Genomic DNA, 144,179 nt, shown 5'->3' with positions numbered 1-144,179 from the left:
ACCCCCTAGGCACACATTTAACCCTTTGATCGCCCCTGAGTTAACCCCTTCCCTGCCAGTGTCATTATTACAGTAACGGTGCATATTTTTTAGCACTGATTACTGTAGTAATGTCACTGGTCCCCCAAAAAGTGTCAAAAATGTCAGGTAGGTGTCCGATCTGTCCGCTGCAATGTCCCAGTCCCGCTAAAAAATCGTTGATCTCTGCCATTACTAGTAAAAAAAAAAAAATAAATAAATAAATAAAATTGACATAAATATTTCCCGTAGTTAGTGAACGCGATACCTTTTGCACAAACCAATCAAAATACGCTTATTGGGAGTTTTTTAACCAAAAATATGTAGCAGAGTACAAATTGGCCTAAAATGAAAAAAAAAATTAGATTTTAACATTTTATTTTTTAATTGGGAATGTTTAATAGCAGAACAGGAAAAATATTGGGTTTTTTTTTTTTTTTCAGAATTGTCGCCCTTTTTTTGTTTATAGCGCAGAAAATAAAACATCGCACAGGTGATCAAATACCAACAAAAGAAAGCTCTATTGTGGAAAAAAATGGACAACAATTTTATTTGGGTACAGTGTCGCATGACTGCACAATTGTCAGTTAAAGTAATGCAGTGCCGAATTGCAAAAAAGGGCCTGGTCATTAAGGGGGTAAAAGTGGTAAATCAACCCCTATAACTGACCCAACTCAAAAAATACAATGCTGTCCCTGTGCAGTTGATCTCTTATTTCACCAGCTGTTAAACAGGAAGGTTGATTAAGACTGATTGAGTCAAGTACAGAGCTCCCTCTAGTGGCTAGTGAAAACAAGTTTTGGTTTTGGTGCTCTGTTTTAAATTCAGGAGGTGCTAGAGAGGATTCCGGGTTGCAAAGTGAAATCAAAAGTGTATGTAGCTCAGTAAAGACATGCAGTCACCTCTTTGCTGCATCCGGAGCCACAATTAAGCCACAAAGGTGAGAAGGATTTTCCAATGTGCCTCAACCAGTTGGCTCTGCACCAGTGGCGGCTGGTGCATTGGGGGCGCAGGGGCGCCGCCCCCGCTTATCCATGCATCCGGCCCCCCTAATCTACATGCAGGGCGCTGGACGCATGGAGTACAATGGGGTTTTTTTTTTTTTAAGCACATCATTAGAGCCAATAGGCTTTAAAAAAGGGTGGGCTCGGGCAGAGCACTGCGCCCTAAGCCCACCCAGTTGTGTGTGAATGAATATTCGTTATTGTCACACGGATCCTCCTCCTGGCCAATCAGGAAGCAGGTCCTGAGACCCATTTCCCGATTGACCGAAAGGAGAAGCCATGCCATTAGCCATCGAGGAGGAGGGAGGAGACGCAGAAGACTGAGGGGGAAGAAGCAGCCACCACCGCTGCTGCCTGCCCTCCACATGTCCAGGCAGGGTGATTGAGCCGGCGACTGGGGGAGGGTGGGTGTATAGGGTGTGCGGGCTGGTGTGGTCCGGGGGGGGGGGGTATGGTGTGGTCCGTTTGCCGCCCCCCCACCGGCCCATGGAGCACCAGCCGCCACTGCTCTGAACCTATAGGAGTCAGGTGCTCCAAGTGTTAGAACCTGGATCACCTGCAGATCTCAGTAATCAGTTTCCACCTGATGCTGGCTGCAGGGAGAGTATTTAGGTCCTCCCCTGTTAGTGGCTCTTGCTCAAGTGTTTTGCTTGCTGCCAGATACTGCTAGCCATTAAATATGTGCATGACGAAAAAAATGTGTTTTATTTTGTTCGTTTAGAGTCGTTAATCTAGTTATTTAGTTTAGTTAAATGGTTTAGTTAAATTCATATTCAGGATTCGTATTCAGAATACATATTCAGAATTTATCTTATGTCTTTTTCGAAATTCCTTTGAATTTACCAATTTTTTTTAGAAAACCTTCTAATCAATAAATTTCAAATATTTTTATTTTTTTGATTCAAATGTGGCAAAGTGAACAAACAAAAGAAAAATCTTTATCAAATGATTACAATGACTCTTTAACTCATCGTTGGATTAAAAAAAAAAACTATTATTTCGAATGGTACACTAATAACACACAGTCTTTGATTTCAGAAATATGTTTACAGTTCGAATTCACATGGAATTCAATGTAAAATGCAATTCGAATTTCAATTTGAATTTCGGAACTTCGTTTTGCTATTTGGAGCATTCAGTAAACTTAGTTTATACTGTAATTCGGGTATTCGGACATATCCGAATTTCTGAATAATGAAAAATTAATCTGAATATTTATTTGGAACGAAACGAACCACAGATGATTGTGCTCCTGCTCCTGCCTGTACCCCGTATCCTGATTCCTTGTAACGTCTCTCCCTTGTTCCTGATCTCAGTTTTTGTTCCACCTTCTCATCTGCTCCCTGCACCTCCAGTTTTCCCTGCCTTTTGGTGTTCCCCAATTTGTATCTACAGTATCTCCCAAAAGTAAGTACACCCCTCACATTTTTGAAAATATTTTATTATATCTTTTCATGTGACAACACTGAAGAAATGACACTTTGCTACAATGTAAAGTAGTGAGTGTACAGCTTGTATAACAGTGTAAATTTGCTGTCCCCTCAAAATAACTCAACACACAGCCATTAATGTCTAAACCGCTGGCAACAAAAGTGAGTACACCCCTAAGTGAAAATGTCCAAATTTTGCCCAATTAGCCATTTCCCCTCCCCGATGTCATGTGACTCGTTAGTGTTACAAGGTCTCAGGTATGAATGGGGAGCAGGTGTGTTAAATTTGGTGTTAACGCTCTCACTCTCTCATACTGGTCACTGGAAGTTCAACATGGCACCTCATGGCAAAGAACTCTCTGAGGATCTGAAAAAAAGAATTGTTACTATACATAAAGGCTAGGCTATAAGAAGATTGCCAAGACCCCGAAACTGAGCAACAACAAGGTGGCCAAGACCATACAGCAGTTTAACAGGACAGGTTCCACTCAGAACAGGCCTCGCCATGGTCCACCAAAGAAGCTGAGTGCACGTGCTCAGCGTCATATCCAGAGGTTGTCTTTGGGAAATAGACGTATGAGCGCTGTACGCATTGCTGCAGAGGATGAAGGGGTGGGGGTTCAGCCTGTCAGTGCTCAGACCATACGCCGCACACTGCATCAAATTGGTCTGCATGGCTGTCATCCCAGAAGGAAGCCTCTTCTAAAGATGATGCACAAGAAAGCCTGCAAACAGTTTACTGAAGACAAGCAGACTAAGGACATGGATTACTGGAACCATCTCCTGTGGTCTGATGAGACCAAGATAAACTTATTTGGTTCAGATGGTGTTAAGCGTGTGTGGCGGCAACCAGGTGAGGAGTACAAAGACAAGTGTGTCTTCCTACAGTCAGGCATGGTGGTGGGAGTGTCATGGTGTGGGGCTGCATGAGTGCTGCCGGCACTGGGGAGCTACAGTTCATTAAGGGGACCATGAATGCCAACATGTACTGTGACATACTGAAGCAGAGCATGATCCCCTCCCTTCAGAGACTGGGCCGCAGGGCAATAATCCAACATGATAACGACCCCAAACACCTCCAAGATGACCACTGCCTTGCTAAAGAAGCTGAGGGTAAAGGTGATGGACTGGCCAAGCATGTCTCCAGACCTAAACCCTATTGAGCATCTGTGGGGCATCCTCAAACAGGAGGTGGAGGAGCGCAAGGTCTCTAACATCCACCAGCTCTGTGATGTCGTCATGGAGGAGGGGAAGAGGACTCCAGTGGCAACCTGTGAAGCTCTGGTGAACTCCATGCCCAAGAAGGTTAAGGCAGTGCTGGAAAATAATGGTGGCCACACACAAAATATTGACACTTTAGGCCTAATTTGGACATTGTCACTTAGGGGTGTACTCACTTTTGTTGCCAGCGGTTTAGACATTAATGGCTGTGTGTTGAGTTATTTTGAGGGGACAGCAAATTTACACTGTTATACAAGCTGTACACTCACTACTTTACATTGTAGCAAAGTGTCATTTCTTCAGTGTTGTCACATGAAAAGATAGAATAAAATATTTACAAAAATGTGAGGGGTGTACTTACTTTTGTGAGATACTGTATTGTATATACAGTAGTTAGTTACTAGTTAGGCTTTTGTTTGTTAGTTATTAGTCAGGAATTCTGTCTCTAGGGTTTTGGTTCACTTCTGTTTTCATGGTTGCTATGTATTGGTGTTTAGATGGATTTTGTTTCACTGCAAAAAGAAATCTCACTTAAACCATACACAGTTTAACCACTTGCCGTCTGCGTACGGTAATAGTAATGCGGCAAAGTGGCTCGTTATCGTCTGACGACGTAGATGTACGTCATCAGACACTCCACCTCCTCGGCGGCGCGCGCGCGCCGCCGGAGGCTCGCGCGCGCCGCCGGAGGCTCGCTCCCGCTGTATTCAGTCACAGCGGGAGTCGGGCCGGGGGAGGAGCAGTGGCGATCGCCGCTGCTCTTCCCCGATCGTCGGGGATCTAGTGTGGAGATCCGCCCGCCTGTGTAAACACAAGCGGGCGGATCTCCTAAGTGACAGGCAGGGTCAGATTGCAGGGAGAACTCATAGCTGAACTCTCGATCTGTCCCTGTGTCACTCAGTCACCTCCCCCCACACACGTCAGTAAGCACTAGGCATACATTAACCCCTCCCTCTCCAATAAAATTAACCCCTTCCCTGCCAGTGTAATTTTTACAGTGACAGTGCATATATATAGCACTGATTACTGCAGTAATGTCACTGGTACCCCCAAAAGTGTCAAAAATGTCAGTCAAGGGTCCGATCTGTCCGACGCAATGTCGCAGTCCCACAAAAAAAAAAAATCGCAGATCGCCGCCATTACTCGTTAAAAAAAAACACCAAAAATGACAGAAATCTTTCCCTTAGTTAGTAAACGCAATAACTTTTGCGCAAACCAATCAAAATACGCTTATTGTGAATTTTTTTTACCAAACATAGGTAGCAGAAAACAAATTGGCCAAAAATGTAAAAAAAATTTGATTTTTACATTTTTGGGGGGGAATTTCATATAAAAAAATGTGAAAAATATTGGTGTTTTTTCAAAATTTACGCTCTTTTTTGTTTATAGCGCAAAAAGTAAAAATCACACAGGTGATCAAATACCACCAAAAGAAAGCTCTGTTTGTGGGAAAAAAAGGACGTAAATTTAGTTTGGGTACGGCGTCGCACGACCGCGCAATTGTCAGTTAAAGTCACACAGCGCCGAATCGCAAAAAGTGGCCTGGACGTAAGACAGCAAAATCCTCCGGTGGTAAAGTGGTTAAACCCAGATTCCTGAGCACAGCCACGCAGATCTGGCCATCCCTGCTGCTGATTTCCGACAAACAGTCTGTTTTCCGGGGGGGGGGGGGTTGCCACTCTGAGTCCCTCAAAGACAAGGATTACTAATATTATTTTTTATATTTTATTATATTTTTTTTATTATTCTTTTTTTTCTATACTTTATGTTTATTTTTTATTCTTTTTTCTGGGTGAGGTTTGCCTAAGGGGTCAGGACCCCCCCCCCACCCCCCCCGTTGGGGCGTTGGCCCTTTAGGTAGGCCCCCCTTTGGGGAATGGTTACCTGCTGCCTAGCAGGGGGACTGCTGTCTGGGCGGTACAAGAGCCTGAGCCCGTCCTGGATCGTGTCATTCAGATTACGGGTGGGCGATCCTGGTGCTAGGAGGTGTGGCCCATCCCCATGGGCAGCCCCTCACGCTGTATCCCGCCCATCTGTATACTTCAGTGATGCAAATGCTCTGCGCATGCATGGAAGGTGCATGCGGGTCACAGGGCGGGTTGAGTCTGCGCATGCGTGACTCCTTCCACATTGCGTCCGCATCCCGCTGTGACGCTTAGGTGTTTTGGCAGGGTGAACATGGCGTACAGCCATATTGAAGGAGTCTGGGGATCTGGACATTCATTTCGCTGCAGACTAGTGGGAATTATAATATTAGCTTACACTATGATAACGAAAGTTTGAGCCTTCTTTTGAGCCACTGCTGACGGCTCCTTTTCTCCCCCAACAGAGCCAAATGAGACTTATGGGACTGTAGCTTTGTGGCAGTTTTAGGGCTTTAATATGTCCTGGATGAAAGCAGTTTGGTGCTGGCCTACTTAACCGGTTGCCGACCACCGCAGGTACATATACTGCGGCGGTCAGCCCCGGCCAGGCAAAGTGACGTACCGGTACGTCACTAGCCTGTCACCGGCTTGTGAGCCAATAGCGGGCGAGTGCTCATTCCCTGGGAAGTCCGTGCGTGTGACCGGCGGACCCGATGTCCGCCGGTCACTCACGATCGTCCGCCGTGAAGAGAGAAAGGCAGGCGGCTGATGTAAACAAGCCGCCTGTCATTCTCCCCTGTGTAGGAATGGAGATCATACTGTTCTACTATGTAGGACCGTTGATCACTGTTCCTACACCAGCAGCCATGTCCAATCACAGTTAGAAACACGCCCCTAGGGACAACCTTAACCCCTCCTTCCCCAATAAAGTTAACCCCTTCCCTGCCAGTGTCATTTTGCAGTAACAGTGCATATGTATAGCACTGATTACTGTAGAAATGTCACTGGTACCCCCAAAAGTGTCAAAAATGTCAGTCAAGGGTCCGATCTGTCCGCCGCAATGTCGCAGTCCTGCAAAAAAAATCTCTGATCGCCACCATTATGCGTAAAAAAAAAAAAAAACACCAAAAATGACAGAAATCTTTCCCTTAGTTAGTAAACGCAATAACTTTTGCGCAAACCAATCAAAATACGCTTTTTGCAAATTTTTTTACCAAACATATGTAGCAGAAAACAAATTGGCCAAAAAATTTAAAAAATTTTTGATTTTTACATTTTTTTGGGGGGAAAATTTCATATAAAAAAATGTGAAAAATATTGTTATTTTTGCAAAATTTACGCTCTTTTTTTTGTTTATAGCGCAAAAAGTAAAAATCGCACAGGTGATCAAATACCACCAAAATAAAGCTCTGTTTGTGGGGAAAAAAAGGACGTTAAATTAGTTTAGGCACAGCGTCGCACGACCACGCAACTGTCCGTTAAAGTCACGCAGTGCCGAATCACAAAAAAGGCCCTGGTCGGAATGGGGGTAAAATCTTCCGGGGCTTAAGTGGTTAAGGTACAGAGAAATACAGTTAATGTGTTTTTGGAGCGTTCTTTGGAGCTCATTTCATGCAGGCCCTCCTTTAGTCTCAAACATTCCCCCACTGTGATTGACTTTGGAGGCATGAGACAATGTATATTTATGTGTATTGTATACAGCATCCAAGAATCACTGCTTTCAGTGGACAACTTTGCTACCCTCTCTGTGTGTTTCTGTGACAACAAAAATAAGTATAAAAAGACAAAAAGAAAAGCACTCTAAGTGCAGACAAATTTATTGTAAAATAAGAACAATAGCTGTAGCAACTCACAAGATGCCACGGTATTCAGGCTTTTTTGCATCAAATATGATATGAAGCTCTTCTAGGTGGTGCCATCTATCCACACTACAGGCAGTATACACTGAAACACCGTCCGTCACATGGGAGGAAGAGAGCCGGTGTTCCGTGAGAATTACCTACCCGTGAGAAAAACCTACCCTCGTCACTTCCGGTTCACGGCAGTCTGTGTAACGCGAGCGGTTACATTAAAACAGCTGTGCTGCACCATGAGTGATCTCCGCTCCTGTCCCGGTCACTTCCCTGATCTCGGCTACTAAATATAAAAGCGGCGGCGGCTGTATGAAAAGATAAATCACGGAGCCGCCAGCCGCTTTAATATTTACTAGCCAAGATCAGGGAAGTGACCGGGACAGGAGCGGAGATGACTCATAGTGCAGCACAGCTGTTTTATGTCACCGCCGCGTTGGTAGGTTTTTTTAACGGACACCGAGATCGTTTCAGACTAGTGCGCATGCGCACTAGTCTGATCCTCAGCTCTTCCATTAGGTATCCGGGGCTGTGAGCATGCGCAGTGCTGCGCTGCTCAGCTGTTCCTGGCCGGAAGTGACCAGGGGTAGGTTTTTCTCACGGGGTAGGTAATTCTCACGTTACACCGGCTATCTCTTAGCGGCGTCCGGGGAGGCAACTGCGGTGTGGAGATGAAGGAGAGAAGAATGCGGCCACGTCACCAGGGAGCTGGAATGCTTGGTATGATTGGCATGCACGTTTCTGAGCATGCGCAGAGTCCCGATCGGACATGCGCGCTCTTTCATCAGGTGCTCAGAGCTCTCCACACCACAGTTGCCTCCCCAGACTCATTGCCCATCTGTTATTGACCTTGGCTTCTTCTGTGACCTTGATCCTGTCTCCGTCTTGGCTTTATACTACTTCCAAGTGCCCAATTCAGCTGTCCTTCATACCAGCTCCAGTCATTGCAGTGTGTTTCTGCCTAAAGCCTGCTGAGATCTTTGACAGGCCATGCATCCAGAACCTGCAGTACATGCAAAGTGGCCTTTAACCCTGGCTGGTCCACTATGCATCATTTCTGCTCCAGTCCTGATGTCCATACTTGAGTAAAAGTACAAGTGCTCGATCAAAAAGTGACTTGAGTAGAAGTACTAAAGTCGTCAAAATTTTTTGTACTTAAGTATTGCAATTAGTTTTTTTTTTAAATTTTGCTACTCAAGTACTGAAAGTAAAAGTACAAGTACTGTGTTATGTAGTTATTAAAGAAAGAAGTCAAAAGTTTGGATATCATATTGTTTTTTATTATTTCTAATGCAGCTTTTATTTATACATACAGTAGCATTTATTTTCGTATGTGCTGATACTGAACATGTTTTGAGCTTCATGAAACCTGCCATCTACTGTTCTGGCAGTGGTAATTTTTATAATTGCAACGAGTAACTATGCAGCACAAAAAAAAAATATCGGAGTAGAAGTATTGAAATCATCGAAAAAATGTAGTGAAGTAAAAGTGGAAGTAGGAGAGAAAAATTCTACTCTAGGAAAGTACAGATACCGCCTTTCCGTACTTAAAGTGGAGTTCCACCCTATTTTTATACTTACCTCCATCTTCTCGCTCCGGGTCACCTGAAAAAGAAATGGATAATCGCATATTTTTTTTTTTTTATTTACCTCGTAGCGAAGAAAAAATACTTACCTTACTTCCTTCTTCCTCCTTCCTCGGCCGCGGCCCGTCGTCACTTCCTGGCTCTGCAATGATTCCTGGGAGCTGAACGTCATCGCTCCCAGGAATCATTGCGCCTGCACCGGCCCCGACGTCAGTTCCGGGTCGCGCGCGTCATCCCCTTCTAAACAGCTTCTGGGCATGCCTAGAAGCTGTAGAGGGATGACGCGCGCGACCCGGAAGTGACGTCGGGGCTGGCGCAGAGCATCGTGGGACCAAAGAAGGCGGAAGAAGACGCCGAAGGGGATCTCGCTTGCTTTAAGCTGCCCACATCTGAGATGGCAGCGCTGGACAAGACGTTTGCAAGGTAAGTATTTGTCCTAACAGGTAAGTGCAAACCGGGACAGATCAGAGGCTAGCCATTGTGGAATGTACTAGCCCTGACTGTCCCGGGGGTATTAAAAAAAAAAAATCAAGGGTGGAACTCCGCTTTAAGTACAGTAGTGAAGTAGTTCTACTTAGTTACTATACATCTCTGGTCCTACTTGACTTCTCAACTTGCATCTCCTGCTGCAAGATCTGCCAAGGACAGGACTGGAGATACAAGAGAGGCCGACCTTGTCAATTCAGTCTCCTACCAGGTGCGTGACAAATACAAACAGCAGCACATGTTCTAGCAGCCCAGAAATAACATTCTATTCCAGAGTAACAAAGGATGCCATCCCACATTTATATCTAAAATAATAGAAAGCAACAAATATACTTGTAGCACTGCGCCCATAAGGACTACTTGATATTCACTCTGTGGGTTCCCCCTACCAGTACACGGCCATAAGCAAAGACAATTCCTTAATTCTCCTTGGCTCACACTCCAATAATCAGTCCAGGGGTATTTGGTTGTTTTTTTGGTTGTTTATCATAGAATGGGGATAGGAGAAGGAAATAGTGGGATACTCCGATTTTAACTATTGACAATGTTTGAGGACTCCTATCTTCTCTACCTAGTAATAGGTATGGAACAGCCAGGCTGTTGATTCATCCTGCCACTTTGGATGAATATAGATTAAGTCTCTTATTTTTAAGATGACTTGATGAACAATAAGTTATCTTCAGGACACTCTCCCTAGTATCCTCTCTCTTCCTCTGCTGACACCCATCCACTGACTATCCTATGAGCAGGGGTGGCCCCCCTCAGGTCAGGCCCCTTGACACAAGTCCCTGTACTCACGATACTGGAAAAAGAAGCAAGGCGCCTCTAAGTGCAGTAACTCGGATATTGTTCCTAGAGTTGCTTCTCCATTGTTCCTAGAGCAGCTTCTCCTCTCAAGTGCTGCCCAGGTGCAGGGATCTACTTAGATCCACGGAAGCACCCATACACACTTATTTTGTACTCAAGATACTGCAGTCCCTGGGTCGGTCAGTCAGCTTCCATGGACCTCTGGGTTCACCTCCTCTCAACAGCTCCTCTGGCCCTCAGGATGACCTCCTGCGACCGCATGACACCTCTACAAAGGAGGAGGCAGCCGCCACCCTCCCTCCAGGACTCTGCTCACCAGCCAAAGACCCCACAGCACATGTGCTCCTGGCTTTTATACAGTATCCCAGAAGGCACCGAGGCGACCTGTCCTCTGCCAATCATCAGGACTGTATCAAAAGCCTATGCACCCATTCGTTAGGTTTTCTTCCACTGTCCAACATGCCTCCCTATTGGACCAGCATGAAACACTCTCCAGACTGAATGAATCGCATACTGAGCACAATGAGCAGACCTCACTAACAGATCCAGCTCTCTGGTAGGCAGAGAACAATATAGATTTACCTGCAGCCCCTCTGATAGGCACACAGAGCTCAAAACTATACTCTCTCACTAGCACCTACCTAGGAGGGTGCTACACTCACCCCCCACCAAACCGAGCCATGTCCTCACTAGCACTTACCTAGGAGGATGCTACATACCTATTTATTATAGTGGGCATGCAGGTTTGGTAATTTATCCAATAAAAAAACACTTGAAACCCAGCCAATTCCTAAAACGCTGGGGGTGGATGAAATTGAACATTTTATGCAGCATATCTTCCTGTTTCTTGGTGCTTCTGCTGATACCAAATACAGAACCTTCTAGGTGAGTTTAGTTAACATTTGAGATCTGTTTGAGTCATTTAACCACTTCTGGACTGGAAGGATTTGCCCCTTCCTGACCAGGCCATATTTTGCGATTCAGCACTGCGATACTTTAACGGACAATTGCACGGTCTTATGTAATCCTGAACCCAGAGCTCTGTATAAAAGGCAGTCTTGTGCACAGCGCTCTTTGTATTATGTAGTCCTGTGCCCAGCGCTCTGTGTATTATGCAATCCTGTGCCTGATGCTCTGTGTATTATGCAGTCTTGAGCCCAGCCCTGTGTGCATTATGCAGTCCTGTACCCAGCGCTCTGTGTATTATGTAGTCCTGTGCCCAGCGCTCTGTGTATCCTGCTGTTCTGTACCCAGCGCTCTGTGTATTATGCAGTCCTGTGCCCAGCGCTCTGTGTATCCTGCTGTTCTGTACCCAGCGCTCTGTGTATTATGCAGTCCTGTGCCCAGTGCTCTGTGTATTATGCAGTCCTGTGCCCAGCGCTCTGTGTATTATGCAGTCCTGTGCCCAGTGCTCTGTGTATTATGCAGTCCTGTGCCCAGTGCTCTGTGTATTATGTTGTCCTGTGCCCAGTGCTCTGTGTATTATGCAGTCCTGTGGCATTTGCCAAAATAAAACATTTTTGTCCCCGGATTTCATTTTAAAAATTTGGTCACCTTCACTTATACACAGGATTACCTTAACCACTTTACCACCGGAGGATTTTCCTGCTTTACGTCCAGGCCACTTTTTGCGATTTGGCACTGTGCAAATTTAACTGACAATTGCCTGGTCATGCAATGCCGTACCCAAACAAAATTTACGTCCTTTTTCCCACAAAAACAGAGCTTTCTTTTGGTTGTATTTGATCAGCTGTGTGATTTTTACTTTTTGCGCTATAAACAAAAAAAGAGAGAAAATTTTGAAAAAATAACAATATTTTTCACATTTTTTTATATGAAATCCCCCCCCCCCCCCCCCCAAAAAATGTAAAAATCTAAATTTTTTATCATTTTTGGCCAATTTGTTTTCTGCTACATATTTTTGGTAAAAAAAAAATCACAATAAGCGTATTTTGATTGGTTTGCGCAAAAGTTATTGCGTTTACTAACTACGGGAAAGATTTATGTCATTTTTGGTGTTTTTTTTTTTTAACGAGTAATGGCGGCGATCTGCGATTTTTTTTGCGGGACTGTGACATTGCGGCGGACAGATCGGACCCTTGACTGACATTTTTGACACTTTTGAGGGTTCCAGTGACATTACTACAGTAATCAGTGCAATACATATGTACTGTTACTGTAAAAATGACACTGGCAGGTAAGGGGTTAATTTTATTGGAGAGGGAGGGGTTAATGTATGCCTGGTGCTTACTGACGTGTGTGGGGGGAGGGGACTGTGTGACACAGACACAGATCGCAGGTTCAGCTATGCTGAATCCTATACTCTGACCCTGCCTGTCACTTAGGAGATGTTGTGTAAACAGAGCGGGCGGATCTCCAGACTCGATTCCCCGACGATCGGGGAAGAGCGGCGGCGATCGCCGCTGCTCCTTCCCTGGCCTGACTCCCGCTGTGACTGAATACAGCGGGAGCGAGCCTCCGGCGGCGCGCGCGCGCCGCCCACAAGGGGAGGAGTCCAGCGACGTAGGTCTACCTCGCTGGACGATAACGAGCCACATTGCCGCAGTAGCAGCAATGTGAGCGGTCGTTATGTGGTTAAAATACAAAAATAATGTATAATTACCTCTCCTGCAAAAACAAAATAAAAATTAAAAAAAAGCTGTGGTGAACAAATACCACCAAAAGAAAGTTCTATGTGAATAAGTTACATAAATTTTATATTGGTACAGTGTTGCAGGACTGCGCAGTTCTACCAGTTAAAGTAGCGCAGTGCTGAATAGCAAATAATGGCCTGGTCATAAAGGGGGGTAAAACTTCCCGACGGTGAAGAGGCTGAGCTATCTGTAACAAGCTTTCTAAAAATAAAATCTGATGTGAAGACAGGTTTTGTCTGCACATTCACTTTAACCTTTATTTGGACAGCGTGGATCTTTAAAAGGAGTGTCTCTGTCTAAGTCCAATGTTTGCTGTGATTTTGGAAAGTCTGTAAATCGCAGATCGCTGTTCAGGTCTATGAGCGTAGGATTATCCTGTCCGCAGAGCGCGCCATTCCCAGGTTACGCGGGTATCGGAGGGGGCACACATGGGTGCCGTCATACTCATATACTCTCTAATATCTCTCCATATGGCCTTCACGCTGTCGGCTCCGCTGCCTGGCCCTCCCGGAGATGAGGAATCCCCTGATGGGAGTTCTGATCGCATCAAAGGAGGCAGAACGGTAAAAAGCAAAACTTATTATACTTTGTATCGCTTGCTTAGGTAAATAATACTACAGAGAATACTGCCGCCCAGGGATGTAGTCACGGGGCCCCATGGCAAATGTTTGATGGGGGTTTTTTTCTTAGAGTATAGGTGCATGAACCCCCCCCCCCCCTCTTCAACACCCCTTGTCTCCGCCCCCTACCTACCTCTGAGCACTGTCACTTGGCTCCACCCCTTACACACCCTCCAGCACCACCCCTTTTATAGCATACAGAACCAAGTAGCATTTTGTGGTGCTACAGTATCTCCCAAAATTGAGTACACCCAGGGCTTTTTTTTTAGAGAAAAGGTACAGGAACTATCACCTTCTGAGTCACCCTTTGCCCCCTACCCACCTCAGAGCAGGGTCCCTCGGTTTCACCCCCTACCCACCTTCCAGTAGAATACAGAACCAAGTATCATTTTGTGCTACTAAGTAACTTGTATGGAATTTGATAGACCCCACCCCAGCAACAGTAGACCCCCCTCCAGCAACAATAGACCTTCCTGCAGCAATAGACTCCCCCTCCCCGACAACAATAGTCCTTCCCCAGCAACAATTGACCCCCCACAACAAAATACCATCCTAGCAACAATAGACCCCCAGCAGCAACCACAGATCTTCCAGTAGCTAGCATCAATAGACCCTCCAACAGCCAGCAACAATAAACCTCTCCCAGCAACAATTTACCCGCTAGCAACATAAGATCCCCCCCACAAGCAACAATAGACATGCCTGGCAACAATAGACACCCACAAAAAATAGATCTCCACCAACGACAATAGATCCCCCAGCAGCCAGCACCGATAGACCTTCAGGCACACCCCAGCACTCCTTGCCCTAAAATACATTTAGTGCTAGAGGTGCCGGAACTGCGTTCCCCCGCGTTCCTGCTGAAAAAAAGCCCTGAGTACACCCCTCACATTTTTGTAAATGTTTTATTCCAGTGGTCCTCAACTCCGGTCCTCGGGGCCCACTAACAGGCCAGATTTTAAATATTACCTTGGGGAGATGCAGACTAGAATACTGCAATCACTGAGCAGCAAATGAGATCACCTGTGATGTAGTTTACTTATCTTGCAAACCTGGCCTGTTAGTGGGCCCCGAGGACTGGAGTTTAGGACCACTGTTTTATTCTACCTTTTCATGTGACAACACTGAAGAAATGACACTTTGCTACAATGTAAAGTAGTGAGTGTACAGCTTGTATAACAGTGTAAATTTGCTGTCCCCTCAAAATAACTCAACACACAGCCATTAATGTCTAAACCGCTGGCAACAAAAGTGAGTACACCCCTAAGTGACAATGTCCAAATTGGGCCCAATTAGCCATTTTCCCTCCCTGGTGTCATGTGACTCGTTAGTGTTACAAGGTCTCAGGTGTGAATGGGGAGCAGGTGTGTTAAATTTGGTGTTATCGCACTCACTCTCTCATACTGGTCACTGGAAGTTCAACATGGCACCTCATGGCAAAGAACTCTCTGAGGATCTGGAAAAAAGAATTGTTGCTCTACATAAAGATGGCCTAGGCCACATGTGTCAAACACAAGGCCCGCGGGCCGAATCCGGCCCTCCAGGCCATTTCATGTGGCCCTCAAACCTCTCCTGCAGCTGCAGAAGAGCTCCAGCCCTCCTCTGGTCCTCCCCCAGATCATGTACTTTCTGCTTTCCAGCATTGCCTCAAGCTTCTTCCCAGCAGCAGCACAAGGCAATGGGGGTGCACTGTGATGTAAGGGTGGGTGGGGGGCTTAACTTCTGATGGTGGAGAGGCTCCTGACATCCTGTGTAAGGGTAGGGAATGCTCAAGACATCTAGTCTTACAGATACAACCGGCCCTTTTCAGGGCAATCATAATGCTGATGCGGCCCGCGATTAAATTGAGTCTGACACCCCTGGCCTAGGCTATAAGAAGATTGCCAAGACCCTGAAACTGAGCTGCAGCACGGTGGCTAAGACCATACAGCAGTTTAACAGGACAGGTTCCACTCAGAACAGGCCTTACCATGGTTGACCAAAGAAGTTGAGTGCCGTGCTCAGTGTCATATCCAGAGGTTGTCTTTGGGAAATAGACGTATGAGTGCTGCCAGCATTGCTGCAGAGGTTGAAGGGGTGGGGGGTCAGACTGTCAGTGCTCAGACCATACGCCGCACACTGCATCAAATTGGTCTGCATGGCTGTCGTCCCAGAAGGAAGCCTTTTCTAAAGATGATGTACAAGAAAGCCTGAAAACAGTTTGCTGAAGACAAGCAGACTAAGGACATGGATTACTGGAACCATCTCCTGTGGTCTGATGAGACCAAGATAAACGTATTTGTTTCAGATGGTGTCAAGCGTGTGTGGCGACAACCAGATGAGGAGTACAAAGACAAGTGTGTTTTCCTACAGTCAAGCATGGTGGTGGGAGTGTCATGGTCTGGGGCTGCATGAGTGCTGCCGGCACTGGGGAACTACAGTTCATTGAGGGAACCATGAATGCCAACATGTACTGTGACATTGTAATGCTCCGGCGTTTGTTTAGTGAACTGGATTTGCAGCTGCAGAATTTCCACTCAGTAGTCGTGTAGAGATGTGTTGAATCACCATATCCAACTCTCCAGACTCATCATTGTGGCCCAGCCTGCCTCAGCATGCAAATATACAGGCACTCAGATAAGATGTTCCTGGAGTGATAGGTTGTATACGATAGTATAGAGGTGATGTGCTGAAAGGACAGGCGTGAGTAGTGATAGCAATGATAGGCACTCAATAGTAATGTTCAGGAGTGTTAGCAGATGGTGATAGATAGTATGCAGATAGGTTAGCAATCATGTACAAATAACAGGTGGTAGGGGACAGCAGATGAAGTGTACAGGAATAGCTAACTCAGTGCAAGGATATAGATGGTAGTAGACTCAAGAGCTAGCAATCTATGTAACAGTGCAGATGATAGAAATAGTAATGCATAGATAGCAACAGTCTTTAGTATGCAAGAGTAGATAGTGTAAGTTGATAGGAAGGAATCCCCTGTGGGGTACTTATCACTAGTTGGTTTAGAGAGATGAGGGGTCCGGTAATGAGATAAGGATCAGGTAGCGAGATACAGGCTCAGTAGCGAGATACAGGAAATAGCTGGAGGCTTCGGCAGCGTCAGACAAGGCTGTGTAACAAGCGGTTTGCACGAACACCTTGTGAGTGAAAGCCGGCGATTGAAATAGCCGCTCAGAGCGGCGCCTAGTGATGACGTCATGAGAATTAAAGGGACAGGTAGCTATATGCGTTCCACCTACCTGAATGGTGGAACGCAATGCGGAAGAAATGGGCTGGAAGTGTACCGAAGGTACCAGAATCTTACAGTACCCCCCCTTAAGGCCGGCTCCGGAAGGCCTATAGCACTGGTCTCTCCGGGTATTTGGAGTGGAACCTTCGTATAAGCCTGGGAGCGTGAACGTCAGAAGTATCCAACCAGGTGTCGTCTTGGGGTCCATAGTTTTTCCATCTTATGAGATATTGGAGTTTCCCTCTGTGGATACGAGAATCCAAAATCTCCTTAATCTCAAATTCTTCTCCGCCCTCAACTTGTACTGGAGGTGGAGGCGAGATGGTAGGTCTTATTCCTTGGTTGGGAACATGTGGTTTCAGTAGCGACACGTGAAAGATGGGGTGTATTTTAAGATCTGCCGGTAAGGTGAGTTGAACTGCAGCTCTCCCAATGAGCTTCTCAATTGGGAAAGGTCCTAGAAACAAAGGCCCAAGCTTTTTACTGGGGATCTTTAACCTTAAGTTTTTCGTAGATAGCCAAACGAGATCCCCAATAGCATATTGAGGAGAAGGTCTTCTACGGAGGTCGTAGTACCTTTTTTGTTGGCTATGAGCATGTGAGATGGTGGTGTTAAGTAAACCCAGAGAGTCTTTTATTTGGGTAAGATAGTCAGAGGCTACTGGGTTACTTGATGGCAGTATGCGTGGTGGAAGAAGTGTGGGATAAAACCCATAGTTTAGGTAGAATGGACTTTGCTTAGTAGTACTGTGGGTTGTGTTATTGTAAGCAAATTCTGCCAGAGGAAGGAGGTCCACCCAATCATCCTGTAGGTATGAGGTGTAGCAACGCAAATATTGTTCAATGCACTGGTTGACTCTTTCAGTCTGTCCATTGGTCTGAGGGTGGTAGGGAGAAGTAAGTTTTCGCTCAATTCGTAGTATATGACATAGAGCTTGCCAAAACTTGGAGATGAACTGTGAACCTCGGTCAGATAAAAGAGTCTTTGGAATTCCATGTAGCTTGAACACGTTTCACTAGTAATTCCGCTGTTTCCTTAGATGAAGGTAGTCTGCGAATAGAAATGAAATGTGCCATCTTTGTCAGATGGTCCACTGACACTAGAATGGTAGTAAATCCTTTGGAAGGTGGTAATTCTACTATAAAGTCTAAGGACACAACTTCCCATGGAACTTTGGGTATTGGTAGACTGCAAAGTAGACCAGATGGTTTTGTAGTGTCAATTTTGGACCTTGCACAGATGTCACATGAGGAAACAAATTTTTGTACAGACGTCTTCATATCAGGCCACCAAAATTGCCTGGTGAGCAAATTGAATGTCTTAGTCATACCCATATGTCCTGCCATAGGTACGTCATGTGATAATTCCAAGATCTTGGTACGCATACCAGGAGGTATGTAGAGTTTGTCGTTAAAGTAGAGGAAGCCTTCTGCATCAGCACTTAGTTGTGGTGGTGGTGAATCCAGTCCTATACTGTGCAGAATATCTTCCTTCAAGGAACGAACAACACCAATAATACGGTCATGGGGTATTATAGGAAGTGAAGGGATTTCGGCGCAGTTATCTTCGGTTAGCCGTGATAGCGCATCCGCTTTTTTGTTTTTTTCTGCAGGCGTGTAGGTCACTAGGAAGTTGAATCTTAGGAAGAATAATGACCAACGTACCTGCCGGTGGGAAAGAGTCTTGTTGGTCTGAAGGTATTGGAGATTCTTATGATCTGTATATATGAGTATTGGCAATCGAGTACCTTCAAGTAAATGTCGCCAATTTTCTAGTGCCAGTTTTATGGCAAGCAACTCTTTTTCACCCACTGGGTAATTCACCTCTGGGCTACTTAGTGATTTAGAGAAAAAAGCAACTGGGTGGAGTGGTGAAGTATTCGTTGATCGTTGGGAAAGAACTGCTCCTACAGCCATATTTGACGCATCTACCTCCAGGATGTATTGGAGGGATGGGTCTGGATGGCGTAGTATGGGAGCAGAAGTGAAGCTTGATTTTAACAAGCGGAAAGCTTTATTTGCTTCTTCAGACCATTTGAATGGTTTCTTTACACTTGTAAGTTGTGTGAGCGGTCTCACAATAGAAGAGAAGTTCTTGATGAACTTCCTATAGAAGTTTGAAAATCCAAGGAATCGTTGTAATGCCTTACGAGTTGTTGGTACAGGCCAATCCAGTATACACGATATCTTGCTCATATCCATCTTGATACCGTTCTTAGATATGATGTATCCTAGGAATAGTGCTTCTTCCTTATGAAATAGGCATTTTTTCAATTTTACGTATAAATTGTGTGCGAGTAATCTGGATAGCACAAGTCTTACATGTCTTACATGTTCGGACAAGGACTGAGAATAAATGAGTATATCATCCAGATATACCACAACACAAACATCAAGTAAGTCTCTGAAGATGTCATTTATGAATCGCTGAAATGCTGCGGGAGCATTACACAACCCAAAAGGCATCACTAGATATTCGAATAATCCGTATCTGGTTCTGAATGCCGTCTTCCACTCATCCCCATTACGGATTCGGATGAGGTTGTATGCCCCTTTTAGGTCCAATTTTGAAAAGTAGGTAGCTCCGCGCACTTGTTCAATGAGTTCCGGGATGAGAGGTAAAGGATAGCGATCCTTTATCGTAATGGTATTTAATTGCCTATAGTCAATAATAGGCCTGAGACTTAAATCCTTATTGCGGACAAAGAAAAGTCCTGCAGCTGTGGAAGAAGTAGAGGGTCTAATAAACCCTTTCGCTAAATTCTCATCCAAGTATTCCTTGAGATGAGAAAGTTCATCCTGAGAAAGAGGATAAACATGACCGAAAGGTAGTTTACTATTAGGGAGTAGATCAATAGAACAATCGTAGTCCCTATGGGGAGGCAATACTTGAGCATTTTTCTCAAGGAAGACTTCTGATAGATCCTGATAACATGGTGGTGGTGACACCATGGACAGGATTTTTTTATATGATTGAAGATTACACGTGGTCTCGCAGTAGTGAGAGGGGAAGGTTAAAGTCCGTGTTTTCCAATCAATGATTGGTTGATGTATGTGTAACCAGGGAAGTCCCAAAATAATGGGAAAATGTGGTGAAGGTAATACATCAAAAGTGGTGGTCTCAGCATGAGACTCGTTAGCAGTAGCAAGGAGTGCTTGTGTCTGATTGGTAATTGGACCAGAAGATAACGGAATACCGTTAATAAAACTAACAGAGACAGGTTTAGATTTTGAAATAATAGGTATTTTATTTAAAGCAACAAAACTAGTGTCAATGTAGTTCCCACAAGATCCTGTGTCGATCATAGCCTTGGTGGTGATCCTATTGTGGTCCCACTGTAAGGTCAAACGAATAAAAACATAGGGATTAGAAAAAGAAGTCGTTAATCCCCCCAGCAAGACATGTGAACACTCACCCTCTTTTTTGCGGACAAGGGGACAGACGCTTATCAAATGATCCGGGGAGGCGCAGTACATGCAGAGATTTTCAGATCTTCTCCTGGCTCGTTCAGTAGACGATAATGGTGGGCGTATGGTTCCTACCTCCATAGGAGTAGGGTCAACGAGCGAAACCCGAGAAGGATTGGATAATGGTACTCCCATTTTCTCAGCCTTTCTTTCGCGCAGTCGCCTGTCAATATTGATGCTGAGTTGTATTAAGGCATCCAAAGTGCCAGGTAAATCCGCTCGGGCGAGCTCGTCTTTAACGGCTTCTGATAACCCGAGTCTGAACTGGGTTCGCAAAGATGCATCATCCCACCCTGAATCAAGGGTCCATCTTTTGAACTCTGCTACGAAGTCTTCAACAGGTCTCATCATTGTGGCCCAGCCTGCCTGAGCATGCAAATATACAGGCACTCAGATAAGATGTTCCTGGAGTGATAGGTTGTATACGATAGTATAGAGGTGATGTGCTGAAAGGACAGGCGTGAGTAGTGATAGCAATGATAGGCACTCAATAGTAATGTTCAGGAGTGTTAGCAGATGGTGATAGATAGTATGCAGATAGGTTAGCAATCATGTACAAATAACAGGTGGTAGGGGACAGCAGATGAAGTGTACAGGAATTGCTAACTCAGTGCAAGGATATAGATGGTAGTAGACTCAAGAGCTAGCAATATATGTAACAGTGCAGATGATAGAAATAGTAATGCATAGATAGCAACAGTCTTTAGTATGCAAGAGTAGATAGTGTAAGTTGATAGGAAGGAATCCCCTGTGGGGTACTTATCACTAGTTGGTTTAGAGAGATGAGGGGTCCAGTAATGAGATAAGGATAAGGTAGCTAGATACAGGATCAGTAGCGAGATACAGGAAATAGCTGGAGGCTTAGGCAGCGTCAGACAAGGCTGTGTAACAAGCGGTTTGCACGAACACCTTGTGAGTGAAAGCCGGCGATTGAAATAGCCGCTCAGAGCGGCGCCTAGTGATGACGTCATGAGAATTAAAGGGACAGGTAGCTATATGCGTTCCACCTACCTGAATGGTGGAACGCAATGCGGAAGAAATGGGCTGGAAGGGTACCGAAGGTACCAGAATCTTACAGACATACTGAAGCAGAGCATGATCCCCTCCCTTCGGAGACTGGGCCTGCAGGTCAGTATTCCAATATAACGACTCCAAACACACCTCCAAGATGACCACTGCCTTGCTAAAGAAGCTGAGGGTAAAGGTGATGGACTGGCCAAGCATGTCTCCAGACCTAAACCCTATTGAGCATCTGTGGGGCATCCTCAAACAGAAGGTGGAGGAGCGCAAGGTCTCTTATATCTCCACTCCTCCATAATGTTGTCATGGAGGAGTGGAAAAGGACTGTCACCTACCTGGTCAGAGGCCAGAGCGCTGAGAGGCTTCCCTTGCTGCTAAGTGCAGAACACCCCTAGAGGTGGTACAGGGGATGCAGTGCCCAAAGAAGGACGGGTTGCCAGTTTTTAAAGTTCGCAGAGCTACCAGATGGTAGCAGGAACAGGCAGGATGCTCTGTAGATCAGGTGTCCTTAGCAGTTCCGGACGTGCTTGGCAGCAGGGCAAGCAGGAAGCAGAACTGGAACAAGCTTGGGCCATACACGGGTAAGCTGGTAATAGCAGAGTCGGTGAGCCAAGCCGAGGTCAAACACAGTGGATCAAGAAGAAGCAAGTCAGAAGTCAAGTTCAAGCCAAGGGTCAGAGCCAGGACCCAAGGTGAATCAGGTCAAAGGCAATCCGGGGTCGGTAACAGGAGGTCCAAAATCAAAATACACAAGACACAGGGGGCTGTCGATCATCCAGGAATTAGTGGTTGCTGCTGCTGGCTTTAAATAGGCCACTGGGCACCAGGATCTGTCACGCATTGCGTGCGCTTTGGCACATATAACTTCTTTACCGCTCTCGTCCTTGTGCGCATGCGCATTAGTGAATTTCTGTTCATCAATTTTGCAATTCTGATGGCTATTGACAGATATGCCAGTTTTTCTGTGGATTGTTCTGTGACAAGGACTGCAGTGGCAACCTGTGAAGCTCTGGTGAACTCCATGCCCAAGAGGGTTAAGGCAGTGCTGGAAAATAATGGCAGCCACACAAAATATTGTCACTTTGGGCCCTATTTGGACATTTCCACTTAGGGGTGTACAAACTTTTGTTGCCAGCGGTTTAGACATTAATGGCTGTGTGTTGAGTTATTTTGAGGGGACAGCAAATTTACACTGTTATACAAGCTGTACACTCACTACTTTACATTGTAGCAAAGTGTCATTTCTTCAGTGTTGTCACATGAAAAGATAGAATAAAATATTTACAAAAATGTGAGGGGTGTACTTACTATTGTGAGGTACTGTATATATAAAGAAACCCCTCTGGTGTAGATTACCGGTTGTTGCCAGGAGTGGCTGTATAGAAATCCAGTGAGCTCAAGCAGCTAAAGTTCCCTGGTCCCCAGAACTTTTATAAAGGGTTGGAGGGAGGTTGGAGTACCCCTCAATTAGCATCACGTTGGTGGGACCTTCCACACAACCCTGGGCTAGTGGCGCCTGGCACCGCCCCCAACACACGAGACCATCAAGCCAATACACGAGGCCATTAAGGCCATGATGGCGGTTAGTGCAGAGAACGCTGAGCACGGACAGGGGGTTTGGGAGGTCCCCACCAATGTGATGCTAATAGATGGAAACTTCCCCCTCCCTCCAGCCCTTTATAAAGTCCTAGCAACACTGCCTCCCTCGCGCGCCTGCGGGGGGGCGCGCAGTGCGGTTAACATGGCCGCGTCGTGTTAGTAGGACACGGCGCGACCCCGATTTTGGTAAAGAGCCAATGATATGGCTCTTTACCCATGTGATCGGCTGTGTCCAAATGAGGAAGTGCCGTTTATCGGCTCTCCTCGCCTCACACTGTCAGAATGTGTGGCGAGGAGAGACGGTCAACGGCTCCTCCTAACAGGGGAGACCAGGACAGGTAATCATCAGCAGGGCTGCTGTTAGAAATCACGGGGCCCCGTACAGCCTACCTGGCAGGGCCTCATCCAAATTTGGACAATATTTTCACTAAAAATACACTAAATTCCTTATTAGCGGACACAAACATAACAGTGAACTTGCGTGAATTAGCTCTTTTTAATTGTTATTTTACATTTAAAAAAAAAATGTTAAAAATGTTTACAATTATTTTAGCTTACATTTTTTTTTTTAATGAATTGAATACAATATTTAATTATTATTATTATTTTTTTACAATTTGTTTTTTTACAAGACAGGGAATCCTGCAGCGCTGCAGGAGGGGTTGGCACAGTGAAAGGGTGGCACAGTGAAAGGGGGGGATCAGAAGCAGGCAGAACAGGGAGGGGAATCAGTGTTGGAGAAGCAATTACAGGAACGATGCCCTTTGTCTGTGTCTCTCCCTGCAGTAGCTGAAAGCTGGCAGGAGTGGGAGAAACTGGCTTTCAGCTGCAGCAGAGAGCCGCACAGGGCTTCCTTATGTAATTGCCCCTCTGTCCGTACCGATTCCCTGTGTTGTTGGGGCCCCCTGTGTGCCTGGGCCCCCTACAGGAGGACTGGTGGTCCCCCCCTATCAGCGGCCCTGATCATCAGTGACCTGATTACATAAACGTGAAAAACAGTACCAATCACTGTCCCCCATCAGTGCCCACAGTCAGGGCTGCTGATAGGGGGGGACCACCAGCCCTCTTGTAGGGGGCCCGAGCACACAGGGGGGCCCACACAGAGAGGGGGATTAGTGATGGACAACAAATACAGAAATCTTCCTCCAGCACCTGAATCTGATCTGTCCCTCTCCCTGCTATCAGCTTTTATCTGTTGAGAAAGAGACAGTCGTCCATCACTAATCCCCCTTCCTGTGTGCCCCTCCCAGCACTTATCTCTGCTCAGGAGTTTATTTGTAACTTTGTTTCTCTCTCTCTGTCTCTCTGATCACTGAGCTCCAACTGCCCAGCCTGTATATTTTTCTCATCTCATCTTCTTTTTTATTTAACATAGTTTCTTTTTTAGATTTAGCAGGAATTATGCGAGTTATGTTATATTTGTGTCTGATAATAGTGATTTTGTTGGAATTTTAGCAAAATATATCTTTAATATTTTCTTGGGGGGCCCCTGCCAGGTAGTCTGTACGGGGCCCCGCGATTTATAACAGCAGCCCTGTCCACAGTGCCTACCATCAGTGCCCACAATCAGTGCCCATAGTGCTGCCAGTCAGTGCCCATCAGTGCCTGCTCATTTGTGCTGCCCATCAGTGTCCATCAGTGCTGCCCATCAGTGACCATCAGTGCCGCTTGTCAGTGGCCTTCAGTGCCACCTCTCAGTGCCCATCAGTGCCGCCTATCAGTGCCCATCAGTGCCGCCTATCAGTGCTCATCAGTGCCGCCTATCAGTGCCACCTATCAGTGCGGCATATTGGTACCTCCTCATCAGTGCCACCTCATCAGTGCCCATGGGCTGCCTCATCAGCGCACATCAGTGAAGGAGAAAAATTATTTATTTTCAAAATTTACTCTTTAAATTTTTTTGTAAGAAATAAAAAACCCAGCAGTGATTAAATGCCACCAAAAGAAAGCTCTATTTGTGTGAAAAAAAATGATAAAAATGTCATATGGGTACAGTGTAGCATGACTGCGCAATTGTCATTAAAAATGTGACAGTGCTGAAAGCTGAAAATTGGCCTGGGCAGGAAGGGGGTGAAAGTGCCCGGTATTGAAGTGGTTAAACTATTTTGAAATGTATGCCATAAAAATTTCCATTAGAGAGTCCTTTGTCCATACTATGACAAGCTAGGGGAGGGGACCTGGTTGTACAATTTACCTACAGTAGAGAAAAGTCAGGTGAAGGGAATTACAGATCCTTGGGCAGGTGTAACAGATCCATTATACCTACTGTATGCATTTTCAGAGGCGTAAATAGAACCTTCAGGGCCCCGGTGCAAGAAACCATGAAGGGCCCCCCGGACCCCTGGCCGGGGGCCCTTCCCTTCAAGCCTGGGGGGAGCACAGTGGGGGGGGGGGGCAGCACAGTGGGGGGGGGGGGTCCAGGGTAGCACACAGGGGCCCAGAGACAGCAGAACACAAGTGAACTGGATAGGAGGAGGAGTGGGGGCAGCATACAGAGGAACCAATCTCCTCCATTTTCTCCTGCAGCTACAGGGGGAAAGAGGACGACAGTGATTTCTCTACTTGCTGCCCCTGCCGCCCCTCCTATCCAGGTGTGCAGGGGAGCCACACAGGCCCCATTGATCATGGGGCCCGGTAGCAATCGCAACCCCTGCAACCCCTGTAGTTACGCCCCTGTGCATTTTATCGGTGCATTTAGCTATTTGCTCAGATTTCAGCTCTGACAACTTTTTTTTTTTCTGTTTTTAGCAGATCACAAATGAAGGACCGAAGTGGATCGATGCACAAGCTGCCAGTCCTCAGAGTCTCCAAGAGCCAATAAATCTGTTACTTCCGGAGGACAGCAAAATACTCAGTCTGTTTGGCAGCTGCCTTCCATGCATCATCAACTGGCTTCCATAATGAGCTTTAATATGCATTGTCTGCTGCTCAATAAAGTGACATAGAAACATGTGTCATTCGATATATTTATTGTATGTAGTCTTTTTTACATGTTGAATACTATTAAACCAAGAGAAGAAAAAACCTAAGCAGTTGTGATTTGGACAAACTTTTTACCCACCTGCTGACCACCATAGGTATTGTGTTTCTTAAAAACAACCGCAAAGTCTTTTTTCAGAGCAGCCTGTATTTCTCCTGAGGTTATATATTGGGTTTTCTTTGTATCCTGAACAATTCTTCTTGAAGTTGTGGCTGCAATCTTTCTTGGTCTACCTGGCTTGGACCCCCCCCCCCCCCCATCTCCCTCCACTGAGCACTGATGCCCAACTTCTCCCCTGACTGAGCACCATGTCCCCCTATTTTCCCAAATGAGCACCAGTACCCCATCTCCCTAACTGAGCACAAAGACCCTCCATCTCCCCCCACTGAGCACCAGGACCCCCCATCCCCTCTGACTAAGCACCAGTACCCTCCATCTTCCCCAAATGAGCAGCTAGACCCCCCATCTCCCCTGACAGCAACAGGATCCCCATCTTCTCATTACTCTCCACCTCACCAGGACCCCTCATCTCCACTGACCGATCATCAGGACCCCCCCCCCTATTCCCCCCACTGAACACCAGTACCCCCCATCTTCCCTGACGGAGCACCAGGGACTCCCATTTCCCCTGACTGAACACCAGAAGCCCCCACCTCATCTGACTGAGCACCAGGACTTCCCATCTCCTCTGACTAAGTACCGGCACCCCACAGGTCCCCTGACTGAGCATCAGTACTCTCCATCTCACCTGACTGAGCACCAGGACCCCTCATCTCCCCTGACTGAGCACCAGTGCCCCCTTGTCCCCCCACTTAGCACCAGTACCCTGATATTCCCTGACTGAGCACCAGGACCCCCATCTCCCCAACTGAGCACCAGGACCCCCATCTCCCTGACTGAGCACCAATACCCCCCATCTCCCTCAACTAAGCATCAGGACCCCCCCCCCCATCTCCCTGACTGAGCACCAGAACCCCCTATCTTCCCTGACGGAGCACCAGGACCCCCCATTTCCCCTTACTGAACACCAGTACCCCCCATCAGCCCTGACTGAGCACCATTACTCTCCATCTCACCTGACTGAGCACCAGGACCCCTCATCTCCCCTGACTTAGCACCAGTGCCCCCTTGTCCCCCCACTTAGCACCAGTACCCTGATATTCCCTGAGTGAGCACCAGGACCCCCATCTCCCCAACAAAGCACTCGGACCCCCCATTTCCCTAACTGAGTACCAATACCCCCTATCTCTCCTAAATGAGCACCAGTACCCTCCATCTCCTCAAATGAGCACCAGGACCCTTCATCTCCCCCAACTGAACACCAGGACCCCCATCTCCCCTGACTGAGCACCAAGACCTACAGTCTTCAATATGTCACCAAAGCCCCCCAACTTTTAAAAAAATATAAATAATTATTCCAAAAATAGTAAAGATAAAAAAAACTATTGACACCTTGCACTGCCCTACTGACATCAACCTCTGTCCTACTGACACCGTCCTCTTAGGGTGACAGGGAGCTGAACTAAGTCTTTGCCGTGGGTAAAAGAATGTCTAGCCTCCCCACTGGGCAAAACCATCCAGTTACTGACCCCATTTGAAGGTGGCTCACAACACATTGCATGCATCTGCACTGAGACACATTACAGTTTGTTATTGTAATGTGTTAATGTGCATTTCCGTCACATAGGCAATGCATTTACCTGCAGTTTAACTGCGTTTTTGTAGCACTGCACTGAGCTATGTTATCTTGCAGTATGTCGTGTGCTTTTTTTCATGTGACATCGTTTCCTTCAGGGTTGCTGAACTGTACCGCAGAACAACAAAATGGCAGTAAAATAACAGCAAAAAGGAGAAATGTTTTTTTCTAAAAATATATTTGCATTGCACATGCTGGCATTTGGGATGCGCTGTATAGTGCTGCTGCAGTAATGCATTGCACAAAAATGATGCTTGCTTGGCAACACAGCTCATAAGTGTGAACAGCACCAATGGCCGCCCCTGTTATTTCCCTTGATGTTGCTTAGGAAGGCATTGCACCACAAAAGCTCTTCTGTGAACTGTCTCCAAATGTTGGCTAGGGCAACAGGGTCATTGGAGTAAAGCCTCAATTGGGGGAGGGGTGTTTCTCTTAGCATTTGCTTTCTGTAAACTCCTTTTCAATACATTTTCTTGAAATTGAAGTAAAAAAAGAAGCAATTGGAAAGACTGCAAATGTTCAATCAAACTAAACTGAGTTGCAACATGGGCGTCAGTTTAAACTCTTTTTTATTTTCATTCAATATTTTTACAATTAAAAATAATTTGAGAATTTTTATTTTATTTTATAATTTCAATTGTAATTACGACCATAATCTGGAAAGATTTAAATAAGGAAGATAAACATGCCCAGAAAATTGAAAGAGAATATTTTAGATGCAATATACAGTATCACACAGAAGTAAGTACACCCCTCACATTTCTGTAAATATTTTATTCTATCTTTTCATGTAACAACACTGAAGAAATGACACTTTGCCACAATGTAAAGTAGTGAGTGTACAGCTTGTATAACAGTGTAAATTTACTGTCCCCTCAAAATAACTCAACACGCAGCCATTAATGTCTAAACCGCTGGCAACAAAAGTGAGTACACCCCTAAGTGATAATGTCCATATTGGGCCCAAAGCGTCAATATTTTGTGTGGCCGCCATTATTTTCCAGCACTGCCTTCACCCTCTTGGGCATGGAGTTCACCAGAGCTTCACAGGCTGCCACTGGAGTCCTCTTCCCCTCCTCCATGATGACATCACGGAGCTGGTGGATGTTAGAGACCTTGCGCTCCTCCACCTTCTGTTTGAGGATGCCCCACAGATGATCAATATGGTTCAGGTCTGGAGACATGCTTGGCCAGTCCATCACCTTTACCCTCAGCTTCTTTAGCAAGGCAGTGGTCGTCTTGGAGGTGTGTTTGGGGTCGTTATGTTGGAAAACTGCCTGATCATGCTCTGCTTCAGTATGTCACAGTACATGTTGGCATTCATGGTTCCCTCAATGAACTGTAGCTCCCCAGTGCTGGCAGCACTAATGCAGCCCCAGACCATGACACTCCCACCACCATGCCTGACTGTAGGAAGACACACTTGTCTTTGTACTCCTCACCTGGTTGCCGCCACACACGCTGACACCATCTGAACCAAATAAGTTTATCTTGGTCTCTTTAGACCACAGGACATGGTTCCAGAAATCCATGTCCTTAGTCTGCTTGTCTTCAGCAAACTGTTTGCAGGCTTTCTTGTGCATCATCTTTAGAAGAGGCTTCCTTCTGGGATGATAGCCATGCAGACCAATTTGATGCAGTGTGTGGAGTATGGTCTGAGCACTGACAGGCTGACCCCCCACCCCTTCAACTTCTGCAGCAATGCTGGCAGCACTCATACGTCTATTTCCCAAAGACAACCTATGGATATGACGCTGAGCAACTTCTTTGGTAGACCATGGTGAGGCCTGTTCTGAGTGGAACCTGTCCTGTTAAACTGCTGTATGGTCTTGGCCACCGTGCTGCAGCTCAGTTTCAGGGTATTGACATTTTTTTTATAGCCTAGGTCATCTTTATGTAGAGCAACAATTCTTTTTTTCAGATCCTTAGAGAGTTCTTTGTCATGAGGTGCCATGTTGAATTCCAGTGACCAGTATGAGAGAGTGAGAGCGATAACACCACATTTAACACACCTGCTCCCCATTCACACCTGAGACCTTGTAACACTAACGAGTCACGTGGCACTGGGGAGAGAAAATGGCTAATTGGACCCAATTTGGACATTGTCACTTAGGGGTGTACTCACTTTTGTTTCCAGCGGTTTAGACATTAATGGCTGTGTGTTGAGTTATTTTGAGGGGACAGCAAATTTACACTGTTATACAAGCTGTACACTCACTACTTTACATTGTAGCAAAGTGTCATTTCTTCAGTGTTGTCACATGAAAAGATAGAATAAAATATTTACAAAAATGTGAGGGGTGTACTTACTTTTGTGAGATACTGTATATGTAAAAGTGTTGCATAAATTGATGGTGCTATATAAGTACCTGTAATAAATAAATAAAATAAACTGTGCAGGACTGAAGGGGAGGCCGGAGTGATAGATTTTTGCCGCCACTGACCGTCTTCATTGTTCAGTAAAGTTGGGTTATGGATTGCAAGCTCCTCTTCCCATTCGCTTGCTTTCTAACATTCATATGATTTTTTTTTTAATGAAGTTGGAAGTTAGCTTTAAAAGGAGTGGCGGTGGATGTCTCATCCTCCCGGTGATATAAAGAGTAAATATAAAGTCCGGGATTGAACAGCGTCAGGCAGACGGAGCTGTACCTGGTGCAGGTATATCAGGATATCCTCAGATGGGTCTCTTTCTGGTCCTCTCTCTATGTGTCCACATGGCCGTCACATTGTCCGCTCCGATCTCTGACCCTCCAGGAGATGTGGAGACACCAGACGATGAACAGGTAACTGGATTCATATATCTTTATTAATGATCCCGGGGAAATCCTTCTGCCATTACACCATGCTGTATATTACAGGCGCTCTGAGCCCTGGGATAAACCCATAGACTTAAAGGGTCGTTTTACAGGTAAAATAAATACAAAATAATAGTTTAAACTTAAAAAAATATATATATATGCCAAGACACACACTACAGTAGATAAAGTTTGATGATTTGTAGACATTAAATGGAACCGAAGAGGATTTAAAAATGAGCAGCTGCCATTATTTGATCAAAGATATCGATCAATTTATAGATCACCTTAAATAAATAAACCAATCTGCCATTTATGCAAAATAAGTTGACACATTTTAAACATGTCCAAAAACTTTCCGACTTTTATCTACCATTTGGAGGTCATTAAAGTGACCCTATCAGGGATGGAGATAAAAGCTGGCATGGCCGGCTTAATATTAATAACAGCAGGTAGGTGGAATCAATTTTCTGGAGCGCTGGTTATAAACGGTGTTGCAGAAAACACATAAACACATTTTTTTTTTGAACCACACGATTAGAGCACTAATAGGCTTCAAAAAAGGGTGGGCTCGGGGCGCAAAGCACTGCGCCCCGAGCCCACCCAGTTGTGTGACAATAGTGAATTAATATTCGCTATTGTCACACAGATTCTCCTCCTCACCAATCAGGAAACAGGGGCCTGAGACCCGTTTCCCGATTGGCTGAAAGGAGAAGCCATGACATTGGCCAAGGAGGGGGAGGAGGAGGGAGGAGATGCTGGAGACTGAGGGGGAAGCTGCCGCCGCCGCTGCTGCTCCCTGCCCTCCACATGTCCAGGGTGAGTGAGCTGGTGACCAAGGGAGGGTATGGTGTTGTGGTTTATCTAACGCCCACCCCCCGCTCATGGAGCACCAGCCGCCACTGAAAAGTACACAGAGCCAATCAGAGAGAGGCTCCATGCCTCATGACCACCGTGAACTAATCACAGTGATCACAAATGTAAACAAAAATGTAAACAAATTAGATCACATAGGGGTGTCCACTTTCCACAAAGGGGGGGGTCATCATTTTGGTGGTGTTTGTATTATGCTGGCATTTTTATATGCTATGCAAATGTAAGGGAAACAGTATTTTTCAACATTTTTGTTATTTTTCCTTATTTAACCACTTGACCTCCAGAAGATTTACCCCCCCCCCCCCCCCCTTCATGACCAGGCTATTTTTTGCGATACGGCACTGCATTACTTTAACTGACAATTGCGCGGACGTGTGACGCTGTACCCAAATAAAATGTATGTTCTTTTATTTCCCCACAAATAGAGCTTGATCACCTCTTTTATTTATTTATTTATTTATTTATTAATTTATGTTTGTGTGCTAGGAGCAAAAAAAGAAGACAGTAAAAAAAGAGAAAAAAATCTTTTTTTTACTTTCTGCTATAAAACATATCCAATAAAAAAAAATTGAAAAAAATAAATCTAATTTCTTCATAAATTTAGGCCAATGTGCATTCTGCTACATATTTTTGGTAAAAAAAAAAAAAAAAAAAAAAAAATCACAATAAGTGAATTTTGATTGGTTTGTGCAAAAGTTATAGTGTCTATAAACTATGGGATATTTTTATTTATTTATTTTTTATTGTTTTAACAGTAATGGTGTCAATGACCTCCACCTGTGAAACCATTCCTGTTTTGGAGTTTGTCTCATCGTTGCCCATCTAGTGCCCCTGTTGTTCATTTAATTAACACCAAAGCAGCTCAAACGGATTAACCACTTCCCCTTAGGTGGACGTCTTATGACATCCTGGGCTTTAAGTGGGGATATCTAAATGGTGGGTGCAACTGCAGGCATCATTTAGATATAATTTTTTTCAGCCGGCGATTCCCTTCACCATAAGAACAATCATAGCGGCTGAACAGCCGCTTGATCGTTCTTACAGGCGGCGGAAGGGAACCCCTCCCGTCACCCCCCAAAGCTTCTACCGGCTCGCCGGAATCGGCCGCCGGCGGAAGTGTACCATAGAGACTGCGAGGACCAGATAGTCCCTCTGGTCCCCGGCAGTCTCTTTGACTCTCGGATGCCCGGGCGCGACGTGATGACGTCACGCCCGGCCTGGAAGTTTCAATACTGCACCGATCTCGCAATTCAGCTGAGATTGTTTATTTTTTGTTTCAAGCTTTCTAGCCTGTAGGAGAGATCTGAGGTCTTATTGACCCCACATCTCCCCATAAAGAGGACCTGTCATTCACTATTCCTATTATAATAGGAATAACAGTGATCAAAAAAGAAAAAAAATTAAAGAGAAAGTGTAAAAAAAAAAAAAAAAAAAAAAATCAAATAAAATAAACAATAAAAAAAATGTAAAGTGTCCCCGTCCCCGCGTGGCTCGCACGCAGAAGCAAACGCATGCTTACGTCGCAGCCACATATGTAAACAACGTTCAATCCATATATGTGAGTTATCATCGCGATCGTTAGAGCGAGAGCAATAATTTGAGCCCTAGACCTCAACTGTAACTCTAAACTGGTAACCTGTAAAAAAGTGTCACCTATGGAGAGTTTAAAGTACCGAAGTTTAGCGTCATTCCACGAGTGTGCGCAAGCATGGCATGTTGGGTTTCTATTTACTCGGCGTAACATCATCTTTCACATTATACAAAATAATTGGGCTAACTTTAGTGTTTTGGTTTTTTTAATTCACAAAACAGTTTTCTTTTCCAAAAAAACTTGTTTGAAAAATTTCTGCGCAAATATCATGTGACATAAAAAGTTGCAATGACCGCCATTGTATTCCCTATGCTCTCTGCTAAAAAAAAAAAAAATATGTAATGTTTGGGGTTTTTTAGTAAAGAATGATGATTTTTACATGTAGGAGCGGAGTGCCAGAAATCACCCAGCATGGAAGTGGTTAACAACCCCCTCTGCTACTTAACTGACCAGATCCATATCCCAAGAGTTTAATTGACTTGATGCTATACTCTAATTAAAAAAAGGGTTCCTGTAATTTTTATGAGCAGTGTGTTTGCACTTTCACGTGGCAAATAGTAATTTAAAAACTTTACAAATCATCACATATGTGTATATGATTGAAATGGTAATTATTTGTTACAATCATGCTTCCTGTTGTGTTTTATAAAGTTCTCCAATGAAGCGGATTTGGAATACGAAACAAACGAGGACCCAGTCACAGACGAGATCCCAAAGTATCCAATGGCGCCGGGTAGCTGCTTGCAGTGCATCTTCGAAAATCTGCCCTTCGGCTGAGTCCTCCGGGACGCTACACATACAACCCTCCAATTATGGGAACGCTCATAGTTGCTTGTGCAGAAGTTAAATTAATGTAACATTTTAGTGTATAAATAATAAAACACATTGCTATAATAGTCAATCCATATCCCTCACCAGCACTAGTGATAGATGAACGCTAGAGGGAGCTCTGATCTGTCTTCTGCTCTACACAGGGTATTAGTTGCACATAGTCCATGGCAGTGATTTTTGTTGGATTTTTATCTTTGATCAATAAATGATTTGATGCTATTGCAATCCCTGGTTTTTCTTATTTTTACTGACATTTTGGATCTTTCTGGGAGAGTGCAGAGGTGGAGTAGATTCTACTGAACAGTGGCAATTGGTACTCCATGTGTCGGGGGGTGGGGGGGGGCAGATGGACCACACCATACCCCCCCAGACCACACCAGCTCCAGCCCACACACCTAACCCAGGGCTCAATCACCCTGGGCAGGCAGCAGCAGCAGCAGCTGCGGCAGCTTCCCCCTCAGTCTCCTCCATGGGCTTCCTCTGCGTCTCCTCCCTCCTCCTCCTCCTTGGCCAATAACATGGCTTCTCCTTTCAGCCAATTGAGAAACGGGTCTCAGGACCTGCTTCCTGATTGGCCAGGAGGAGAATCAGTGTGGCAATAGCGAATATTCATTCGTTATTGTCACACAACTGGGTGGGCTCAGGGCGAAGTGCTCCGCGCCCTGAGCCCACCCTTTTTCAAGCCTTTTATAGCCTCTGGCTTTAATCACGTGAAAAAAAAACCCATTGGAATCCATGCGTCCGGTGCCCTGCATGTAAATTAGGGGGCCGGACGCATGGATAGGGGGGACTGCGCCCCTGCGCCCCCAATGGCCAGGCCACCACTGCTACTGAAGCAGCAATGTCAAAGTGATAGTAACCTCGAAGAGAGAGTTAATAAAGTCTGACATCTGGATGCTGGGAGAGAGCAATTAAACCCTCATTCACACTAGTATAGTGCACAAAGGCCGTGCTGTTCATTGTTATTGCCACCCCTAATGCACTAAGCATTAAGTGCAGTTTTGAGTGTAGTCAGGAGCTCACTGTTTGCTCAAGTCTTGTAACAGGTTATGGATACTTATTTGTTGCTGGACTCAGTCCCTCTTTTGGGGACCAAAGTTTCTCTGGTGGGGGGAGTGTAGCCGGTAGACCGCTGATTGGTGGAGGCCTCAGGTTTCCCCCTCCCTGCTGCTGTGTGTACAAAGGACAGAGTATGCTCTGCTCTCACCCCGCCCTGGCAGCGTTGGTGTTACACAGCGGAGGAGAACAGAGAGTCGGGGACCCGGCCACACAGGGGGGCCACATCAGCACGGGGAATCAGTGCGGTCCTGTTCGGCTCTCTGCAGCAGCTGAAAGCCATTTTCTCCCCCTACTGCCAGCTTTCACCTGCTGCAGGGAGAGACACAGACACAGGGCATCATTCCGATCCCTCTTCCTGTTCTGCCTGCTTCTGCTTCCCCTTTCCCCTGTGCTTCCCTTTCACTGTGAAGCCCCCTTCCCCCAGCAGGTTTCCCTGTCCTGTTATAAAAAATAACAAATTGTAAAAAAAAATAATAATAATTAAACATTGTAATAAATAATTTAAAAAAATGTAAAATAAAACAATTGTAAAAATGTTTACCATTTTTTGAAAAAATGTCCTATGCATGAATAGGTTGGATTTGGGGTGTAGGGATGGAGAACTTCATAAAGAATGGTTCCATCCCGGTAGAAAGTTGCGGTTATTCTCAGGAAGAGTCCCTGTCCCGTCAGGAGGACTTTGAATTATGGGTGGGTCAAGCCTCCGAAGAACTAGAGGACTGGGATATCCCTCAGGCCGTAAAGAATCAGTGAAAACCTGAGGGGACCAGCTGTTGCAGTAAATCAGAATCTCAAACTGGGGAATGTGGAGGCTCGTCCGGGATACCGCTATTCTGCACGCAAGCAACTGAGACAATGAGCTAAAGACAGTAACCATGGATCCTGCTGTCACAATTAAGCGGTGTGAGGAGAGCATGGTGGCTGATATCCCTGGAGAAATGTGGATGTCTCCTAAGATCCACCAGGTAGTGATGGTGTCCTGCCGAAAACTCCAACCTGCCGAGATCTCCAACCACGTTATTTCCGGTGAGTGTACACTGGGAATAATTGGAGATTTCGAGCACTTGGTGTTTTCACACAACACCGGCAGCCTATACATCCGAGTACATGGTGTAATTAGTGCACATTCTTACACCGCCCGCTAGTAACCAAAAACATGGCTGCCTCCAAGGCGTCGACAAGTAGCGGGCGGAGTAAGAATCTGCACTAATTACACCATGTACTCGGGTGTATAGGCTGCCGGTGTTGTGTGAAAACACCAAGTGCTCGAAATCTCAAATTATTCCCAGTGTACACTCACCGGAAATAACGTGGTTGGAGATCTCGGCAGGTTAGAGTTTTCGGCAGGACAACGGCACTGCTGTCAGCCCATTAAGCCATCATTCATACTGGTGTAGCATGTGAATGGCCAAAAAAATCTCACAATTTTGTGTGCGAGAAACGTACGTCATACATGCGTTGCCGATTATTGTTAATGACACCCCAAATGCCTCATGAGCTTCCCACAATGTGCATTAGAAACTGCAGCAAGCCCAGGGGCGGACTGGGCCAGGGGGGCAATTGCCCCTTGGGCTACTCTGATGCCCTGTAAAAAGGCTGCACCACTTCTGCCACAGACATGGCTAAAGGATTCCTGGTGAAGAGAAGAAAAAAGTCCCTGCCAATGACCTACTGAGTGCGGGTTGAAGACAAGGACAGAGCGAAGGCCAGACCCCCCCCCCCAGCATGGAAAGTGTAAACGGTGTCTGAGCAAAGGCCGGTTCCATGACCCACTGGAGACTCTACTTCAACTTTGAATGGGCGTCAGGAGGAGGACAGGGAGAGTGGGAGGGGGGCTGAGTCACTGCACCATGGGCCTCTGGTTTGTACTTGCCCCCTGGGCCGAAAGTTGCCAGTCTGCCCCTGAGCAAGCCAGATAGGGCCTGCCTCATTTTCTGGTTGTAGGACAGGGGTCAGCAACCTTTTTCCAATTAAGGGTCAGATTCAATGTATGTGAATGCATTGAGGGCCTCATTCACCTGCTAATATATTAAGATAACATTACACAACCCCTGCACCTCTGGCCCCCATTACATTATACAGCCCCCTGCAACTCTGGACCCCTTTACATTACACAGCCTCTGTACCTCTGGCCCCCTTTACATTAAACAGCCCCCTGCACCTCTGAACCCCTTTACATTACACAGCCCCCGCACCTCTGGACCCCTTTACATTTCACAGCCCCGTACCTCTGGACCCCTTTACAGTACACAGCCCCCGTACCTCTGGACTCCTTTACAGTACACAGCCCCCGTACCTCTGGACTCCTTTACTGTACATTATACAGCCCCCCCCTGCATATTACACAGCTCCCCTGCACATCACACAGCCCCCCCCCTTCCCAGCCCCCCTGCATATTACACAGCCCCCCTGCACATTACACAGCACCCCACACCCTCTGCATAGTACACAGCCCCCCCCCCCCGCAGCTACTTAAGATATTACTTAAGCCACTTTGTTATGTTCACACAAATGTCCCTGTTTGCTAATGACAAGTGTCCCAGTGCCTGTGCTTTATTAATAAAATGCTGCAATATATACCTGATTTCCGAGCGCCACTCGGCACTCACGTGACCGCCTGCTCTCTCCTCCTCTCCTCCTTGCTGACGCCAGCAGGGGACTCTCAACCCCTTCCGCTATAGCTGTCAGATTGGGAGATGGGGTCAGTCACGTGAGCGCCGAGCGCCGATCCGAAATCGGGCGTATAGCGGCATTTTATTAAAAAGCTCAGGCACTGGGACACTTTTCATTAGCAAACAGGGACGTTTGTGTAAACATAACAAAGGGGCTTAAGAACCACTTAAAATGTCCGTGGGCCCGGTGAACGAGAATTCAACACATGCACTGACGGGCTGGACATTTAGCGGTGGCAGGCCTGCTACTGCCCCCAGGCCGTAGGTTGCCGACCCCTGCTGAAGGACATCCACCATCAGTTAGCCTTTTTCTCCCCATCCTGACTGTCCCTGGCTCCCTTTCATTCATTGGATTTCGGTTCAGCATCACATGTGGGCGTTACCTGTGCAAATGCATCCTGCCTGGGAAAGCCCACTCCTCCAGACTTACACCCACCCATAAATGCATTTTGGTATTTGCATAACTCCTCCCAAGGGCCCGTCCACTGCTTGCATCAGGACTGAGGGCTCTTGAAAGGATGCTGGGTGTCCCCCAGCCAGGAAAAGAGGCGGGGCTCTATCCAACTTGCTGGAGCTTCTAATGCACCTTGTGAGAAGCTCACAGTGTGCAGTGAAATCAGTGCAAGCCATTTCAGTCCAGGAGAGGAGTCAGTACAAAACTAAAGGGGCGGCCAGAGTGATACATTTTTGCTCATTGTTCAGTAAAGCCTGGTTATGGATTGCAAGCTCTTCTTCCCATTTACTCGCTTTCTAACATTCATATGCATTTTTTTGGAATGAAGTTGGAAGTTAGCTTTAAAAGGAGTGGCGGTGGATGTTCCGTCCTCTCTGTAATATAAAGAGTAAATATAAAGTCCGGGATTAAACAGTGTCAGGCAGACGGAGCTGTACCTGGTGCAGGTATATCAGGATATCCTCAGATGGGTCTCTTTCTGGTCCTCTCCCTATGTGTCCACATGGCCGTCATATTGTCCGCTCCGACCTCTGACCCTCTGGGAGACGTCGAGATACCAGACGATGAACGGGTAACTGGCTTCATATATATTTTATTAACAATCTGCCATTGCCCCATGCTGTATATTACAGGTGGTCTGAGCCCCGGGATCCACTGATAGGTTTAAAGGGTCATTTTACCGGCAAAATAAATATGCAATAACATTTTAATCTTTTTTGAAAATAATACATATGTGGAGACACATGATCTAGTAGATAAAGTTTTATGATTTGTAGACACTACATGGAACCCGAGAGGATTAAAATATGAGCAGCTGGCACTGCTGTCTTTTTAATTAATCCATTATATGATCAAAGATATCGATCAATTTATAGATCACCTTAAATAGAAACAAACCGATCCGCCATAAATAGGTTGACATATTTTTAAAATGACCAAAAACCTCCCAACTTTTATCTATCACTTGGAGGTGGGATGGGGATAGAAGCTGCCCTGGCCAGCCCAGCTTATTTCCTTTGCTGGACCTTTAAGAGCTCAGTACAGAATGTGATCCTTGTGGGCGGCTTAGCCACCTTAATTCTGCGCCATGGTAAAGAAAACAGCAGGTTGGTGGAATCAGTTTTCTGGAGCGCTGTTTATAATTGGTGTTGAAGAAAACACACGGGGCGCCCAGTGCATACATTGAATGCGGTGACTGGGCTGTCATTGAACATCACAGATCACAGGCAAAGTACAAAGAGGCAATCCAAGCAGTTTGGTGCTTTGTGATTGACGTGAACCAATCACAGCAATCACAAAGGTAAACAGAAATGGTCCACAGACTGCCAACAAAAGGGGGGCACCTACTACTAAGGGGGCATGTTGAGCAGGAACATGGGTACACTGACTAGCAAAGGGGATACAGTAAGCTGCAAGAGGCCACACTAACCACTAGAGGGGTACACTGAGCAGTAAGAGTAAAGGCTTCACTGAGCAGCAAGGTCTACACTGAGCAGCAAAGGCTACACTGAACAGCAAGGGCTACAATGAGTAGCAAGAGGTACACTGACTAGCAAAGGGGATACAGTAAGCAGCAAGAGGCCACACTAACCACTTGAGGGATACACAGAGCAGCAAAGGGTGCACTGAGCAGCAAGGGCTACACTGAGCAGCAAGGGGTTCACTGAGCAGCAAATGCTACACTGAGCAGCAAAGGGTGCACTGAGCAGCAAGGGGTGCAGTGAACAGCAAGGGGTACAATGAGCAGCAATGGGTACACTGAGCAGCAAAGGTTGCACTGAGCAGCATATGAGTACACTGAGCAGCAAGGGCTACACTGAGCAGTAAGGGGTTCAATGAGCAGCAAGGGCTACACTGAGCAGCAAGGTCTACATTGAGAAGAAAGTGCTACAGGGAGCAGTAAGGGGTTCACTGAGCAGCAAATGGGGGCACTGAGCAGCAAAGGGTGCACTGAGTAGCAAGGAATGCACTGAGCAACAAGGGGTACACTGAGCTGCAAAGGCTATACTAAGCAGAAAAGGGTGCACTGAGTAGCATGGGGTACACTGAGCAGCAAGGGGTGCACTGAGCAGCAAAGGGTGCACTGAGCAGCAAAGGGTGCACTGAGTAGCAAGGGGTTCACTGAGCAGCAAGGGGTGCACTGAGCAGCAAAGGCTACACTGAGCAGCAAAGGGTTCACTGGGGAGCAAAGACTACACTAAGCAGCAAAGGGTGCACTGAGTAGCAAGGGGTTCACTGAGCAGCAAGGGGTGAACTGAGCAGCAAAAGGTGCACTGAGAAGCAAGGAGTACACTGAGACACATATGGGTTCACTGATAAGCAAGGAGTACACTGAGTAGCAGGGGCTAAACTGAGCAGCAAAGGGTGCACTGAGCAGTAAGGGGTACACTGACCAGCAAGGGGTACACTGAACAGTAAGGGGTACACTGAGCAGCAAGCGCTACACTGACCAGCAAGGGGTACACTGAGCAGAAAGGGGTTCACTGAACAGAAAAGGCTACACTGAACAGTAAGGGGTTCACTGAGCAGCAAAGGTTGCACTGAGCAGAATATGAGTACACTGAGCAGCAAGGTCTACATTGAGAAGAAAGTGCTACAGGGAGCAGTAAGGGGTTCACTGAACAGCAAGGGCACTGACCCCAGTAAGGGCTACACTGAGCAGCAAGGGGTACACTGAGCAGCAAGGGGTACACTGAGCAGCAAGGGGTACACTGAGCAGTAAGGGGTGCACTGAGCAGAAAGAGGTGTATTTAAAGAGTACATATAGACCATAAAGGGTGTACACTGACCGCATGAGTGTCTTATGGAGGGATAACGCCACTGACCACCAATGGTTATGGGGTACTGCTGGCCACTGACCACCAACATTTAAAGGGGCACTCACCACCGACCACCACAGAAATCTGCAGGTTGTTCTGTGAATCTGGTAATAGTATTAATAAATCGATTCTTCTGTGTGTGTGATTGAACTTATAACCGTTTGTTACAATCACGCTTCCTTTTGCCTTTTTTTGAAGATCTTCGATGAAGTGGATTCGGAATTTGAAGCAATGGCGGACTTCGCCCCAGACCAGATCCCAACAGTTGCAAAAAGATTAAAGGTGGCAAGTAGTTGTGTGTTTTGCCTCTTCGGAATGCTGCCCTTCGCCTGAGACCTCCGGGATGCCACAGATACAAACCTCCAATCATGGGAACGCTCATAGTTACTTGTGCAGAAGTAAATGTAATGTTATGTTTAGCATATAAATAATAAATGGAATACATTTCTATAATAGTAAATATGACCCCCCCCCCCTCTCTCACCAGCACTAGTGATAGACAGGCATGGAGGGAGCTCTGATCTGCCTTCTGCTCTACACATGCTATTAGTTGCACATAGTCCATGGCAGTGATTATTGTTGGATTTTATCTTTGATCAATAAATGATTTGATGTTATTGAAATCCCTGATTTTTCTGATTTTATTGACATTTGTATCTTCCTGAGAGGGTGCAATCAGGAGGTGAAGTGGATTCCACAGAAGCAGCATTTCCAAAGTGATATCAGCCTCCAATAGAGGGGTAATAAAGTCTGAGATCTGGATCCTGGAAGAGTGCAACTAAACCAACATCTATATTAGTGCAGTGCATGAACGTGGGGAAATGTACATGTGTTCATAAAATGCGTCACACATGTAGTGCTATTCATCAATAATGACACCATGTGCACAGGGTGTGCCGGCTGTGCCTGGGCATACCCTATTCACCCTGTGCTCCAGGGCTGTTAATAAGGCAGTACAGCCAGCCCTCCTGTACCAGGTCCGGGCCCTATCAGTTAACCACTTGCCGACTGCTCACATGGAGCGTACTGCGGCAAAGTGGCTCGTTATCGTCCAGCGAGGTAGGTCTACGTCGCTGGACTCCTCCCCCTATGGGCGCCGCGCGCGCGCCGCCAGAGGCTCGCTCCCGATGGATTCAGTCACAGCGGGAGTCGGGCCAGGGGAGGAGCGGCGGTGATCACCGCTGCTCTTCCCCGATCGTCGGCGATCGAGTGAGGAGATCCACCCGCTTGTGTAAACAGAGCGGGCGGATCTCCTAAGTGACAGGCAGTCACAGATTACAGGATTGTTGTGATTGTTGTGATTGTTGTGAACCTGCGATCTGTGCCTGTGTCACACAGTCCCCTCCCCCCACACACGTCAGTAAGCACCAGGAATACATTAACCCCTTGATCACCAATAAAAGTTAACCCCTTCCCTGCCAGTGTCATTATTATAGTAACAGTGCATATTTATAGCACTGATTACTGTAGTAATGTCACTGGTAACCCCAAAAGTGTAAAAAATGTCAGTTAGGGGTCCGATCTGTCCGCCGCAATGTCGCAGTCCCGCAAAAAAGAACGCAGATCGCCGCCATTACTAGTTAAAAAAAAACAATAAAAATGACATAAATTTCCCGTAGTTAGTAGCTGCGATAACTTTTGCGCAAACCAATCAAAACACGCTTATTGCGATTTTTTTCCCCAAAAATATGTAGCAGAAAACAAATTGGCCTAAAATGTTAAAAAATTTTGATTTTTATATTTTTTTGGGGGGGAATTTCATATAAAAAAATGTGAAAAATATTGTTATTTTTTTCAAAATTGTCGCTCTTTTTTTGTTTATAGCGCAAAAAGTAAAAATCGCACAGGTGATCAAATACCACCAAAAGAAAGCTCTGTTTGTGGGGAAAAAAGGACATAAATTTATTTTGGGTACAGTGTCGCACGACCGCCCAATTGTCCGTTAAAATAACGCAGTGCCGAATCGCAAAATATGGCCTGGTCAGGAATGGGGTAAAATCTTCCGGTCTTAAAGCGGTTAAAAATACACTCATTGAGAATTTTTTTGTCAAAGACATGGAGCTAAATACATTTAGGCCTAAATATATGACAAAAATTGAATATATTGGATATTTTTTAACTGTCAAAAAAAATATTGTTATTTTTTCAAAATTGTCGCATTTTTTTATTAATATCGCAAAAAATGAAAAGCGCACAGGTGATCAAATACCACCAAAAGAAAGCTCTGTTTGTGGGCAAAAAAGGATGTAAATTTAGTTTGGGTCCGGCGTCGCATGACCGCGCAATTGTCAGTTAAATTCACACAGTGCCGAATCGCAAAAAGTGGCCTGGAAGTAAAGCAGGTAAATCCTCCAGTCCTAAAGTGGTTAAAAAGGGGGCCTGTGCCTTATTGCAGACACCGATCCTCGTGTCAGAGGCGTAACTAGAACCTTCAGGGCCCCGATGCAAGAAACCATGAAGGGCCCCCCAGACCCCTGGCCGGGGCCCTTCCCTTCAAGCCCGGGGCTCTTCCCACTAATCCTGGGGCTCTTTACTCTCATTGCATGGCCTTTTATTATGGTCCCGCATCAGGATCCTTTCACAAGTTCTGCAGTGGGCCCCCTTCCTGCAATCTTGGGGCCTCCCCACAGTGGTGAAATGCCAGGGCCCGGTCGCAAGTGTGACCTTTGAGATCCTAGAGGTTCACCCACTGTTTTGCTACCGGGCCCCCTGGAGCATGGGGCCCGGTAGCGATTGCAACCCCTGCAACCCCTGTAGTTACGCCCCTGCCTCGTGTTCCTTCTCCTTCAGCACTGCCAGTTTTTCCTCCTCTCCCTTCCTCTGCCTGCACTGCAGGGGGATCAGTTCTAGCATATCCACCACCTACTGTCCAGGCCCCCCATATGCCCCTTTCCCCCGCAGCGCTGCCGCCTTCCCTCCTCTCCTCTCCCGCTGGCAGCTGCTATGTGTACACATGGGGATGTTTCAGGATGGAGAGCCCCCTTCATTTTCTGAATGAACACAGTAAAGGATCGGTACATAGTTGCATAGTTACATAGTTAGTCAGGTTAAAAAAAGACACAAGTCCATCTGGCTCAACCAATAAAAAACAATTGTTCCTGTGTCCATTCTGCTCTGAAGCATAGTAAACGATGCTTCAGCTTGTGAATGTATAGGAGGTCAGCGAGCCCTTCCTATTCATTCATCTGTGCAGCTGAGGCTGCAAAGAAAGGGATTGATTATTCCTCTCCCTGCAGCACTGACAGTTTCTCCTCCTCTCCCTTCCTCCGGCTGTGGTGCAGGAGGATCAGTTCTAGCATGTGCGCCTCCATCCACCTACTGTCCAGGCCCCCCCATGTGCCCCTTTCCCCCACAGCACTGCCGCCTTCCCTCCTCTCCTCTCCCGCTGGCAGCTGCTATATGTACACAGGGGGATGTTCCAGGATGGAGAGCCCCTTCCTTTTCTGAATGAACACAGTGAAGGATCAGTAACGATTGCTCCTGTGTCCATTCTGCTCTAAAGCATAGTAAACTTTGTTCACTATGCTTCAGTTTGTGAATGAATAGGAAGTCTCTGAGTGCTTCCTATTCATTCACCTGTGCAGCTGAGGCTGCAAAGAAAGGAACTGATGAATCTATGTGCTTAGTCCCTTTCTGTGTCCTAATCACTTGCTGGCCAGCCCTTTTTCTGACATTTGTTGTTTACAGGTTTAAATCAGTATTTTCTGCTAGACAATTACTTAGAACCACCAATTATTATTTTTTTTTTTATTTTTAGCAGAGACCCTAGAGAATAACATGGCGGTCATTGAAATCTTTTATGTCACACGGTTTTTGCGCAGGGATTTTTGAAGCGCAATTTTTTTTTGTGAAAAAATACACTTTAATGAATTTTAAAAAAGAAAACAAAACAGAATATATACACCAATTTTTCTGTATAATGTGAAAGATGATGTTACGCCGAGTAAATAGATACCTAACATGGCACGCTTTAAAACTGCGCACGCTCGCACCAAATTACGGTACCTAAAGATCTTTGTAGGCGCCACTTAAAAATGTTAAAATAGTTACACAGGAAGACTTTTACTAGAATTATTGCTCTCATTCAGACGTTCGTGGCGATACCTCACATGTGTGATGCAAACATCATTTACACATGTGGGCGTAACCTACATATGCGTTCAATACTTTGCATGAGCACGTGGGGCCGGTGGCGCTTTAGAAAAAAAAATTTAACTTTTTTTTTTATTTTTATGCTGTCCTTTTAAAAAATACATTTTTCTGATCACTTTTATTGCTATTGCAAGGAGAGTAAACGTCCCTTTGCGATAATAATACATCATGACGGGTTCTCTTTATGGAGAGATCTGGGGTCTAAAAGACCCCAAATCTCTTCTCTACCATTAAAAGCAAAATATAAAAAAAATAAAAAAAATGTTTCGCTTTAACCACTTGCCTACCGCGCACATTCCCCCCCCCCCCCCTCCTGCCTAGGCCAATTTCTAGCTTTCAGCGCTGTCACACTTTGAATGACAACTGCACGGTCATGCAACACTGTACACATATGAGAATTTTTTTTTTTTTCATTTTTTTCACACAAATAGAACTTTCTTATAGTGGTATTTAATCACTGCTGGGTTTTTATTTTTTACTAAAAAAAAAAAAGAAAAAAGACTGAAAATTTTGAAAAGAAAAAAGTTTCTGTCAGTAAATGTTGTAAATAAGTAATTTGTATCCTTTACTGATATGCGCTGATGAGGCGGCACTGGTGGGCACTGAGAGGCTACACTGATGGGCACTGATGAGGTGGCACTGATGGGCACTGATAGACTGCACTGATGAGGAGGCACAAATATGCTGCACAGATGGGCACTGATAAGGTGGCACTGAAGGTCACTGATTAGGTGGCACTGATGAGGAGGCACTAATATGCTGCACCGATGGGCACTAATAGGTGGCACTGATGAGCACTGACTGGAATCACTAATGGGCACTGATTGGTGTCACTAATGGGCACTGATTGGTGTCACTAATGGGCACTGCTGTGGCTTTACTGTAATCAGGGCATAGGTTGAATTGATGGGTACTGATGAGGTGGCACTGAAGGGCTCTGATGAGAAGGCACTAATGTGCTGCACTGATATGCACTGATGAGGTGGCATATGATCAACATGTATAAATACATAAGGGGGGATATAATCTCCATGTATAAATACATAAGGGGGGATATGATCACCATGTATAAATACATAAGGGGGAATATGATCTCCATGTATAAATACATAAGGGGGGATAGGATCTCCATGTATAAATACATAAGGGGGAATATGATCTCCATGTATAAATACATAAGGGGGGATATGATCTCCATGTATAAATACATAAGGTGGGATTTGATTACCATGTATAAATACATAAGGGGGATATGATCTCCATGTATAAATACATAAGGGGGATAGGATCTCCATATATAAATACATAAGGGGGGATATGATCTCCATGTATAAATACATAAGGGGGGGATAGTATCTCCATATATAAATACATAAGGGGGGATATGATCTCCATGTATAAATACATAAGGGGGGATATGATCTCCATGTATAAATACATAAGGGGGGATAGGATCTCCATGTATAAATACATAAGGGGGGATATAATCTCCATGTATAAATACATAAGGGGGGATATGATCACCATGTATAAATACATAAGGGGGGATATGATCTCCATGTATAAATACATAAGGGGGGATATGATCTCCATGTATAAATACATAAGGGGGGATTTGATTACCATGTATAAATACATAAGGGGGGATATGATCTCCATGTATAAATACATAAGGGGGGTATGATCTCCATATATAAATACATAAGGGGGTATGATCTCCATATATAAATACATAAGGGGGTATGATCTCCATATATAAATACATAAGGGGGGATATGATCTCCATATATAAATACATAAGGGGGGTATGATCTCCATATATAAATATATAAGGGGGGATATGATCTCCATATATAAATACATAAGGGGGGGATATGATCTCCATATATAAATACATAAGGGGGATATGGTCTCCATATATAAATACATAAGGGGGATATGATCTCCATGTATAAATACATAAGGGAGATATGATCTCCATATATAAATACATAAGGGGGGATATGATCTCCATATATAAATACATAAGGGGGGATATGATCTCCATATATAAATACATAAGGGGGAACATGATCTCCATGTATAAATACCTAAGGGGGGGATATGATCACCATGTATAAATACATAAGGGGGATATGATCTCCATATATAAATACATAAGGGGGATATGATCTCCATGTATAAATACATAAAGGGGATATGATCTCCATATATAAATACATAAGGGGGGATATGATCACCATGTATAAATACATAAGGGGGATATGATCTCCATGTATAAATACATAAGGGGGGATATGATCTCCATATATAAATACATAAGGGGGGATATGATCTCCATGTATAAATACATAAGGGGAGAAATGATCTCCATGTATAAATACATAAGGGGGGATATGATCACCATGTATAAACACATAAGGGGGGATATGATCTCCATATATAAATACATAAGGGAGAAATGATCTCCATGTATAAATACATAAGGGGGGATATGATCACCATGTATAAACACATAAGGGGGGATATGATCTCCATATATAAATACATAAGGGGGGATATGATCTCCATATATAAATACATAAGGGGGGGTATGATCTCCATATATAAATACATAAGGGGGGTATGATCTCCATATATAAATACATAAGGGGGGATATGATCTCCATATATAAATACTTAAGGGGGGATATGATCTCCATATATAAATACATAAGGGGGATATGATCTCCATATATAAATACATACAGGGGGATATGATCTCCATATATAAATACATAAGGGGGGGATATGATCTCCATGTATAAATACATAAGGGGGGGATATGATCTCCATGTATAAATACATAAGGGGGATATGATCTCCATATATAAATACATAAGGGGGGGATATGATCTCCATGTATAAATACATAAGGGGGGATATGATCTCCATATATAAATACATAAGGGGGGATATGATCTCCATATATAAATACATGAGGGGGATATGAACTCCATATATAAATACATAAGGGGGGATATGATCACCGTGTATAAATACATAAGGGGGGATATGATCACCGTGTATAAATACATAAGGGGGGATATGATCTCCATATATAAATACATAAGGGGGGATATGCTCTCCATGTATAAGTACATAAAGGGGATATGATCTCCATATATAAATACATAAGGGGGGATATGATCTCCATATATAAATACATAAGGGGATATGATCTCCATATATAAATACATAAGGGAGAAATGATCTCCATATATAAATACATACAGGGGGATATGATCTCCATATATAAATACATAAGGGGGGATATGATCTCCATATATAAATACTTAAGGGGGGATATGATCTCCATATATAAATACATAAGGGGGATATGATCTCCATATATAAATACATACAGGGGGATATGATCTCCATATATAAATACATAAGGGGGGGGATATGATCTCCATGTATAAATACATAAGGGGGGGATATGATCTCCATGTATAAATACATAAGGGGGGATATGATCTCCATGTATAAATACATAAGGAGGGATAGGATCTCCATGTATAAATACATAAGGGGGGGATATGATCTCCATGTATAAATACATAAGGGGGGATATGATCTCCATATATAAATACATAAGGGGGGATATGATCTCCATGTATAAATACATAAGGGGGGATATGATCTCCATATATAAATACATAAGGGGGGATATGATCTCCATATATAAATACATAAGGGGGGATATGATCACCGTGTATAAATACATAAGGGGGGATATGATCACCGTGTATAAATACATAAGGGGGGATATGATCTTCATGTATAAATACATAAGGAGGAATATGAACTCCATATATAAATACATAAGGGGGGAAATGATCACCGTGTATAAATACATAAGGGGGGATATGATCACCGTGTATAAATACATAAGGGGGAATATGATCTCCATATATAAATACATAAGGGGGGATATGATCTCCATATATAAATACATAAGGGGGGGGATATGATCTCCATGTATAAATACATAAGGGGGGATATGATCTCCATATATAAATACATAAGGGGGGATATGATCTCCATATATAAATACATGAGGGGGATATGAACTCCATATATAAATACATAAGGGGGGATATGATCACCGTGTATAAATACATAAGGGGGGGATATGATCACCGTGTATAAATACATAAGGGGGGATATGATCTCCATATATAAATACATAAGGGGGGATATGCTCTCCATGTATAAGTACATAAGGGGGATATGATCTCCATATATAAATACATAAGGGGGGATATGATCTCCATATATAAATACATAAGGGGGTATGATCTCCATATATAAATACATAATGGAGAAATGATCTCCATGTATAAATACATAAGGGGGGATATGATCTCCATATATAAATACTTAAGGGGGGATATGATCTCCATATATAAATACATAAGGGGGATATGATCTCCATATATAAATACATACAGGGGGATATGATCTCCATATATAAATACATAAGGGGGGGATATGATCTCCATGTATAAATACATAAGGGGGGGATATGATCTCCATGTATAAATACATAAGGGGGGATATGATCTCCATGTATAAATACATAAGGGGGATATGATCTCCATATGTAAATACATAAGGGGGGATATGATCTCCATGTATAAATACATAAGGGGGGATATGATCTCCATATATAAATACATAAGGGGGGATATGATCTCCATATATAAATACATAAGGGGGATATGAACTCCATATATAAATACATAAGGGGGGATATGATCACTGTGTATAAATACATAAGGGGGGATATGATCACCGTGTATAAATACATAAGGGGGGATATGATCTTCATGTATAAATACATAAGGGGGGAAATGATCACCGTGTATAAATACATAAGGGGGGATATGATCACCGTGTATAAATACATAAGGGGGAATATGATCTCCATATATAAATACATAAGGGGGGATATGATCTCCATATATAAATACATAAGGGGGATATGATCTCCATATATAAATACATAAGGGGGTATATGATCTCCATGTATAAATACATAAGGGGGATATGATCTTCATATATAAATACATAAGGGGGGATATGATCACCATGTATAAATACATAAGGGGGATATGATCTCCATGTATAAATACATAAGCGAGGATATGATCTCCATATATAAATACATAAGGGGGGGATATGATCTCCATGTATAAATACATAAGGGGGGATATGATCTCCATGTATAAATACATAAGGGGGGATATGATCTCCATGTATAAATACATAAGGGGGGATATGCTCTCCATGTATAAGTACATAAGGGGGATATGATCTCCATATATAAATACATAAGGGGGGATATGATCTCCATATATAAATACATAAGGGGAGAAATGATCTCCATGTATAAATACATAAGGGGTGATATGATCTCCATGTATAAATACATAAGGGGGGATATGATCACCATGTATAAACACATAAGGGGGGGTATGATCTCCATATATAAATACATAAGGGGGGTATGATCTCCATATATAAATACATAAGGGGGGATATGATCTCCATATATAAATACTTAAGGGGGATATGATCTCCATATATAAATACATAAGGGGGATATGATCTCCATATATAAATACATACAGGGGGATATGATCTCCATATATAAATACATAAGGGGGGGATATGATCTCCATGTATAAATACATAAGGGGGGGATATGATCTCCATGTATAAATACATAAGGGGGGATATGATCTCCATGTATAAATACATAAGGGGGATATGATCTCCATATATAAATACATAAGGGGGAATATGATCTCCATATATAAATACATAAGGGGGGATATGATCTCCATATATAAATACATAAGGGGGGGATATGATCTCCATGTATAAATACATAAGGGGGGATATGATCTCCATATATAAATACATAAGGGGGGATATGATCTCCATATATAAATACATGAGGGGGATATGAACTCCATATATAAATACATAAGGGGGGATATGATCACCGTGTATAAATACATAAGGGGGGGATATGATCACCGTGTATAAATACATAAGGGGGGATATGATCTCCATATATAAATACATAAGGGGGGATATGCTCTCCATGTATAAGTACATAAGGGGGATATGATCTCCATATATAAATACATAAGGGGGGATATGATCTCCATATATAAATACATAAGGGGGTATGATCTCCATATATAAATACATAATGGAGAAATGATCTCCATGTATAAATACATAAGGGGGGATATGATCTCCATATATAAATACTTAAGGGGGGATATGATCTCCATATATAAATACATAAGGGGGATATGATCTCCATATATAAATACATACAGGGGGATATGATCTCCATATATAAATACATAAGGGGGGGATATGATCTCCATGTATAAATACATAAGGGGGGGATATGATCTCCATGTATAAATACATAAGGGGGGATATGATCTCCATGTATAAATACATAAGGGGGATATGATCTCCATATATAAATACATAAGGGGGGATATGATCTCCACGAATAAATACATAAGGGGGGATATGATCTCCATATATAAATACATAAGGGGGGATATGATCTCCATATATAAATACATAAGGGGGATATGAACTCCATATATAAATACATAAGGGGGGATATGATCACCGTGTATAAATACATAAGGGGGGATATGATCACCGTGTATAAATACATAAGGGGGGATATGATCTTCATGTATAAATACATAAGGGGGGAAATGATCACCGTGTATAAATACATAAGGGGGGATATGATCACCGTGTATAAATACATAAGGGGGAATATGATCTCCATATATAAATACATAAGGGGGGATATGATCTCCATATATAAATACATAAGGGGGATATGATCTCCATATATAAATACATAAGGGGGTATATGATCTCCATGTATAAATACATAAGGGGGATATGATCTTCATATATAAATACATAAGGGGGGATATGATCACCATGTATAAATACATAAGGGGGATATGATCTCCATGTATAAATACATAAGCGAGGATATGATCTCCATATATAAATACATAAGGGGGGATATGATCTCCATGTATAAATACATAAGGGGGGATATGATCTCCATGTATAAATACATAAGGGGGGATATGCTCTCCATGTATAAGTACATAAGGGGGATATGATCTCCATATATAAATACATAAGGGGGGATATGATCTCCATATATAAATACATAAGGGGGGATATGATCTCCATGTATAAATACATAAGGGGAGAAATGATCTCCATGTATAAATACATAAGGGGTGATATGATCTCCATGTATAAATACATAAGGGGGGATATGATCACCATGTATAAACACATAAGGGGGGGTATGATCTCCATATATAAATACATAAGGGGGGTATGATCTCCATATATAAATACATAAGGGGGGATATGATCTCCATATATAAATACTTAAGGGGGATATGATCTCCATATATAAATACATAAGGGGGATATGATCTCCATATATAAATACATACAGGGGGATATGATCTCCATATATAAATACATAAGGGGGGGATATGATCTCCATGTATAAATACATAAGGGGGGGATATGATCTCCATGTATAAATACATAAGGGGGGATATGATCTCCATGTATAAATACATAAGGGGGATATGATCTCCATATATAAATACATAAGGGGGGATATGATCTCCATGTATAAATACATAAGGGGGATATGATCTCCATATATAAATACATAAGGGGGATATGATCTCCATATATAAATACATAAGGGGGGGATATGATCTCCATGTATAAATACATAAGGGGGGATATGATCTCCATGTATAAATACATAAGGGGGATATGATCTCCATATATAAATACATAAGGGGGGATATGATCTCCATATATAAATACATAAGGGGGATATGAACTCCATATATAAATACATAAGGGGGGAAATGATCACCGTGTATAAATACATAAGGGGGGATATGATCACCATGTATAAATACATAAGGGGGGATATGATCACCGTGTATAAATACATAAGGGGGGGATATGATCACCGTGTATAAATACATAAGGGGGGATATGATCTCCATATATAAATACATAAGGGGGGATATGATCTCCATATATAAATACATAAGGGGGATATGATCTCCATATATAAATACATAAGGGGGTATATGATCTCCATATATAAATACATAAGGGGGTATATGATCTCCATGTATAAATACATAAGGGGGTATATGATCTCCATATATAAATACATAAGGGGGTATATGATCTCCATATATAAATACATAAGGGGGGATATGATCACCATGTATAAATACATAAGGGGGATATGATCTCCATGTATAAATACATAAGGGGGGATATGATCTCCATGTATAAATACATAAGGGGGGATATGATCTCCATGTATAAATACATAAGGGGGATATGATCTCCATATATAAATACATAAGGGGGGATATGATCTCCATGTATAAATACATAAGGGGGGATATGATCTCCATATATAAATACATAAGGGGGATATGATCTCCATGTATAAATACATAAGGGGGGATATGATCTCCATATATAAATACGTAAGGGGGGATATGATCTCACATATAAATACATAAGGGGGGATATGATCTCCATGTATAAATACATAAGGGGGGATATGATCTCACATATAAATACATAACGGGGGATATGATCTCTATGTATAAATACATAAGGGGGGGATATGATCTCCATGTATAAATACATAAGGGGGGATATGATCTCTATGTATAAATTCATAAGGGGGGGATATGATCCCCATGTATAAATACAAAAGGGGGGGTATGATCTCCATGTATAAATACAAAAGGGGGATATGATCTCCATGTATAAATACATAAGGGGTCCATATAGTGAACTTGGTGTTGAGTTGCTCACTTTAAGATCAACACAGAGGACAGGGGGGCGCTCTTTATGTCTAGAGGAAAACAGATTTCATCTCCAAATACGGAAAGGTTTCTTCACAGTAAGAGCTGTGAAAATGTGGAATAGACTCCCTCCAGAGGTGGTTCTGGCCAGCTCAGTAGATTGCTTTAAAAAAAAAAAGTCCTGGATTCTTTCCTGGGTGTAAATAATACAAATAGGTACTAATATTTATAGGTAAAGTTGATCCAGGGAATATCCAATTGCCTCCCAGTGGATCAGGAAGGAAATTTTTCCCCTGCTGTGGGAAATTGGATCATGCTTTGCTGGGGTTTTTCGCCTTCCTCTGGATCAACTACGGATATAGGATTGTGTATATGGGATTGTATGGTTGAGTTTTCTTTACTGTTTTTTGTTTTTATTGGTTGAGCCAGATGGACTTGTGTCTTTTATCAACCTGACTAACAATGTAACTATGTAACATATATCTATAATGTAAAATAACAGTAGAAATATATACAGTGGGTACGGAAAGTATTCATACCCCCTTAAATTTTTCACTCTTTGTTATATTGCAGCCATTTGCTAAAATCATTTAAGTTCATTCTTCTTCCTCATGAATGTACACATAGCACCCCATACTGACAGAAAAACACAGAATTGTTGACATTGTTGCAGATTTATTAAAAAAGAAAAACTGAAATATCACATGGTCCTAAGTATTCAGACCCTTTGCTGTGACACTCATATATTTAACTCAGGTGCTTTCCATTTCTTCTGATCATCCTTGAGATGGTTCTACACCAGGGGCGTTGCTAGGTGGGAAAAAGACCAGGGGCTTCAGCCCGAAGATAAATTTGATAACCCCTCCCACATTTTAAAGGAAGTCCCGCCCAAGCTCCTCCCACATTTAAAAAAGTACCGCCCAAGCTCCACCCAATGCCCCCCTCAGTCAAGGGTCAGTCAAGGGGTAGTATGGAAAGGAGTACAGAGGGTCAGACATGGAGAGGAGAGGGTCAGACATGGAGAAGAGAGGAGAGGGTCAGACATGGAGAGGAGAGGAGAGGGTCAGACATGGAGAGGAGAGGAGAAGAGTAGAGAGGAGAGGGTCAGACATGGAGAGGAGAGGAGAAGAGAGGAGAGGGTCAGACATGGAGAGGAGAAGAGAGAGAGAGGAGAGGGTCAGACATGGAGAGTAGAGGAGAAGAGTAGAGAGGAGAGGGTCAGACATGGAGAGGAGAGGGTCAGACATGGAGAAGAGAGGAGAGGGTCAGACATGGAGAGTAGAGGAGAAGAGTAGAGAGGAGAGGGTCAGACATGGAGAGAAGAAGAGAGGAGAGGGTCAGACATGGAGAGAAGAGGAGAAGAGAAGGGAGGAGAGAAGAGGAGAGAAGAAGAGAGGAGAGGGTCAGACATGGAGAGGAGAGGAGAGGAGAGGAGAAGAGAGGGTCAGACGAGGAGAGGAGAGGGTCAGATATGGAGAGGAGAGGGTCAGACATGGAGAGGAGAGGGTCAGACATGGGGAGGAGAGGGTCAGACATGGAGAAGAGAGGAGAGGAGAGGAGAGGGTCAGACATGGAGAGAAGAGGAGAAGAGAGGAGAAGAGAGAAGAGGAGAAGAGAGGAGAGGATCAGACATGGATAGGAGAAGAGAGGAGAGGGTCAGACATGGATAGGAGAAGAGAGGAGAGGGTCAGACATGGATAGGAGAAGAGAGGAGTGGGTCAGACATGGAGAGGAGAAGAGAGGAGAGGGGAGGGTCAGACATGGAGAAGAGAAGAGAGGAGAGGGTCAGACATGGAGAAGAGAGGAAAGGGTCAGGCACGGAGAGGAGAGGAGAAGAGAGGAGAGGGTCAGACATGGAGAGGAGAAGAGAGGAGAGGGTCAGACATGGAGAAGAGAGGAGAGGGTCAGACATGGAGAGGAGAAGAGAGGGTCAGACATGGAGAGGAGAAGAGAGGGTCAGACATGGAGAGGAGAGGGTCAGACATGGAGAAGAGAGGAGAGGGTCAGACATGGAGAGGAGAGGAGAAGAGTAGAGAGGAGAGGGTCAGACATGGAGAGGAGAAGAGAGGAGAGGGTCAGACATGGAGAGGAGAGGAGAAGAGTAGAGAGGAGAGGGTCAGACATGGAGAGAAGAAGAGAGGAGAGGGTCAGACATGGAGAGGAGAAGAGAAGAGAAGAGAGGAGATAAGAGGAGAGAAGAAGAGAGGAGAAGAGAGGAGAGGGTCAGACATGGAGAGGAGAGGAGAAGAGAGGGTCAGACGAGGAGAGGAGAGGGTCAGACATGGAGAGGAGAGGGTCAGACATGGAGAGGAGAAGAGGAGAGGGTCAGACATGGAGAGGAGAGGAGAAGAGAGGGTCAGACGAGGAGAGGAGAGGGTCAGACATGGAGAGAAGAGGGTCAGACATGGAGAAGAGAGGAGAGGAGAGGGTCAGACATGGAGAGAAGAGGAGAAGAGAGGAGAAGAGAGAAAAGGAGAAAAGAGGAGAGGATCAGACATGGATAGGAGAAGAGAGGAGAGGGTCAGACATGGATAGGAGAAGAGAGGAGAGGGTCAGACATGGATAGGAGAAGAGAGGAGAGGGTCAGACATGGATAGGAGAAGAGAGGAGAGGGTCAGACATGGATAGGAGAAGAGAGGAGTGGGTCAGACATGGAGAGGAGAAGAGAGGAGAGGGGAGGGTCAGACATGGAGAAGAGAAGAGAGGAGAGGGTCAGACATGGAGAAGAGAGGAGAGGGTCAGGCATGGAGAGGAGAGGAGAAGAGAGGAGAGGGTCAGACATGGAGAGGAGAAGAGAGGAGAGGGTCAGACATGGAGAAGAGAGGAGAGGGTCAGACATGGAGAGGAGAAGAGAGGGTCAGACATGGAGAGGAGAAGAGAGGAGAGGGTAAGACATGGAGAAGAGAGGGTCAGACATGGAGAGAAGAAGAGAGGAGAGGGTCAGACATGGAGAGGAGAAGAGAGGAGAGGGTCAGACATGGAGAGAAGAGGAGAAGAGAGGAGAGGAGAAGAGAGGAGAAGAGAAGAGAGGAGAGGGTCAGACATGGAGAGGAGAAGAGGAGAGGGTCAGACATGGAGAAGAGATGAGAAGAGAGGGTCAGACATGGAGAGGAGAGGAGAGGGTCAGACATGGAGAAGAGAGGAGAGGGTCAGACATGGAGAGGAGAGGAGAAGAGGAGAGGAGAAGAGAGGAGAGGGTCAGACATGGAGAAGAGAGGAGAGGAGAGGTGAAGAGAGGGTCAGACATGGAGAAGAGAGGAGAGGGTCAGACATGGAGAGAAGAGGAGAAGAGAGAAGAGGAGAAGAGAGGAGAAGAGAAGAGAGGAGAGGGTCAGACATGGAGAGGAGAAGAGGAGAGGGTCAGACATGGAGAAGAGAGAAGAAGAGAGGGTCAGACATGGAGAGGAGAAGAGAGGAGAGGGTCAGACATGGAGAAGAGAGGAGAGGGTCAGACATGGAGAGAAGAAGAGAGGAGAGGGTCAGACACGAAGAGGAGAAGAGAGGAGAGGGTCAGACATGGAGAGGAGAGGGTCAGACATGGAGAGGAGAAGAGAGGAGAGGGTCAGACATGGAGAGGAAAAGAGAGGAGAGGAGAAGAGAGGAGAGGGTCAGACATGGAGAGGAGAGGAGAAGAGAGGAGAGAAGAGAGGAGAGGAGAAGAGAGGAGAGGGTCAGACATGGAGAGGAGAAGAGAGGAGAGGAGAGGAGAAGAGAGGGTCAGACATGGAGAGGAGAAGAGAGGAGAGGAGAAGAGAGGGTCAGACATGGAGAGGAGAAGAGAGGAGAAGAGAGGGTCAGACATGGAGAGGAGAAGAGAGGAGAGGGTCAGACATGGAGAGGAGAAGAGAGGAGAGGAGAAGAGAGGGTCAGACATGGAGAGGAGAAGAGAGGAGAGGAGAGGGTCAGACATGGAGAGGAGAAGAGAGGAGAGGGTCAGACATGGAGAGGAGAAGAGAGGAGAGGAGAAGAGAGGGTCAGACATGGAGAGGAGAAGAGAGGAGAAGAGAGGGTCAGACATGGAGAGGAGAAGAGAGGAGAGGAGAAGAGAGGGTCAGACATGGAGAGGAGAAGAGAGGAGAAGAGAGGGTCAGACATGGAGAGGAGAAGAGAGGAGAGGAGAAGAGAGGGTCAGACATGGAGAGGAGAAGAGAGGAGAAGAGAGGGTCAGACATGGAGAGGAGAAGAGAGGAGAGGGTCAGACATGGAGAGGAGAGGAGAAGAGAGGAGAGGGTCACACATGGAGAGGAGAGGGTCAGACGATGAGAGGAAAGGAGAGGGTCAGACATGGAGAGGAGACAGAGATACATACCCCCCCCCCCCCCCCCCTCATATACAGACAGACAGAGACCCCCCCCCATCATTTATATCTCAGGGAAGCCACATGGGTTGTAACCAGTTCCTGTTATTCTCTGTACCATGTGACCAAACAGTCACATCATTTGCTGACATCACCAGGGTCCTTCTGCTGGGCAGGAACTACCTGCTACCTTTGTCTATAAGGTAATTGGAACAAGGGGGCGGAGCCAGGGCCGGCGCAAGGATTTTTGTCTACACAGGCGAAGGTGCATTTTGGTGCCCCCCTTAACTTTTGAACATCATAATGAGGGACACTTGAGGGAGGAAGTGCATGTAGCTTAAGGGGCATGGGTTAACAAAAGCCGGTGTTGTAAAATTTTGTCGGACCCGTGAAAAAATCGGACCTCGTCACTTCCGGTGATAGAGCATCACAAAACAGCGGATGGGAGTCGTCCGTGCGCATGCGCAGAAGACATTTTTCGAGGTTTGGCAAAATTATAACAGAGAGCGGACAGCTGACTGAGAGGAGGCGGGGCTGAGGTGCGACGGAGGACGGAGGACACATATGCAGAGCTGGTGGAGGAGGCGGGACGGAGGTGCGGCCGTGTAATACATGCAGGACTCCTTCTGTTTTATTATCGTTAGCAATTATCGTATTATTTATCCTTAGGATTTCATTAAGTTGGCTTGGGACAGCCAACTTACTGATATTGTATTTAAACTTATTATTATTCTTCTTCTTCTTCTTATTATTTTTCTGGCCGGTAAATTTTTGGACACTATCTCCTCCTAGACTGTTCAAGCTACATACTCCAAACTCGGCACAGACCTTCATACTGTTCTGACTCGGTGTGCTATATCTTTTCAGACTGGTTTGAGTTACGGTTTTCCTAAAAATTAAAATTAAAAACCCAAAAAATGCCCATAGACTTTCATTGACAGGATGTTCAGATGACCCAAGCTCCAAATCCCATTAGACTCAATCAAGCTTTGATGCTAATCAATGTAAACTCATTCAAACTCATCTAATCTATCTATCAATCGATCTTCAAACCTTTTCGATCGATCGATCGATCTTCAAACCTTTTAGATCGATCGATCGATCTTCAAACCTTTTCGATCGCAAGCCTTTTCGATCGATCGATCTTCAAACCTTTTCTATCGATCGATCTTCAAACCTTTTCGATCGATCGATCTTCAAACCTTTTCGATCAATCGATCGATCTTCAAACCTTTTCGTTCGATCGATCGATCTTCAAACCTTTTCGATCGATCGATCTTCAAACCTTTTCTATCGATCGATCGATCTTCAAACCTTTTCTATCGATCGATCGATCAATCTTCAAACCTTTTCGATCGATCGATCTTCAAACCTTTTCGATTGATCGATCTTCAAACCTTATCGATCGATCGATCTTCAAACCTTTGCGATCAATCGATTGATCTTCAAACCTTTTTGATCGATCGGTCTTCAAACCTTTTCGATCGATCGATCGATCTTCAAACATTTTCGATCGATCGATCTTCAAACCTTTTTGATCGATCGATCTTCAAACATTTTTGATCGATCGATTGATCTTCAAACCTTTTCGATCGATCGGTCTTCAAACCTTTTCGATCGATCGATCTTCAAACATTTTCGATCGATCGATCTTCAAACATTTTTGATCGATCGATCGATCTTCAAACCTTTTTGATCGATCGATCGATCTTCAAACATTTTTGATCGATCGATTGATCTTCAAACCTTTTCGATCGATCGATCTTCAAACCTTTTCTATCAATCGATCGATCTTCAAACCTTTTCGATCGATCGATCTTCAAACCTTATATATCGATCGATCTTCAAACCTTATATATCGATCGATCGATCTTCAAACCTTTTCTATCGATCGATCGATCTTCAAACCTTTTCTATCGATCGATCGATCTTCAAACCTTTTCTATCGATCGATCTTCAAACCTTTTCTATCGATTGATCGATCTTCAAACCTTTTCTATCGATTGATCGATCTTCAAACCTTTTCTATCGATTGATCGATCTTCAAACCTTTTCTATCGATTGATCGATCTTCAAACCTTTTCTATCGATTGATCGATCTTCAAACCTTTTCTATCGATCGATCGATCTTCAAACCTTTTCTATCGATCGATCTTCAAACCTTTTCTATCTATCGATCGATCTTCAAACCTTTTCTATCGATCGATCGATCGATCTAAACTTTTCAAACTTTCTGGTCAGGCTTTCTCAAGCCAACTTAAAGTTTGTCTCGACGAACTTTTTTTCTAGTTACATTTAGTATTTCTTATTTTGTATTATAGAAATACTAAATGTAATGAAATCCTAAGGATAAATAATACGATAATTACTAAAGATAATAAAACAGAAGGAGTCGCTTAAGCCCTGCATCTATTACGGCCGCACCTCCGTCCCGCCTCCTCTATTCAGCTCTGCAGATGACGCGGCGGTGTCTTTCCGTCCCACCTCAGCCCCGCCTCCTCTCAGTCAGCTGTCCGCTATGTGTTATAAGTTTACCAAACCAAGATAATGTCTTATGCGCATGCGCACTTGAGACTCCCAGAACCGGAAGTTACGAGGTCCGATTTTTTCACGGGTCCGAGAAAATTTTAGAACACCGGGCTTCCTTGCACCTATAAAATATGCTTTCACTGCTATGCCACAAGCAAGAGTCTCATTAATACATAAAAACCCCAGCACAATCATCACCAAAAAGAAAAAGAATGAAAAGCTTCCATTGCATATGTTTTTGAATACAATGAAAATATATAAAAAGCTAAAACTTTATTTAGACCTTCTTTAAAATAGTCAGGGACTGCATAACAACCAGTAACTATTGAGACAATGAACACTTTGGTGAGAAGTATATCATGTACAGTATTGTGTATATAGTGCAGGGGTCAGCAATGTGCAATGCACAGGCTGCAATCAGTGTCAGGTTTAGGATACATAATGCCGACTACAGGGTGTGTAACACAAAATTCTGAAGTCAGTGCCGAGTTTAGGAGTACATGACACACAGAGAGCACGGCCCAGGAGAGCATAATGCACAGAATGCAGGGGACAGGAGTGCAGTGCACAGAATACAGGCGACAGGAGTGTAGTGCACAGAATACGGGGCACAGGAGTGTAAAGCACAGAATGCGGGGGACAGGAGTGCAATGCACAGAATTCGGGGAACAGGAGTGCAATGTACAGAATACGGGGAACAGGAGTGCAGTGCACAGAATGTGGGGGATAGTAGTGCAGTGCACAGACTGCGGGGAACAGGAGTGAAGTGCACAGAATGTGGGGGATAGTAGTGCAGTGCACAGACTGCGGAGAACAGGAGTGAAGTGCATAGAATGCAGGGGGACAGAAGTGCAATGCACAGAATGCAGGGAACAGGAGTGCAGTGTACAGAATGAGGGGGATAGTAGTGCAGTGCACAGACTGCGGGGAACAGGAGTGAAGTGCACAGAATGTGGGGGATAGTAGTGCAGTGCACAGACTGCGGGGAACAGGAGTGAAGTGCACAGAATGTGGGGGATAGTAGTGCAGTGCACAGACTGCGGAGAACAGGAGTGAAGTGCATAGAATGCAGGGGGACAGAAGTGCAATGCACAGAATGCAGGGAACAGGAGTGCAGTGTACAGAATGTGGGGAACAGGGGTGAAGTGCACAGAATGCGGGGGACAGGAGTGCAATGTACAGAATGCGGGGGACAGGAGTGCAGTGCACAGAATGAGGGGGATAGTAGTGCAGTGCACAGAATGCGGGGAACAGGGGTGAAGTGCACAGAATGCGGGGGACAGGAGTGCAATGTACAGAATGCGGGGGACAGGAGTGCAATGTACAGAATGCAGGGAACAGGAGTACAATGCACGTAATGCGATGGACAGGAGTGTGTAATGCACAGTGTAGCGGTAAGGAGGTTACAAAATCACCCCCCAATTTCACCCTTTCAGGAAAATCCCCACTCCCTTCCCTCCAGAAAAAAAAAATGATCCAGCACTAATTTGTATTTCCTCCCCCCAGCACATATCATATCTGAACAAAACCTCCACCCAACACAAATCTTGTTTACCCTTCCTCAGGACAAGTCCTCCTCCAACCTCCCCAAATACCCAGTCCCAGCACAATCCCCCCTTCTTCCCCATCCTAGCACCTATCCCCACACCCCTCAATTCCCCCTCTCAGCACAAATCCTCCTTCCCCTAATAACCTTCGCAGAATGAATTCTCTTCTACCCCGAAATCCTCCCTCCCAACACAGCCCCCTATTCCAGCTCAAATGCTCCCCCACCCAGTTCCTTTCTCTCCAAATTCACCAGGACAAATCCCCCCCATCCCCCTTACCAGCACAAATCTCCACGGATTTCTTTTCCCAGCAACCCCCCACCCCAATCCCTTTTCGAGCACAAATTCTCCTCCCACTGTAAACCTTTTCCCTATTTTTAGCACATTATTCCCCCCCAAATTCCCCTCCCAACACAAATCCCCTCTCAGCACAAATCCTCTTCCCCCCTATATCCCCCACACCAGCACAAGTCCGCTGCCCAGTTCTGTCAAAACTCCTTCCTCCCAAATCCCCCTTCCCAGTACAACCACCCCCCCCCCCCCCAACACAAATCCTCCCCTCTTCTAATCAATCAGCAATACTTCCCAACTGTCCTGCTTTCTGTGGGACCTTCCTAAGAACAAAAGCCCGCAAATCCTCAACCAAGGGACAATTCACAGCAACACGCAGTGCAGGAAAGCCGTGGTCTGTGTGCATTTCCTGCACCACATTCAAAACGCACTGCAGTTGCAATTTGCTGTGGGTGTGAATGTCAATTCAATGACATCCCAAACTCAGGTTGCAAATTTAATGTGCTTTCCTGCCCCGGATTGTATGGTACAGATGTACCATGTAAACCTGTCCCTGTGCGTTTTACAACTTTTGGTGTGGCCCAGCACAGTTTTAGCCCATTCAAACGCACAGTGTGTTCCTGTGTGATTTGTGGTGTGAACTGGCGCTGAGTCCTGAAGCCCAATGCTGAGAAAACTTCCACCACCTGGCTACACTAACGTGCCTGGCAGGGGGGCACTAGTATGGGTACCTGGGGCGATTCTCCACATTTCTTTGGGGTACCCAGGGTTCCACATGCCATGTGTATCCCATGTATAGCAGCAGCCAGCATCTCTTTGATTTGGGAGGGGTGGCTACCAAGCAGATAATGTATGTCCTATGTTCCACTCATAGCACAAGTCCTTTCTCCTGCCAAAACACTCCCTAGGACATACAGTAGCTTCTCAGATCCCCCCAAACACACACACAAATCACTGCAAGTATTTATTTCCAGCTGGTCTCCCCTTCCCTGTGTGGACATGGCATGGGACATGTACAGGGATATCTCTCCTCCTCGGGTCGGCTCCTCCTCTCTGTGTAAAGCAATACATCGGAGCCGATGGAGGAGGGGTAGGATGAGGAGGAGGCTGCAGCTCACAGTGTGAAGGATGCCCAGCAGAGTGAGATGCTGGGTGCCAATGCGGAGTGGAGATCGCACCAAACATTTCCGCACAAGCTGCAGGGCAGGTGACACTGGTGAGGTCCTGCAAGTGACTGGAGCCAAGTGTCTGATCTTGTTCTGACACTTGGCTCTGCTCCGGAATCCAGCCTAATGCAGGAGGTATGGGAATGTACCGCCCTCACCACCCTGCCTTACGGTGGAGCCGGCCCTGGGCGGAGCCCCACGTATCGGCCCCGCCCACCCCGACATCAAGTCTTAATTTTGACAGCTCCACTCTTTCTCTGTGGCCGCCCCACCAATCACTGCATGGATGTTATGCTGGGGTATTTAGCCCCGACCAACCCCACGCCTTGGGAGTGATTCGGGGCTAATCATTTTAAAAAGGAATATGAGACTCGGGGCTTTTTGGGGGCCAACTCGGGGCTATAGCCCCTGTCAGCCCCCCCCTGCCGACGCCACTGTTCTACACCTTCATTTGAGTCCAGCTGGGTTTGATTATACTGATTGGACTTGATTAGGAAAGCCACACACCTGTCTATATAAGACCTTCCAGATCACAATGCATGTCAGAGCAAATGAGAATCATGAGGTCAAAGGAACTGCCTGAAGAGCTCAGAGACAGAATTGTGGCAAGGCACAGATCTGGCCAAGGTTACAAAAAGATTTCTGCTGCACTTAAGGTTCCTAAGAGCACAGTGGCCTCCATAATCCTCAAATGGAAGACGTTTGGGACGACCAGAACCCTTCCTAGAGCTGGCCGTCCGGCCAAACTGAGCTATCGGGGGAGAAGAACCTTGGTGAGAGAGGTAAAGAAGAACCCAAAGATCACTGTGGCTGAGCTCCAGAGATGCAGTCAGGAGATGGGAGAAAGTTGTAGAAAGTCAACCATCACTGCAGCCCTCCACCAGTCGGGGCTTTATGGCAGAGTGGCCCGACGGAAGCCTCTCCTCAGTGTAAGACACATGAAAGCCCGCATGGAGTTTGCTAAAAAACACCTGAAGGACTCCAAGATGGTGAGAAATAAGATTCTCTGGTCTGATGAGACCAAAATAGAACTTTTTGGCCTTAATTCTAAGCGATATGTGTGGAGAAAACCAGGCACTGCTCATCACCTGTCCAATACAGTCCCAACAGTGAAGCATGGTGGTGGCAGCATCATGCTGTGGGGGTGTTTTTCAGCTGCAGGGACAGGACGACTGGTTGCAATCGAGGGAAAGATGAATGCGGCCAAGTACAGGGATATCCTGGACAAAAACCTTCTCCAGAGTGCTCTGGACCTCAGACTGGGCCGAAGGTTTACCTTCCAACAAGACAATGACCCTAAGCACACAGCTAAAATAACGAAGGAGTGGCTTCACAACAACTCCGTGACTGTTCTTGAATGGCCCAGCCAGAGCCCTGACTTAAACCCAATTGAGCATCTCTGGAGAGACCTAAAAATGGCTGTCCACCAACGTTTACCATCCAACCTGACAGAACTGGAGAGGATCTGCAAGGAGGAATGGCAGAGGATCCCCAAATCCAGGTGTGAAAGACTTGTTGCATCTTTCCCAAAAAGACTCCTGGCTGTATTAGATCAAAAGGGGGCTTCTACTAAATACTGAGCAAAGGGTCTGAATACTTAGGACCATGTGATATTTCAGTTTTTCTTTTTTAATAAATCTGCAACAATGTCAACAATTCTGTGTTTTTCTGTCAGTATGGGGTGCTATGTGTACATTCATGAGGAAGAAGAATGAACCTAAATGATTTTAGCAAATGGCTGCAATATAACAAAGAGTGAAAAATTTAAGGGGGTCTGAATACTTTCCGTACCCACTGTATATATATACAGTATCTCACAAAAGTAAGTACACCCCTCACATTTTTGTAAATATTTTTTTATCTTTTCTTTTCGTGACAACACTGAAGAAATGACACTTTGCTACAATGTAAAGTAGTGAGTGTACAGCTTGTATAACAGTGTAAATTTGCTGTCCCCTCAAATTAACTCAACACACAGCCATTAATGTCTAAACCACTGGCAACAAAAGTACAGTAAAACCTTGGTTTGAGAGCGCTTTGCAAGACAAGCAAATTTTTTAAATACATTTTGACTTGATATACAAGCGATGTCTTGATATACAAGTAGCGTCATGTATAAAAAAGAAGAGAGGAGCCTCTAAAGTGTAGCAATATGGTTACATTTAATGAAGGTTCAATATTTAGCAACTCAAATGGTTGCTGATTAAAACAGGCACATCTAAGTATGCAGGCATCCGGGGTAAAGCTGTCCACATAGACCGTCCTCTGCACAGCCACCTTCATCATCCCTTCCACACTGCACTCCACGAGTGATTCAAAGCCTCACTTTCAGATCACTCTACTGCAGGCTATTCTTCCAGGTCATGATTGCAGACTGACAGTGGTGAGAGCCGGTGGTTCAGAAGATGGTCTATGTGGACAGCTTTACCCCGGATGCCTGCATACTTAGATGTGCCTATTATAATCATCAACCATGTGAGTTGCTAAATGTTGAACCTTCATTAAATGTAACCATATTGCTACACTCTCATCTCTCTTATACTCTGTAGCTCTGCTAGATTTTGCTTCTAATCCCCTTGGGAAGGCTGCATATTGTGGATGGACATTTTATGGTTACACGACCTATCACATTGCTATAATTTTTGTATATAGACTATAAACTGAAGGACTTGTGGAACGAATCATCTGAGTTTCCATTATTTCTTATGAGGAAATTCGCTTTGATATAAGAGTGCTTTGGATTACAAGCATGTTTCCAGAACGAATTATGCTCGCAATCCAAGGTTTTACTGTATATGCAATCTATCCAGTGCAGAAAGTTTCAAATAATTCGTTATTGTACCTTTTTTTAATCCAGAAAAAAAAAGATTTATCAAAGTGAAACACTTAGTTGGTCATTAGGATGTGCAGAAATGTTGCAGCAAAGAGCAAGCGGAGGGTTGGGTGCTCTGAGAGTTGCATGTTTCAGTTTTCACTCCCACAGTACTCTTTTTGCTTTTTCTAGGTACATGTTTGCTTGCAAAATTTGAGTTCTGAGTCAACAAATCATTTTCATTACACATACCGGATTACATTCAACAAAAGCTTCATCTAAATGAACTCTTTGTGAAGTAATGAAAGCTGATGTACTCTGGGGTAATACCTGGGAATCTTGGCCTGGTACAAGCCAAGCCAAACACCAATTGTGCATTATACCGGTGAACTTTGCCATGTTTTCATGACTGAAGACAGCTCACTGCATTGTACAGATGGGATCTTTATAACCTCCCTGGTGGTCTGATTATGTCAGGATTTCTGCGCTAAAAGCGGTACATTGTTTTGCATGGAAATCTGTTGTTTTATATTTTAAAACTCACCTTCCCCTGTGATCCCCCGCTGTCCTCCAGCCATCCTCCCCATTGTCCTCCCCCGCCACCCTCCCCATCGTCCTCCCCCCGCCGTCCTCCAGCCATCCTCCCCGTCGTCCTCCCCCGCCGTCCTCCAGCCATCCTCCCCATTGTCCTCCCCCGCCACCCTTCAGCCATCCTCCCCGTCGTCCTCCCCCGCCGTCCTCCAGCCATCCTCCCCGTTGTCCTCCCCCGCCACCCTCCAGCCATCCTCCCCGTCATCCTCCCCCGCCACCCTCCAGCCATCCTCCCCGTCGTCGTCCCCCGCCGTCCTCCCCACCATCCTCCCGCTGTCCTCCCACTGTGTGCTCAGCCGATTGCCGGCACCTGTCTTCCAGTTCCCTGCCTTGCGAGCGTTGCGACGCAGGGGGGTGGAACCGGCAGCAAATTCAAAAATGTAAATACACCAAATGAGATGATAGAAAGCTGTGATCCTAACAGATTACACTGTATCTTCCCATTTCACCACAGGATTTCACCTGGTGACTTTTCCAGTGTCCTGCCTGTGCTTTTCCAGTTCTTTGTGCCTGGAAAATAGAGAATGACCATGGCGTCCAGAAAGCGTTCTTTTTGAGCAAAAGCGCTTTTAGACGAACTGGAAAACGGCGACAGCGAAACGGAGTTACTTGAAGAACTGAGCGATAGCGATTCGTGAGAAAATTGGTCATCAGGTACGGAAAGTGAGGACAGCGACGATTCTGATGTCTCTTTCTGGCACATCGCTTGTGGAATTTGGGAAGTTTATCAAATGATCCTTCAGAATTTCCAACAGAGTGATGTGCCATAAATAAATTTGATATGTAGTCACATCCTATCAATAAAGATGAAATGTAGTCGTCTCTTATCCAGTGGCGGCCCGTGCATAGGGGGCGCCAGGGCGCCGCCCCCCCCCCCCCCCTAAAAAAAAGAAAAGAAAAAAAAGACAAAAAGAACAATAAAGTTCGGGAAAAAAAAATCGGTTCGCCGGCCAATGTGGTGGCTAAAGGGGGGGTGGGGTTTACGACCCAGAAGAGGCGCCGATTGGCTGCCTTCTGGGGGCGTAACCTGGGTGCAGGAAAGAGCGCTTGGTCACCCCCACCTTCGTGATATCCTGGCTGTGATTGGTCCAGTCTCCAGCCTGGACCAATCATCATCCAGGATATCGCTGACGTCGCAATGGGGGCGGTGCCGGTGCGTGCGTCAGTCACTCACCGTCACCCCCGCTCAGAGAAGAGGAGAGGCCGCACGCCGGTTCCCGCCGCCGAGACGAGGGAGAAGGACCTGCCGCAGAAGAGGAGGAAGAAGCTGAGCCGCGCCGCCGCCAGGTAAGTTTGAAGGGAGCACGCACGCTGGTCTCTGCATTGATTGGGGTACAATGCTGTGGGCACTCTGCAATAATTGAGGTACAATGCTGGCACTCTGCAATCATTGGGGTACAATGCTGGCACTCTGCAATAATTGGGGGACAAAGCTGGCACTCTGCAATCATTGGGGGACAAAGCTGTGGCGCTCTGCAATCATTGGGGGACAATGCTGGCACTCTGCAATAATTGGGGGACAATGCTGTGGCGCTCTGCAATCATTGGGGTACAATGCTGGCACTCTGCAATAATTGGGGGACAATGCTGTGGCGCTCTGCAATAATTGGGGTACAATGCTGGCACTCTGCAATAATTGGGGTACAATGCTAGCACTCTGCAATAATTGGGGTACAATGCTGGCACTCTGCAATAATTGGGGGACAATGCTGTGGCGCTCTGCAATAATTGGGGGACAATGCTGTGGCACTCTGCAATCATTGGGGGACAATGCTGTGGGCACTCTGCAATAATTTGGGTACAATGCTGGCACTCTGCAATCATTGGGGTACAATGCTGGCACTCTGCAATCATTGGGGGACAAAGCTGTGGCGCTCTGCAATAATTGGGGGACAATGCTGGCACTCTGCAATCATTGGGGGACAAAGCTGAGGCGCTCTGCAATAATTGGGGGACAATGCTGGCACTCTGCAATCATTGGGAGACAAAGCTGTGGCGCTCTGCAATCATAGGGGTACAATGCTGGCGCTCTGCAAAAATTGGGGGACAATGCTGTGGCGCTCTGCAATCATTGGGGGACAATGCTGTGGCACTCTGCAATCATTGGGGGACAATGCTGTGGCGCTCTGCAATCATTGGGGGACAATGCTGTGGCGCTCTGCAATCATTGGGGGACAATGCTGTAGCGCTCTGCAATCATTGGGGGACAATGCTGTGGCGCTCTGCAACCATTGGGGTACAATGCTGTGGGCCTGCAATCATTGGGGGACAATGCTGTGGCGCTCTGCAATCATTGGGGGACAATGCTGTGGCGCTCTGCAATCATTGGGGGACAATGCTGTGGCACTCTGCAGTGATTGGGGTACAATGCTGTGGCACTCTGCAATCATTGGGGACAATGCTGTGGCGCTCTGCAGTGATTGGGGACAATGCTGTGGCGCTCTGCAGTGATTGGGGACAATGCTGTGGCGCTCTGCAGTGATTGGGGACAATGCTGTGGCGCTCTGCATTGAAAGGGGCTCGCACGCTGAACTCTGCATTGATGGGGGCACGGAACAGTTGCATTGAAGGGGGCACGCACGCTGAACTCTGCATTGATGGGGGCACGGAACAGTTGCATTGAAGGGGGTACTCACGCTGAACTCTGCATTGTGGGAGCACAGAACAGTGTTTATTGCATTGAAGGGGGCACAGCACAGTGTTTATTGCATTGAAGGGGGCACAGCACAGTTGCATTGAAGGGGGCATGCACGCTGAACTCTGCATTGTGGGGGCACAGCACAGTGTTCATTGCATTGAAGGGGGCACAGCACAGTGTTTATTGCATTGAAGGGGGCACAGCACAGTTGCATTGAAGGGGGCATGCACGCTGAACTCTGCATTGTGGGGGCACAGCACAGTGTTCATTGCATTGAAGGGGGCACAGCACAGTTGCATTGAAGGGGGCATGCACGCTGAACTCTGCATTGTTGGGGCACAGCACAGTGTTCATTGCATTGAAGGGGGCACAGCACAGTGTTTATTGCATTGAAGGGGGCACAGCACAGTGTTTATTGCATTGAAGGGGGCATAGCACAGTGTTCATTGCATTGTGGGGGCACAGCACAGTGTTCATTGCATTGAAGGGGGCACAGCACAGTGTTTATTGCATTGAAGGGGGCACAGCACAGTGTTTATTGCATTGAAGGGGGCATAGCACAGTGTTTATTGCATTGAAGGGGGCACAGCACAGTGTTTATTGCATTGAAGGGGGAACAGCACAGTGTTTATTGCATTGAAGGGGGCACAGCACAGTGTTTATTGCATTGAAGGGGGCATAGCATAGTGTTCATTGCATTGAAGGGGGCACAGCACAGTGTTTATTGCATTGAAGGGGGCACAGCACAGTGTTTATTGCATTGAAGGGGGCACAGCACAGCGTTTATTGCATTGAAGGGGGCACAGCACAGTGTTTATTGCATTGAAGGGGGCATGCACGCTGAACTCTGCATTGTTGGGGCACAGCACAGTGTTTATTGCATTGAAGGGGGCAAAGCACAGTGTTTATTGCATTGAAGGGGGCACAGCACATTGTTCATTGCATTGAAGGGGGCACAGCACAGTTGCATTGAAGGGGGCATGCACGCTGAACTCTGCATTGTGGGGGCACAGCACAGTGTTTATTGCATTGAAGGGGGCACAGCACAGTGTTTATTGCATTGAAGGGGGCATAGCACAGTGTTCATTGCATTGAAGGGGGCACGCATGCTGAACTCTGCATTGAAGGGTGCATGCACGCTGGTCTCTGCATTGAAAGGGGGCATGTACACTGGTCTCTGCATTGAAAGGGGGCATATACCATCTCCTGTACCATGAACTGTGACATGCCTATACCATATCTGTGCCATGCCTATACCATCTCCTGTACCATCACCTGTGCCATGCCTGTACCATCATCTATGCCATGCCTATACCATCACCTGTGCCATGCCTTTACCATGACTTCAAAGTCACACAATTTTTTACTGCGTTTTTTGACGCGAAGCAATACCTATTACATTTTTCTTTTTGCGCCCCCTCCAAAAATTTTGAGCACCAGCCGCCACTGCTCTTATCAATAAAGGTGATATGTAGTCGTCTATTATCAATAAAGATGATATGTAGTTGGCTCTTTGCAATAAAGGTGAAATGTAGTCGTCTCTTATCAATAAAGGGGATATGTAGTTGTCTCTTATCAATAAAGGTGATTTGTAATCGTCTCTTATCAATAAAGGTGAAATGTAGTCGTCTCTTATCAATAAAGGTGATATGTAATCGTCTCTTATCAATAAAGGTGAAATGTAGTTGTCTCTTATCAATAAAGGTGATATGTAATCATCTCTTATTAATAAAGGTGATATGTAGTCGTCTCTTATCAATAAAGGTGAAATGTAGTAGTATCTTATCAATAAAGGTGATATGTAATTGTCTCTTATCAAAAAGGTGATATGTAGATGTCTCTGATCAATAAAGGTGATATGTAGGCATCTGTTATCAATAAAGGTGATATGTAGGCATCTGTTATCAAGAAAGCTGATATGTAGTTGTCTCTTATATAGGTTGGACGAGAAGGCCTGGCTTGCAGTCTCTGCTCTAATTCATCCCAAACAGCGGCGGCTGGTGTATTGGGGACGCAGGGGCCCCGCCCCCCCATCCATGCGTACGGCCCCCTAATCTACATGCAGGGCGCCGGACGCATGGAGTTCAATTGGGATTTTTTTTTTTTTTTAACCATGTGATTAGAGCCAGAGGCTCTCACAGGCTAAAAAAAAAAAAAGGGTGGGCACTGCGCCCCGAGCCCACCCAGTTGTGTGACAATAGCGAATGAATATTCGCTATTGTCACACAGATCCGCTTCCTGGCCAATCAGGAAGTGGGTCCTGAGACCTGTTTCCTGATTGGCCGAAAGTAGAAGCCATGCCATTGGGCATGGGGGAGGAGACGCTTCTACTGAGGGGGAAGAAGCCGAAGCTGAAGCTGCCACTGCCGCTGTTGGTGAGTGAGCCGTGGGGGGGTCCAGGGTCCTGGTGTGGTCCTGGTGTGGTCCTGGGGGGGCGGTGGGTGTATGGTGTGCGGCCTGGTGGGGGGGGTGTATGGTGCAGTCTGTCTGCGACCCCTCCTGGCCCATGGAGCACCAGCCGCCAATGATCCCAAAGGTGTTCTATCGGGTTGAGGTCAGGACTCTGTGCAGACCAGTCAAGTTCCTCCACCTCTCACTCATCCATGTCTTTATGGACCTTGCTTTGTGCACTGGTGCGCAGTCATGTTGGAACAGGAAGGGGACATCCCCAAACTGTTCACACAAAGTTAAGAGCATAAAATCATCCGAAATGTGATGTCTTGGTTTGCTAACGCCTTAAGAGTTTCCTTCACTGGAACTAAGGGGCCAAGTCCAACCCCTGAAAAACTCATGAATAATTCATCCCAAAGGTGTTCTATCGGGTTGAGGTCAGGACTCTGTGCAGGCCAGTCAAGTACCTCCACCCCAAACTCGCTCATCCATGTCTTTATGGACCTTGCTTTGTGCACTGGTCCAAATCATTTGGTGGGGGGGGGGGGGATTATGGTGTTGGGTTGTTTTTCAGGGGTTGTGCTTGGCCCCTTAGTTCCAGTGAAAGGAACTCTTAAGGCGTCATCATACCAATACATTTTGGATAATTTCATGGTCCAAACTTCGTGTGAACAGTTTGGTGATGGCCCCTTCCTGTCCCAACATGACTGCGCACCACTGCACAAAGCAAGGTCCATAAAGACATGGATGAGCGAGTTTGGGGTGGAGGAACTGCACCCTGCAAAGGGTGGGCTGATCCAATATTAAACCCTACGGACTAAGACTGGAATGCCATTAAAGTTCATGTGGGTGTAAAGGCAGGCGTCCCAATACTTTTGACAATACATATATATATATATATATATATATATATACATATTGTACATTCACATCAGTCCCTGCCCTCAAGGAGCTTACAATCTAAGGCCCCTATCTCACATTCATGCATACACATACTAGGGCCAATTTAGACAGGAGCCAATTAACCTCCCAGCATGTCTTTGGAGTGTGGGAGGAAACTGGAACACAGGCACAGGGAGAACATGCAAACTCCATGCAAAGCATTTCAAATATTATACCAAAATTTTGAATGGAAATATGACTTTTCCTTTAAAAGGAGTGGCGGTGGATGTCCCGTCCTCCCGGTGATATAAAGAGTAAATATAAAGTCCGGGATTGAACAGTGTCAGGCAGACGGAGCTGTACCTGGTGCAGGTATATTAGGATATCCTCAGATGGGTCTCTTTCTGGTCCTCTCTCTATGTGTCCACATGGCCGTCACATTGTCCGCTCCAATCTCCGACCCTCCGGGAGACCCGGAGACACCAGATGGTGATCAGGTAACTGACTTTATTTATCATTATTCCCCGTGTGTGTCAGCAGAAGAAGGAAAATCTCCCAAAATATTGTCCTAAAAAATGAAATATCGGTGCAAATAAAACAAAAGTATCTGATACAAATCTCTACCATTATTACAGATCAAATCTGACGGTGTTTCTTGATATATTATTATATATCAAGAAATATATATTAGTAATATTTGTTTGTACACTGTAGAAAGTTATTTAATAAACCTTTATGTGATTTAAATAATATATTATTTTAAATATAAATATTATTAATGAAATAAATAATGAGGATTGTTATTATTTATTTATTGTTATTATTATTATTTTTATTATTATTTATTATTATTATTACTATTTATACATTAGAACGGATACATTGTTATCATTTAAAAGAGAAGAGATATCCAGAATATCCAATTCCAGTGAACCGTACAGGGGTATACAATGTACAACATACAGGGGTATACAATGAACAACATACAGGGGTATACAATGTACAACATACAGGAGTATACAATGTACAACATACAGAGGTATACAATGTACAACATACAGGGGTATACAATGAACAACATACAGGGGGTATACAATGTACAACATAGAGGGGTATACAATGTACAACATACAGGGGTATACAATGAACAACATACAGGGGGTATACAATGTACAACATAGAGGGGTATACAATGTTCAACATACAGGGGTATACAATGTACAACATACAGGGGTATACAATGTACAACATTCAGGGGTATACAATGTACAAGATTCAGGGGTATACAATGTACAACATACAGGGGTATACAATGTACAACATACAGAGGTATACAATGTACAACATACAGGGGTATACAATGTACAACATACAGGGGTATACAATGTACAACATACAGGGGTATACAATGTACAACATACAGGGGTATACAATGTGCAACATACAGGGGTATACAATGTACAACATTCAGGGGTATACAATGTACAACATACAGGGGTATACAATGTACAACATACAGGGGTATACAATGTACAACATACAGGGGTATACAATGTACAACATACAGGGGTATACAATGTACGGTTAACAGCAAACACACACACACATCATAGGTTTGAACTGGATGGACTGATGTATTTTTTCAACCTCACTAACTATGTAAAATCTACAGACCCCTAATAATTAGAGGGTGGGGGAGTTTACACTGAGACATTGGGGAAGGGGGATTAAAGTATTACTAAACCCACAGCAGTAAAATCAGTCTGTATGCCCTGTAAAGCATGCTTGTTATACTCACCATGGAACCTAAAGGGTTAATCCTCCACACTGTGTAAAAAAACTGTTTTCTCTGATCCTCCCCTTCTTCCACTGTCCCCAATCCATCTCCTGATAGGATAGAGCCTTTGGAGTCACTCTGCACATGCTTGGTTTGGTGTGTATTGCTACAGAGTTTTTTTTTTTTTTTTCTTGGGAGGGTGCATGTGATCAGCACAGGGCCAATCAGCTCTGTCCAGACAGAGGGTCAGGAGTCCTGCAGCCTCATAGGACAGTCAGAGTAGAATTAAAACTCCTCCTACAAGCTTTAACCAGACACTGATAGAAGTCACAAGACTGCTATATACTGCTGATGAGAAAAGGTATTTAGCAGTTTATATTTACTAAAATAATTGCATTTCCATGTTCTGGGTACTGTGGGAGATCAGATATAGTGACTGCGGACTCCTGGGGAGATCAGATATAGTGACTGCAGAGTCCTGGGGAGATCAGATATAGTGAATGCAGAGTCCTGGGGAAGATCAGATATAGTGAATGCAGAGTCCTGGAGAGACCAGATATAGTGAATGCAGAGTCCTGGGGAGAGCAGATATAGTGAATGCAGAGTCCTGGGGAGACCAGATATAGTGAATGCAGAGTCCTGGGGAGATCAGATATAGTGAATGCAGAGTCCTGGGGAGACCAGATATAGTGAATGCAGAGTCCTGGGGAGACCAGATATAGTGAATGCAGAGTCCTGGGGGAGATCAGATATAGTGAATGCAGAGTCCTGAGGAGACCAGATATAGTGAATGCAGAGTCCTGGGGAGACCAGATATAGTGAATGCAGAGTCCTGGGGGAGATCAGATATAGTGAATGCAGAGTCCTGGGGAGACCAGATATAGTGAATGCAGAGTCCTGGGGGAGATCAGATATAGTGAATGCAGAGTCCTGGGGAGACCAGATATAGTGAATGCAGAGTCCTGGGGGAGACCAGATATAGTGAATGCAGAGTCCTGGGGAGATCAGATATAGTGAATGCAGAGTCCTGGGGAGACCAGATATAGTGAATGCAGAGTCCTGGGGAGACCAGATATAGTGAATGCAGAGTCCTGGGTTTAGTAACACGTTAACTACGTCATTTATCTAATAAGTGGAAAGTCCCTTCTAGGACAAGTGTTATATTTTGCTTCCGATGAATAAATAACATTTGTTTCCTTTTTATTTATATACAATGGGGCCCCTGAGGTATAATCAAATGCCAGAGGGGCCCCAGTACACGGTCACAGTATGTACCCCCATCAGTGTTGCCAAACCCCCGGAGGGAATTTTACTGGCAGAACATCCAAAATTTACGGAGGGCACCAATTTTTTACTGGCACTGCAAAAATGTACATAAAATAGCCGTTTTCAGTGCTAAACCGTGCAAATATGAATACGCTAAGGTAAGGGGGGGTTACTGATATAAGGGGGAACCATTATATCATTGCCCACTTACATTATAGTATTCACTCCCCCCTTACATCAGTGACCCCCCCCCCCCCCCAGACTGGCCTGGCGGCGCTGTCACTGACCTCCTCTCAGTTGCACCATGCAGGGCTCAGTCAGACGGCTCAAGGATGGTGGCTCTGGTTTTATCCCATTGTCTCTTCTCCACAGTCCACACACGTCTGACTTCTCCCGAAATCTCCATCCCTGCTCTCACCCTTGATTCCTTTCCAGACTCCCCCTCAGAAACTACAGACATGATAAAAGACAAGAGATGGTCAGAGATTGCAAATGTGATAAAAGAGATGGTCAGAGATTGCAAATGTGATACAAGAGATGGTCAGAGATTGCAAATGTGATACAAGAGGTGGTCAGAGGATGTAGAATTGGTACTGGCGGAGGTAGTGGTCAGAGGATACGGACAGGATACAGGTGGCTGTCAGAGGATACGGACAGGATACAGGTGGCAGTCAGAGGATACGGACAGGATACAGGTGGCTGTCAGAGGATACGGACAGGATACAGGTGGCTGTCAGAGGATACGGACAGGATACAGGTGGCGGTCAGAGGATACGGACAGGATACAGGTGGCAGTCAGAGGATACGGACAGGATACAGGTGGCTGTCAGAGGATACGGACAGGATACAGGTGGCGGTCAGAGGATACGGACAGGATACAGGTGGCAGTCAGAGGATACGGACAGGATACAGGTGGCTGTCAGAGGATACGGACAGGATACAGGTGGCTGTCAGAGGATACGGACAGGATACAGGTGGCTGTCAGAGGATACGGACAGGATACAGGTGGCAGTCAGAGGATACGGACAGGATACAGGTGGCTGTCAGAGGATACGGACAGGATACAGGTGGCTGTCAGAGGATACGGACAGGATACAGGTGGCTGTCAGAGGATACGGACAGGATACAGGTGGCGGTCAGAGGATACGGACAGGATACAGGTGGCGGTCAGAGGATACGGACAGGATACAGGTGGAAGTCAGAGGATACGGACAGGATACAGGTGGCGGTCAGAAGATACGGACAGGATACAGGTGGTGGTCAGAGGATACGGACAGGATACAGGTGGCGGTCAGAGGATACGGACAGGATACAGGTGGCAGTCAGAGGATACGGACAGGATACAGGTGGCTGTCAGAGGATACGGACAGGATACAGGTGCCGGTCAGAGGATACGGACAGGATACAGGTGGAAGTCAGAGGATACGGACAGGATACAGGTGGCGGTCAGAGGATACGGACAGGATACAGGTGGAAGTCAGAGGATACGGACAGGATACAGGTGGCTGTCAGAGGATACGGACAGGATACAGGTGGCTGTCAGAGGATACGGACAGGATACAGGTGGCGGTCAAAGGATACGGACAGGACTAGAGTGGACTGACTGACTGGGGCCTGGGCTCAGGGCTGAGGTGAGGTGGGGAGCGAGGAGTACTCACTGCAGATGGGATGGATGTGCCGGATGGATCCTCGTCATGGGGAGTCTGGGACGCCGGGGTGGGTGATGATGAGATGGCTGCTGCAGTGCTGACCAGTCTGTCCTCCAGGCTCCTTCCTTGCTCGCACGCGGTCCTCCAGCGCCGCCCACTCGATCCTGGGCTATTTATAGGCTGGGGGCGGTAGGCGGCAGCAGCGGCACTGGTGGGAAAATTATGGACGGGCCATGTGGCATAGCACAGGCGAGGCGGGGAAGGATTGTGAGACAGAGACTGAGTGATCTAGAGGCGCGCGCCGCGCATGCCCAGTTAATTTGTCTCGCCGGGTCGCCGCAGCCATCTTTTTACCGGGCACTTTTCTCCTGCTACGGGCATTTACGGGCAGGAGAAAAGTGCCCTTTATTTACGGGCTGTCCATAAATATACGGACGGTCGGCCACACTGACCCCCATAATTGACGAAGAGCCTTCCACAGCTCCAATCAGCTCTGGTCTTTATAATGTTTACTTAATTTAATCAATTTTAATAAATGTTATCATCCTAAAAGAAATGAGATGAAGGAAATATGGATTTTTTAAGTATCAAATATCAGTATAATAAATAAATAAATAAATATGAAAAAAATCTTATATATATATATACAGTATATACACCATATTACCAAAAGTATTGGGATGTCTGCCTTTACACACACATGAACTTTAATGGCATCCCAGCCTTAGTCCGTAGGGTTCAATATTGAGTTGGCCCACCCTTTGCAGCTATAACAGCTTCAACTCTTCTAGGAAGGCCGTCCACAAGGTTTAGAAGTGTCTATGGGAATGTTTGACCATTCTTCCAGAAGCGCATTTGTGAGGTCAGGCACTGATGTTGGATGAGAAGGCCTGGATCTCAGTCTGTGCTCTAATTTATCCCAAAGGTGTTCTATCGGGTTGAGGTCAGGACTCTGTGGAGGCCAGTCAAGTTCCTCCACCCCAAATTCACTCATCCAGGTCTCTGATAGGGGCACTAGATATAAGGAGGGAAATCCGATGGAGGCACCAGATGTAAGGGGAAATCTGATGGGGACACTTAGGGTTGCTACCTTTGTTTTTCATTTGTTTTGCATACTACAAAAAAAAAATTGTTGTGTGCCGCTACAGTGTTCAGGTTTGGCTTTAAGATAAGGTGGCACCCCTAACTTCACCCCAAATGTAGATTGCACAGGCAGATAGTTTGCAGGCACCAGATTGAATGGTACCAGAATACCATCCATGTGATTTGGTAGAGCACGTTTTTTAGAAATAGTGCACGCGCTACATTTTGTGCAATCTGGTGTCGTTTCAAGCCCATTCAGACCCCCCCCCCCCCCCCCTTCCCATCTCTAGCCAAAAATAAAAAATAAAATAAAAATAAAAAACATTTTATAGATGGCGTGAGAAGACAGACACTGTGCCTGGGGAAAAAAAAGTTATACTGTTGCTTTTTCTCCTCTTTATGAAGATGACTGATGAAGAAGACAGGAAGAAGATGACTGATGAAGAAGATGGGATGAATTGGGACGTTGACTCCGAGGATGGAGAGACCACCAGTCTGGCCAAACCCTCCCCCTCTACGGATATCACTCATGGACATTTTTTCAGCTCTCTGGGCACTATATTTGATATGTTACCTTTTGGCTGACAACCCCTCCACAAAGGGGGTCCCCATATATACTTTATCTGTACAAATACAATTTTACATAATCACAAGTAGTTTTTACTGTAATAAAAAAAATATATAACAAAGCAAAAAGAAAAGGAATTTTTTTTTTCATACATTTGTAAGCCTACAGGTCCCTCTCAAAAAATGAGCATATTGTGATAAAGTTGATTATTTTCTGTAATGTACTGATAAACATTAGACTTTCATATATTTTAGATTCATTACACACAACTGAAGTAGTGCAAGCCTTTTATTGTTTTAATATTGATGATTTTGGCATACAGCTCATGAAAACCCAAAATTCCTATCTCAAAAAATTAGCATATCATGAAAAGGTTCTCTAAACGAGCTATTAACCTAATCATCTGAATCAACTAATTAACTCTAAACACCTGCAAAAGATTCCTGAGGCTTTTAAAAACTCCCAGCCTGGTTCATTACTCAAAACCGCAATCATGGGTAAGACCTGACTGCTGTCCAGAAGGCCATCATTGACACCCTCAAGCAAGAGGGTAAGACACAGAAAGAAATTTCTGAACGAATAGGCTGTTCCCAGAGTGCTGTATCAAGGCACCTCAGTGGGAAGTCTGTGGGAAGGAAAAAGTGTGGCAGAAAACGCTGCACAACGAGAAGAGGTGACCGGACCCTGAGGAAGATTGTGGAGAAGGACCGATTCCAGACCTTGGGGGACCTGCGGAAGCAGTGGCCTGAGTCTGGAGTAGAAACATCTAGAGCCACCGTGTACAGGCGTGTGCAGGAAATGGGCTACAGGTGCCGCATTCCCCAGGTCAAGCCACTTTTGAACCAGAAACAGCGGCAGAAGCGCCTGACCTGGGCTACAGAGAAGCAGCACTGGACTGTTGCTCAGTGGTCCAAAGTACTTTTTTTGGATGAAAGCAAATTTTTCATGTCATTCGGAAATCAAGGTGCCAGAGTCTGGAGGAAGACTGGGGAGAGGGAAATGCCAAAATGCCTGAAGTCCAGTGTCAAGTACCCACAGTCAGTGATGGTCTGGGGTGCCATGTCAGCTGCTGGTGTTGGTCCACTGTGTTTTATCAAGGGCAGGGACAATGCAGCTAGCTATCAGGAGATTTTGGAGCACTTCATGCTTCCATCTGCTGAAAAGCTTTATGGAGATGAAGATTTCATTTTTCAGCACGACCTGGCACCTGCTCACAGTGCATAACTGAACATAATTATTTGAAGGTTGACTTTTTTTGTATTAAAAACACTTTTCTTTTATTGGTCGGATGAAATATGCTAATTTTTTGAGATAGGAATTTTGGTTCTTCATGAGCTGTATGCCAAAATCATCAATATTAAACCAATAAAAGGCTTGCACTACTTCAGTTGTGTGTAATGAATCTAAAATATATGAAAGTCTAATGTTTATAAGTACATTACAGAAAATAATCAACTTTATCACAATATGCTAATTTTTTGAGAGGGACCTGTATATATATATATATATATATATATATATATATATATATATATATATATATATATTGTATATAAAAAGAGAAGGTTGTTTTATTAAAACAATGTATCAAGATATATACCTTGAATGTCCCTAATACATATATATATATATACAATGTATATACTATATATTCTGTGTATGTAAATATCTTTTTAGGTAAGTAGATTAGTCATGAAATTATTGCTAAATATGGTTTGGACATCTAGTTATTGATGAAGTCTTGTATTACAAATATTTCAATTTTTTTATATAGTTTGAAATTCTTATTGTACATGGGGTAACCATATTTGCCATTACATCTATGGGATCTGCTTCCTACTCTGCAATATTACAACTTTGTTTTACTGCTTGTTTGTGCAATGCACGTCTATGGAGGATATGTATTCATACAGTATCTCACAAAAGTAAGTACACCCCTCACATTTTTGTAAAAATGTTATTCTATCTTTTCATGTGACAACACTGAAGAAATGACACTTTGCTACAATGTAAAGTAGTGAGTGTACAGCTTGTATAACAGTGTAAATTTGCTGTCCCCTCAAAATAACTCAACACACAGCCATTAATGTCTAAACCGCTGGCAACAAAAGTGAGTACACCCCTAAGTGACAATGTCCAAATTGGGCCCAAAGTGTCAATATTTTCAGTGACTATCATTATTTTCCAGCACTGCCTTAACCCTCTTGGGCATGGAGTTCACCAGAGCTTCACAGGTTGCCACTGGAGTCCTCTTCCCCTTCTCCATGATGACATCACAGAGCTGGTGGATGTTAGAGACCTTGCGCCCCTCCACCTACCATTTGAGGATGCCCCACAGATGCTCAATAGGGTTTAGGTCTGGAGACATGCTTGGCCATTCCATCACCTTTACCCTCAGCTTCTTTAGCAAGGCAGTGGTCGTCTTTGAGGTGTGTTTGGGGTCGTTATGTTGGAATATTGCCCTGCCCCCCAGTCTCTGAAGGGAGGGGATCATGCTCTGCTTCAGTATGTCACAGTACATGTTGGCATTCATGGTTCCCTCAATGAACTGTAGCTCCCCAGTGCCGACAGCACTCATGCAGCCCCAGACCATGACACTCCCACCACCATGCTTGACTGTAGGAAGACACACTTGTCTTTGTACTCCTAAACTGGTTGCTGCCACACCATCTGACACCATCTGACACCAAATAAGTTTATCTTGGTCTCATCAGACCACAGGAGATGGTTCCAGTAATCCATGTCCTTAGTCTGATTGTCTTCAGCAAACTGCAGGCTTTCTTGTGCATCATCTTTAGAAGAGGCTTCCTTCTGGGACGACAGCCATGCAGACCAGTTTGATGCAGTGTGCGGCGTATGGTCTGAGCACTGACAGGCTGACCCCCCCCTTCAACCTCTGCAGCAATGCTGGCAGCACTCATATGTCTATTTCCCAAAGACAACCTCTGGATATGACGCTGAGCACGTGCACTCAACTTCTTTGGTCGACCATGGTGAGGCCTGTTCTGAGTGGAAGCTTTCCTGTTAAACTGCTGTATGGTCTTGGCCACCGTGCTGCAGCTCAGTTTCAGGATCTTGGCAATCTTTCTTCAACAATTATTTTTTCAGATCCTCAGAGAGTTCTTTGCCATGAGGTGCCATGTTGAACTTTCAGTGACCAGTATGAGAGAGTGAGAGCGATAACACTAAATTTAACACACCTGCTCCCCATTCACACCTGAGACCTTGTAACACTAACGAGTCACATGACACCGGGGAGGGAAAATGGCTAATTGGGCCCATTTTGGACATATTCACTTAGGGATGTACTCACTTTTGTTGCCAGCAGTATAGACAATAATGGCTGTTGAGTTATTTTGAGGGGACAGCAAATTTACACTGTTATACAAGCTTTACACTCACTACTTTACATTGTAGCAAAGTGTCATTTCTTCAGTGTTGTCACATGAAAAGATAGAATAAAAAATGTACAAAAATGTGAGGGGTGTACTCACTTTTGTGACATACTGTATATCGAAATTCGCTTTCCTATTAAAAACAGACCACACTAAGCAGGAGAGCACACCCTGGTCAGTTCTCTAGCTGTGCTGGGAACTCAGTATACTCTCCTCCAATGATCAGACTTGTCCTGTACTCTGCACAGCCATTCACTGGGAAGCTCAGTGTGCTGCTGCTTCTCCTTCCCCAGCTAAGAACAGAGGAAATGTGATCACTTATAAAAAAGGGAAAAATTAGTATTTATAATGTTTTTTTTTAATTATTATTATATCTATACAAAATTGTTTGGCCTTTCACTTGTATTTTAAACTGAATGGGTCGTTTTACAACCAATTTAACCACTTCTGAACCAGAAGGATTTGCACCCTTAATGACCAGGCCCTATTTTGCGATTCAGCACTGCGTTACTTTAACGGACAATTGCGCGGTCGTGCGACGCTGTACCCAAATAAAATTGATGTCCTTTTTTCCCATAAATAGAGCTTTCTTTTGGTGGTATTTGATCACCTGTACGTTTTTTTTTTTTTTTTGCGCTATAAACAAAAAAAGAGCGACAATTCTGAAAAAAAAAATAAATATTTTCCACATTCTGCTATTTGACATTCCCTAAAAAAAAAAAAAAATATGTAAAAATCAAAATTTTTTAACATTTTAGGCCAATTTGTTTTCTGCTACATATTATTGGTAAAAAAAAATGTAATAAGCGTATTTTGAATGGTGTGCGCAAAGGTTATCACGTCTACTAACAACGGGAAAGATTTATGCAATTTTTTTATTGTTTTTTTTTTTACTAGTAATGGCGCCGATCCGCAATTTTTTAGGGGACTGCAACATTGCGACAGATCGGACCCCTAACTGACATTTTTGACACTTTTGGGGGGGACCAGTGACATTACTACAGTAATCAGTGCTAAAAATATGCATTGTTACTGTAACAATGATACTGGCAGGGAAGGGGTTAACACTGTGGTTGATCAAGGGGTTAAATGTGTACTTAGGGGCGTGTTTCTAACTGTGGGGGGGTGTGGCTTGTGAAATGATCACAGAACCTGTGTTCTTCTATATAGAAGGATCACAGGCGCTCTATGATCATTCCAGGGAGAAGGACAGACGGCTGTGTTTACAACAGCTGACCGTCCTTCTCTCTCAGCGGGGAGCGATCGCGGGTGGCCGGCGGCAATCGGAGTCGCCTGCCCCGTGCATTGGCTTCCCCGCTGATGAGTCGGGGGCGGGTGCGCACCACCAGCGGCGCACGCGCTTACCCCCTAGCTACCTGCGTGCGACCAACGTATACCTACGGCGGTTTGCGCAGGAGCGGCTGCCTGCCGCAGTATAACTGCGGCGGGTGGTTGTAAAGTGGTTATTGAATGAATGAATGAAGGTTGATTTGTAGAAGACAGATTTCCCCATTCACACAGAAAAAATACAACAGCAGGTACATAGCTAAGCCATTTCTTTTTCATAAATATATCTCTATAAATCAGCTGACTCGCTGAAAATTATGAATCCCCTGTGTCTTAAATCCTATCTTAGCAGTGGGTAAAGGGATTGCACAGACCAGGCTTTTCTGTGCGATTTGGATAAAGTACGGAAGGTTAAAATGCATTTTGGTTCACTTTTTTCTTTGTGTCCTGCTGGGGAGATTTCCATTCACTTCCTGTCTACAAGGCAGACCAGGAAAGGTAATCCCCCCAAAAGAGAGACGAATCCCCCCCTGAGACGGCTGTCACAGGAAGAAGTGTCCCTCGGAGAGCACAGGTTTTACATTCCGGATACGCCGCATGATTTCTTGATACCAAATGTAAACATGGTAATGGTGAAGTAAGGATTGCGCTGTCCAATTATGAGATTATTCCCTCGGATGAGATCCAGGATGACATGGAGGCCGGGGATTGGACTTGGCACATTTCACTCTCCGTGTCTCCAAGTGTCACATGTTCTCTCTGCTTTCTAATACTCCGGGAAATGAGAGCGACGAGAGCCAGGATGACCCAATAACATCTCTGAGTTACAGTATTTACAGAGAGAAAGTCAGTGGTGGCCTGCCCATAGAGGGAGCAGGGGCGCCACCCCCCCCCCCCCCCAAACACAAGCAGAAAAAAAAAAAGATTAAATAAAAAAAAAAGGTCAATTTTTCGCCCACTAGGGGCGCCGGACTTAGTCCTGGGTATGGGGGGGTGGGGTTTTTGACCCCACCCTCGCCTGGCAGAGGCGCGGATTGGCGCTCTTCTGGGGGTCATCAGGGCGCAGAGCAATGCGCCCCGACACACCCCACTTTAACAATGTCCGGGCTGTGATTGGTCCAGAGTCCAGCCTGGACCAATCACAGGAGGACATTGGATCTGGTGATGTGACGCCTGGGGGCGGTGCACCATCCCGGCGTGACGTTCACCTTCAGTTCCCGCTTGCCGGCGCCGGAGAAGAGAGGAGGCAGGAGAGCCGCCTGTGCACGTGAGGAAGAAGAAGAGAGTGCGACTGTCCAGTTCGTCTCCACACCGTCACCACCGCACCGCAGACAGTGTAGTCCCGCCGCCGCCCCGGGCCGACTCAGAGCAGCACGCCGTCCGTGACTAGTGAGGTAAGTGTTCTGACACTGTCTGCTTTGAAGGAGGCACGCACGCTGATCTCTGCATTGGGGACATGTACACTGGTCACTGCATTGGAGGCACGCACGCTGATCTCTGCATTGGGGACATGTACACTGGTCACTGCATTGGGGACATGTACACTGGTCACTGCATTGGGGACATGTACACTGGTCTGTGCATTGGGGACATGTACACTGGTCAGTGCATTGGGGACATGTACACTGGTCACTGCATTAGGGACATGTACACTGGTCACTGCATTGGAGGCACGCACGCTGATCTCTGCATTGGGGACATGTACACTGGTCACTACATTGGGGACATGTACACTGGTCACTGCATTGGGGACATGTACGCTGGTCACTGCATTGGGGACATGTACACTGGTCACTGCACTGGGGACATGTACACTGGTCACTGCATTGGGGACATGTACGCTGGTCACTGCATTGGGGACATGTACTCTGGTCAATGCATTGGGGACATGTATGCTGGTCACTGCATTGGGGGCATGTATGCTGGTCACTGAATTGGGGACATTTATGCTGGTCACTGCATTGGGGGCATGTACGCTGGTCACTGCATTGGGCACATGTATGCTGGTCACTGCATTGAAGGGGGCACGCACGCTGATCTCTGCATTGGGGGCATGTATGCTGTTCACTGCATTGGGGACATGTATGCTGGTCACTACATTGAAAGGGGCATGTATACTGGTCACTACTTTGAAAGGGGGCATGTATACTGGTCACTACATTGAAAGGAGGCATGTATACTGGTCACTGCATTGAAAGGGGGCATGTATACTGGTCACTACATTGAAATGGGGCATGTATACTGGTCACTGCATTGAAAGGGGTCATGTATACTGGTCACTGCATTGAAAGGGGGCATGTATACTGGTCACTACATTGAAAGGGGGCATATATACTGGTCACTACATTGAAGGGGGCATGTACGCTGGTCACTGCATTGAAAGGGGGCCTGTACTGTGGGGTTTGTGCTAGGGGGCCTGTACTGTGAAATTAGTGCTAGGGGGTCTGTACTGTGGGATTAGTGCTAGGAGGAATGTACTGTGGGGTTTGTGCTAGGGGGTCTGTACTGTGGGGTTTGTGCTAGGGGGTCTGTACTGTGGGATTAGTGCTAAGGAGCCTGTACTGTGGGGTTTGTGCTAGGGGGCTTGTACTGTGGGGTTTATGCTAGGGGGGCTGTACTGTGGGGTTTGTGCTAGGGGGCCTGTACCGTGGGGTTTGTGCTTAAGGGCCTGTACTGTGGGGTTTGTGCTAGGGGGCCTGTACTGTGGGGTTTGTGCTAGGGGACCTGTACTGTGGGGTTTGTGCTAGGGGGTTTGTGCTTGAGGGGTTTGTGTGGGGTTTGTGCTTGAGGGGTTTGTGCTAGGGGGTCTGTACTGTGGGGTTTGTGCCACTCTCAGTCAGTGTATCCCATAATAGGGTGTCTCTCACAGTATATCCCATAATAGGGAGAAAGTGTCTGATTAAAGTATACTAGCAGCAGTATGCCGATCCCAGTATGACAGTGGGCAGTATGTACAGGAGAGGAGTGTGGGAGGGTATGACAGTGGGCAGTATGTACAGGAGAGGAGTGTGAAAGGTATGACAGTGGGCAGTATGTACAGGAGAGGAGTGTGGGGGGTATGACAGTGGGCAGTATGTACAGGAGAGGAGTGTGGAGGGTATGGCAGTGGGCGGTATGTACAGGAGAGGAGTGTGGAGGGTATGACATTGGGCAGTATGTGCAGGAGAGGAGTGTGGAGGGTATGACAGTGGGCAGTATGTACAGGAGAGGAGTGTTGGGGGTATAATAGTGGGCAGTATGTACAAGAGAGGAGTGTGGTAGGTATGACAGTGGGCAGTATGTACAGGAGAGGAGTGTGGAGGGTATGACAGTGGGCAGTATGTACAGGAGAGGAGTGTGGAGGGTATGACAGTGGGCAGTATGTACAGGAGAGGAGTGTGGAGGGTATGACAGTGAGCAGTATGTACAGGAGAGGAGTGTGGGGGGTATGACAGTGAGCAGTATGTACAGGAGAGGAGTGTGGGGGGCAGTGGCGGCCCGTGCATAGGGGGCGCCAGAGCGCCGCCCCCCCCCCCCCTACTCCCTAAAAAAAAGGAAAAAAAAATAGAAAAAAAAAATTACAAAAAGTACAAATAAAGTTTTGAAAAAAAAAATAGTGTTCGCAGGCCTATGCGCTGGGCCTGGTGGCTATGGGGGGTGGGGTTTACGACCCAGAAGAGGCGCCGATTGGCTGCCTTCTGGGGGCGTAACCTGGGCGCAGGAAAAAGCGCTGAGCCACCCCCACAACGGGCGGCGCGTTTCACGGCACACACGGCCGCCTACTCATAACCAATAGTGATGGATAACGGAAATCGGTTGGTATTAATAGACAGACGAACCCTAGTTGATTGTTGCGATTGCTCGCAGGTTTGTGTCATTAGTTTCGTTTTCCTCAATGAGGAGCCGATAAATCCGTGATCTAACACCTGGGACTTTTAGAAATACATGTGAAACTGCTTCATAAAGAAGCGCAGTACAAAAACACAACAATATAGACTTAAACAATCAACTAGGGTTCGTCTGTCTATTAATACCAACCGATTTCCGTTATCCATCACTATTGGTTATGAGTAAGCGGCCGTGTGTGCCGTGAAACGCGTTAACCTTGGATTACCTGTTCCCTGCACTGTCTGTCTGCCTATGATTTGAAGAATAAAGAGATTTCACTGCTTTGATTTACCTGAGTGCGGTTCCACTATTTCTCTTATACCATCACCTGTGCCATGCCTGTACCATCACCTGTGCCATGCCTATACCATCACCCGTGCCATGCCTGTACCATCACCTGTGCCATGCCTATATCATCACCTGTGCCATGCCTATACCATCACCTGTGCCATGCCTGTACCATCACCTGTGCCATGCCTATACCATCACCTGTGCCATGCCTATACCATGCCTATACCATCACCTGTGCCATGCCCGTATCATCACCTGTGCCATGCCTATGCCATCACCTGTGCCATGCCTATGCCATCGCCTGTGCCATGCCTGTACCATCACCTGTGCCATGCCTGTACCATGACCTCAAAGTCATGCAATTTTTTTACCGCGTTTTTTGCCGCGAAGCAATACCTATTACATTTTTCTTTTTGCGCCTCCACAAAAATTTTGAGCACCAGCCGCCACTGGTGGGGGGTATGATAGAGGGCAGTATGTACAGGAGAGGAGTGTGAAGGGTATGACAGTGAGCAGTATGTACAGGAGAAGAGTGTGGAGGGTATGACAGTGGGCAGTATGCACAGGAGAGGAGTGTGGAGGGTATGACGGTGGGCAGTATGTACAGGAGAGGAGTGTGGAGGGTATGACAGTGGGCAGTATGTACAGGAGAGGAGTGCGGACGGTATGACAGTGGGTAGTATGTACAGGAGAGGAGTGTGGAGGGTATGACAGTGGGCGGTATGTACAGGAGAGGAGTGTGGAGGGTATGACAGTGAGCAGTATGTACAGGAGAGGAGTGTGGCGGGTATGACAGTGGGTAGTATGTACAGGAGAGGAGTGTGGAGGGTATGACAGAGGGCAGTATGTACAGGAGAGGAGTGCGGACGGTATGACAGTGGGTAGTATGTACAGGAGAGGAGTGTGGAGGGTATGACAGTGAGCAGTATGTACAGGAGAGGAGTGTGGCGGGTATGACAGTGGGTAGTATGTACAGGAGAGGAGTGTGGAGGGTATGACAGTGGGCAGTATGTACAGGAGAGGAGTGTGGAGGGTATGACAGTGGGTAGTATGTACAGGAGAGGAGTGTGGAGGGTATGACAGAGGGCAGTATGTACAGGAGAGGAGTGTGGAGGGTATAACAGTGGGTAGTATGTACAGGAGAGGAGTGTGGAGGGTATGACAGTGGGTAGTATGTACAGGAGAGGAGTGTGGAGGGTATGACAGAGGGCAGTATGTACAGGAGAGGAGTGTGGAGGGTATGACAGTGGGCAGTATGTACAGGAGAGGAGTGTGGAGGGTATGACAGTGGGCAGTATGTACAGGAGAGGAGTGTGGAGGGTATGACAGTGAGCAGTATGTACAGGAGAGGAGTGTGGACGGTATGACAGTGGGTAGTATGTACAGGAGAGGAGTGTGGAGGGTATGACAGTGAGCAGTATGTACAGGAGAAGAGTGTGGAGGGTATGACAGTGGGTAGTATGTACAGGAGAGGAGTGTGGAGGGTATGACAGTGAGCAGTATGTACAGGAGAGGAGTGTGGAGGGTATGACAGTGGGCAGTATGTACAGGAGAAGAGTGTGGAGGGTATGACAGTGGGCAGTATGTACAGGAGAGGAGTGCGGAGGGTATGACAGTGGGTAGTATGTACAGGAGAGGAGTGTGGAGGGTATGACAGTGAGCAGTATGTACAGGAGAGGAGTGTGGAGGGTATGACAGTGGGCAGTATGTACAGGAGAAGAGTGTGGAGGGTATGACAGTGGGCAGTATGTACAGGAGAGGAGTGTGGAGGGTATGAAAGTGAGCAGTATGTACAGGAGAGGAGTGTGGCGGGTATGACGGTGGGCAGTATGTACAGGAGAAGAGTGTGGAGGGTATGACAGTGGGTAGTATGTACAGGAGAGGAGTGTGGAGGGTATGAGAGTGGGCAGTATGTACAGGAGAAGAGTGTGGAGGGTATGACAGTGGGTAGTATGTACAGGAGAGGAGTGTGGAGGGTATGACAGAGGGCAGTATGTACAGGAGAGGAGTGTGGAGGGTATGACAGTGAGCAGTATGTACAGGAGAGGAGTGTGGAGGATATGACAGTGGGCAGTATGTACAGGAGAGGAGTGTGGAGGGTATGACAGTGGGCAGTATGTACAGGAGAGGAGTGTGGAGGGTATGACAGTGGGCAGTATGTACAGGAGAGGAGTGTGGAGGGTATGACAGTGAGCAGTATGTACAGTAGAGGAGTGTGGACGGTATGACAGTGGGTAGTATGTACAGGAGAGGAGTGTGGAGGGTATGACAGTGAGCAGTATGTACAGGAGAAGAGTGTGGAGGGTATGACAGTGGGTAGTATGTACAGGAGAGGAGTGTGGAGGGTATGACAGTGAGCAGTATGTACAGGAGAGGAGTGTGGAGGGTATGACAGTGGGCAGTATGTACAGGAGAAGAGTGTGGAGGGTATGACAGTGGGCAGTATGTACAGGAGAGGAGTGCAGAGGGTATGACAGTGGGTAGTATGTACAGGAGAGGAGTGTGGAGGGTATGACAGTGAGCAGTATGTACAGGAGAGGAGTGTGGAGGGTATGACAGTGGGCAGTATGTACAGGAGAAGAGTGTGGAGGGTATGACAGTGGGCAGTATGTACAGGAGAGGAGTGTGGAGGGTATGAAAGTGAGCAGTATGTACAGGAGAGGAGTGTGGAGGGTATGACAGTGGGCAGTATGTACAGGAGAGGAGTGTGGAGGGTATGACAGTGCGCAGTGTGTACAGGAGAGGAGTGTGGAGGGTATGACAGTGGGCAGTGTGTACAGGAGAGGAGTGTGGAGGGGATGACAGTGGGCGGTATGTACAGGAGAGGAGTGTGGAGGGTATGACAGTGAGCGGTATGTACAGGAGAGGAGTGTGGAGGGTATGACAGGGGGCAGTATGTACAGGAGAGGAGTGTGGAGGGTATGACAGTGGGCAGTATGTACAGGAGAAGAGTGTGGAGGGTATGACAGTGGGCAGTATGTACAGGAGAGGAGTGTGGAGGGTATGAAAGTGAGCAGTATGTACAGGAGAGGAGTGTGGAGGGTATGACAGTGGGCAGTATGTACAGGAGAGGAGTGTGGAGGGTATGACAGTGCGCAGTGTGTACAGGAGAGGAGTGTGGAGGGTATGACAGTGGGCAGTGTGTACAGGAGAGGAGTGTGGAGGGTATGACAGAGGGCAGTATGTACAGGAGAGGAGTGTGGAGGGTATGACAGTGAGCAGTATGTACAGGAGAGGAGTGTGGAGGATATGACAGTGGGCAGTATGTACAGGAGAGGAGTGTGGAGGGTATGACAGTGGACAGTATGTACAGGAGAGGAGTGTGGAGGGTATGACAGTGGGCAGTATGTACAGGAGAGGAGTGTGGAGGGTATGACAGTGAGCAGTATGTACAGTAGAGGAGTGTGGACGGTATGACAGTGGGTAGTATGTACAGGAGAGGAGTGTGGAGGGTATGACAGTGAGCAGTATGTACAGGAGAAGAGTGTGGAGGGTATGACAGTGGGTAGTATGTACAGGAGAGGAGTGTGGAGGGTATGACAGTGAGCAGTATGTACAGGAGAGGAGTGTGGAGGGTATGACAGTGGGCAGTATGTACAGGAGAAGAGTGTGGAGGGTATGACAGTGGGCAGTATGTACAGGAGAGGAGTGCAGAGGGTATGACAGTGGGTAGTATGTACAGGAGAGGAGTGTGGAGGGTATGACAGTGAGCAGTATGTACAGGAGAGGAGTGTGGAGGGTATGACAGTGGGCAGTATGTACAGGAGAAGAGTGTGGAGGGTATGACAGTGGGCAGTATGTACAGGAGAGGAGTGTGGAGGGTATGAAAGTGAGCAGTATGTACAGGAGAGGAGTGTGGAGGGTATGACAGTGGGCAGTATGTACAGGAGAGGAGGGTGGAGGGTATGACAGTGCGCAGTGTGTACAGGAGAGGAGTGTGGAGGGTATGACAGTGGGCAGTGTGTACAGGAGAGGAGTGTGGAGGGGATGACAGTGGGCGGTATGTACAGGAGAGGAGTGTGGAGGGTATGACAGTGAGCGGTATGTACAGGAGAGGAGTGTGGAGGGTATGACAGGGGGCAGTATGTACAGGAGAGGAGTGTGTGTGGGGTATGACAGTGGGCAATATCTACAGGAGAGGAGTGTGGGGGGTATAACAGTGGGCAGTATGTAAAGGAGAGGAGTGTGGAGGGTATGACCGTGAGCAGTATGTACAGGAGAGGAGTGTGGGGGGCAGTGGCGGCCCGTGCATAGGGGGCGCCAGAGCGCCGCCCCCCCCCCCCCTACTCCCTAAAAAAAAGGAAAAAAAATAGAAAAAAAAAATTACAAAAAGTACAAATAAAGTTTTGAAAAAAAAAAATAGTGTTCGCAGGCCTATGCGCTGGGCCTGGTGGCTATGGGGGGTGGGTTTTACGACCCAGAAGAGGCGCCGATTGGCTGCCTTCTGGGGACGTAACCTGGGCGCAGGAAAAAGCGCTGAGCCACCCCCACAACGGGCGGCGCGTTTCACGGCACACACGGCCGCCTACTCATAACCAATAGTGATGGATAACGGAAATCGGTTGGTATTAATAGACAGACGAACCCTAGTTGATTGTTGCGATTGCTCGCAGGTTTGTGTCATTAGTTTCGTTTTCCTCAATGAGGAGCCGATAAATCCGTGATCTAACACCTGGGACTTTTAGAAATACATGTGAAACTGCTTCATAAAGAAGCGCAGTACAAAAACACAACAATATAGACTTAAACAATCAACTAGGGTTCGTCTGTCTATTAATACCAACCGATTTCCGTTATCCATCACTATTGGTTATGAGTAAGCGGCCGTGTGTGCCGTGAAACGCGTTAACCTTGGATTACCTGTTCCCTGCACTGTCTGTCTGCCTATGATTTGAAGAATAAAGAGATTTCACTGCTTTGATTTACCTGAGTGCGGTTCCACTATTTCTCTTATACCATCACCTGTGCCATGCCTGTACCATCACCTGTGCCATGCCTATACCATCACCCGTGCCATGCCTGTACCATCACCTGTGCCATGCCTATATCATCACCTGTGCCATGCCTATACCATCACCTGTGCCATGCCTGTACCATCACCTGTGCCATGCCTATACCATCACCTGTGCCATGCCTATACCATGCCTATACCATCACCTGTGCCATGCCCGTATCATCACCTGTGCCATGCCTATGCCATCACCTGTGCCATGCCTATGCCATCACCTGTGCCATGCCTGTACCATCACCTGTGCCATGCCTGTACCATGACCTCAAAGTCATGCAATTTTTTTACCGCGTTTTTTGCCGCGAAGCAATACCTATTACATTTTTCTTTTTGCGCCTCCACAAAAATTTTGAGCACCAGCCGCCACTGGTGGGGGGTATGATAGAGGGCAGTATGTACAGGAGAGGAGTGTGAAGGGTATGACAGTGAGCAGTATGTACAGGAGAAGAGTGTGGAGGGTATGACAGTGGGCATTATGCACAGGAGAGGAGTGTGGAGGGTATGACGGTGGGCAGTATGTACAGGAGAGGAGTGTGGAGGGTATGACAGTGGGCAGTATGTACAGGAGAGGAGTGCGGACGGTATGACAGTGGGTAGTATGTACAGGAGAGGAGTGTGGAGGGTATGACAGTGGGCGGTATGTACAGGAGAGGAGTGTGGAGGGTATGACAGTGAGCAGTATGTACAGGAGAGGAGTGTGGAGGGTATGACAGTGGGTAGTATGTACAGGAGAGGAGTGTGGAGGGTATGACAGTGGGCAGTATGTACAGGAGAAGAGTGTGGAGGGTATGACAGTGGGTAGTATGTACAGGAGAGGAGTGGGGAGGGTATGACAGAGGGCAGTATGTACAGGAGAGGAGTGCGGACGGTATGACAGTGGGTAGTATGTACAGGAGAGGAGTGTGGAGGGTATGACAGTGAGCAGTATGTACAGGAGAGGAGTGTAGCGGGTATAACAGTGGGTAGTATGTACAGGAGAGGAGTGTGGAGGGTATGACAGTGGGCAGTATGTACAGGAGAAGAGTGTGGAGGGTATGACAGTGGGTAGTATGTACAGGAGAGGAGTGTGGAGGGTATGACAGAGGGCAGTATGTACAGGAGAGGAGTGTGGAGGGTATGACAGTGGGCAGTATGTACAGGAGAGGAGTGTGGAGGGTATGACAGTGGGCAGTATGTACAGGAGAGGAGTGTGGAGGGTATGACAGTGAGCAGTATGTACAGGAGAGGAGTGTGGACGGTATGACAGTGGGTAGTATGTACAGGAGAGGAGTGTGGAGGGTATGACAGTGAGCAGTATGTACAGGAGAAGAGTGTGGAGGGTATGACAGTGGGTAGTATGTACAGGAGAGGAGTGTGGAGGGTATGACAGTGAGCAGTATGTACAGGAGAGGAGTGTGGAGGGTATGACAGTGGGCAGTATGTACAGGAGAAGAGTGTGGAGGGTATGACAGTGGGCAGTATGTACAGGAGAGGAGTGCGGAGGGTATGACAGTGGGTAGTATGTACAGGAGAGGAGTGTGGAGGGTATGACAGTGAGCAGTATGTACAGGAGAGGAGTGTGGAGGGTATGACAGTGGGCAGTATGTACAGGAGAAGAGTGTGGAGGGTATGACAGTGGGCAGTATGTACAGGAGAGGAGTGTGGAGGGTATGAAAGTGAGCAGTATGTACAGGAGAGGAGTGTGGCGGGTATGACGGTGGGCAGTATGTACAGGAGAAGAGTGTGGAGGGTATGACAGTGGGTAGTATGTACAGGAGAGGAGTGTGGAGGGTATGAGAGTGGGCAGTATGTACAGGAGAAGAGTGTGGAGGGTATGACAGTGGGTAGTATGTACAGGAGAGGAGTGTGGAGGGTATGACAGAGGGCAGTATGTACAGGAGAGGAGTGTGGAGGGTATGACAGTGAGCAGTATGTACAGGAGAAGAGTGTGGAGGATATGACAGTGGGCAGTATGTACAGGAGAGGAGTGTGGAGGGTATGACAGTGGGCAGTATGTACAGGAGAGGAGTGTGGAGGGTATGACAGTGAGCAGTATGTACAGTAGAGGAGTGTGGACGGTATGACAGTGGGTAGTATGTACAGGAGAGGAGTGTGGAGGGTATGACAGTGAGCAGTATGTACAGGAGAAGAGTGTGGAGGGTATGACAGTGGGTAGTATGTACAGGAGAGGAGTGTGGAGGGTATGACAGTGAGCAGTATGTACAGGAGAGGAGTGTGGAGGGTATGACAGTGGGCAGTATGTACAGGAGAAGAGTGTGGAGGGTATGACAGTGGGCAGTATGTACAGGAGAGGAGTGCAGAGGGTATGACAGTGGGTAGTATGTACAGGAGAGGAGTGTGGAGGGTATGACAGTGAGCAGTATGTACAGGAGAGGAGTGTGGAGGGTATGACAGTGGGCAGTATGTACAGGAGAAGAGTGTGGAGGGTATGACAGTGGGCAGTATGTACAGGAGAGGAGTGTGGAGGGTATGAAAGTGAGCAGTATGTACAGGAGAGGAGTGTGGAGGGTATGACAGTGGGCAGTATGTACAGGAGAGGAGTGTGGAGGGTATGACAGTGCGCAGTGTGTACAGGAGAGGAGTGTGGAGGGTATGACAGTGGGCAGTGTGTACAGGAGAGGAGTGTGGAGGGGATGACAGTGGGCGGTATGTACAGGAGAGGAGTGTGGAGGGTATGACAGTGAGCGGTATGTACAGGAGAGGAGTGTGGAGGGTATGACAGGGGGCAGTATGTACAGGAGAGGAGTGTGGAGGGTATGACAGTGGGCAGTATGTACAGGAGAAGAGTGTGGAGGGTATGACAGTGGGCAGTATGTACAGGAGAGGAGTGTGGAGGGTATGAAAGTGAGCAGTATGTACAGGAGAGGAGTGTGGAGGGTATGACAGTGGGCAGTATGTACAGGAGAGGAGTGTGGAGGGTATGACAGTGGGCAGTATGTACAGGAGAAGAGTGTGGAGGGTATGACAGTGGGCAGTATGTACAGGAGAGGAGTGCAGAGGGTATGACAGTGGGTAGTATGTACAGGAGAGGAGTGTGGAGGGTATGACAGTGAGCAGTATGTACAGGAGAGGAGTGTGGAGGGTATGACAGTGGGCAGTATGTACAGGAGAAGAGTGTGGAGGGTATGACAGTGGGCAGTATGTACAGGAGAGGAGTGTGGAGGGTATGAAAGTGAGCAGTATGTACAGGAGAGGAGTGTGGAGGGTATGACAGTGGGCAGTATGTACAGGAGAGGAGTGTGGAGGGTATGACAGTGCGCAGTGTGTACAGGAGAGGAGTGTGGAGGGTATGACAGTGGGCAGTGTGTACAGGAGAGGAGTGTGGAGGGGATGACAGTGGGCGGTATGTACAGGAGAGGAGTGTGGAGGGTATGACAGTGAGCGGTATGTACAGGAGAGGAGTGTGGAGGGTATGACAGGGGGCAGTATGTACAGGAGAGGAGTGTGGAGGGTATGACAGTGGGCAGTATGTACAGGAGAAGAGTGTGGAGGGTATGACAGTGGGCAGTATGTACAGGAGAGGAGTGTGGAGGGTATGAAAGTGAGCAGTATGTACAGGAGAGGAGTGTGGAGGGTATGACAGTGGGCAGTATGTACAGGAGAGGAGTGTGGAGGGTATGACAGTGGGCAGTATGTACAGGAGAGGAGTGTGGAGGGTATGACAGTGCGCAGTGTGTACAGGAGAGGAGTGTGGAGGGTATGACAGTGGGCAGTGTGTACAGGAGAGGAGTGTGGAGGGTATGACAGAGGGCAGTATGTACAGGAGAGGAGTGTGGAGGGTATGACAGTGAGCAGTATGTACAGGAGAGGAGTGTGGAGGATATGACAGTGGGCAGTATGTACAGGAGAGGAGTGTGGAGGGTATGACAGTGGGCAGTATGTACAGGAGAGGAGTGTGGAGGGTATGACAGTGGGCAGTATGTACAGGAGAGGAGTGTGGAGGGTATGACAGTGAGCAGTATGTACAGTAGAGGAGTGTGGACGGTATGACAGTGGGTAGTATGTACAGGAGAGGAGTGTGGAGGGTATGACAGTGAGCAGTATGTACAGGAGAAGAGTGTGGAGGGTATGACAGTGGGTAGTATGTACAGGAGAGGAGTGTGGAGGGTATGACAGTGAGCAGTATGTACAGGAGAGGAGTGTGGAGGGTATGACAGTGGGCAGTATGTACAGGAGAAGAGTGTGGAGGGTATGACAGTGGGCAGTATGTACAGGAGAGGAGTGCAGAGGGTATGACAGTGGGTAGTATGTACAGGAGAGGAGTGTGGAGGGTATGACAGTGAGCAGTATGTACAGGAGAGGAGTGTGGAGGGTATGACAGTGGGCAGTATGTACAGGAGAAGAGTGTGGAGGGTATGACAGTGGGCAGTATGTACAGGAGAGGAGTGTGGAGGGTATGAAAGTGAGCAGTATGTACAGGAGAGGAGTGTGGAGGGTATGACAGTGGGCAGTATGTACAGGAGAGGAGTGTGGAGGGTATGACAGTGCGCAGTGTGTACAGGAGAGGAGTGTGGAGGGTATGACAGTGGGCAGTGTGTACAGGAGAGGAGTGTGGAGGGGATGACAGTGGGCGGTATGTACAGGAGAGGAGTGTGGAGGGTATGACAGTGAGCGGTATGTACAGGAGAGGAGTGTGGAGGGTATGACAGGGGGCAGTATGTACAGGAGAGGAGTGTGTGTGGGGTATGACAGTGGGCAATATCTACAGGAGAGGAGTGTGGGGGGTATAACAGTGGGCAGTATGTAAAGGAGAGGAGTGTGGAGGGTATGACCGTGAGCAGTATGTACAGGAGAGGAGTGTAGAGGGTATAACAATGGGCAGTATGTACAGGAGAGGAGTGTAGAGGGTATGACAGTGAGCAGTATGTACAGGAGAGGAGTGTAGAGGGTATGACAGTGAGCAGTATGTACAGGAGAGGAGTGTGGAGGGTATGACAGTGAGCAGTTTGTACAGGAGAGGAGTGTGGAGGGTATTACAGTGGGCGGTATGTACAGGAGAGGAGTGTGGAGGATATGACAGTGGGTAGTATGTACAGGAGAGGAGTGTGGAGGGTATGACAGTGGGCAGTATGTACAGGAGAGGAGTGTGGAGGATATGACAGTGGGTAGTATGTACAGGAGAGGAGTGTGGAAGGTATGACAGTGGGCAGTATGTACAGGAGAGGAGTGTGGAAGGTATGATAGAGGGCAGTATGTACAGGAGAGGAGAGTGGAGGGTATGACAGTGGGCAGTATGTACAGGAGAGGAGTGAGGAGGGTATGATAGAGGGCAGTATGTACAGGAGAGGAGTGTGGGGGGTATGATAGAGGGCAGTATGTACAGGAGAGGAGTGTGGGGGGTATGACAGTGGGCGGTATGTACAGGAGAGGAGTGTGGGGGTATGACAGTGGGCAGTATGTACAGGAGAGGAGTGTGGGGGTATGACAGTGGGCAGTATGTACAGGAGAGGAGTGTGGAGGGTATGATAGAGGGCAGTATGTACAGGAGAGGAGTGTGGGGGGTATGATAGAACAGTGCTGTATCTTGGCCTAGGCCAACAAGGCCCAGGCCTAGGGCAGCACTTTGCAGGGGGGCAGCAAAAAAGCTGCACCCCGCACAAAAAAATAAATAAATAAAGCACTCACACTGCTACCTGCCAGTATGATAATACCGGTGGGTGAGGGCATTCGGACAGACCGCAGGCCGCCATCCACACTTAATACAACTGGCCTGACAGCCCCCAATGCTAATAAGTGTGGCACTGCAGCCTAATGCTCCACCTACCCTCCTCCGTCCCCAGGTATGGCAGAAATCATGTCAATAATATAATTTCATTTCTTTAAACATCCTTGTCCTTGAGCGAGCGTATTAAATTGCATCATATAGAATTAAGACTTTTAATTGTATATGATGGAATAATATTTTGGACCTGCTTACCTTTATATGTACTATCCCAATATGTCACTGGGTTAGTAAGATTACTCCTATCTTATAAGATATGTGGACTTGTGTTTGCTGCCACTGATTATTTCACTTATTTGTATAATGACTAAGGACTTCCTATTTATTATACAAATAAGTGAAATATTCCTATAATTACAATCAGTGGCCGCAAACACAAGTCCAAAAATCTTAGGCTGCACTGATAGACTGCACTTGTGGCCACTGATGAGGGTACACTGATATGCTGCACTGATGAGGTTGCACTGATGGGCAGTTTATAAGCCGGCACTGATAAGACTGCACTAATGGGCACTGATGAGGCTGAACTTATGGGAACTGATGAGGCTACGCTGATGGGCACTGATAGACTCTGGTTGTGGTCTGTGGTTTACAGATGACAGAACTGGTCAGAAACAGGAAGGGGTGTGGCCTTTACAGGAAGGGGTGGGTCATATTTAAATTTGGGGGTTGCACAGGTTTAGTCAGGCCTAGGGAAGCACAAAACCTAAATACACCACTGTGATAGAAGGCAGTATGTACAGGAGAGGAGTGTGGAGGATATGACAGTGGGCAGTATGTACAGGAGAGGAGTGTGCAGGGTATGACAGTGGGCAGTATGTACAGGAGAGGAGTGTGGAGGGTATGACAGTGGGCAGTATGTACAGGAGAGGAGTGTGAAGGGTATGACAGTGAGTGGTATGTACAGGAGAGGGGTGTGGAGGGTATGACAGTGGGCAGTATGTACAGGAGAGGAGTGTGGAGGATATGACAGTGGGCAGTATGTACAGGTGAGGAGTGTGGAGGGTATGACAGTGGGCAGTATGTACAGGAGAGGAGTGTGGAGGGTATGACAGTGGGCAGTATGTACAGGAGAAGAGTGTGGAGGGTATGACAGTGGGCAGTATGTACAGGAGAGATGTGTGGAGGGTATGACAGTGGGCAGTATGTACAGGAGAGATGTGTGGAGGGTATGACAGTGGGCAGTATGTACAGGAGAGGAGTGTGGAGGGTATGACAGTGGGCAGTATGTACAGGAGAGGAGTGTGGAGGGTATGACAGTGGGCAGTATGTACAGGAGAGGAGTGTGGAGGATATGACAGTGGGCAGTATGTACAGGAGAGGAGTGTGGAGAGTATGACAGTGGGCAGTATGTACAGGAGAGGAGTGTGGAGGGTATGACAGTGGGCAGTATGTACAGGAGAGGAGTGTGGAGAGTATGACAGTGGGCAGTTTGTATAGGAGAGGAGTGTGGAGGGTATGACAGTGAGCGGTATGTACAGGAGAGGAGTGCGGAGGGTATGACAGTGGGCAGTGTGTACAGGAGAGGAGTGTGGAGGGTATGACAGTGGGCAGTATGTACAGGAGAGGAGTGCGGAGGGTATGACAGTGGGCAGTATGTACAGGAGAGGAGTGTGGAGGGTATGACAGTGGGCAGTATGTACAGGAGAGGAGTGTGGAGGGTATAACAGTGGGTGGTATGTACAGGAGAGGAGTGTGGAGGGTATGACAGTGGGCAGTATGTACAGGAGAGGAGTGCGGAGGGTATGACAGTGGGCAGTGTGTACAGGAGAGGAGTGTGGAGGGTATGACAGTGGGCAGTATGTACAGGAGAGGAGTGGGGAGGATATGACAGTGGGCGGTATGTACAGGAGAGGACTGTGGAGGATATGACAGTGAGCGGTATGTACAGGAGAGGAGTGTGGAGGGTATGACAGTGGGCAGTGTGTACAGGAGAGGAGTGTGGAGGGTATGACAGTGGGCAGTATGTACAGGAGAGGAGTGGGGAGGGTATGACAGTGAGCGGTATATACAGGAGAGGACTGTGGAGGATATGACAGTGAGCGGTATGTACAGGAGAGGAGTGCGGAGGGTATGACAGTGGGCAGTATGTACAGGAGAGGAGTGGGGAGGATATGACAGTGGGCGGTATGTACAGGAGAGGAGTGTGGAGGGTATGACAGTGGACGGTATGTACAGGGGAGGAGTGTGGAGGATATGACAGTGGGCAGTATGTACAGGAGAGGAGTGTGGAGGGTATGACAGTGGGCGGTATGTACAGGAGAGGAGTTTGGAGGGTATGACAGTGGGCAATATATACAGGAGAGGAGTGTGGAGGGTATGACAGTGGGCAATATATACAGGAGAGGAGTGTGGAAGGTATGACAGTGGGCAGTATGTACAGGAGAGGAGTGTGGAGGGTATGACAGTGGGCAGTATGTACAGGAGAGGAGTGTGGAGGGTATGACAGTGAGCAGTATGTACAGGAGAGGAGTGTGGAGAGTATGACAGTGGGCAGTATGTACAGGAGAGGGGTGTGGAGGGTATGACAGTGGGTAGTATGTACAGGAGAGGAGTGTGGAGGGTATGACAGTGGGCGGTATGTACAGGAGAGGGGTGTGGAGGGTATGACAGTGGGCAGTATGTACAGGAGAGGAGTGTGGAGGGTATGACAGTGAGCAGTATGTACAGGAGAGGAGTGTGGAAGGTATGACAGTGAGCAGTATGTACAGGAGAGGAGTGTGGAGGGTATGACAGTGAGCAGTATGTACAGGAGAGGAGTGTGGAGGATATGACAGTGGGCAGTATGTACAGGAGAGGAGTGTGGAGGGTATGACAGTAAGTGGTATGTACAGGAGAGGAGTGTGGAGGATATGACAGTGGGCAGTATGTACAGGAGAGGAGTGTGGAGGGTATGACAGTGGGCAGTATGTACAGGAGAGGAGTGTGGAGGATATGACAGTGGGCAGTATGTACAGGAGAGGGGTGTGGAGGGTATGACAGTGGGTAGTATGTACAGGAGAGGGGTGTGGAGGGTATGACAGTGGGCAGTATGTACAGGAGAGGAGTGTGGAGGGTATGACAGTGGAAGAAGGTACAGGAGAGGAGTTTATATAATTTTATAATTTTCTATATTATTGTGGAAGGTTCTATGAGGTAATTTTGAGATGAATCTTAGGTAAATATTCCACCTTTGAGCTACTTTGTGTTTCTGGGGGATATTTTCTTCCAAAAGATTTTTTTTATATTATCATTTAAAATTCAATATTAAAATTTTGGATGGAAATTAATTTTCCTTTAAAAGGAGTGGCGGTGGATGTCCCGTCCTCCCGGTGATATAAAGAGTAAATATAAAGTCCGGGATTGAACAGTGTCAGGCAGACGGAGCTGTACCTGGTGCAGGTATATCAGGATATCCTCAGATGGGTCTCTTTCTGGTCCTCTCTCTATGTGTCCACATGGCCGTCACATTGTCCGCTCCGATCTCTGACTCTCCGGGAGACCCGGAGACACCAGATGGTGATCAGGTAACTGACTTTATTTATCATTATTCCCCGTGTGTGTCAGCAGAAGAGTTTGGTATTGGAGGGGGAGGGAAGAGTTTTGGTCCTACTTGTTTATGCAATGTGAAAATTCATCAATAAACATTTTCCTGATTAATAAGAAAGACTTGAAAACAGATACATTGTTATCATTTAACCACTTCTGGACCGGATGGATTTGCCCCCTTAATGACCAGGCCATATTTTGCGATTCGGCACTGCATTAATTTAACTGAGAATTGTGCGGTCGTGCGACGCTGTACCCAAATAAAATTTACATCCTTTTTTTCCCCCACAAACAGAGCTTTCTTTTGGTGGTATTTGATCACCTGTGCAATTTTTATTTTTTGCGCTATAAACAAAAAAAGAGCGATAATTCTGAAATAAAAAAACAATATTTTTCACTTTCTGCTATATAACATTCCCAAAAAAAATTGAAAAATCTAAATTTTTTAACATTTTAGGCCAATTTGTTTTCTGCTACATATTTTTGGTAAAAAAAAAAAAATCGCAATAAGCGTATTTGGATTGGTTTGCACAAAAGTTATCGCATCTACAAAGTATGGCAAAGATTTATGTCATTTTTTTTTTTTACTAGTAATTGTGGCGATCTGCGATTTTTAGCGGGACTGCAATATTGCGGCGGACAGATCGGACCCCAAACTGACATTTTTGACACTTTTGGAGGTACCAGTGACATTATTACAGTAATCAGTGCTAAAAATATGCACTGTCACTGTAATAATGACACTGGCAGGGAAGGGGTTAACACTGTGTGTGATCAAGGGGTTAAATGTGTACCTAGGGGAGTGTTTCTAACTATGGGGGGTGTGGCTTGTGAAATGATCACAGAGAGCTGTGTTCCTATATAGAAGGATCACAGGAGCTCTGTGATCATTCCAGAGAGAAGAACGGTCAGCTGTGTTTACAACTTCCGACCGTCCTTCTCTCTCAGTGGGGAGCGATCGCAGGTGTCAGGTGACAATCGGAGCCACGTGCCCCGTGCATTGGAGTCCCTGCTGACGAGCCGGGGTGGGAGCGCGCCGCTGGTGGCGCACACTCGCCAACTAGCTGCAGGTGCGCAACCAACATATACCTACGTCGGTTTGCGCAGGAGCGGCTGCCTGCCGCAGTATAACTGCGGCGGGCGGTTGGCAATCGGTTAAAAATAGATAGATATAATACTAGATATATAAAGATAGATAGATAGATAGATAGATAGATAGATAGATAGATAGATAGATAGATAGATAGATAGATAGATAGATAGATAGATAGATAGATAGAAAGAAAGAAAGAAAGAAAGAAAGAAAGATACACTATATTTTCAAAAGTATTGTGACCAAAAATAATATAGATATCTATAGGAACCCAATAGTTTGTAAACTCGCACAAATCAATAACCAAAACACCAATAAACTACTACTGATAGCTGTAAGGAGAAATCAGGCTCTGTGTCTGGAGAAAAGGTTTGATTTTCCTTCTTCTGCTCTCTCTGAAGATGATGGAAGAAGAAGAAGACGGGAAGAATTCAGGAATTGTCGGTGTGGAGGCAGCGATGGGAAGCGCTCTGCATTATATATTCCATATCTTACCTTCCGGATGACGTCTCCAAGAACCATATCCATACAAAAACCATCCGCAGAGGCGCCCCCATCTGGACAAATAAAGTTTTACAGAATCACAAGTAGTTTTACTGTAATAAAAATACATTAAAGCAATTTAAAATCAGAAAAGAGATGTATAGATTTTTATACCTTTATTCATTTGGACTCCTACATACAATATAATACACGGAGCAAGGATGTTTTACTGAAACATTGTATAAAGATACGTCTTCAGTGTTCTATGTAGATAGGCATACTGCTAGAGAGAGACACACAGACAGATAGACAGACAGACAGACAATACTAGAGAAAGGAAGAAAGAAAGAAAGAAAGAAAGAAAGAAAGAAAGAAAGAAAGAAAGAAAGAAAGAAAGAAAGAAAGAAAGAAAGAAAGAAAGAAAGAAAGAAAGAAAGAAAGAAAGATATAATACTCGAGATAGATAGATAGATAGATAGATAGATAGATAGATAGACAGACAGACAGACAGACAGACAGACAGACAGACAGACAGACAGACAGATAGATAGATAGATAGATAGATAGATAGATAGATAGATAGATAGATAGATAGATAGATAGATAGATAGATGCAGTGAAGGAGCTCTGCCCTCTGCTCTGTATATATGAAGTTATTTTGGTGGACAGTGATTGGTAAATGAGAATAGATTGCACAGTATTTGATAATCTCTCCATCGCATCCCTGAAGGTAAAGATCAGAAAACATGTTCTATGGCACTTCCTTTTACCCTCAGAGTCACTTTGGTTGGGTTGGGGGTGGGGAACCCAGCTTACCTTAGAGAGGTTGGGAAATCCCTCTCACCGCTCCCCAGGCCCCTCTTATGTGTAAGTCACCCTGTGTTTGCCTCCACTAGGCAGCAGGGATACCGATTGTCACCGGGCACCGCGATCGCTCCCCACTGAGAGAGAAGGACGGTCAGCTGTTGTAAACACATCTGACCGTTCTCCCTGGAATGATCACAGAGCGCCTGTGATCCTTCTATATAGAAACACAGGTCTCTATGATCATTTCACAAGCCACGCCCCCCCAGTTAGAAACACCCCCTAGGCTCACACTTAACCCTTTGATCACCCACTAGGTTAACCCCTTCCCTGCCAGTGTCATTATTACAGTAAAGGTGCATATTTTTTAGCACTGATTACTGTAGTAATGTCACTGGTCCCCCCCAAAACTGTCAAAAATGTCAGCTAGGGGTCCAATATGTCCGCCGCAATGTCGCTGTCCCTCTAAAAAATCACAGATCGCCGCCATTACTAGTAAAAAAATAGAAAATAAAATAAAAATTGTATAAATCTTTCCCCTAGTAAGTAGACGCAATAACTTTTGCACAAACCAATCAAAATAATAGGTAGCAGAATACAAATTGGCCTAAAATTATGAAAAAAATAGATTTTGTAATTTTTTTGGGGGGAGGGGGGGATGTTATATAGCAGAAAGTGAAAAATATCATTTTTTTTTTTTTTTTTCAGAATTGTCGCTCTTTTTTTGTTTATAGCGCAAATAAAAATTGCAGAGGTGATCAAATACCACCAAAAGAAAGCTCTATTTGTGGGGAAAAAAGAACATTGATTTTATTTAGGTACAGCGTCGCACGACCGCGCAATTGTCTGTTAAATTAACGCAGTGCCGAATCCCAAAAAAAATGGCCTGGTCATTAAGGGGGTAAAACCTTCCGGTCCAGAAGTGGTTAAACAGAAAATAGCAGGAGTCCCCAGTAGCAGACTGTCTGGCTCCGACCTACGATAGTCTATGAGGAAAAGCTCATACAATGTTACATCAGTCTGATACAGTGGAACTAATGTATCAGATTTCTTGAGAGATGTTGTTGATAAATATTACTGTCCCATTTGAAGTAATCCAAACCATATTCTCAGTGTCCATAACCACTTCCGGCAAATCGCCGTAGCTCTACGTCGGCTGCAATAAGTGGTTGTACCGGGGTGATCCCTGCAGCTAGAGGCATCATCCCGGTACCATTTTTTAGAGCTGGTGGTCGACTTTCAGGAAATAACGGCCGATGCGACCTGGGAGCCAATCGATCGTTACCCCAGCATGCAGGAGGGGACACCCCCCCCCCTCCCGCCGCCTTCCGCAGATCTGCACGGATCTCCCGTCCCACCGTTGACGTAAACCGGAGGCGGCGTCCATGACGTCCCGTCCGGGTTACTCGGCTGCTAACGGCGCCAAATTTAAATAGTGACTGTATGCAAAAATGCAGTTTTCGCATTTTGAATACATTGAAGTGCAGTGGAGAAGTTTGGTGTCTTTTAGTCCCCCGATCCCTCCATAAAGAGTACCTGTCACTGCATATTGCTGTCACAAGGGATGTTTACATTGCTTGTGACAGCAATAAAAGTGATCAGATTTAAAAAAAAAAAAAAAACCTGTGCTAAAATAAAAAAAATAAAATAAAAAGGAAATAAAAAAACATTTTTAACCGCCCCCGTCGCTGTGAGCACGAAAGAAAACATATACGGCAGTCCCGCCCGCAAATTAAATCGCTGTTCAAACCACACATGTGAGGTATCGCCGCGATCGCCAGAGCGAGAGCTACTCTCTACCTCTAAACTGGTAACCGTTAAAATTTTCTAAAGCATTGCCTTTGGAGATTTTTATTGAGCGTAGTTTGTCGCCATTCCGCGGGTGTGCACAATTTTAAACCATAACATGTTGGATATCTATTTACTCGGCATGACATCATCTTTCCCAATATACAAACAAAATGGGCTAACTTTACTGTTTCGTTTTTATTAATGCAGTGAAATGTAATTTTTCCTTAAAAATGGCTTTTGAAAGACCGCTGCGCAAATACCGCGAAAAAAAAAATATTGCAATGGCCGCCATTTTATTCTCAAGAATCTTTGCTAATATATATATATATATAATGTTTGGGGGTTCTAAGTAGTTTTCTAGCAAAAAATACTGATTTTAACTTGTGAACAAAATGTGTCAGAAATGGGCTCGGTCCTTAAGTGGTTAAGTATCTGTCCATCATTTTCTTGGTCACCCTGTGCCCCTAATAGACACTATAGTTACATAGTTAGTCAGGTTGAAAAAAGACACAAGTCCATCTGGCTCAACCAATAAAAAACAAGAAAACAGTAACCCCCAGGACCACTCCCGCGAGCCGATGTACCCCTACGTCGGTTCACGCAGCTGAACCAGCCTGCCGCAGTAAAACTGCGGCGGGCGATCGGCAAGCGGTTAATAAGGTGTTCTGTGTTTATACGTAGGATAATCTGTAATGTACTTTGTTTTAGCCTTGTTGCCGGCAGTCCGGTCATCCAGGCAGGTTGAGGTGCTGAGTTAATTAGCATGTTAATTATAACATTGTCTGGGTCTGGATTCTCATTCACCTATTGTTTTTGTCCAGATGGCTAGTTAATTAGATCAGGTTAATTATGTTGCTGTATATAGTTTTATCTGTATGTGATGTTATCAGGCTCACCTGACCTGGTGGGGTATATAATCTGTGTGAGTTTGCTCAATAAAGAGTTCCAGATCTCATACAAGCTAAGTTCTCAGCTAAGTTTTGTGTCGGGGTCGCTACAATGTCTGATATCTATGTTCAAGGCTGAAGGAAGCGGTATACTGACGGAAGCACACAAGCGGAGTCTGGTTCGGTTCCGTCACAAATATACCAATATTATAATAACAGATCTTTATTGGGAATTAGCAAAATGTTTAAAAAAAATTGACTTGTAAGTCCTCATAAAACATTAGATGCATATAATATAGAAGTATACATAGCGACATCTACCCCATATATCTTCCTAGTTAGATTCCATCACAATAATATATATATAAAAGGTAATACGGGTGACAACGGAAGGTGTAATGTCCCAACGCGTTTCACTGGCTAAGCTTCTTCAGGAGTTCAAGGGATACAGAACACAACTATGCATCTACGGTATAATGATCCTTTCAATGTAAGTAAAGACCCGCAGGGAGCAGGAAGGGTTGGGGCATGGACAGACAACACAGCAAAGCAGGGCAAAAATACCCCCACCCCAGAAGGGTACAGCATGAAAGCCCAAAGCCAGCCAATAGGGAAGGTACAAGCAATTTAGATTAAAGTATGCTCTAGTTACGGCAAGAAAAGCACACATGAGTTCTTACACTCCAGGATCCGAACATAGTGATGGTAAACCACACCTAATCTCAGTATAGTAGATTCAATAAATTCACTTAGAGTTCTTCATGGATTGCCTGAGATGTAAAAACACAAAGTGTATCACCAGCAGTCCCAGCGGTCCCCATCATTCCCAGCAGGCCCAGCAGTCCCAGCAGTTCCTGCCTTCCCAGCAGTCCCAGCGATCCCAGCAGTCCCTCCATATCCCTCCCTATCAGGTGGTGTGAGAACTGCTGGTGATACACTTTCTGATACACTGTTCTATATTAACCACTTGCCTACCGGGCACTTTCACCCCCTTCCTGCCCAGGCCAATTTTCAGTTGGGCAAAGAGGTAAGGAGCCTACGTCATAGGCTATTTACCATGATCAGAGATGCAGCGTGTCGGAGCGACACACCGCACTACCGCTCGCCATGCTGCACACTCCCGGGGACGTGCAGGAGCAGCTTGTTCTGAAGGACATCATATGACGTCCAGTCAGAACGGGAGAGCCATAATTTTGCTCTAGGCAAGGCAGGATGTGGTTAAACTGACTTCATCTGCAGATCGAAAATTCATTCCTTTGATCTGTAGATGAAGAAAAACAGTAAGATACAAAAAGGAACAATGTTACTTTTTTATCTTTCTGCAGTGTGGTTGAGCAATGTTGTTGATAAACATTGCTGGCTGCTTTGTTTTTGATTGCTCCAATTGCCAGGACTTCAGTTTACACTTCAGCTGTCAACAGGGGAACTCCACTGACAGCTAAATGAGTCATTGGTTGCTAAGGACACAGCGGACCCTTAACAACCGATAACTGCAGGCTTTCTTTTTTTTTTTTACATTTCAGCTGTCAGTGGAGAAATCTCATGAACAGCTGAAAGAACCGAGCCTGAAAGTATTGGTTGGAGGTATCGGAGCATTCGCACGAGTACCGATACTCATGCAAATGCTTAGTATCAGCACCGATACCGGTATCAGTATTGGTGCACCCCTATTTCTTACTTAAAGATTTCCCACAAGATCTAAAAGCTCCTCCTAGTGGCTGGTTTACATATCTCTCTATTTCATGCAGCAAAACAAATATGGAAGAATACATTTAAAAAAAAAAAGGGTAAACACTACAAAAATAAGACAAAATTTGAACTCAGTGAACATATATAAAAATTAGTATAAATTATTTTTCATAAAATTTAATGTAAAACTCTACCTGACCTAAACATTAAAGAGAAGGTTAAAATGAATATGGTATATAGGTTTCTTTCTTTTTTACAGAATATATCCTAGATTTTATTGGCCTATGAGCAGCTGTCCACTCTACCATAAGCCCCTCCCCCCTCCCACCCCTTTCTCAAATACCCCCAGGGTAGCACTGGTAACCAACACAGAACTAATCCTTTAATAGTAAAAATCTTGGATTTACATTCCGGATACGCCGCGTGATTTCTTGATACCAAATGTAAACATGGTAATGATGAAGTAAGGATTGCGCTGTCCAATTATGAGATTAATCCCTCGGATGAGATCCAGGATGACATGGAGGCCGGGGATTGGACTTGGCACATTTCACTCTCTGTGTCTCTGAGCGTCACATGTTCTCTCTGCTTTCTAATATTCCGGGAAATGAGAGCGACGAGAGCCGGGATGACCCAATAACATCTCCAAGTGATTTACAGGGAGAAAGTGTCTGATTAAAGTTTATTCATAACATTTTCCCAGAATAGGAGAGATCAGGGATAATACAGAAAATTAATGGAAGGGTCCTAGCAGTATGTACAGGAGAGGAGTGTGGAGGGTATGACAGTGGGCGGTATGTACAGGAGAGGAGTGTGGAGGGTATGACAGTGGGCGGTATGTACAGGAGAGGAGTGTGGAGGGTATGACAGTGGGCGGTATGTACAGGAGAGGAGTGTAGAGGTATGACAGTGGGCAGTATGTACAGGAGAGGAGTGTGGAGGGTATGACGGTGGGCAGTATGTACAGGAGAGGAGTGTGGAGGGTATGATAGAGGGCAGTATGTACAAGAGAGGAGTGTGGAGGGTATGACAGTGGGCAGTATGTACAGGAGAGGAGTGTGGAGGGTATGACAGTGAGCGGTATGTACAGGAGAGGAGTGTGGAGGGTATGACTGTGGGCAGTATGTACAGGAGAGGAGTGTGGAGGGTATGACAGTGGGCGGTATGTACAGGAGAGGAGTATGGAGGGTATGACAGTGGGCAGTATGTACAGGAGAGGAGTGTGGAAGGTATGACAGTGGGCAGTATGTACAGGAGAGGAGTGTGAAGGGTATGACAGTGGGCAGTATGTACAGGAGAGGATTGTGGAGGGTATGACAGTGAGCAGTATGTACAGGAGAGGAGTGTGGACGGTATGACAGTGGGCAGTATGTACAGGAGAGGAGTGTGGAGGGTATAACAGTGGGCAGTATGTACAGGAGAGGAGTGTGGAGGGTATGACAGTGGGCAGTATGTACAGGAGAGGAGTGTGGAGGGTATGACAGTGGGCAGTATGCACAGGAGAGGAGTGTGGAGGGTATGGCAGTGAGCAGTATGTACAGGAGAGGAGTGTGGAGGGTATGACAGTGGGCAGTATGTACAGGAGAGGAGTGTGGAGAGTATGACAGTGGGCAGTATGTACAGGAGAGGAGTGTGGCGGGTATGACAGTGGGAAGTATGTACAGGAGAGGAGTGTGGAGGGTATGACAGTGGGCAGTATGTACAGGAGAGGAGTGTGGAGGGTATGACAGTGGGCAGTATGTACAGGAGAGGAGTGTGGAGGGTATGACAGTGGGCAGTATGTACAGGAGAGGAGTGTAGACGGTATGACGGTGGGCAGTATGTACTGGAGAGGAGTGTGGAGGGTATGACGGTGGGCAGTATGTACAGGAGAGGAGTGTGGAAGGTATGACAGTGGGCAGTATGTACAGGAGAGGAGTGTGGAAGGTATGACAGTGGGCAGTATGTACAGGAGAGGAGTGTGAAGGGTATGACAGTGGGCAGTATGTACAGGAGAGGAGTGTGGAGGGTATGACAGTGAGCAGTATGTACAGGAGAGGATTGTGGAGGGTATGACAGTGAGCTGTATGTACAGGAGAGGAGTGTGGAGGGTATGACAGTGGGCAGTATGTACAGGAGAGGAGTGTGGAGGGTATGACAGTGGGCAGTATGTACAGGATAGGAGTGTGGAGGGTATGAAAGTGGGCAGTATGTACAGGAGAGGAGTGTGGAGGGTATGACAGTGGGCAGTATGCACAGGAGAGGAGTGTGGAGGGTATGGCAGTGAGCAGTATGTACAGGAGAGGAGTGTGGAGGGTATGACAGTGGGCAGTATGTACAGGAGAGGAGTTTGGCGAGTATGACAGTGGGCAGTGTGTACAGAAGAGGAGTGTGGCGGGTATGACAGTGGGTAGTATGTACAGGAGAGGCATGACGAGGGTATAACAGTGGGCAGTATGTACAGAAGAGGAGTGTGGAGGGTATGACAGTGAGCAGTATGTACAGGAGAGGAGTGTGGAGGGTATGACAGTGGGCAGTATGTACAGGAGAGATGTGTGGAGGGTATGACAGTGGGCGGTATATACAGGAGAGGAGTGTGGAGGGTATGACAGTGGGCAGTATGTACAGGAGAGGAGTGTGGAGGGTATGACAGTGGGCAGTATATACAGGAGAGGAGTGTGGAGGGTATGACAGAGGGCAGTATGTACAGGAGAGGAGTGTGGAGGGTATGACAGTGGGCGGTATATACAGGAGAGGAGTGTGGAGGGTATGACAGTGGGCAGTATGTACAGGAGAGGAGTGTGGAGGGTATGACAGTGGGCAGTATATACAGGAGAGGAGTGTGGAGGGTATGACAGAGGGGAGTATGTACAGGAGAGGAGTGTGGAGGGTATGACAGTGGGCGGTATATACAGGAGAGGAGTGTGGAGGATATGACAGTGGGCAGTATGTACAAGAGAGGAGTGTGGAGGGTATGACAGTGGGCAGTATCTACAGGAGAGGAGTGTGGAGGGTATGACAGTGGGCAGTATGTACAGGAGAGGAGTATGGAGGGTATGACAGTGGGCAGTATGTACAGGAGAGGAGTGTGGAAGGTATGACAGTGGGCAGTATGTACAGGAGAGGAGTGTGAAGGGTATGACAGTGGGCAGTATGGACAGGAGAGGAGTGTGGAGGGTATGACAGTGGGCAGTATGTACAGTAGAGGAGTGTGGAGAGTATGACAGTGGGCAGTATGTACAGGAGAGGAGTGTGGCGGGTATGACAGTGGGCAGTATGTACAGGAGAGGAGTGTGGAGGGTATGACAGTGGGCAGTATGTACAGGAGAGGCATGGCGAGGGTATAACAGTGGGCAGTATGTACAGGAGAGGAGTGTGGAGGGTATGACAGAGGGCAGTATGTACAGGAGAGGAGTGTGGAGGGTATGACAGTGGGCGGTATGTACAGGAGAGGAGTGTGGAGGGTATGACAGTGGGCAGTATGTACAGGAGAGGAGTGTATGACAGTTGGCGGTATATACAGGAGAGGAGTGTGGAGGGTATAACAGTGGGCAGTATGTACAGGAGAGGAGTGTGGAGGGCAGTACCTCAATTTGTCTCGCTATCTCCTACCTTTAGGCAATCTTTGAAAACTCATCTCTTCAGGGAAGCCCATCGCACCTCTAACTAACCGAACTTTAGTCACTCCCATCAGCTCACCCCCCACAGTTATAAACATTTGTATCACTTGACCCACCCTATTAGATTGTAAGCTTCTATGAGCAGGGCCCTCTTAACCCTCTTGTATTTTACTGTACGGTAGCGTCTCCCTTTATATTGTAAAGTGCTGTGTAAACTGTTGGCGCTGTATAAATCCTGTATAATAATAATTCACAGTGGAGTTGGTCTTTAGTGTGATGGGAAGAGATCCTTCAGGGGAGTGTCTCGCGTTCTCTGCACGGTACACGCTGTAATTATTCTAATACACAAAGCAAACACAATATCCCTAAATGGCAGTTCTCTGTACAGGTAATACTATACGGGATTAATGCCACCCCGAGCTGAGCGGCCGGGACACGAACGCGGATATCAGCCAGGTGAAGATGTCTTTCCTCCTGGTCTCCTCTCTAATGTGCCTCCATATGGCCGTCACACTCTCCGCTCCTCTTCCCGACACGGCTGGAGTTGTGGAGTCACCGGATGATATCACCAACAGCGGGACTCAGGTAAGGACATTCCGGAGTTATTTATTCCCAGAATAAAGAATGGATTATCTAAGGCTTGGTTCACATCTACAGGTGCGACCAACCGCAAGGCAAGTTTCCGCCCGTCGCGTGTAGAGCAGCCTTTTCATTTCAACGAGCTGCTCTATGCATGAGAAACACGGAGAAGAAGTCCCTGACTCTTTACTGAATACGCTTCCCACCAGGGGCGTAACTACAGGGGTTGCAATTGCAACCGGGCCCCATGCTCTAGAGGGCCTGTGCGGCTCCCCTGTACACCTGGATTGGAGGCGGGGCGGCATGTAGAGAAATCACTGTACTCCTTTTTCCTCCTGTAGCTGCAGGAGGAAAATGGAGGAGATTGGTTCCTCTGTATGCTGCCCCCGCCACTCCTCCTATCCAGTTAACTTGTGTTCTGCTGTCTCTGGGCCCCTGTGTGCTCCCCTGCCCCCCCCCCCCCACTGTGCTGCCCCTCCCCTGCCCCTCCCCTCTTCTGTTCTCCCCTGGTCCCCCGAACTGTGCTGCCCCCCCCCCCCCACTGTGCCCCCTCCCCTCTCCTGCCAGCTGCTGCAAGGGATGTGTCACAATAGAGAACCAGGAAGGGGTCGGTAAATATGTAATTTACCAGCTCCTTCCTTTTCTGAATGGACAGAGTCATAGTCAGTCACATTGTAAAAAAAAATAAAATAAAATGATAAAAATAATTCAATAAAAATACCAAAAAAGTAAAAACTACTGACACCAGTGGGTGAACTTCCAGAATCGCAAAGGTCACACTGGCGACCAGGCCCTGGTATTCCACCACCATAGGAAGGATCCCAAGATGGCAGAAAGGGGGCCCACTGCAGAACTTGTGAAAGGGTCCTGCTGCGGGACCGTAATAAAGGGCCCCGCAATGAGAGTAAAGGGCCCTGGGATCAGTGGGAAGAGCCCCAGGCTTGAAGGGAAGGGCCCTGGCCAGGGGTCCGGGGGGCCCTTCATGGTTTCTTGAAGGTTCTAGTTACGCCTCTGCTTCGCACTAAACCGCACGGTGCTGGGGCATCATCTGGTTTTGGCGCGTGCAGAAACATGCACGTTTTTTAAATGCGTGGGGGTGCCATTAGCAAATAATGGCACCGCTGTGCGTCTGCTAAATGGCAGCGCGTTTCTCTGCATGCACAATGTTGCGATAAAGTGACCCCGGCCTTACTAGAGCAAGTCTATTGTTTTCTACAAGACAGACCCTGTCTGTTAGAGTTGCACTCACAAAAGAGGATCATTAAGACACAACCCTTGTGCAGCACTGCAAAGCAGAACGAAAGTCCTATGTGTGTATCGAGCAAATATGGCTGCCTCTATGTAATTGAAGTGCTACCCCTGCAGGAGCCGCTTGGTAATTTGGGTTCTCTGTTCAAAGAACGCCCTCAGATCTTCTGACAAACCTCATTGAATAAAAGTTAATGCAAGCACATACTGTATATAACCACTTAAGGACCGCCCGCCGTATATATACTGCTGCAGGCAACCCCTGTTTTGTGCTGCCCTAGGCCTGACTAAACTCGTGCACCCCCTAATTTAACTTCGACCACCCCTTCCTGTCAAGGCCACACCCCTTCCTGTTTCAGACTCGCCCTGTCATCTGTAAACCCCACCCTTTCCTCTTTAGGCTCCACCTTTTCCTCCTAAAGCTCCACCTCTTCCTCTCTGTACATTAAAAGTGGGTACAAAGTGCCTACTTGTATATTTTGTGGCAATCAGTGCAGCCTCATCATTTTCAAAATTAGTGTTTATTATTATGTATTGATTAACCACTTGCCAAACGCCTACTGCAGATATACTGCGGCAGGCTGGCTCGGCTGAGTGAACTGACGTATGGGTACATCGGTTCGCGGGAGTGCTCCTGGGGGCGAGCGTGCCACCCACTAGGCAGCAAGGATGCCGCCGGCCACCTGCGATCACTCCCCGCTGAGAGAGAAGAACGGTCAGCTGTTGTAAACACAGCAGACCGTGAAATGATCACAGAGTGCCTGTGATCCTTCTATATAGGATCACAAGTCTCTGTGGTCATTTCACAAGCCCCTCCCCTCACAGTTAGTAAACACTCCCCTAGGCTTACATTTAACCCCTTGATCACCAAGTAGGTTAACCCCTTCCCTGCCAGTATCATTAGTACAGTGACAATGCATATTTTTAGCACTGATTACTGTAGTAATGTCACTGGTCCCCCCAAAAGTGTCAAAAATGTCAGTTAGGGGTCCGATCTGTCGCAATGTTGCAGTCCGGCTAGAAATCGCAGATCGCCGCCATTACTAGTAAAAATAAATAAATAAATAAAAATGTCATAAATCTTTCCCCTAGTTTGTAGACGCGATAACTTGCGCAAACCAATCAAAATACACTTATTGGGATTTTTATTTTACCAAAAATATGTAGCAGAATACCAATTGGCCTGAAATGATGAAAAATTTTGATATTTAATTTTTTTTTTTTGGGGAATGTTATATAGCAGAATGTGAAAAATATATATATATTTTTTTTTCCAGAATTGTCGCTCTTTTTTTGTTTATAGCGCAAAAAATAAAAGTCGCAGAGGTGATCAAATACCACCAAAAGAAAGCTCTATTTGTGGGAAAAAAAATGACATATGTTTTTTTGGGTACAGCCAGTGGCAGCCCATTGATTGGGGCGCAGGGGTGCCGTTCCCCCATCCATGCGTCCGGCCCCCTAATCTGCATGCAAGACGCCGGACGCATGGATTCCAATGTTTTTTTTTTTTTTTTAAGCACGTGATTAGAGCCAGAGGCTCTAATAGGCTTCAAAAAAGGGTGGGCTCGGGGTGCAGAGCACTGCGCCCTGAGCCCACCCAGTTGTGTGACAATAGCGAATGAATATTCGCTATTGTCACACGGATCCTCCTCCTTGCCAATCAGGAAGCGGGTCCTGAGACCCGTTTCCCAATTGGCCGAAAGGAGAGGACTCCTCCTTGGCTAATGGCCAAGGAGGAGGAAGGAGATGCAGGGAACCGCCACCACCATTGGCGCCGCCGCTGCCTGTCCTCCACATCAGTCCAGGGTAAGTGAGCCGGCGACGGGGGGGGGGATGGGGGGGTATGGTGTGCGAGCTGATGTGGTCTGGGGGGGGTATGGTGTGATCCGCCCCTCCCCCCAGCCCATGGAGCACCAGCCGCCACTTGGTACAGCATTGCATGACCACGCAATTTTCCATTAAAGTAACGCAGTGCCGCATCGCCAAAAAATGGCCTGGTCATTAAGGGGGCAAGTCCTTCCGGTCCATAACTGGATAAACATGAGTATAGCTCCTTTACTAAATTAACTCAATAGGGGAGATGTACTAAAACTGGAGCTCTCAGAATCTGGTGCAACTGTGCATGGTAACCAATCAGCTTCTAACTTCAACTTGTTCAATTAAGTTTTGACAATAAAACCTGGAAGCTGATTTCCGTGCAGAGCTGCACCAGATTTTACACCCTCCAGTTTTGGTAAATCAACCCTAATGTATTGGTACGTGTTAGAATGAATGGTGGTTTGAGGATAAATGAGCACACAGAAGGTAGGTTCAGTCACAGTCCAGTAAACTTTGCCAAGATAACTTAGAATTCTATTCTAAATTAGAATCACCTGGGTTTAGCTCATGAATCAGCAAAGTCTGCAATAAACAGAGCATAAAAGCATTACTACACAGTAAGTAATACTATAACTAGTCTAGAGTGCACTTTAGGAGAATGGCTGGGATATGGTGCAATGTTTCCTGAGACTTACCTCTTAGCATAAGCAATAGGTGAAAGTTTCTGTGTAGCAGCTGTAAAGGGACAGTCATTGGTCCTAACTGATCAGCTGGCTAGTGTTGGGGCTCAGTTGTACCGTTGGTGCACAGGAGAATAGTCCCAGTCAAGTCTGCAGGCAACAAAAAAGCTAATAAATTGCTGAATGGTCAGTTCCTAAAAGGCTCAGTCTCTCTAGCAGCAGATAGTAAATCTTCACAGCAGCAGCTCGCCAGCCCCAGTGATATTACAGCTCGCCATCCAATTACACAAAGCAATTAGTCCACTCTCTGCTCTGCACCCAGGTGACTCTGACTGTTGGCACCCCCCCAAACTCGGCACTCTGAATCCCACTTAGGCTGCAAATATGCAGCAGTGGTGGAAGAGACTGGACAGTGATGTGCTCTCTCTGATCTCCCTCACTGCAAGAGGAAGGTGTGTCCTGTCCAGCCTGAGAAAATGCAGCTCCTTCCACTCCTTCTGGCAATATCCCCTCTGGGAAATGCAGTTCAAAAGCTCTTGATTACAGTAGAGTCTCTAACCTCTGGACCAGTGGTGTATTTTGGTTTTGTGCTGCCCTAGGCAAAACTAAAGTTGGGCAACCCCGATCTAAAATCTAAATCCCACCCCTTCCTGTTTAAGATCCACTACTTCCTCTTTAGGCTCCGCCTCTTCCCAATAGACCTCCACCTCTTCAGAGGTGGGGGGAGAGACAAAAAACTACAACGGACTTTCAGTTTCCTGCAGCCTGCCGGTTCCTTTTTACCAGCTGTATGTAGCAAGGCTGCCAAGGCGCGATCATAGCCTGGAACTCCGACCTGCTCTGCCAAGTAGGCTACTTCCAGGATCAGTGGCTGCAGCCATCTCCACCTCCTGCTTCTGCTTTGCTCCCCTGTCACCGAACGGTCAGTTCTCGGCCGCCTCTGTTTTCACCCCTCTGGCTGGTGTCCCTGGTGCAGTCTGCAGCCACCACTCCCGTAGGGATGCCACTGCTCATAGTGTCCCTTCAACCTGGGAGGAGGCCCTGCTCACTTGAAAAATGCCGCCCAAGGCAAGTGTCTTGTTTGCCTCGCGGTAGATAAGTCCCTGCTCTGGACTACAGTTCCCACAGTGCAATGCTGCCTGACATTGAGTCTATTGAACTCTTCCTGCTCAGCAGCTCCCTCCTTTTCTGATATTGTTGTCAACCAGTTCAGCACCGCAGGGCAGCAGCCACATATTTATTTTTTAGTTTTGGATGGGGTGGCGAGGGGTCATCGCTGTCTGTGAACCTATGGGAGAAAATCATTCTCTTGATTTGTCCTGGTGGTCACTGACCCCAAGGCAAAAAGAAAGGGGAAATCCAAAAATTTTAAGTTGTCATCAAAACAATAAGTGAGGGAACATCCCCCAATTAGGACACATGTTCTAGATGGGAACCTTGTTTTCTTTTGAGAGATTTCCTCTCATTTCCTGCTCTCGTTCCTGCCAGTACAGAAAGTCAAGGAAAATCCCTCTAGTAAGAAAGAGATAGCAAAAAATGTACTGGAGTGTAAACCCTTCCATTCTCTATCTCAGGGTTTTTCAACCAGGGTGCTGTGAAAAGTCTTCAGGGGCGCTGCAGCAACAGCCCAGTCTGAGCACTACCCTGTGTTAACTCCTGTGCATTGAGAGGAGAGAGAGAGAGCACAGCCCGCACCTCCTCTCGGCTCTCTCCTCCTCCCTGCAGCTATCTCAACTATTGCCAGCAAAACAGAAAGCTGTGTGGGCCATCGGCCTGCCCACTTCCAACCAACCAATGATGTCATCGGTTGCTAAGGACATGTCGGGTGGCACCACAGCTTTCTGTTTTGCCGGCAATAGATGAGATAGCCACAGGGAGGAGGAGAGAGCCATGCAGGAAGTGCGCTCTCTCTCTCTGTGCATGGGAGTTAACACAGGGTCGTGCCCACATTGTAATGTGCAGGATTTAATAAATGCCCCTCTCTCCTCCTCACTCTGCTCCTGTACAGGCTGCAAAATATGTGGGCGGGGGCAGGTAATGGATCTGGGAGCAACCCATGTCAACTTCAGGGGGGAGAGGAGCTGGGGAAGGGGAATGGAGGGAGCGGGGAGAGAGCACAGCCCACACCTCCTCCCGCCTCTCTTCTGCTGTCTGTTGCTGTCACTACTCCTGTGGTGATGAGATAGACAGAATTTGTGCTAGGAGGGGAAATGTGGGAAGGGGGTGTGTGCTAGGAGGCTGGATTTGGGGAGGTTTTTTCTGGGGGGGGGGGGCGGTTGTGCTAGGAGGGGGATATGAGGGGGGTGTGCTAGGAGGGGGGGATTTAGGGGGCTTTGTTCTAGGAGGAGGGATCTGAGGTGGTTTGTGCTAGGAGGGTTTGTGCTAATTTGTAATGACGCCCCACACATCTACATAGTTACATAGTTAGTCTGGTTGAAAAAAGACACAAGTCCACTTAGGTTAACCAATAAAAGAGAAAATAATCATACAATCCCATATACACAATCCTATACCCGCTGTTGATCCAGAGGAAGGCAAAAAAACCCCAGCAAAGAATGGTCCAATTTACTCCAGCAGGGGAAAAAAATCCTTCCTGATCCCCCGAGAGGCAATCAGATATTCCCTGGATCACCTTTACCTAAAAATGTGATTACCCATCTATATTATGTATACCAAGTAAAGAATTCAGGCCTTTTTTTTAAGAAATCTACTGAGATCTATCCCCTCTAATGTATTTATATATGATAATCATATCCCCCCTTATGCATTTATAGCACCCTCCTAGTCACGTGCTAGGTAAAAGTATTGGGTTTCTTTTTTGCTTATCAGGGAGCAGGATTTCTAGTTATGCCTGTTACATGTGTCAGTGTGTGATTAACTTGGTCTGAGGGAGTGTCCCCACTGTATCCAATAGGGGAGCCTGTTGGACAGTGGAGGAAACCCAGCCAGTGACATACAGGCTTTTGTGGCAGTCCCAGTGGGAGGGCACAACAGTGGTGCTTTCTGGGATTGACCATAAAAGCCAAGGGCAGATGTGACAGGGCATCTTTGGGTGGTAAGCCAGGTCCCAGGAGGAGGGAGACGGCTGTGTCTCCTCCTGTCAGGTTGGAAAGTGGTCACATGCAGTCAGCCTAGTGGACCAGAGTGTGGAACTGAGCTGGGAGGTCCAGGAGAAACTGACAGCGGTGGAGCAGTGGCAGAGGTCCCTGTGAAAAACAGTGTCCTCCTTATGTATTTATACATGGAGATCATATCCCCCCTTATGTATTTATACATGATGATCATATCCCCCCTTATGTATTTATACATGATGATCATATCCCCCCTTATGTATTTATACATGGAGCTCATATCCCCCCTTATGTATTTATACATGGAGATCATATCCCCACCCCTTATGTATTTATACATGGAGATCATATCCCCCTTATGTATTTATACATGGAGATCATATCTCCCCTTATGTATTTTTACATGATGATCATATCCCCCCCCCCCTTATGTATTTATACATGGAGATAATATCCTCCTTATGTATTTATACATGGTGATCATATCCCCCCCTTATGTATTTATACACGGTAATCATATACCCCCTTATGTATTTATACATGGATATCATATCCCCCCTTATGTATTTATACATGGTCATGATATCCCCCCTTATGTATTTATACATGGAGATCATATGCCCCTTATGTATTTATACATGGTGATCATATCCCCCCTTATGTATTTATACATGGAGATCATATCCCCCTTATGTATTTATACATGGTGATCATATTCCCCCCTTATGTATTTATACATGGAGATCATATCCCCCTTATGTATTTATACATGGTGATCATATCCCTCTTATGTATTTATACATGGTGATCATATCCCCCCCTTATTTATTTATACATGGATATCATATCCCCCCTTTTTTTTCATACATGGGGATCATGTCCCCCACCCTTATGTATTTATACATGGTGATCCTATCCCCCCTTATGCATTTATAAATGGAGATCATATCCCCCCTTATGTATTTATACATGGTGACCATATCCCCCCTTATGTATTTGTACATGGTGATCCTATCCCCCCTTATGCATTTATACATAGTGATCATATCCCCCCCTTATGCATTTATACATGGATATCATACCCCCCCCCCCTTATGCATTTACATGGGGATCATGTCCCCCCCCTTATGTATTTATACATGGAGATCATATCCCCCCTTATGTATTTATACATGGAGATCATATCCCCCTTATGTATTCATACATGGTGATTATATCCCCCCCCCTTATGTATTTATATATGGAGATCATACCCCCCCTTATGTGTTTATACATGGAGATCATATCCCCCTTAATCTCCTCATCTCAACAGAAAATAAATTCAGTTCCTCTAATCTCTCCTCATAGCTGAGCTCCTCCATGCCTCTTATCAGTTTGGTTGCCCTTCTCTGCACTTTCTCCAGTTCCCCGATATCCTTTTTGAGAACTGGAGCCCAAAACTGAACTGCATATTCCAGATGAGGTCTTACTAATGATCTGTACAGGGGCAAAATGATATCTCTCTCTCTGGAGTCCATGCCTCTCCTAATACAAGAAAGGACTTTGCTTGCTTTGGAGACAGCAGCTTGGCATTGCATGCTATTGTTAAGCTTATGATCTACCAGAACACCCAGATCCTTCTCCGCTATGGATTCCCCCAGATCCTTCTCCGCTATGGATTCCCCCAGATCCTTCTCCGCTATGGATTCTCCCAGATCCTTCTCTGCTATGGATTCCCCTAGATCCTTCTCCGCTATGGATTCTCCCAGATCCTTCTCTGCTATGGATTCCCCTAGATCCTTCTCCGCTATGGATTCCCCCAGATCCTTCTCTGCTATGGATTCCCCTAGATCCTTCTCCGCTATGGATTCCCCCAGATCCTTCTCCACTATGGATTCCCCCAGTTCCTTCTCCGCTATGGATTCCCCCAGATCCTTCTCCACTATGGACTCCCCCAGATCCTTCTCCGCTATGGATTCCCCCAGATCCTTCTCCCCTATGGATTCCCCCAGATCCTTCTCCGCTATGGATTCCCCCAGATCCTTCTCCACTATGGATTCCCCCAGATCCTTCTCCCCTATGGATTCCCCCAGATCCTTCTCCACTATGGATTCCCCCAGATCCTTCTCCGCTATGGATTCCCCCAGTTCCTTCTCCGCTATGGACTCCCCCAGATCCTTCTCCACTATGGATTCCCCCAGATCCTTCTCCGCTATGGATTCCCCCAGTTCCTTCTCCGCTATGGACTCCCCCAGATCCTTCTCTGCTATGGACTCCCCCAGATCCTTCTCCACTATGGACTCTCCCAGATCCTTCTCCACTATGGACTCCCCAGATCCTTCTCCACTATGGATTCCCCCAGATCCTTCTCCGCTATGGATTCCCCCAGATCCTTCTCTGCTATGGATTCCCCTAGATCCTTCTCCGCTATGGATTCCCCCAGATCCTTCTCCACTATGGATTCCCCCAGTTCCTTCTCCGCTATGGATTCCCCCAGATCCTTCTCCACTATGGACTCCCCCAGATCCTTCTCCGCTATGGATTCCCCCAGATCCTTCTCCCCTATGGATTCCCCCAGATCCTTCTCCGCTATGGATTCCCCCAGATCCTTCTCCACTATGGATTCCCCCAGATCCTTCTCCCCTATGGATTCCCCCAGATCCTTCTCCACTATGGATTCCCCCAGATCCTTCTCCGCTATGGATTCCCCCAGTTCCTTCTCCGCTATGGACTCCCCCAGATCCTTCTCCACTATGGATTCCCCCAGATCCTTCTCCGCTATGGATTCCCCCAGTTCCTTCTCCGCTATGGACTCCCCCAGATCCTTCTCTGCTATGGACTCCCCCAGATCCTTCTCCACTATGGACTCTCCCAGATCCTTCTCCACTATGGACTCCCCAGATCCTTCTCCACTATGGATTCCCCCAGATCCTTCTCCACTATGGATTCCTCCAGATCCTTCTCCGCTATCGATTCCCCCAGATCCTTCTCCGCTATGGACTCCCCCAGATCCTTCTCCCCTATGGACTCCCCCAGATCCTTCTCCACTATGGACTCCCCCAGATCCTTCTCCCCTATGGATTCCCCCAGATCCTTCTCCGCTATGGATTCCCCCAGATCCTTCTCCGCTATGGATTCCCCCAGATGCTTCTCCCCTATGGATTCCCCCAGATCCTTCTCCGCTATGGATTCCCCCAGATCCTTCTCCACTATGGATTCCCCCAGATCCTTCTCCACTATGGACTCCCCCAGATCCTTCTCCACTATGGTCTCCCCAGATCCTTCTCCGCTATGGATTCCCCCAGATCCTTCTCCACTATGGATTCCTCCAGATCCTTCTCCGCTATCGATTCCCCCAGATCCTTCTCCGCTATGGACTCCCCCAGATCCTTCTCCCCTATGGACTCCCCCAGATCCTTCTCCACTATGGACTCCCCCAGATCCTTCTCCCCTATGGATTCCCCCAGATCCTTCTCCGCTATGGATTCCCCCAGATCCTTCTCCGCTATGGATTCCCCCAGATGCTTCTCCCCTATGGATTCCCCCAGATCCTTCTCCGCTATGGATTCCCCCAGATCCTTCTCCACTATGGATTCCCCCAGATCCTTCTCCCCTATGGATTCCCCCAGATCCTTCTCCACTATGGATTCCCCAGTTCCTTCTCCGCTATGGATTCCCCCAGATCCTTCTCCGCTATCGATTCCCCCAGATCCTTCTCCACTATGGATTCCCCCAGATCCTTCTCCACTATGGACTCCCCCAGAAGATCCTTCTCCGCTATGGACTCCCCCAGATACTTCTCCACTATGGACTCCCCCAGATCCTTCTCCGCTATGGATTCCCCCAGATCCTTCTCCACTATGGATTCCCCCAGATCCTTCTCCACTATGGATTCCCCCAGATCCTTCTCCACTATGGACTCCCCCAGATCCTGCTCCACTATGGACTCCCCCAGATCCTTCTCCACTATGGACTCCCCCAGATCCTTCTCCGCTATCGATTCCCCCAGATCCTTCTCCACTATGGATTCCCCCAGATCCTTCTCCACTATGGACTCCCCCAGATCCTTCTCTGCTATGAACTCCCCCAGATCCTTCTCCGCTATGGACTCCCCCAGATCCTTCTCCGCTATGGATTCCCCCAGATCCTTCTCCACTATGGATTCCCCCAGATCCTTCTCCGCTATGGATTTCCCCCAGTTCTACTCCGCTATGGATTCCCCAGATCCTTCTCCGCTATGGATTTCCCCAGTTCTACTCCGCCTAGTATGTATGATGCATGCATATTCTTCCCCCCAAGTGCATAACTTTACATTTATCAACATTAACCACTTGCCAACCACCTGCCAGGCTGGCTCGGCTGCGCAAATTGACGTAGGGGTACGTTGGTTTGCGGCAGTGGTGTTGGGGGGCGAGCACGCGCCGCAAGCGGTGCCCTCCTGCCCCCACTAGGCAGCGGAGATGCCAATCCACGGGACAGATGACCACATTAAGATCGCCCGCTGCACATTTACTGCGGCAGGCTGCCTCTCCTGCGCGAACCAACGTAGCCCTACGTCGGTCGCACGAGTGGTGCTGGGGGGCGAGCACGCACTGCCGGCGGCACACTCCCGCTCCCACTAGGCAGCGTGGATGCCGATGCACGGGGCTGGCAGCCGCAATTGCCGCTGGGTACCCGCGATCGCTCCCTGCTGAGAGAGAAGAATGGTCAGCTGTTGTAAACACAGCTGACCATTGTTCTCTCTGAAATTATCACAGAGTGCCTGTGATCCTTCTATATAGGAACACAGGTCTCTATGATCATTTCACAAGCCCCTCCCCCATACAGTTAGAAAACACTCCCCTAGGCTCACACTTAACCCTTTGATCACCCCTAGGTTAACCCCTTCCCTGCCAATGTCATTATTACAGTAACAGTACATATTTTTAGCACTGATTACTGTAGTAATATCACTGGTCCCCCCAAAAGTGTCAAAAATGTCAGATAGGGGTCCGATCTGCCCGCTGCAATGTCACAGTCCCGCTACAAATCGCAGATCGCCGCCATTACTAGTAAAAATAAGTAAATAAATAAAACCAGCATAAATCTTTCCCCTAGTTTGTAGACGCGATAATTTTTGCAAAAACCAATCAAAATACGCTTATTTAACCCTTCAACATCTGCAGCAATGCTGGCAGCACTCATACCTCTATTTCCCAAAGACAACCTCTGGTTATGACGCTGAGCACGTGCACTCAACTTCCTTGGTTGACCATGGTGAGGCCTGTTCTGAGTGGAACCTGTCCTGTTAAACCGCTGTATGGTCCTGGCCATCGAGCTGCAGCTCAGTTTCAGGGCCTTGGCACTCTTTTTATAGCCTAGGCCATCTTTATGTAGAGCAACAATTCTTTTTTCAGATCCTCAGAGAGTTCTTTGCCACGAGGGGTGTACTCACTTTTGTTGCCAGCGATTTAGACATTAATGGCTGTGTGTTGAGTTATTTTGAGGGGACAGCAAATTTAAACTTTTATACAAGCTGTACACTCACTACTTTACATTGTAGCAAAGTGTCATTTCTTCAGTGTTGTCACATGAAAAGATAGAATAAAATATTTACAGAAATGTGAGGGGTGTACTCACTTTTGTGAGATACTGTGTGTATATATATATATATATGTATGTATATATATATATATATATATATATATATATATATATATATATATATATATATATATATATTGTCTTTAGGTAACAATGTCTCTTTCCTTCAATGTTTCATTGATGGATGTTGGCCAACTTCACAATGATTGGGCAGGACTCCAGCCGTGTATAAACATTGTATCCATCCATCATCCTTCCACCAATATAACCTTCCTCAAAGTTTATTTGACTTTGTAGTGATGTGTACACGGCGGATCACGCTTGTTGGCAGAATGAGCGATGAGAGGAGATTCACATTTCCTCTTACAACTACTTGACTTATCAGGCTGGATTCTGGGGAAACGACATGGCCGACCCATGGAGACTCTGTACTTAGTGGATGCTGGAGGGGTAAATCTCCTGACAGTTCTGAGGGGGGATTTGGAGTGGGGAGGGGGAACAGGATTTGTGCTAGGAGGGAGGATTTTATGCTGGGAGCGGGGTGGTTATGCTGGGAGAGGTTATTTGGGGAGGGGAGAGAATTTGTGCTAGGAGGGGGATTTGGGTTAGAGGGATGATTTGTGCTGGGAGTGGAGATGGGGGTTGGGTTGTACTGGGAGGGGAAATTTGGGATTTAGGAGAGGATGTACAGTATACTAGTTGGGGGGTTGGCAGGAGCATTTATTTTCGGAGGGGGGTTGATTTGTGCTAGGAAGGGTAATTTAGTGTGGCCATGCTAGGAGGGGGATTTGGGGGAGGAGACGTTGTGCTGGTGGCAATTTGTGCTAGGAGGGGGACTTGGGGTGGAGGGATAATTTGCGCTGGAAGGGGAAATTTGGGATTTGGGGGGGGGGGGACATATTTATGCTAGCAGGGGGTATTTTTGGGGGGGTATGGGTTAAGCTGGAAGAGGGGATCTGGGGAGGGGAGAGAATTTGTGCTAGGAGGGAGATTTTGGGTGGAGGGATGATTTGTGCTGGGTGGGGAGGTGGGGGTTGGGTTATGCTAGGAAGGGAATATGGGATTTAGGAGGAGAGGATGTAAACCACACCAATTCATGGTCCTTGTCTTCGGTAAATACAGCGGCATAAAAGGCATTTCATGTCCATCAAATGTCTAATTTTTGGGGCCATTCATGGCCGACACATACTTCTGTATCCTGTGAATGCCTAATGTACCTTCAGCTACATAATACAACGTTCTTAGCTGTCAGGTAAACGCATGTGGGCTAATTTTTGGGGTCTGGAATGGCCAACACTTACTTCTTTATCCTGTGAATGCCTAATTTTTCAGACTGGAATTGAAAATCAATGGGTCTGTAAACATTCCGCCAATTTGTGGAATGGATGCGGACCCATTGTACAGATGTGTGAATGGACCCTATATGTATTAGACAATGTATTTACCGGCTGCTGTCAGTTCTGGCTGATTTAGGAAAAAAAAATACATTTTTTTGCTGTAAAAAAAAAAAAAAAGTTTAGGGCAACTCTTCTAATTGCAATACTTCTGTTATGACATTGTCCATGTGCTGGGACTATTTGTGCACAGCTAGTAAGTCTTTTGTGTCTGCAAATATGACCTAAAGGTTTTTAAAGTTCGCCTCCCATTAAAGTCAATGGGGCCCGCCACAAACTTTTGAGATAATTTGCGGCTAACGTTCGCGAACCGCCCCGTCCAATGTTCGTCCATCACTATTGACCACGTCTCTGCCTGCTGCCTGTACTAACCCTGGCCTGTTTTTTTACCATGTCTCTGCCTGCTCTAACCCTGGCCTGTTTATTGATCACGTTTCTGCCTGCTGCTGCCTGTACCAACTCTGGCCTGTTTATTGATCATGTCTCTGCCTGCTGCCTGCACTAACCCTGGTTTGTTTATTGATCACGTTTCTGCCTGCTGCTTGCACTAACCCTTGCCTGTTTATTGACCATATCTCTGCCTGCTGCCTGCACTAACCCTGGTCTGTTTATTGACCATGTCTCTGCCTGCTGCCTGCACTAACCTTGGCTTGTTTATTGATCACGTTTCTGCCTACTGCCTGCACTAACCCTTGCCTGTTTATTGACCATATCTCTGCCTGCTGCCTGTACTAGCCCTGGAATGTTTATTGACCACATCTCTGCCTGCTGCCTGTACTAACCCTGGCCTGTTTATTGATCACATCTCTGCCTGCTGCCTGTACTAACCCTGGCCTGTTTATTGACCATATCTCTGCCTGCTGCCTGCACTAACCCTGGTCTGTTTATTGACCATGTCTCTGCCTGCTGCCTGCACTAACCCTGGCTTGTTTATTGATCACGTTTCTGCCTGCTTCCTGCACTAACCCTTGCCTGTTTATTGACCATATCTCTGCCTGCTGCCTGTACTAACCCTGGAATGTTTATTGACCACGTCTCTGCCTGCTGCCTGTACTCACCCTGGCCTTTTGATTGACCAAGTTTCTGCCTGCTGCCTGTACTAACCCTGGCTTGTTTATTGATCACGTTTCTGCCTGCTTCCTGCACTAACCCTTGCCTGTTTATTGACCATATCTCTGCCTGCTGCCTGTACTAACCCTGGATTGTTTATTGACCATGTCTCTGACTGCTGCCTGTACTAACCCTGGCCTGTTTATTGATCATGTCTCTGCCTCCTGCCTGTACTAACCCTGGCCTGTTTATTGACCATGTTTCTGCCTGCTGCCTGGACTGATCCTTTGCCTGTTTATTGATCATGTCTCTGCCTGCGGCCTGAGTTGACCCATCTGCACGTCCCACCGACTACATTTCTGAGAAATGCCATTCCCAGCTATCCCCTGCAGACACTCCCGGAACCACAGGAATTCTTTAGTTTTTCCTTTCTTCAGCCTCCTGTATTGCTCGGTTAGTGAATATGGCATTCCTGGGGGCAGCCACATACCAGTAGGTTAGGCTGGTTTGGCTTAAAGGAACAGGGATTGCCATTGGTGATGCCACACTAAACTATATTCCCTAATCACTCATATAGTGATGACCATTGCAGTCATAGGTGTGTGCAGTTTATTGTATCAGGGTGTGCACCCCAAAGCTCAAGCACGCATATGTGTGTGTATATGTATGTGCATGTCAGTAGGGCAGAGACTGGTGTCAGGACAGTGGATGGTGTCAGCAGGGCCGGGACAAGGGGTGGGCAGAAGGGAAAGCTGCCCTGGGCATTATGGTATCATGTGAGTGGGGGGGGGGCACCACGAGGAGATGGGAGGGGGGATATGTGTTGGGAGGGGGATTTTGAGGTGCAGCAGGGGATAAGAATTGTTCTAGGAGGGGAAATATAGGGTGTGTGTTAGTAGTGATTTAGGGGGATTTGTGTTGGGAGGGGGGGATGGGCACAAAACAATTTGTGCTAGGAAGGGGGAATTGGGGGGGGGGGGGTTGAGCTAGAAGCACTGATATGGTAGAGGGGGAGGGGAATTGTGCTAGGAGGGGACTTTTTTCGGAGAGGAAAGATTTGACCTAGTAGGGATGAATAGGGGGATTTGTGCTAGTAGGGGTGAATAGGGGATTTGTGCTAGGAGGGGAAATTATTTTTGGGGGGAGGAGTTGAGCTAGGAGGGGGATGGAGGGAGGATTTGTGCTGGGAGGGGGGCTTTGGCGTGGGGGGGGATGTGTACTTGGAGAGGACACTTGAAGGATGTGAAGGGTAGAGGATTTGTGCTAGTAGGGGTGATTTTTTTTTGGGGGGGGGGGGCATTTGTGCTAGGTGGGATTTTAGCAATGGAAGCGGATTTGATCTGGGAGGTGGGAGAATTTATGCTTATTGGATAAGCATTCAGATTAGTGCTCAATTGTGTTTTTTTTTGGGGGGGGGGGGTTTGCTGACACATAGTGCTCATGCACCTTGGGGGAGCGCAGTTTGACATGTTCGCCCTGGGCTCTAGAAGACCTTGTCCCAGCACTGGGTGTCAGTCAGTAGAGCAGTGGACTTTGTCAGCAGGGCAGGGGACGGTGTCAGTAGAGCAGAGGATGGTGTCAGTAGAGCAGAGGATGGTGTCAGTAGAGCAGTGGACGGTGTCAGTAGGGCAGAGGACGGTGTCAGTAGAGCAGAGGACGGTGTCAGTAGAGCAGAGGATGGTGTTAGTAGGGCAGTGGACGGTGTCAGTAGGGCAGTGGATGGTGTCAGTAGAGCAGTGGACTGTGTCAGTAGAGCAGAGGACGGTGTCAGTAGAGCAGTGGATGGTGTCAGTAGGGCAGTGGACGGTGTCAGTAGGGCAGAGGATGGTGTCAGTAGAGCAGAGGACGGTGTCAGTAGAGCAGTGGATGGTGTCAGTAGAGCAGCGGATGGTGTCAGTAGAGCAGCGGATGGTGTCAGTAGAGCAGAGGATGGTGTCAGTAGAGCAGTAGATGGTGTCAGTAGGGCAGTGGATGGTGTCAGTAGAGCAGTGGATGGTGTCAGTAGAGCAGTGGAGGGTGTCAGTAGAGAAGAGGAAGGTGTCAGTAGGGCAGTGGACGGTGTCAGTAGAGCAGTGAACGGTGTCAGTAGAGCAGTGGACGGTGTCAGTAGAGCAGTGGATGGTGTTAGTAGAGCAGTGGACGGTGTCAGTAGAGCAGTGGATGGTGTCAGTAGAGCAGTGGATGGTGTTAGTAGAGCAGTGGACGGTGTCAGTAGAGCAGTGGACGGTTTCAGTAGAGCAATTGATGGTGTCAGTAGAGCATTGGATGATGTCAGTAGTTTGTATTATTATTTATCTTTTTTTTTTTACATATTTTTTAGGAGCCCCTTTGGGGCGCTTTGGTGAAATATCAGGGGTCTAAATAGACTTCTGATGTCTCATTTTGGAAATAGAGAAAGGGATTGAGGACAGAGATTTCCTAGTCCCATTCTCTGCAGCCTCAGCTGCACTGGACAGTGAATGAATGGGAAGTGCTCTGTGCTGAGTAGCTTCCTGTTCTTTACCCCCCGGGCAGCAGGGGAATATGCGACGCACACCCGGCACACCCTGTGCGCACAGCTATGATTCCAGTACATTGGTTTTGAGAAAGTTGGTTGATTTGTGTGATACACAAGGTACAATGTCCGGTAGATAATCAGCCAAAACATTAAAAAAAATATCACTCATGGTATCCCCATACTCCAGAAGAGTATCAGAATATGTTTTGTGGTGTAATTCCAAGAATGTCCACGTTGTGTGTGTGAAAAATATAAAACTGACAACATTGTGTGAAATAAATTAATTTTAATATTATTTTTTGCATTTTCCAAAACTTGTGGCAAAAAAAATGAGGTCTTCAAAAGACTTACTATGCCTCTTAAAAATACCTTGCGGTATTTACTCTCCAAAAGGTGGTAATTTTGTGAGTGTTTCCACTGTCCAGGTGCTCCAGGGCCTCCAAAAATGTGATAGGTAGTCAGGAAATTACTGTAGATGCATATATGATAGTATATCCCTAGAAAACTTGAAGGTGTTCCTTGGAGTTTGGGTCTTTCTATGTGGTTAGTCTCACACATGGGAGGAGTAGTAGATTAAGTTTTTGGGGTGTAATTGTTAGTATGCCTAAGATATGTGTTAGAAATATCTTATAAATTGACAGCTTTTACTTTTTGCATTTTCCAAAAACATGTGGCAACATTTTCCAAAAACTTGTGGCAAAAGAATTACATTTTCATTTCATTAAAAAAATTAAGTCTTCAAAAGACTCACCATTCCACTTAGAAAATACTTTGGAGTGTTTGCTCTTAAAAATGTGATCATTCTGTTGAAGTTTCCACTGTCTGGTGCTCCAGGTCCTCCAAAAATGTGATAGGTAGTCAGGAAATAAGATGCGTAAATTATGCCCTCAGGAAGCCTGAAGGTGCTCCTTGAATTTTGGGTCCCTCTATGTGGTTGGGCTGTTAAAGAGTCTCACACATGTGGTTTGGGGTGTAATTGTAAGTATGCCTATGATGTGTGTGAGTAATAAGTTGTTAAAATGACAATTTTGTAAAAAAAAAAATAATAATAATAATAATTTACTTTCATCATATTACAAATAAACAGAGATGTATAGTAACTAAGTAGAACTACTTCACTACTGTACTTAAGTACATAAAGGCGGTATCTGTACTTTCCTAGAGTATAATTTTTTTCTCCTACTTCCACTTTTACTTCACTACATTTTTTCGATGATTTCAATACTTCTACTCCGATATTTTTTTTTTTTTTGTGCTGAATAGTTACTCGTGTAGCACCACCCCCGCAGGAGCTGCTGATTGTATTATTGGGTCTACACCCTGCCTAACAACCCAATCAAATTGGCTCGATCCCTCCTCAGGCACAACTGACCCAGAATAGGACTGGACTATCAAATAGATACACAGGTTGGAATACAATACTTCACTATGCAACAATACCTTGTTACCTTCTTGAATAGTAGTCCTTCTGGGTGACACAATGGAACAACGCACAAGATTGTAATTAACCAAACTTAGTTTACTATGTATCAAATTGAATAGGGGAGATACAATACAATACAATACAAGTCCATAAAAGGTTATTTAAAACAGCTTTAAAAAGGTAAAAGAATACCCCCACACTCCTCCTGCATTAAGGCTAGACACAGTACCAGGTAGGTGGGCCTATCTGAGTCCCTCCCCCAGAGTTCTCTTCTTTCTTGTTGATCTTCGCTAGCAAGGTTATTGAATAGAGCTCATTTGTAATCCAGATTAGGAATAAAGATCAAGAGAGAAAAAACAACGAGCTGTTAGTTGTCACCGCAGGGTGTCTGCGTAACTGAGCAATAACTTCTGCGAGAGAGATAAGCCTCTGGCGACTCCTTTACAGACCTTATTGTTTGTCTATGAGTCTCCTGAGAGAGTATGGTGATAAACCCCGGGGTTTTATCACCTCCTGCTGCGCTACCGCTATCTGTAGATAAAACTGTCTCTTCAGCAGATAAAGTCAGTTATTGGGCATGTGCCCTCTCACCAACAGAAGTTTCTCCTTCGCGCGCTTCCACTGCGGTCTCAGTCCTTTGGCTATATGCCAGCCGCGCGGGGTCCTTCTGGCGGATGACTTCCGGTCTCGGCAAACAGCAGTATGACCTCCAGGAATGTGCCTCGTGCTTGAGATGGGACGGTTCCACGTCGTCCCTCCAGGCTAAAAGGCTCTGGCCCAATATCCAGTGTCAGTCCTTCACTCTCGCTCGCTGGTTCCTCAGAGTCCAGCGCAGAAAGGCCCCCCCCCCTTCGCGCGCTTCTCTCTTCCTTTAAATAACCTCCCCCATAGTGCCGTGCGGTGCAGCCGTGCACCCTGGATCTTGCAAAGCAACCTGGGAGATGTAGTTTCTTCATCTTGTGAAAAGGAAGTCACAGCCCGGGAAATTCCATGCAGCTACCACTAGAGGGAGCCTAGTTCCTGGATCTTGCAAAGCAGCCTGGGAGATGTAGTTTCTTCATCTTGTGAAAAGGAAGTCACAGCCCGGGAAATTCCATGCAGCTACCACTAGAGGGAGCCTAGTTCCTTCCCACATATCAAACAGTGTCTTTAGGCATGTTTAACCCCGCTACACACTCCCCCCACTTGAGAAACTTTGGTCCCCAAAGAGGTCAACAGTATGTACCCTAGTGCATAGGTTGGCATTATACAACAAAAACATTAACATTTTGCTGAAATAAGTCAATCTGAATACATCCAATTTTGTATTCTAATAGCAGTGCAACAGTAAAACGATAAAGTGCAATTAATAAACAAATAAGTGATTTCTACAGTGTTAATATAGTGCTGATTTCTAGTGCTTTTATATAGTGCTCCTTTAAAAAGCACATGTGCCTTTGCAATTTCTTAAACACTTACATCTTAAAGTTTGTGTTGAAAAAAAAACATCAAAAGGTGAGAAAGAGAAAAAAACATATAGTGAGGTCAGAGCAACAAAATGTGCGCAAACATTAACTCACAAAGTAAACCAAATTGTGAACATCAAAAACTGTGCTTATTATAATGGCCAAACCCAATATCCTTATGTACAAACTTAAATGCAAACGTTTTCTACTTCAATACTTTGTTCTCATGATCTCTCACAGACCCCCCAAAACTTGGGTGGCTTGTACAGTTGTGCCTGGGGGTGAGCTAGGGTTGTCCCCCACCAAATCTACAGTGGAGGAACTAGGCTGGTCAGGAGATCTTTTGGAGGTAAAAACAGCTTCTTCCGAACATTCACCCAATTGATCATAGGTCAGTCTCTTAGGTGGGTGAATGACTCTCCTTTCCCTCTGTTCCCGTGGAGGCATGCTCTCAGAGGTGCTAGGATCAGGCACTTCTGAGGATTCTTCAATGTCCCCCTCCTCATGTTCCAACACAGAGGAACCTGATGGTTCAAGAGAGGTCAGTTCTTCTTCAGAGAAGGGTGCAACCTCCTCCTCAGAATCTTCATCCTCAGCTGCTTCTTCTGGAAGCATATGAAAGGGTATGAATTCAGGGGCTTCTGCCCGAAGGGTTCCTCTATCAGCCAAGTCAGATGAAGACAGGGAGGCAGGTGTGGGTTCTGGCAACTGAGATGACCACAACCAGTCGGGTACCTCCTCTTCATCTTCCAAATCTTCAGATGGAGAACTTCCCTCTCCCTCATCTGGGAGCGTCGTCTGAGATCTGGTAACTGGTCTGGACCGGCGAGAAGTCGAAGGGGCCTCTGACAAGTCTTCCACAGGGGGCATACGAACCGCTTCAGAGAGAGGCAGCAAATGGTTCCGATGCCAAGCCTTCAATGGACCCACACTTCCTTCAGGCCGAATTTGGTACACAGGAAGGTTTGGCAGTTGCTTGCAGATAACATAAGGTTGGGACTTCCAGCGGTCTGCCAACTTGTGTTTTCCCGGGACACCCAAGTTTCTCAACAAAACCCTGTCCCCTGGTTGCAGGTCATGGATCCGAACTTTTAGGTCGAAATTTTTTTTATTCCGCAGTCCACGTTGATCAGATGTGGCCTGAGCCTTGTCATAGGCCGCTTTCAGACTCTTCCGCAGTCGGTCCACATATCCTCTATGCGATGCTGAAGAGGTATGATCAGGCGAAATGCCAAAGGCCAAATCCACTGGCAACCGAGCCTCCCTTCCAAACATCAGCCGATAAGGGGAATATCCAGTAGCATCACTGACAGTGCTGTTGTAGGCATGCACAATGGCAGCTACGTGCTTGCCCCAATGCTGTTTCTTCTCTGAGCTCAAAGTCCCCAACATATCCAAAAGAGTCCTGTTAAATCGTTCAGGCTGGGCATCCCCCTGTGGATGGTAGGGAGTGGTTCTAGTCTTTTGAATGCCTAACATATCTAACAGTCTCTTGATCAGTCTGCTTTCAAAGTCCCTTCCCTGATCAGAATGGAGGCGTTGTGGTAACCCATAATGTACAAAGAACTTCTCTACAAGAACTTTGGCTACCGTTGAGGCCTTCTGATCCCTTGTTGGGAATGCTTGAGCATATCTGGTAAAATGGTCTGTTACCACAAGGACATTCCCCTGGCCACTCAGATCAGGCTCTAAGCAAAGGAAATCAATGCACACCAGCTCCATGGGTCCCTGACTTTGTAGATGGCCCATTGGGGCTGCTTGACGTGGCAGAGTCTTCCTCTGTATACACCGGACACAAGAATGACAGTATCCTTCAACTTCGGCCCTCATACAAGGCCAGTAGAACCTGTCCCTGACAAGCTGAAAGGTTCTTTCGGGCCCCAGATGGCCATGATTATCATGAAGAGCGGCCAGAACTCCCTCTCTGTATTTAGCTGGTAAGAACAGTTGCCACTTCTCCTCCAGATCTTCAGATGGACCTCTCCGGTAGGCCACTCCTTCTCTGATCTGTAACCGGGTCCACTCTCTATGCAACAGACGGGCCCCCTGAGGGGAGTCAGTTAGAAGCAACTCAGGGCTCTGGATCTCCAGGGCTTCCAAGAGAAGTTTTCCCAAAGGGTCTTCCAACTGCTCCTTCCGCAAGTCCCTTTTGGACAGCCGGGGCAAACCCTCCCCTTCAACTTGGGTCACCTGGCAGTAGCACTTGGGTACTCCGATAGCCGAAACCCCAATCTCTTCTGCTCTTGACCCTCCTCGGGATCGAAATTCAGTTCCCTGATATAGGGCACGCACCCCTTCTGGAGCCAAATGAGTCCATTCTTCCGCAGGTTCCTGTGGAACATGCAACCTTCTGGATAGGGCATCTGCATCCCTATTTCCGATTCCTGGCCGATACTTCAGGCTAAAATTGAAGCTAGAGAGGGCAGCCAACCATCGATGTCCTGTTGCATCCAGCTTGGCCGTAGTCAACAGATAGGTGAGGGGATTATTATCTGTCTTGACAATGAATTCAGCTCCGTACAGGTAGTCTTTCAATTTGTCAACCACTGCCCACTTCAAGGCCAAGAATTCAAGTTTGTGAGTAGGATAATTCCTTTCAGCAGGCAGTAGGCTTCTGCTCACATAGGCAACAGGTCGCAGATGACCCTCATGCTCCTGATAAAGTACCCCCCCCAGCCCATCTCGGCTGGCATCAACATGCAGTTCATATGGTTTTGTGGGGTCCGCATAGGCCAACACAGGGGCAGTGGTTAGGGTTTCCTTCAGCTGGACAAAGGCCCCTTCGCATTCCGGGGTCCACTGATCCTGGATGGATTCCTTAGCCTTCCGGGGGCCTATGGTGGACTTCGCCGGCTTTACCAACTCAGGGACATCATCTTCTTCATTCTTCAGGAGCTCATTTAGGGGTCGGGCAATCTGGGCGAACCCCTCCACAAACCTCCTGTAATAGGAGCAAAAGCCCAAAAATGACCGGAGTTCGGTCACATTTGTGGGTCTCGGCCAGGAAGCAACAGCATCCAGCTTGTCCGGGTCAGTGGCCACCCCTTCTTCAGACACGATATGGCCCAGGTAATGGACCGAGGACTGATAGAATTGGCACTTCTCAGGAGAAAGTTTCAGACCTTCTTCATGTAGCCTCTTCAAGACCTTTTCCAACCTCTCCTCATGTTCTTCTAAAGTTCTGCCAAACACGATAACATCATCCAAGTATACCAGTACCTCTATCAAATTCATATCTCCAACGGTCCTCTCCATCAGCCTTTGGAAGGTAGCAGGGGCCCCGGACAACCCCTGAGGCATGCGATTGAACTCAAAGAACCCCACAGGGGTGATGAAGGCTGTTTTCTCCCGATCTTCAGGGTGCATGGGGATCTGATAATACCCACTCTTTAAGTCCATCACACTGAACCACTTCGCCCCTGACAGACTCTGTAGGGCATCTTCGATTCGAGGAGTGGTATACTGGTCTGGGATGGTTCTTCTGTTCAGCGTTCGGTAGTCGATACAAAGCCTCAAAGATCCATTTTTCTTTCGGACTACCACTATCGGGGAAGCATACGGACTCCTGGATTCTCGGATAATCCCGATCTTTTTGAGCTCTGCCAGCTGTTGACGTAGATCTTCTAAGTCACCTAAGGGGACTCGCCGGACTCTCTCCCTGAAAGGCTTGTCCTCACTCAGGCGGATCTTATGAGTGGCGCTCCTGGCACATCCCACGTCAAACTCGTCCTTAGAGAATATTTCCCTACATCGAGCAAGTTGTGCCTTGGCCCTCTTCACCCATTCCTGCGGGAGGGCAGCGTTTCCAGAGCAAAGCTCCTCTATAACCGCTTCACCCTGTTCCTTTTCTTTGAAATCAATGGGGGCAACTGGGGTAGCCGGGTTGACTTGGCCCAGGAGCACTCTGGCCGGTACCTTCACTGGTGTAATAGAGGTGTTTCTGACACTCACTAAAACCCTTCCACGGTTTTCCTGTAACACCTTCAAAGGGATCACCTCAGGGATCACTTCTATCCCTCTCTGTCTCTCCTTTTGACCTGATTCAAAGATAATGAAGGGACCCGGCTGTTGCCATGTGAGTTTAACAGAAGCCTTAAAACAGGCCACCTCTCCTGGCTGTAAGACCTTTTCTGCTCTATCCAGCTTCCAGAGTCGTCCAACTCCTTCTGCGGGGGTCTCTTGCTCCAACACTAATCGTTGGTAGGCCTGCCGTAGCATGGGATGGATCCTTGGCGCCTGAGCATCTTGTCCCTGGACCAGTTGTATCAGAAGGCGCCTTACCAGGTCAGTGTTTGTTCCTACGATGAGAGAGCTTTTGTTGGCCCCGGGTGGACGAGGACAGACCACCGCTAAGGTGTCGAAGGTTTCCGCTTCACCAGCCACTGATGGATCAAAGGTCAACTTGATTGGCAGATACCCGTCATAGGGAAAACTTTGGGTCCCAATACCCCATATCTCCAGATCTTCCAACTTCTGCAAAGGTAGATGGGTAAGATATTTATCATAGAAGTCTCTATACAAAAGAGTCACCTGGGCCCCTGTGTCAAGGAGGGCTCTTGTGTAAATTCCTTCCACCTGAACCGAGACCACTGGGGAGGGCCCGACCAAGTTAGTTGGGAATTCTCTTGATGTAGCCTTGTTATCTGATTCAGTTCTCTGTACCCTGGCCCTCTTCTCCTTTTTCTTCCTTGATCTAGGCCCCCGCCGAATCCGGTGTGCATTGACTTTCCTTCCCTCAGTAACCCGGAGTCTAGAACTGGGGGTGTTATATTTGGGTCTGACCCCCTGACTCAGTTTCCCTGATCCTGCACCACTTCTGGAGTCCCTTAAGACTGGCGGACACCCGGTTGACTCCTTCACCGGTGTCCTCTGAAGTTTCCCGCTGGCTCGCGAGGTTTCGCGGCAGCATTTCCTGAGCTGGGACATACCCTTCTAACATGCCCAACTCCCCCGCAGTTGAAACAAGTTAACAATCTTACAGGCCGTGGCTCTGGATCTGTGCTGAGACTAACAGGTTCATCTGGCCTCTCCGATATACTCCCCTTGGGTAGAGTGGATACCTGACCAGTCAGGATGGACACCATTTCTATCAACTGAGACACTTGGGTCTTTAGGAGTTCAACTTGAGAGTCACCCTCTTCCACACTTATCACTCCAACCCGGGCAGTTGAGTCAAACTGCCGACTTTTCTTCTTGTTGTCCAACATGACCTCTTCCTCTCTGACCATTCGAATCAGATCGGGGTATTCTAGAATGCCGCCATCTCGACGAGTTCGTAACAGTATGGCAATGGGATCTAAAGGTTGAGCCCCTTTCAGAACCTGTCGTGCACGAGTCTCATCTATTTTCCGGGGGTCTATTCCTTTCTTTAACAGAATCTGGTGGATAATCCTATCCAGACGTTTAATGAATTCGGACAACTTCTCCCCCTCTTCTTGATAACAGTGGTCCAACTGGTAGAGAAGTTCAGCCGCGTTCTCCGTCCGACCAAACACATCTTGCAGAATGTCCAAATAATCCTGTGCAGTGCAGTTCTTCTTGCTAAGCTTTAGATTACGTACAGCCTCTAATGCAGGTCCCCTTAAACTCTCTGTGATCCTCTGCTTCTTGTGCTGTTCTGGTACCTCCCATTCCTCCAAAGCCTGAGTGGCGGTATCTAGCCACTCTTCGAACCCATCTTCTGCTGAAGGCACAGGCTGTTTCCCAGAGAATGTCCGGAGCTTCCTATATCCAGTCATCAGATAGCTCGAGGAGTCCCTGCTACATTTTGCCACAATCTCCCCAAGAACAGCACACAGTTCTGAGCTAAAAGTCGACAAAGGTGATGACTCAGGATGCCCTTCTTGGACACCTTTTTCTTGGCTGGATACCCCATGGGTGGTGGATGAGGGACCCGCAGTAGGAACTCCTGGATGTATCAGGAAAAGTTCTGTTTGGTCAATAGTTTTTACACTGTTTCCATTGAAATAATCAGGGACCCCTTTCCTCCACTCACACAGTGCATACGTGTGTGGGACAGTGGTGTCAGTTTTCATGTCAATCACCCAAAATTTCCTGTCTGTGGATAGTGCCCTCAAAACAGGGAGGAGCTTTTCTTCAGTCCAGGCTTCTCCCTTGATTTCAACCACCAGGCCATTTTCCACTATGACATTCTCTTCCTTGCACCACTCAGCAGCAGCGACAGGATCCATTTCTGCGTGGGAGGGAATTCTATGGCTGAGAGGGTTGTATTGCAGGACTGTAGAAATCCCGGACGAGCCCCCACGTGTAGCACCACCCCCGCAGGAGCTGCTGATTGTATTATTGGGTCTACACCCTGCCTAACAACCCAATCAAATTGGCTCGATCCCTCCTCAGGCACAACTGACCCAGAATAGGACTGGACTATCAAATAGATACACAGGTTGGAATACAATACTTCACTATGCAACAATACCTTGTTACCTTCTTGAATAGTAGTCCTTCTGGGTGACACAATGGAACAACGCACAAGATTGTAATTAACCAAACTTAGTTTACTATGTATCAAATTGAATAGGGGAGATACAATACAATACAATACAAGTCCATAAAAGGTTATTTAAAACAGCTTTAAAAAGGTAAAAGAATACCCCCACACTCCTCCTGCATTAAGGCTAGACACAGTACCAGGTAGGTGGGCCTATCTGAGTCCCTCCCCCAGAGTTCTCTTCTTTCTTGTTGATCTTCGCTAGCAAGGTTATTGAATAGAGCTCATTTGTAATCCAGATTAGGAATAAAGATCAAGAGAGAAAAAACAACGAGCTGTTAGTTGTCACCGCAGGGTGTCTGCGTAACTGAGCAATAACTTCTGCGAGAGAGATAAGCCTCTGGCGACTCCTTTACAGACCTTATTGTTTGTCTATGAGTCTCCTGAGAGAGTATGGTGATAAACCCCGGGGTTTTATCACCTCCTGCTGCGCTACCGCTATCTGTAGATAAAACTGTCTCTTCAGCAGATAAAGTCAGTTATTGGGCATGTGCCCTCTCACCAACAGAAGTTTCTCCTTCGCGCGCTTCCACTGCGGTCTCAGTCCTTTGGCTATATGCCAGCCGCGCGGGGTCCTTCTGGCGGATGACTTCCGGTCTCGGCAAACAGCAGTATGACCTCCAGGAATGTGCCTCGTGCTTGAGATGGGACGGTTCCACGTCGTCCCTCCAGGCTAAAAGGCTCTGGCCCAATATCCAGTGTCAGTCCTTCACTCTCGCTCGCTGGTTCCTCAGAGTCCAGCGCAGAAAGGCCCCCCCCCCTTCGCGCGCTTCTCTCTTCCTTTAAATAACCTCCCCCATAGTGCCGTGCGGTGCAGCCGTGCACCCTGGATCTTGCAAAGCAACCTGGGAGATGTAGTTTCTTCATCTTGTGAAAAGGAAGTCACAGCCCGGGAAATTCCATGCAGCTACCACTAGAGGGAGCCTAGTTCCTGGATCTTGCAAAGCAGCCTGGGAGATGTAGTTTCTTCATCTTGTGAAAAGGAAGTCACAGCCCGGGAAATTCCATGCAGCTACCACTAGAGGGAGCCTAGTTCCTTCCCACATATCAAACAGTGTCTTTAGGCATGTTTAACCCCGCTACACTCGTTACAATTTTAAAAATTACCCCTGCCAGAACAGTAGATGGCAGGTTTCATGAAGCTCAAAACATGTGTATTATCAGCGCATACGAAAATAAATGCTACTGTATGTATAAATAAAAGCTGCATTTGAAATAATAAAAAACAATATGATGTTCAAACTTTTGACTTCTTTCTTTAATAACTACATAACACAGTACTTGTACTTTTACTTTCAGTACTTGAGTAGCAAAATTTTTTAAAAAACTACTTGCAATCCTTAAGTACAAAAAATGTTGAATACTTTAGTACTTCTACTATTTGATCGAGCACTTCCACTTCTACTCAAGTCACTTTTTGATCGAGCACTTGTACTTTTACTTAAGTATGGGTTTCGACTTTATACAACTCTGCAAATAAATATGGCAAAAATGTACAACTTCAAAAAAAATTGCATCTTACTAAATACCTTGGACTGTCTACTTTTCAAAAAAAGGGTAATTTGGGGGTATTTGTAATTGCACATCATTTTAGGGCCGCAAAAAATTCCAGTACATCAGGATTGATCAGTTTTCAAATACTTATGCCTCGTACACACGCACCGATTGTCGGCCGAACGATCAGCCGTCTTTTGTCCAGGGCTGTCGTGTCTGTTGAAAACTGCAAAAGACTGCACACAAATTTTGTCGGCCAACAACAGCCGACTGCAGAAGTGATGTCATGTGATGGTTCACTTTCCTTGTCTTTTTTCTTTTCTGAGCATGCCCAGTCTTGCAAATCTGCTGTCTGTTGGCCGAATTCTGTACTGATTGGCGAACAATCGGCGGTTCTGGTGTTGGCCAACAAAAATTTTAATGCTTGCACGACAGATTCTGTTGGGCCGAAAGTGCGCTGTCGGCTGTGGGAAGCATCATACTAACAAGCCGAAAATCGGCCGATCGTTCGGCAGCCGAATCTTTTCGGCCGACAATCTGCACGTGTGTACGGGGCATAACTGTATATCATAGTTTGTAGACTAGAACTTTCACACAGACTATATAGAATTCACTGTTTTGGGTTATTTTTATGTAAGAAATAAAGATAAAATAAAATAAATAAATAAAGATAAAAAAATTAAATACATTTTGGCCTAATTTTAAGAAGAAAGATTATTTTTTGCAAAGTTTTATACCAGAAACTAAGAATAAAAAAATGTATTTGTTAAATTTTTGTTTCTTTTACACAGCAAAAAAAAAAAAAAACCCCAGTGGTGATTAAATACCACCAAAAGAAAACTCTGTCTCAAAAAAAAAAAAAAAAAAAACAATAATATAAAATTCATTTGAGTACAATGTTGCATGGCTGAGTAATTGTCATTCAAAACATTACAGTGACATCCCTGAAAACTGAAAGATGGTCTGGGCAGGTAGGGGGTAAAACAGTCCAGGCTTGAGGTGGTTAGAATCTATACCACACCACGTTCTAGCATAAGGACATTAGGGTATGGTATAGATTTTGGGGTAAACACAAAATATTTTTTTTATTTTTTTTTTTTAAATATCAAAAAGGCAAAAAAAAAAAAGCAAAAGACAGCTTCTGACTGCATTTAATTGAATAAATAAATTGGGCCAACCCAATCCCTATTCACAGTAGACCTGTTTTTTTATGCGATTACAGCCAGAAACCTGGCATTTTCAGTAATGGGAGTCATTGAATCCAGTGGGTTTGTGGTGGTCAGAACCAATGGTGAGTAATGTAGTGATTTTTACCAGTACTGGGCAAATAAAAGGTAAAAAAGTATCCATGGTCCTTAAACTTCAGGGAGTTGTGAGCAGGGCCAGGACAAGGGGTGGGCAGGAGGGGAGGTTGCCCTGGACGCCATGGTTTATTGCAGGGATGTTGGGGCGCCTTAACCCTAACCCTAAGGGAAGGGGGGGCGCAGTTTGGCATCCTTGCCCTGGGCGCTGGATGATCTTGTACCGGCACTGGTTGTGAGGGTATGGTTGGACCACACCAGTCACTGCAGATTGTGTGATCTGAGCCTACATTACCCACCTCAATGAAGCCATGATAGCCAAGATTACACTTCAATACAGAGACTGCTGGAGCTCCCCTTTACCCGAAAATATCCAACATGATATATTGTGCCCTGAAGTCAAATCCTTGATGAATGATTTTTTTTTTTATTTGCTTCCTTCTTAAACAGAACTCAGTCGGGGATTCTGAGATTCCAAATCCGATATTGATGGACGGAGTACAGACAACAACGACCCCTACAAAGTTCAATAAAGAAATCAACATGGAAAGGCCCAGCTGTTTGGGGTGTGTGTTCTCCCTACTGCCCTCCGTCTGACATTCACCAACCTAACCACAAGGGGGAGCCTGACTGACAAAGAGCAACAAAGAGCAATTACCTGGGTTCTATATAATTGGGGGGAGGTAATTCACTACGGTGATACATCTGTCCACACAAGAATTCGATCAGAACATTTCTCTGTGATATCTGATCATCTCCTGATAACTGACAAAGAACAATTTCAATAAATGATCTATGCATGATTTGGAGCCTTGGTTTTATTTTACTGCACTTTATTGGAAATATAGAATGGTAGATGGATAGATAGATAGATAGATAGACAGACAGACAGACAGATACAGACAAACAGACAGACAGATAGACAGATAGACAGACAGACAGACAGACAGACAGACAGACAGACAGACAGACAGACAGACAGATAGATAGATAGATAGATAGATAGATAGATAGATAGATAGATAGATAGATAGATAGATAGATAGATAGATAGATAGATAGATAGATAGATATAGACAGATAGACAGACAGATAGATATAGACAGACAGACAGACAGACAGACAGATACAGTAGATATCTTTTTCCTCGTTCTATCGGTGGTCACAGGTGGGGAAGTGATGGGAAGCATAGCGAGAGCTCACTGTGTATTTCCTTTACCTGGAGATCCTGCCAGTAACAGCACTTCCTGTTGTAGACTGACAACCATAAGCCACTGAGTCACAATCAGCAGTGTTATCAGCACGCTGTGGTGCTCGCCTTTAGTTGGCCATTGGGCTGCATATCCAATAGACCTGATAGACAGCATAGCAGCCATCCAAAGGAGCTCACACTGCACCACCGCTGCCAATTGTTA

At 46.2% G+C, this 144,179-nt stretch overlaps 1 long non-coding RNA gene across 1 annotated transcript; it reads left to right on the top strand.

The window, feature by feature from the left end:
• Positions 1-30,146: 30,146 nt before the first annotated feature.
• LOC309555797 lies at positions 30,147-103,960 on the top strand. The gene is made up of 2 exons (XR_014225279.1): positions 30,147-30,310; positions 103,843-103,960. It is a non-coding gene; the product is annotated as an uncharacterized lncRNA (long non-coding RNA).
• The last annotated feature ends 40,219 nt before the right edge of the window (positions 103,961-144,179 follow it).

The sequence above is a fragment of the Pelophylax lessonae genome (genome assembly GCF_965119305.1).
Source record: "Pelophylax lessonae genome assembly, chromosome: 5".
NCBI lineage: Eukaryota > Metazoa > Chordata > Amphibia > Anura > Ranidae > Pelophylax > Pelophylax lessonae.
Note: the sequence above shows the minus strand (reverse complement) of the source record. Positions and strands in the feature narration are given on the sequence as shown.